Source organism: Catharus ustulatus, chromosome 4 (genome assembly GCF_009819885.2).
Source record: "Catharus ustulatus isolate bCatUst1 chromosome 4, bCatUst1.pri.v2, whole genome shotgun sequence".
Taxonomy (NCBI): Eukaryota; Metazoa; Chordata; class Aves; order Passeriformes; family Turdidae; genus Catharus; species Catharus ustulatus.
Window position 1 is genome coordinate 61930928 of NC_046224.1, and position 144179 is coordinate 62075106.

At 42.4% G+C, this 144179-nt stretch overlaps 2 long non-coding RNA genes across 5 annotated transcripts in view; one reads left to right on the plus strand and one right to left on the minus strand.

The window, feature by feature from the left end:
* Nucleotides 1–27626: 27626 nt before the first annotated feature.
* On the minus strand, nucleotides 27627–116796 carry LOC116995941. Of its 3 annotated transcripts, none has more exons than XR_004417829.1 (5): nucleotides 116617–116796; nucleotides 116298–116406; nucleotides 115251–115459; nucleotides 32931–33039; nucleotides 27627–32811 (listed from the first exon to the last, which is right to left on the minus strand). It is a non-coding gene; the product is annotated as an uncharacterized LOC116995941 (long non-coding RNA). The 3 variants fall into 3 exon arrangements; XR_004417827.1 differs by having other exon boundaries at nucleotides 32931–33512; XR_004417828.1 differs by lacking the exons at nucleotides 27627–32811; nucleotides 32931–33039 and adding exons at nucleotides 109593–110127; nucleotides 111352–114339.
* A 24596-nt stretch (nucleotides 116797–141392) lies between these two features.
* Nucleotides 141393–144179, plus strand: part of LOC116995940 — a 3317-nt gene continuing 530 nt past the window's right edge. Inside the window, exons 1-2 of one of the 2 annotated variants that reach the window (XR_004417826.2) lie at nucleotides 141393–143770; nucleotides 143977–144179. The exon at nucleotides 143977–144179 is cut by the window's right edge and continues 38 nt beyond it. This is a non-coding gene — a long non-coding RNA (uncharacterized LOC116995940). The remainder of the gene's footprint in view (nucleotides 143771–143976) is intronic. The other variant, XR_006162980.1, reaches the window with a different exon arrangement.

Here is a 144179-nt window from a genome sequence, read left to right on the forward strand (position 1 = left end):
TGGGACAAAGCAACTTGTCCAGATAAGAGAAATGAAGTTTATTGTGACCTCCTGCTGCTCTGGCTCTGCAGCCTGTTGTTTGCAATGAAAAGAACACATTGCACAGGCAGGGAGCTCATCTCTGGGGCAGAGAAAATGATGTTTCTGGACATGATGGAGATAACTCAGGCCTTTGGGACCAAGTGGATGATCTTTCCTAACCATTGTTTGATAGATCCACACTCTCAAAGTCATACCCCTCCAAGAAATAAATCATCATTATCCTTCCAGAGCCAGTGCAACACTCTTCCATGCAGAATGCTTTTCTAAATGTGTTTTGTCAAACTTCTGCTAGGAAAGAAATTTCTACATCTCCCCTTAGAATGACAGTTTTTCAAGGGGGTTTTCTTGGAGCTCCCTTATAAAACTGTCCTCTTAAAACTGATCAAAATGTCTATTTTGGGGGAGGAACCTGTTTCTGAGAGTGCTGCAGCAATGGTTTTAGTTTTCATCACTATTTCATTAATATGTACACTGGCTTCAAATGATCTCATGTTCCTTGATAATTCTCAGGCAACTTACAAAATACTAAGTTAAGAGAAAGTGTTCTGCACCAAGCCAATGCCTGCTCTGATGTGGTGACAAATGCTATTTTGGGAATACTACGTCTTTGTTAGAGATGTCTCATTGCAATGCATGAGTGTAACAACCCATGGAATCCTCTCCCTCTCCTACTGGAGTCAGATCAGTCCTGAATTTTGCCCCCTTTTTCAACTGATCTCACACATTGTGCCTGGTCTGAACATTAAAAGAACAGTCTGATCCACTGTCTGAAGCTCTAATGACAGCAGAAAGGATATTTTTTTCAGGATCACATGCTCAAAAAACTATTTTTAAGTCTTAATTTTCATTCAAAATAGGAAAAACATTTAAATGAGCACTCTAAAGTTCCAAATCTGACTAAACAGTAAAAAAAAAAAAAAAAAAAAAAAAAAGAAGTAGAATCTCTTTCTAGTGGTTAAATTTGAATTTATAATATCTTTTTATAGTAATGATGTCTTTATATTTATGAAAAATAAGACACTGCCTACTTACTCCAGAAGCTGTGTAGTCCCAGTGGAGATGCCACATGTTGGATAAGAATTTTTTTCCTGTGCAGCCACAATGTTCTGTTATATTTCATCTTCCATGTTGTGAAATTACTCTGCAAGTGCACAAGTTTTAAGGAATTATTTACAATTTTCATTTGTTTGTGTCCTTTTCCAACCCCGTGTGAAAATTTGTTTCCTTCCACCTACCAATAGAACTGGAATTTCCCTTGAAAAAATTTAAATATCCATAGGATCATGCCAGGTCACATCAAGTCATTCAGGCTTTCAAGACATAACATCAGCCTACACAATGTGACATGGTTGCTGCATCGTGTCACAAATCTTCAGGGATATTATAGTTTTTTAATAAATGATTGTGGAAGTTACCATGGCTACAAACCCTTTTTATTATGTTCAGATTTGAAACATTTCTTTAAATATTGGCTAAACCACTCTTTCCTTCCCAGCAACAACTCGAGTGTTTCAAATGGGCTTATTGTCAAGTTTTGAGGATGAGGAAACTCCTACCATATTTCCATGTGGTTTTTGTTGGTTTGTTTGTTTGTTTTAGTCAGCTGTGATTTCTTTCCTTGGGATTAATATAAAATGTGAAGAAAGGGATTTTGTTGCTTTTTAAATAGCACCTAAGAGGACTTAGCAGCAGACTTGTAAAGGGTAAGGTGTTTGTGGGTTAGAAAGGGGCAGTGTCTGGAGTAGGGGCAGTTCCTTGCGAATGCTACTTGTCATCCTGCTCAGTAATCCTCATTTTTTCCTTGGGATTAACCCCAGAGGCATGAAGCTGGAACAGCTTGGCAGCACACCCTGTGGAACAGCGTGACAAGGAGGCTTCATTTCCCACCCTAATACTGGTGGGGATTTGGAAGTTTTATCAGAGAAGTGTTTTACCTCATCCTGTAGGTTCTGATGACGCTGCACTGCTGTTCTGCAATGAACAGGAAAGGGGAAAATAATGCAAAATGGGTCTATTTCAACTCCAGCCTGTGTGTAAGGGACTTGGCTGAGTGGCCTCTGATGGTGGCCACCATCAGGCAGTCCCAGGGAAATAAAGTCACTTTGAGGGAGAAGAATGTGGATTGTGATTCCCCAGCTGTGTTCTTCCAACACCTCCCTGTCATGCTGGCCTTGAGGAGAGACCTTAAGGCAGGTGGTTTAATAAAATTGGAGGGAATCTAGATTTATTTTCTATTACTATGCTGCTTTTCCCCCCTCTTACTTCCTCCTTATTTATTTTTTTATTTCTCTTCTCTGGCCAAAGAGGGTTTTGTTTTCATGGTTCTAGTGTCCACCTCAGCAAGTCCCAAAGTCTGGCGGTCTTGCCAAGAAAGTTTGTGCAATTCTGAATGTTTGTACTCTTCTGAATTTGCAGCCAGATGTTGAGAGTTTCAGAGTCTGTGGAGGAACACAGCCTGGGAAAATCACCTCTGAAGAGAGAAGGTAACTTTCTCTTGAGTTTTTCTCAAAATGAAGGAAAGACACATCTGGGTTCATCTTCTCCTTGTGTAGTTCTGGAACACCCCATGGCTACTCTTACTGGGCTGAAAGGAAGAAAACTTTTTATCTTTTGCTTTTTTGGTTTTTATTTGCTTTTAATCATTTACATGACATGATTTTAATTTCTGGATTCTATTGAAAAGTTGATCCTAGTTTTAGCATCACTTTCGCCAAGTTTCTTTGCTTGCTGTCCTAGTTGTGATTTTTAATATTTGCCAAAGAAATGAAAGGGAAATTTGCTGGAATTTGACCAAATGCTTTAATACTCTTTATCATAATTATCTCATATAGGTATTACAAAATGTGAAATCTAGGAAATTAAAAACAAGGAAAATAATTCTATCCTTTCCCTCTGGTGATTTTTCCTATCACATTTTATACACATTATATTATTGGTATATATTTTTATATGCGATAATTACAACAATATATTGTTTATAAATATTTTAGCTACATATGCTTTTGTATGTACACATTTTGAAGTGATTTCCTTTACTTCTAGGAAAATCATTAGGACTAATTGCTAGAAAAGTAGCAGTTGGCAGGATGGAAGTTTTAATAGAAAAACATCTTTATTAGGAACCTTTTCTCTGTCATTCTTCATTTTCATCATAAAAATGGGACAAATATCAGTGATTAAAACTGTTTAAAAATAAATTTTCCCTTCTCAAATGTGTCTGCAGAAGTTAATGGTCTCAGGGGAGTTAAGGTTCCCATGTGGCCAACAGCAACTCCATTAGACTTGCATAGTTTTGCACACCCAGAGTCAGTGTGCAATGTTATTTTCCTTCACTTTTTATTGGGTTGTTCCTTCCCGTGGTTATTTCCTGCAAATTCTCATGACTCATCTTTTTCTGAGTGACTCTTTTTGCAGCCAAACCTCATTCCTTGAATGAATGAATGAGAGTTTGTGAACCAATGGGGATGATGGCACCTGAAAGTCAATGAAAGTGATGCAAGTAGCCAGTTTAAAATGTCACAAAAAGGTGACCAATGTTCTGATTTTTATCCCTTGGCAGTCATCTCACAGTGGGTTTGAAAGGACCATTTTCAGTTGGTTTATGATCTGTGCCAATGTCTCTCTTTAATTTAATCCATCACCTGGGCTCTTTTAGTTTCTGGAATTTTTGCTATCCATTTCAGAGGGAAACTGAGATGGGCCAAGTTTAATGAAGGCTTTACTGGAATCTGAGTCCTTTAATTTCTAATACCCACTCTATCTAGGTATGAAGTGATTTAATATTGTATAATTTAAGTATCTTGGAATTGCAGAAAAAAGGAGAAATGTTATTATCCTCCATTAAGCAGTTCTTTGGTTTATGAGCAAAATGCAATTCTGAAAAGAAAGAGTGGCGTGAATGAGTTTTATTGTTACGCTGTGATTCTCCTTGTGAAGCAGCAGGAGTTCAGTTACTCCTCCAGGATTCCTATTCCCCATAAAACAGGATCCTGGCTCCTACCCTCACACTCACCTGTTTGACATTATTGTGTGCAGCGTTGTGGAAATGTGTTGATGATGTGTGCCGCTCTGTGTGTGTCCCTGTGAACAGGTGGATGTCAAAATCAAGGACAGGGTGACAAAACCCCAGTGAAATTACCTTTGCCTGATATTTCCAGAATTCCAGAAATCTTTTTTTTTTTTCACCCTGTGTCAGGGAGCAGCAAGGGTGAGGCAGATTGGGGTAGCACTCTCATCTCACTACTGGAAGAAACAGGCACGTGCAGGGGCAGTTCTGTTCTCAGGGGGTTTGAATTATGTGTGTGGGGTGCCTTTATTCCCCCTGTCCCTGCAGAGGACACCTGGGAAGGCTGGGCCCCAAACTAGGTGGTGTGAATAGCATCAACACAGAGGGAGCAGAGTACACTGGCAGCAGAAATCGTGTGAGTGTCATGATAAATGTGCTGCTTTTGAGTGGGTGAAAAGGAATAAGAGGAAGGGATAAGGGGAACAAATTGGTAAAATAAATCTAGAAAGGGAAGGTGCTGAGCTAAAAAACATTGCTAAGATAATTCACCACAAGAACTGGAAATTGCCAACCAGCACAGGCTTGAGCAAATCCAACCACAGACATGATAAATGAGAAAGTTCTCTGTTTCTAACATTGTCTGTGAGCACTCTGTCCCTCAGGCTGAGTCCTCTTTCTGCAAATTTCATCTCAAGCCAAATGGCACATGATTTACCTTCAGGCCAGAGGAGCTACCACTTGTGTCCTCTTTGCTCTCAGAAATCCTTCCTTGCATAATTCTGGGTTTTTAATAAAAAATAATTCTACTGGGAACTCCCATCTAGTGATACTGTGGCTGCTCCTGCATCTCCTTCTGCCACATCAACCCCTGTTCTGAATCCCTAGTTGTGAGAAAGATATTCTTGCCCTCTTCTTTGTCTGTTTACTGGGAGACAAAGTCATCCTCTGCACAGAGACAGTGCAAGGTTCAGTTTGGTTACAGTAAGGTTACACTAATTGTTTAATATAGAAAATAAGTAGCCCTGACAATGTTTTTTAAAGCCTTGACAATAGGATGTGGGAGAGATTTCAGTACTCTCCAGAGTGGTTCTTATGAGCAAAATGCAAACAGAACCAAAACTTTCCATTTCTCAACAGGCACCTAATGGTTAAAGGGCCTTTTTTTTAACACTGCAGTGAATGATGACTGTACATTGCTAAACAACAGCTGATTGAAGGCTCTGCACTCCTTAGAAGGTGCTACACATATAACATCAGCATTATGGGTTGGATACCAGCAGCCCTTGTCCTCTCACCCCTTAGTCAAAGATATAGAGGGGATAATTTCTGAGATTCAGTTTGAATTTTGACTAGAGACTAATCCTGGGTCATTGTGAAAAATCAGGACTTCATGATGCTCTGAAGTGTGCTGTGAATCTTCTCTAAGTGTGACCGGACAGCTTTGGATCTTCCTGGAGAGAGGCTGAGTCACATCTGTAAAGTTTTTTTGGAGCATGGTGCCTTCAGTTCCCAATAAGGTGAGTGGGAGCATCTGCTGCTCCCTCAGAACATGCACAGAACAGCTGGGGAGCAGTTCCTTTGCTCAGCAGTGAATTGGCCATGACACCAGCAGGCACAAGGACAACTGGCTGACAGGAGCCTCAGAGACTCGGTCTCCTCCGAAGCACTACGCTGTGGAAAACTTGGACAGAGGCTCTGCAGAAATGTTAGGCAAGTGGATGCTCCTGTCTCTCAGCAAACTGTCCCCCAGCCAGACAATCAGCTGATTGCAGCCACTGCTCAGGAGCTGATGAGTGCCTTGTAATGAGTGGCTGCAGGGCAAATGCTCCCCTGGCAAACGTGACTCTGAGCCAAGCAAGGGAAAAGGTCAGGCTGAAGCTGTGTGCCACAAAATAAGGATGCTGCAAAGGTGGCTCTAAGGGAAACATTTCAAACCAAGACTTATAAACATTTTGCTTTCCACCAAGCTTTGATTTCCTGATCCTAGCTCAAAGTCTGGCCTTTGTAACACTGGCTGCCTCTTTTCCTTCTGCTGAGTGCATGTATTTTTAAGCTTCTATATGCGATGCCAGCCTACAAACAAATGGATAAAACTCAAATTTTCCAAGAACTGCTCTTGGATATGTGGGGGCTGACTCCACTGAAAGCAGCAGTGCAACATCTGTGCCTCTGACGTAGCGATGCAGAGCACTCTGTGCAAACAAAAATAGAAGATGGCAACGGCAGAACTGCGCTGCTGAGCTCTTCAAAACCAAACCCCTTCAGATGATTTAATGGCAGTGACAAAAGCTGTGTCAAGTGATTTCCTTGTTTTTCTGACAGCATCTAGATACATCAGACATTGCAGCTCCGTGCTTCGATATGATAATAAATATTGTTTATTGCCCCAGAGCTCTCCGCGTGTCCCTGGAGGGATGAGCTGCCAGGAGGGCTGCACGGGAGCTGTGAACTGATTAAGATTAGTATAACCATCCATGGAACACCAGCTGTCTGTCTTTTGTCTAGAAAGGAGAGAGCAGGGGTGAAGTTTTAAAGAGATATACCAAGAAAGACATGCAATGCTACTTACACATTATGACTGGGAGCTTTCCCCATACACAGAAGGCAGAATAAAAAACTTGGAAGGCTGGGCATGGAGGAAATCTAACAGACAAGTCAGCAAAGGCAGGAATCAGTATCTGCTGTGAAATCTATAATTGAAGATTTTTTAATCTGAATTTCTTCCTTTTTGACTGCAGTACATTTTCCTGGGTCTAATTTTCTTCCAGTGTAACATGCACACCCACCAAAGACTCCAGCCAAATCATTTCTAGCCTCTGGATTGTTTGTGGACTGTTAAGTTGCTTTGCTTTGCTCTTCTTCCTAAATTGCATGCCATTTTCTTGTCTTAAATACTTGAGTGAAGGAGGTTAAACACAACAGCAGAAAGTCACTGCTGAACATTCCAAAGAGGCTTCGTTATCCTGAATATCTGAAGTGCATGAGATTTCCATTAATAAAGACCAAAAAAAGTCTCTATAACCATTAAAAAAAAATCTATTCTTTTTATCTCTGTGGGCTGATTAAAATCCTCCCCAGCTTCCTCTTCCATTTACTCAAAACATATATGTATGTTTTGCTATCCAGCTAGCAGGGCCTGTAGCAACTATCTGTGTCCTAAAATATTCAGCTACAAACAGCACCAGAGTTAATCTAGGATGATATCCAGGATGAGGGAATCAGAGTCTTGACCTGTACATGTCAGGGCTCAGCTGTCACAGCATGGACAAGTCCCCCAGTCCCCTCTTCCTGTAGCAATGGGACTGGTGTGGTGCCAGAGTTCAAGTCTGGAGATCCTTTGTTGCTCTGGTAACTACAACTTATTTTCATGCCAAATTATGCTGCCTTTGGCCAGCAGGACAGTCTGTGTTCTGCCACTGGCAAGTTTTTTTTGCAGCAAAAATAAACTCTGCTGCTAGTTCATCAAATGAATTAGCTTTTGCCTCAATTTCCAGGTTTTTTCCAGGCCTCTGGCATGACTAGCTTTAGCCTTCTGATGGTGCTTGCCTTCAGCATTAGTCTTCTATCATAGTTTAGATGAGATCAATTTGCTTGTTTCCTTTGTCTCTAATAATTGGCAGCTTACACTTCCCCCCCTTTTAATGGCAAATAAAAAGTGTTCTGTGTTCTTTTCCCCCAGATTTCAGGGAGGTGAAAGGCCCATTGCAAGTCACCCACAGCAGGAGCCATGTGGTGCCAAGGAGCTCTGAGTGACACTGGCAGTGCTGGAGTGCTCTGTGTGCCCCTGTGGCCAGCATTTTATAGGGTTTTGTAGAGTTATGGGAGAAAGGAACAAACTCAGCTTCTGTTCTTGGGAAGGAATATGATGTGGAGTTGTGGGAATTGCAGATAATACTGGGAAGTTTTTTGCATTTCCAGCTGTGGAAGAAAGTGTGATTCTGTGTTTTATGGCAAAAGTTTAGTGGGAAAGGTGCTCTTCTCCCTCACTCCCCCTATAAGCACAGGGAGAACAAGGTAGGAAGTAAAGCTGGGGACATTTGTGCTTGTGGAAGTAAAAGCTGAGATTAACTCTCTGCTTTTCTTCATGAAGTACAGGAACAGTCAAGCACTGGTGCATTAAAAATTATTACAGTTTCTTTCTTTTTATTATTACCATCATCAGAGTTTCTCTCAAAGCCATACTAAGCATGAGTATTTAAACATTAGACTTTTTAAAAAGACTGAATCAAAATGTCTGGAAGCAAATTGCTTTCATTCTACCCACAGCTGTAAATTTAACAAGACAAGGTCTCCTTTTGCCCCCTTTACTGATCTTGACAAGTGTTTGGCTGAATGCAGAACCACATTGCTGGCAAACATCATTGTGCCTCTCTAGCCTCTTCCCTGTGTTTACTGACCCCATCCATCCTGGAACAGCTGCTTCTGAAATGGACTGGGAGGACTTTTGCAAGTGGTGGGGGATTTTTATACACTTTATTGGCCTGTATGCACCTTCCACATGAACATGGGGGATTTTAGAAGATTAGGTGAGGTTTAGAGTCACAGAAGAAACTGGGTTGGAAAGGGAACTTGCAGATCATCCAGTTCCAACCTCCTGCCATTAGCAGGGACACCTTCCACTATCCCAGGCTCCTCAGAGCCCCATCCAGCCTGGCCTTGGAATGGGATGGGGCAGCCACAGCTTCTCTGGGAAACCTGTGCCAGGACCTCAGCACTCTCACAGGGAACAATTCCTCCCCAATATCCAATCTAACCCTGCCCTCTGTCAGAGTGAAGCCATTGCCCCTTGTCCTGTCACTCCAGGCCCTTGTCAAGAGTCTCTCTCCATCTTTCCTGTGGCTCCCTTCAGGCACTGCAAGGCCACAGTGAGGTCACCCCAAAGCCTTCTCCTCTCCAGGCTGCACAATCCCAATTCCCTCAGCCTTTGCTCCCAGCAGAGCTGCTCCATCCCTCTGATCCCTTGGTGTCCCTGCTCTGGCTCCAGCAGCTCCCTGTCCTTGCTGTGATGCTACTCCAGGACTGGATGGCTTTTCAGCCCCAATGAGGTGTCTTTGGAGCCTGGATAACTTGTACCTTAATCATGGCTTTAATGCAGCTGGCAGTTTTTGCACCTATCATTTAAGAACCATTTAGGTGAAAACTGTTCAAAGGTGTTCAAAGGAGGAGAGTTTAATTGTCTGTAGCAGAGGCTGTCATGGTCTGTGGAGAGCATGTTACTGACCCTTTATAATTCCTGTAAATGCTCTTTGGACTGTGAAAGCATTTGGGTAATAGCCAACACTTTGGTTGTGGGAGTCCATGGAAGGTCATGGCATTATCCAAGGAATATCTGTGTGCCTCATGGAGTCAGCTAGGAGAGGGCTGAGTCCCCTGTGCTCAGATGGTCCTGCCCAGCTCTTTAAGTGCAGGCACAACCTTGTGCTTCTCTCTGCTACCATTCCTCACCTGGCTCACCCAAAATCTGAGCCATGGGCTTGCTGGGAGGTGCCCTTCAAAATGTGCTGCACAACTTTCCTTTCCTTAAGAAGGGTCAGTGCTAGTCCTAAGCAGCTTGGCTGTGGTCCTGTTAATTAAGTAGCTGTCACTGATTTAAAGGATGAATCAGCAGGGACTTCATTTGTTGCTGGCTGGGAGCATCCAGGCAGTCAGTAAAGCTGCCAGGATGTGTTTATTCCTACATATTCCTACGCTGTCCCCTCCACGTGACACAGCCTTGTGTGGGGCTGAAACCAGTCTGGACTCACAAAGCTGACATGAAATGTCAATACTGCAAACCATTTCTGACATGCATGAGCTTATACTAATCCAACTTAAGGTTTATGCAGACCCAGTCATTCATAAGTCCATCAGTCACCCAGCCCCTCATGTGTGCCCTGAGCCCCTGGAACAACACAGGGCCATCTGTTGCTTTAATGGAGGATTAATTTCTAGGAAAATCCAGCACCCAGTATCAAAGCTGATATGCTTACATCCATGTTTGGCCAATTTTTTGGGTATTTTTATTCTGGGCAAGAGTTGAATCTCAACCAAGATTAATAATGCACATGCATATCTCGAGATTGAGCCAGCATGTGCAGTTTTCAGAGCAATAAAGTCAGATTTGCTCAGTCTTGTGATTTCAGGTGAAGGCTTTGCCATTTTTTTTGTCCTGATCCTGTAGATGTCTATAGAGATTGTCAGGAATTGTGTCTTTCTGAGGAAGAAAAAACATGCAAAAGAGATTTAATGAATCATAGAATGTCTTGGGTTGGAAGGTATCTTAAAAATCATTCAGTTCCAATCCCCCAGGCAGGGACACTTCCACTAGCCCAGGTTGCTCAGAGCCCCATCCAACCTGGCCTTGGACACTGCCAGGGATGGGGCAGCCACAGCTTCTCTGGGAAACCTGTGCCAGGGCCTCAGCACCTCACAGGGAGGAATTTCTTCCTGATATCCACTAAACTCACTATCTGTCAGTTTTATCATGATGTCAGTGAAACGAAGGTGACAGATAAATCTATTTATTTACTCAATCACTATTATTTTTAGCAGCAAATTAGAATGTGAGTACAGCTAAACATAAAATAGTTGTAAGAGGACAATGAGAAAGCCACTCAGTGTAAGGTAGGGGTTTGCACCTTCATTAAGTGCCATGATAAACTTCATGGGAAATATCTGTTTTCCTCAAGCTTTTTATTTTCCCTCAGGGAAAGTGGCATCTTTAGGGGCAGGCCCACATTTCTGGAGGTTGCTATTGTTTGTCTTCACCAGCCTTTTCTGTGATAACTTCTGCACTGATGGTTTTCTGCATATCTAATATACAATTCTAACTCTCATTAAAAAACTGCCTGGGTGAGAGTGGCTTTGAGTGCTGAGTCCCTGAGAGGTTGGAGCTCTGGCTGGTCCCAGGGATTCAAACTCTACCTGAGCACCTTCAGGCAGGTTTTAGCAGGATCCAGCATTAGCACACAAACCCAGACAATACTGGAATAGAGATGAGTGCTCACATAGACCCTTTTTTCTTTTTTTTTTTTTTTCATTCATAATACTCAAAATTAAACAGCTTTCCAGATTTGGTGTGATGAGTCTGTTTTATCTAAGGGATTGAATGGTGTGCCATGATTTTTCTTTTTACCAAATCAAACAGCAATTGCTCTCTTTCTCTTCCAGAAACAATCCCCATCTTTTCTTTTGGATGTCCTCATCTACATCTTGGCTACACCAGTAGATGGAAGAGCTTTTAACTAAGAGTTCCAGTACTGACTAGGAATAAACTTCTGTGATTCTGTGAAAGGCTAAAAATGCCTGTGTTCCTCTTCCTCCATGTTGTTCTCTGCCTCTTGATTTTGCTTTTCAGTCTTTGAATCATTAAGGTCAGAAAAGACCCACAAGGTCACCAAGTCCAACCATTGACCACACATCTGCAGTTCAGCCAAATTCTTTCCTGTTTTTTCCATCATTTTATCTGCAATAATCTTCTTCCCCCTCCAGTTTCAGCCACTTTCCTGCTCCTGTCTCCTCCACTTCCCAGTTGTTGAAAAGTCTGTGATCCATGTTTCCTCACTGCAGGGAAAAATGCAGGAATGGTTCTCAGAGCAGAAACTGGACAATCCTATTTGCAAGAAACTCCAACTTGGAGAATAAAACAAAGCACAAAACTAGAAGAATGGTGTCGGAAAGAAATAGAACTTTTTTTTTTTTTAATAGGAGATAGAAAATGAAGACAGAAAATTGAAGGAGTTTAACATGTGTGGTAATATTGATAAACCAGGATGTTATTTAAAATTATAAGTTAATGATAAGGAGTGTTGCAGAAAGGATATTGCATCCTATTTCTTGGGCCAAGTTGTCTTAGGGATCAGGATAAATTCATTTTAAAAAAATCCCCTAAACTGAGCTTATATTTGATTAAAGGGGCAGTTGGTCAGACTAGTCTGACCTATCTCCTTTGTTTTAAACTATCATAAGCAGATTTCTTTCTGTGCAAACAAAAAAATCCTTCTGCAGCAGTCTGCATTAAGCCCAGAGCCTCTGTAAAAATATCTGAAAAGTAGGTTAAATTGATACAAATATCACTTCATTTTTTTTAATGGGGTGTTTTTAAAATAGGGTGATACATGCTGCTTGAATTAAATCAAACAACCAGAGAGAGGAATGATGAGAACTCAAGTATCTGTAAATTGGGAATGAGAATGCTGAAAACAGATTTGCTTTGCCCTGATTTCTTTCAAGACTTATTTTTAAATATTCTTCCTGAACCTATTGAATCAATCTCTTTTACTACAAGTATATGGTTTGTTGTGCTGAGGCACAAGCAGGAAACTAATCTGGGGATATTTATTTATCCCTGTACCGTACTGATTGCCTGACAGTGCTTGCATGGAGGAAGGAAACCCTTAGAGAACATGATGCATATCTTGCCATTAAATCCTAGACCTCCACATTAGAATGAAGAGACATTTTAACTGTATTACATTCTTTAAGTAATCAGCCTTCAACCCCTATGGCTCGACCCACCCTACTGTGGTTTTTACACCACCCCAAGGTGTGAGTGGTGAGCATGTGCTGGTTTTTAGGGTTGATTTTCAAACCTTGCCTCAGCAGAGCACTGCCCATGGGGATCCAGGCATATGTGACCTCTCTGAGTTTATGGCTTGCTTTGCTCCCAGATGCACAAAGTCTGTGCTCTGTGGAAACCCCAGCCAGCTTCCCTACTCCAGACCTGTGGCACCTTCATGGCTCTGACCTTGGATTTGCTCTGGTTCAGGAATGCAGTCTGGCTGCATCATCTCCTCTCAGCTGGGTACATTCTGATGAGTGTAAAAAAATAAAATTAATTCAATGTTAGTGTCAAAAAAACAGTAGTGCAGATGGAATTATTTGAAAAAAAAAATCAGGTGCATTAATATTTAATGTTATATAAAAAGCGAAGGGTTAAGAACCTTTTATTAAGATATTACTATATCTTATTGTATACTAAGATATGTTCTGTCCCCTGCTCTTCTCTGCTGAGTCCCACCTGCAGAGCTCCTCCAGCCCTGGGATCCCAGCACAGCAAGGACAGGGAGCTGCTGGAGCCAGAGCAGGGACACCAAGGGATCAGAGGGATGGAGCAGCTCTGCTGGGAGCAAAGGCTGAGGGAATTGGGATTGTGCAGCCTGGAGAGGAGAAGGCTCTGGGGTGACCTCCTTGTGACCTTGCAGTGCCTGAAGGGAGCCACAGGAAAGATGGAGAGAGACTCTTGACAAGGGCCTGGAGTGACAGGACAAAGGGCAATGGCTTCACACTGACAGAGGGCAGGGTTAGATTGGATATTGGGGAGGAATTGTTCCTGTGAGGGTGCTGAGGCCCTGGCACAGGGTGCCCAGAGAAGCTGTGGCTGCCTGATCTGTGGCAGCATCCAAGGCCAGGCTGGATGGGGCTCTGAGGAGCCTGGGATAGTGGAAGGTGTCCCTGCCCATGGCAGGTGGTTGGAACTGGATGATCTGTAAGGTCCCTTCCAACCCAAACTATTCTGTAATTCTAGGGTATTAAACCCACAATTTTTCCTCCTTTCCTCAACTCAGCACAGATGTCATCCATGGAAAAGGATGTAAATAGGACCTTTCCCTTGAACTGCTTGGAGTTTGGACCAGAGATAGCTGAACTGCAAATTGACTTTCATCAGGGAGCTGATGCTGCCTCTTTGCTGAGCCATGGCGCCAGTCTGAGGGGGCACTATGATGATTTTTTAGATGGACACCAGGAAATGGAGGCTGACTAAGACCTGCCACTGTCTGTCGTGGTCACAGGAGTGGTGTCCATCAAAGGGACCTGAAGGGGATTGCAGCCTGGTCTAGAGGAAGGTCTCCCTGCCCATGCCTGGGAGATTGGAATCAGATGATCCTTAAGGTCCCTTCCCACCCAAACCAGTCCACGATTCTGAGATGATTCTATGACTGAAAGTGACTCCCTGAGTTCAGCAATGGTGAAGTCTAAGCATTTAATTTTCCTCACAGCTTGAAACAAACCTTCTGGGTTTGTGGATTACAGCCCCCTCCTTGTCTTTTACACAGCAAGGAGAAGGCTAAAAAATGGGGTCAGATATTGGGAGAAAGGTGGGGAGTCACTTCAGGCTGCAGCTGGGGACTTACAGGGCCACCCAGCCGTGCTGACCTCGGCCGGGAGCGCTCTCCTGTGCCGTGCTGCACACACCCCCGTGCCGGAGGAGCAGGCTGGTGGGCAGGGTGCGCTCCCGTGCTCTTGGCCCCACCTCTGCTGCTCTGTGCACAGGGTGCGGGGCATCCCCGCGCCGAGAGGCAGATGCCGGAGCCAGGCTGGGCGGCTCGGGCAGGATTAGGAGAGGGTGACAGATGCACACGGTGGCCTGAGGGCTCGGAGCGTGGCTGGCCAGGCATAAATGCACAGCTTAAACCACAGCAGGATGGGGGTCGCGCACGGCTGGGGTGCCGGGAGGAGGAGGAGCGGGGTCAGAGCTCTGCGGGAAAAGGGAGGAAGGTGGCGGGTGGGGTTTGAGCGGGGAAATAAACACATATTCCCCCCATTTAGGGCTATGGCTCAAGGAGAAAGAGCCGGTGTTAGAGCAGCGTGGGGAAATTCTGCGCTGGGAGCAGGCAGGGGGCTCGAGCACATCTTGGAGCACAGCCCCGCTCCCGGTGCCTCCGCCCGGCGGGTCCCGGGATCCCGGGGGATCCGCCGGTGTCCGGGATCCCGCAGCGGGCCGGGCTCTGCAGGGATGTGCCAGGGATATGCCGGGACTGTGGTGATCCCAGCACCGCCGCTCCCTGCCTGGGCTCGGGGATGCTCCGGGAGCAGCGGGTCCCGGCGGTACCGCGGGCAGCCGGCGCCATCTCCCGGTGTCGGGAGAGAGGGAAGGGAAAGGGGAGAGGGGAAGGGAAGGGAAGGGAAGGGAAGGGAAGGGAAGGGAAGGGAAGGGAAGGGAAGGGAAGGGAAGGGAAGGGAAGGGAAGGGAAGGGAGGGGAGGGGAGGGGAGGGGAGGGGAGGGGAGGGGAGGGGAGGGGAGGGGAGGGGAGGGGAGGGGAGAGGAGAGGAGAAGAGAAGAGAAGAGAAGAGAAGAGAAGAGAAGAGAAGAGAAGAGAAGAGAAGAGAAGAGAAGAGAAGAGAAGAGAAGAGAAGAGAAGAGAAGAGAAGAGAAGAGAAGAGAAGAGAAGAGAAGAGAAGAGAAGAGAAGAGAAGAGAAGAGAAGAGAAGAGAAGAGAAGAGAAGAGAGAGCAACTTCTGTCTCACAGCACATTACAAACCAGTTATCCACGTTGGAGACACACACACATTAGTCCTCTTATCTTCAGGGCTTCTACACGAGGTCTCTGCCTCAGAGAGGACAGGGAAAACAGGCAGCATCTGCAGCTTGAGAAACATGCCCCAAAAATAATTGAAACATTTCTCCTGGTGCAAAAACACATGTGTGAAGGTGCTCAGCATTCCTAGGTGTTCTTCCTCCTCCATCTCTCCTATGTTAGCCTGGTTCTGTTTTGATGAAGACATCAAGTAGATGAAATAGGATTGTGCAGCAGACCAAGTTAAAAAAAATGTTCCATGAATGGATATAAAGGGCGCTGCACTGTAGTAGGCTATTTGCATATATATAGCCATGGTGTTTTTCTTTTCTTTAGGTTTATTTGGTCTTTTTATTTTGTCTGGGTTTTGTTTGGTTTTGGTTTCGTTGTTTGTTTTGGTTTGTTTTTTCTTTTTCTTTGGCAGAGATTGAGGAGTCAAAAAAAAAAGAAAAAGGCTTCTGGTTTTCCTTGCTAAACAAGTTGTATATGTGTGTAGATGCTCAGTTTGGGCAGCCTCACAGAATCCCAGGATGGGTCAGGCTGGAAGGGACCACAGAGGGTCACTGGTGCCACCTCCCTGCTCCAGCAGGGCCATCCCAGAGCACAGGGCACAGCATTGTGTCCAGCTGGCTCTGGAATATTCCCAGTGAGGAGACCCCACACCCTGTGTGGTCTCTGTTCAGCACTGCCCAGGGAAGAAGTTGTGCCTCCTGTGCAGGTGGAACCCCCTGGGCTCAGTCCCTGCCCGTGGCTCTGGTGCCATTGCTGGGCCCCCGGAGCAGAGCCTGGGCCCTGCTCGGAGCCCTCCCTGCACACAGGGACACCCAGGGCTGAGGGCCCCTCTCAGCTGGGGCTCCTCTCCAGCCTGGACAGCCCCAGCTCCCTCAGCCTTTCCCTGCCACAGATGCTCCAGGCCCTAAATCATCTCCACAGCCTCCGCTGGCCCCGCTCCAGGAGCTCCCTGTCCCTCCTGTGCTGGTGATCCCAGAGCTGGACACAGCTCTCCACATGTGCCTCCCAGGGCTTCCTAAACTGGGAGCTTCCAGAAGCCCTCAAATACAGGACTATTACAGCTTTTATTTATACCCAGCAGACCTGGAGTTAAGCCCTAGCAGCTGCTTGGCCCCTTTCTCTTCATGGAAGCATTTCACCTCTGCAATCATTGCAATTCCTGGTCATCACACCACCTCTGCTGCAACACTGAGCTGCACCTCTGGCTTTGATTTGCAGCCACCCTAATCCTGGGATGTTTTTAAATGCAGATTATTGTAAAGGTCAGCTTTCCTTGCACATTTTACTAAGCACGGTACACAGAGTTCTGCAGCAATGCTTCACTGTGTGGTTTTAGGTGTAGTATCAGTTGAGTTATTACAGTGTCAGACACGTGTTTTTGGTGGCTGTCTCTGCTAAATGCTGGAGCAGGAAAGTTTTGCAGAGGTTAATGATATAAAGGTGGCAGGTATGGTTTATCCAGTTCTAAAGGTAGGAACAGCACTCAACTGCTATTTTACCAGCATGGAAAAATAACTGGGAAACTTGCACTCCTCCAGATCTCACCCAGGCAGACTGAGAGGAGCTCTAATGGATGTAACAAGAATTGGCTTTGGTTTTCTCTCATAAAATTTGCAGTACATTCTGTCAGAGAGGAGTTGTGCTTGACAGCATAAGGGATTGCTGCAGTTCTGACCAGAATTTGAAGGCTTGCCACAGCTTGTTAAGCAAAGCAGCCCTCTCCACTGCCTTTGTCAAGTCTGTCTTTTCATTTAATATGATTTTAATTTAGAAAATAAAGGTGAAATCCTTGTGAGTGGAATACAGAAGTAATTAGAAGAAGTAGAAAAGAAGTAACTTATCCTTCAAACTCTTTGTATGTGACTTGACATTTTCAGTGTGGAGTGATTTTCTTCTTTCCCACTCCACACTTTTCCAAATGGGAGATGGCTGCCAGGACTACATGAGTATGGTGAAACTGAGTAGGCAATGATTTGAAATTAAGGTGATTTTGTGTCTAAAACAATATAGAAAAATCATCCTTGTAGACTTTCTACTTGGTGGGACCTTTAAAAAGCAGCTTTCAAAGTAAAATTCCAGTCAGAAAAAAAACCCCAACAACAAAACACCACAGTTGTATAGGATGCAATATGAACAACAATGCTTTACTTGTTTTTGACAAATAAATATGTAAATTTCTGCTTCTTTCTTATTCTCACTCTGTTCTGAAATATTTGGCCTGCACCTGTCATGAGAATTCTTAAATATAAGCACTTTATATTTCTACCATGTTTACTGGGGCAGATTTACACTTTAGAAAACAGTTGCTGATCTGTCTTTATTTCTGAAAAATGTTGATTTAAAAACCTCAAATACAGAAAAGTTTAACTTTGGAAAAAACTCAACTACATTGTCAGTTTAAAGTTTTAAGATGATCTGTACTATGATTTAACAGTTCTGAGCATTTCTCATTGTGTTCCCCCCCCCCCCCCCGCCGCTTGAAACCACTTTGCTCTAACTAATTAATTGTAAAAAACCTTTCGTTTGAAATCTTTGGAATTTTATCCTACTTCAAGAAGGAAAACAGTAAAAATCACTATACCAAATAGTGAGTATGATAAGAAACCATTTCCCAGCTGGAGCCACGGGCACCTGAGCCTGTTGGCCCAGATTTCTGCATTATGGCTGCAAGTCCTTATACTGAAAATTCTGGATCAAGTCAGGATTTTGCCCTATCTAGGGCAAAATCTAGAACTATGGTTCTTGGGACTTGGTTGTCCCAGGACAGTGGCTCCCAAAAAGGATGTCTGAGGTTTCCAGCAGATGATTGTTACTGTTGTTCCAGCCTGAGTCACCTGAAGTACTATCTGACAGACTCACAGAGGTCTGTGGGATGATGAAATGAGAGAATTAATTTTTCCTAACAGGTCTCATGAAAGGAAGAGGAGGGGAAGGCATCAGAAAGCATCTTATCCTCTGTAGCTGAAGGAGGAGGATCTATCTCAGGAGTATTTGCTGTCTTTTCAAGCCCATCCGTGGTGACATATTCTGAGTACTCTGGTTACAAATATGAGCCCTCCCGAATTTTTGACTGTCCTTTCAGATCAGAGCTGCAGGGATGCAGCTTGTTCAGCCTGTTCATGTTACTCAGGTGTTGGTGTCATACCTTCTGTTCCCTTTTCATCTGAGAGGAATGTGAATAAAAAGCAGGGCCATATTTCCTGAACACATTGGCAGGACTTGGCAACTCATCCTTCAGATCCCATTACTAATGAGATTCAGCAAGTTTTTCAGCCTTTCCTGCTTCTCACAATCACTTTGAGTTTGATACCCTTTTTATTGGAGATGGGTTTCTTTTGTAGCCTCTCTCTTCAAAGTCCCTGCCTGTCCCCCAAGTTCCTTTTCCATTTATTGCCTCTTATCAGGAATTCAGTGTGCTCTGGGGGGCTGTTTGCCTCTTTGCTTTGTTAGGCACAAAGTATCTGCTGTATTGGTTTTCCATCTCCTGAGTCTCTGAGGGCTCCTGGGGAGGACATGAAATATTAAATTACCCAGCTCTGTCTTTAGATCATGGTGATAGTCCTCTAATCCCAGTGCACAATATCAAGATACTTTATTTTATGCAGATGAATGTCACCACCTAAAAGAAACCAAAGATTCCAATCCCAGCTCAGTGAGTGCAAGCTCTCATCCTTCCCATCACCAGCAATAAATTTGTGCTAAGGCATTTTGAGGGAAAATTATTTATAATGAGCTGGTAGCTTGCCAGAGGATGTGGTTTGGGATTATTTGCCTTCAAAGCTCTCTGGGGGAACACAAATTTAAAAAATTTCCTAGGGAATTATTACCTTTAGAAAACTTATTTCATTTTTTTCCTACCCCACAGATGTTCAAAGGCCCTCTCCTCGTTACCTGGAGGTGCTGCCCTCTGTGGGTCACTTGGACTGGCCCAGCAGGGATAGGATCTGTGTTCCTGAGCAGGACACTTGGGATTTGGAGGGTGCTGAAGAGTTGGGTGATGGACAAGGGCATGAAACAAAACAAGAGTCCTGTTGTGCTGCTTTGCTATGCTTATTTAGGGGGCTCTGTGGAGATTTTCCTGCTTCCATACCCTTTATGGTTTGGATTTTTCAATCAGTGGCTCCATGCTTCTGAGAATTTTCATGTTTCTGAGTGGAGAAGACCCAGTGTCCCTGATGGCCACCACAGTGTCAAAAAGCATAGCTGCAGAAGGAGCTTATTGGTTTGGGTTTTATTTGTTTGCTTATGGAGGTGGTGGAGGTGTTTTGTTCTGTTTTGTTTTGTTTTGTAAAGATATTTAGCTGGGTTGATCCTGGCAGCAGGCACAGGATGTCTGCAGATGAAGCAGGCTCTGACAATCCTTTCCCATCTGTTCACCTGCATGTGCCCATGCCTCTATTTTTGAAGGAGAGATCACCTCTCTCTTCTGTTTGTGTACCTCTGGTGTTAGTAAGTGGTGATAATTCTGCAACTCTTCAACAATCCAGAAAGTTCCTCTTCAAAATAAATAGTTTTTTTCTCCCAGACATCAGGAGTATTTCAATGTCCTTGAGACGCCTTTGTTTTCCCCTCTGCTTTTTCTAATATTTATTTTTATTTCTGATTCTTTTTTGCAGCTGCCAGCAGAAGCCTTGAGTCTTGAAAGTCAGATGTTGGTGTTATGAGTCCTATTTTTGCTCTGAGTACTGGCAGGGCACCCACAGGCAGTCTGAGATGGTTCCAGTTCTTGTTGTCGAGTCTGTGTGCTAGAAAGAACATCTCTTCCTCTTGACTAACTTTCCTGTTGATTTTTTTTTCTTGTTTTCACATGACTTCTCTCTTTGTGGACTTCAGCCACTCAATAATAATTAACAATGCAAATAGCAGGCAATTACAGCCAATCTTCTCTTACACTCCATTCTAAGGCGTTCTGGCATAAATATAAATACTATAATTGCAGTGTAATCTATTTATGGATGAAGTTCCAAGTCCCACTGAGGACTTCCCAGTGGGAGCAGGAAGCAGGAGGCCAGGACCATCCAGGTTATAAAGGAGCAACAGCATCAACACCATCCATTGAAAGGAAAAGTTGCAGCATCAGTCCCTATGGAATTGCTGTTTTCTCCTCACATATCTGCCACTCGTGGGACCTTGGCAGCCTTTTGGTGTTGTAAGTGCAGCACATGTAAAATTAGATAGATCTGGACATCATTAAGAAGTCAAACCTGCAGGCAGGAGGTTGCTGGGATCTTGTCTTGCTCCCTGGCATTGACAGAGACTTTTGCTACTGATCTCCTTTTGAGATGACCCCCAGCCTCCAATACTCAGCATCTGGCTCTTTAAAGGGCCTGCCTTCTAGGTATATTGGATTGCTTTTATTGGTATTAAAATTAGAATTATTTCCCACAGGAAGCTGACCAGATGTCCTCATTTAATCAGAACAGATACCTTTTTTTTCTTTCTGTGTAACATCCAGCTGTCCTATCGCCTTTCAGAGCAGACTCAATTCTCTCCCTTGACTTGTAGCTGAGATCCCCGAAAGCTGTCAAGAATTGCTCACTCATAATTACACCTCTGATCCTTCCATCAGGAGTAAAACATTACTCAAAACTCAAGGAAATACTGGTTAGAGCTCAGAACTTCTTTAATAAGAAAAGGAGTTGATACTCTTATTGCAAGGGAACTCTTCAGTCCAGTTGCCAGTATAAAAGATTTTTAAGAGTTCATTATTAAAGTATTTCTGGGTTATCTTTGATTGAGCTTGTGCACTGTTTTCTCAGGCTGCAGGAATGCAGTCTGACAGAAAGTGTATGGGAGAATAAATACACTTTTTTTACATACTGGGGTGCTGGAAGGCTGGTTTGACTTCAGCTTGGCAGTACAAGAAAGAAAGATTTCCTTAAGAATGATAGCCACTGTTGAAAATGAGGCTGATCCACAGACCCAGAGTAGCATGGAAATTAAACCCTTGTCTCTGCTAACAGCATAAACAGCACAATTCAGTTGGAAGGATGCTTGAAGATATTTTTATTCCAGTCATAAGACCCTGGTGCCCTGTGTCATATTTTTTATAGTAAGTATGTTTTTTTAATATTTGGTTTATCTGTTTTCACCGGAATGGAATAAATGACTTTAGAATAAGTTGTGCTTTCAGTTTTGGTGAAGTGTTAATTAAAACGGTATTTAATTCATAAAAATTCTTGGTGCACGTACGAGCTCAGACTGAAAAGGGGAAGAATAAGGACACATAATCTGGGCAGCTCCCACAGGGGTTGCTCCCTATCCCACAGAAATCTGCCACTCTGCTCAGATATTTATTATTCACTACAATTATGACAAATCTTTAAATCCTTTCAGTTGTTACTGAGATACCCTGAGGGCTCATGTCCCAGGGTGTCTAATTTCCATTTGGCCAGATAGCCCCAGTGGGCAGAATATGGATTAGATTTAAAGCCTTGGGTCACTTCCCACAGCAGCACCTTATTTACACTGGAATGGAAAAGTACATTCTTCTATACTGGAAGAGATTTTTGGATTGAGTTTGTTGTCTGTGTTTGCAGTACAAAACAAATTCCTGGAACAGTTAATAAGAAGAAAACAGGCCCTCATTTGTTAGGAGTGCAATAGACCTGGTGGGTTTGATCCAGCCCAGAAATCCAAGGAGATTCCTGTCCGTGACAGCGATCTGAGCAAGGCAGCACATTTTATTAGACATTGTGGTTTGCAGAGTGCATTACAGCTGCTGTACCCTGCGTGGTTAAGGCTGGACTTGATGATCTTGGAGGTTGTCTTGGGTTACAATACAGAGTGTGATAAAATCTATCTATTCTATCACCATCTGTTGAGGGTGGGGGCAGTGATCCTTATCTCCATGGGAGATATTCTGCTAATGGGCCATCCATTGAAACCAGGCAGGGCATTGTTCTTTATCTTTTCACAACCCATCCTTCCTCCAGCCAGTCATTTTCTGCTAATGGCCATTGAGTCCCACTGTGGGACTGATAAAATTACTGCATCCCATTGGAAGCTGCTCCAGCCAGGGGGAAGAGCCCAACATTTCTTACCAAGATAAAACAGAGGTTTTGGGACACTAAGGGAGCCCCTTTCTCCACTGGACTCCAGAGGAAAACCGGATTTCTCCACATCACCACTGGACCTCCAGAGGGAAACTGCACCTTGTACAGGAGCACTGCTTCAACTGAGCCACATCTGTCACTGCAGGAGGATGCAGCCACCATTTAATGGGACTGCTACCAACACCCTGCCTGACGGGGTGTCAGGTTGTACTCTGACTTTGTCAGGGTTTGGAGTTTGTTTCTTTGTAGTACTGTATTTCTATTTTAATTTCCCTAGTAAAGAACTGTTATTCCTAATTCCCATATCTTTGCCTGACAGCCTCTTGATTTCAAAATTAAAATAACTTGGAGGGAGGGGGTTTACATTCTCCATTTCAAAGAGAAGCTCCTGCCTTTCTTAGCAGATGCCTGTCCTCCAAACAAAGACAGAGGTCTTTTCCAGCCTTGAGGATTCCATAATTCTGTGACAGTCTGACACTCAGAAATGTGGCCAGAGGATGGGTAAAAGCTCAGCTGCTCAGCCACACAAGGGAGGGCTCTCAGAAGGGACACTGAAGCCTTTTTCCTCAGAGAAGGAGAAGAAATGTTGTTCCAGAAAACCTCTCTAAACAAAGTATTTAGTGTGTGGTAGGGAAAACAAGAGTGTTCTGAAAAAAAACTTTAAAAGGACCTTTGATCGTCAAAGAGCAACAAAGGCAAGGGAGGAGCATTGTCCCATGGATGAGGAGTCAGTCATGGTGTATTTTAAGCAGTCAGCAATAGATCCTTTCATACCTAAAAATAAAGATCTGTGGATCTCCTCCAAAATCCATGAAAGCAAATAGGATTATTTTCATTGACCTTTCCAGTTGGAAGCCATAAATAGATGATTCTTCTGTTTTCCCCCTTCTGCTGAAGAAGAACAGGACATTTTGGGTTTTAGAGCTCTTTTCTAGCTGACAGACTGTGTCTGCTGATAGTTATGCACAGATAGATCCCTCTCCGCTCCCAGTCTCAGGAAAAACAGTACTGCTGGAGCTAGGATGAGCTGTGAACAGGTGAATCATGCCAATGGCACCTCCAACATGGTTGAGGAAAAGAAAAAGAAAATATTTTTATACAGAAAAAAAGGGCAATTGGGATAACTGTGTTGTCATAGTGTGGGGTGAGAGATTTGGGGTCATTAAGGCAGGAAAGGGATGACTCTTCAGACACCTGCTCTAACTTTGTAACTTACGCTGTGAAGTCGTGCTCAGCAGTGAGCCTGGAGCTCGTGTCTGAGCAATAAGACATCTGAGAAAGCTCCTTCCTTGATTTCAAAGCAACGTATGTTTGAATGACAAACAAAGTGTCAAAAATGACCAAAAGTGACTAAATGCCACGTGTGCAATCCTGCAGGGAAGAACCTGTCTCTCAGTGCATTTACAGAAGGCTGCCCACTATGCAACCAGCAATCTCCTGCAGTGCTGTAGCATTTTTAGTCCTCCTTGTCCCAAAAAAATGTGCAATGACTTTAGTGCCCATGCACTAACAGGCCTAGGACACACAGTAGCTTGAGCAGAGAAAGGACAGATCCTGTGCTGGTTTCTCAAAACATTGACAATCTTCCTGTTTGGAGTTTGATCCCAATCCTCCCACATCCCTGCACTCTGTCTACATGGATGCCTGATCTTGTATGAAGGGCCCAGAAAAGGTTTGGATCTATACATTGTGGTCCTTTTTTGCTCGATATTTCAGTTCAGTTATTGAGTTTTATCCCTCTGGAAATATTTATCAGAGTCCTGGTACCCCGGCCCATCTCCAAAAAATAGAAAATGTCTCCAGTTGTGTCTGAATCTGACCATGTGGTTGTATTTGTCTTTGAAATCATTGCTGAACTGTTCTACTGACATCACTTCATTTTTTCTCAGAAGCAAAACATCAGCAGCAATGACAGTTCATGAAGCAACAATTTGTAGGGTAACTACTTCAGGCTCTGTATGTAATGCATTGCTTCCATACTCAAATCCAGTTTTATTATCTTTCTTCTTTGTGTGTTTTTTTATTTTTCTTCAGAGTGATTTTTAAAAATCCTTTTGATTAGCAGGAATTAAGAGCACTGTACCCAAGAAAACATTCTCCTTTAGGACAGGAAGCACCAGGGAGGGGTGAATGCCCAGGTTATTGCACCAGAGCAGCTTTGGCTGAGTGATGAGGATTGGACATCCAAGGAAATGCATGTGGTACATGTCATACTTTTCCCAATGAGTTAGCAGGACTTGTTTGTACAAAAGCATTTTTGAAAATCAAAGGTTATGTTAGTCTAGAAAAAGACTTGGGCATTAGTGTTGAGTGGAAGATGTCTTTTTTTTTTTTATGGCTTCGTACTCTGAAAGCTTTTTGGAACTCCAGGGGCAAGAGTTAGTTAAATAGATATTCCCAGAATCCACCAGGCTGCTTTTGCTGGAGGTGAATTCAGTGTTCCTTTCCACTCTCTCACTTTTTAAAGTTTCCTACAGCCTGAGAATGAAAAAGAGTATTTGAAGGTTTATTTAATTATTTGTCCTGAGAAAGAGTTGCTTTGAATTTTCAGCCAGCTCTTGTCTCAAGCATTTATTTGAAATTGTGGGGCTCTCCTATGTCAAGTTACTGCTCATTCAGGAGGAGCTGAATTTGTGACGTGGCATTTTTATATTAGTGCCCAGCATGGTAGGAGAAACACACTGTGCTGGGAAGCTTATTCTAAAAGTGTAATGAAAGAATTTGCTATTTAGAAGGAATGGGGATCAGTGGCTTGGGAAGGGTATTCCAGCCCTGTTAGGATGGATTATGGAGATCTAGCCTTGCACACTGACTTGGTCCCTTGTTTTATCAGGTACCATGCCACCTGCTCAGAAAGCCTTGTTTGCTGTTGAGCTGTCCCAAGGAACTTGCTTTGCCTCTAATTTAGATAATGTTTTAATCACCCTTCTTTATAATGGGGGCTGTAAGGGCCTCAGTGCTTTGCTGTGCTCCTGATGCTCCACTTTTCTGGCTCAGTTAATTTACTTCAGTTGGTTTGTGAAGGCTCCCCAGTGACAACATTGAGGTGACAGGAAAGAAATAACAACTCTCCTTCCTGTCCAGCAGCAAGAGAACCCTGAGTTAGTGCTAAAGGGTCACTCTGTGAACCTGTAGGGTCCAGCCGTGATTTCCAGCACCACCAACAGCAAGCAGCCTTTGGTTTTGTCTGTCAAGCTAGCTCTTCTCAAGGGTCTCATGCATGCAGGGCTCCTGTGACCTTGGTAGGTGCTTCAGGATTGAAGGGGTGGGTGGGAATCGTGGAGTTCTGATGAACACTGACTTGTGAGATAACTTGGAGACTTTTTGTGATGCAGGGCTGAGCCTTTTGAACTCAGGCCAGCCCTGCTAGTCATGCTCCTGCCATGCCTCCGAGCTGATTCCATGGAGATTTCCTTGCATTTGGTGTAGAATGCCTGCTCTCAGATGGTGTTTCACATTCTCATGACTTCAGCCTGCCTGTTCTGAAATGCCAGCATGCCTGCTGCTCGCTCCTGTGCACTGCAGTGGCTCAGCAATGCTGCTCCCTGCCTGGCATTTCCCTCTGTTTCTCAGGGATACGGTGTCAGCTTAGTTGTCCCCAGTCTCTGTGTCCTCAAAGCCTCTTTCCTCATCACTTGTCAAGCCACACCTGCCTTTTCTCTTCCTCCTTCTCCCCCAGACTTTCTCTTTTTTTTTTTTTTTTTTTTTTTTTTTTTTATGTTGTTGCACTTTAAATCTTTACTAGGACTCGATGCTGAAACAAAGGTGGTCAAAGGAGATATTAATTCAATTATAGGGAGTCCCTAAACAAAAAACAAACAAACAAACAAACAAGACTATTTATCACATTTATCACTGTAGTTCTCCTGCAATTTTGGCATGGCAAAGGTGGTTCTCTTCTTTCAGTCAGAGACAGATTTGTCAGAGCTTTAACAGCAAATTTAATATCTCCTTTAGGATATGTGATTGCACAGAATGTGCTGGTGTTTTTCTGCTGGAAACACTGTGCTCTTTGCAGCAGTTTTTGCTCTGACTCAAGTTCACAGCTCTCAGGAAGCTCTCACTGTGGAAGGAAGGCAAATTTCCACATGAAGGAAAAGGAAATAAACATAATAGAGAACTGAGAGAACCCAATTCTTCATTCAGGACAGTGCTTAAGTACTTTGATGTGGTAGCAGAATCTCCAATTAATGAGGGAGAATATATTAGCCAAGCCCCTTAGTAAGTTACCAAGTGACCTCCCTTACCAAGTTTCCCACCACACATGTATTTATTTACCAAGTGCCCTTCCTAATCAGCTTTTGCACCACACATATTTATTTACTGCACCTCTCTTTAACACCCCTGTCCTGTGAGCAAGATATTCTGTTGCAGAACTTTCTATTGGATGCTGGACTGCCCCAGCTCATGAGTAAACCTTCTCTCCTTACCTCTGAAATGCCTCTGTTGTGTTTGTTGCACATTTTCCTGTCCCACTGATTTCTCTGGATGGACAAGCTGAGGCACCAAGGGGAATATGAGACTTAAGACCCTGCAAGGAGACAGTGGCAGATGGAGAATTGAAGATGGCATAGGTCTTGTCTCCAACACTAAATCAATGAGAATATACACCGTGTGCATGCCACAAAAAGGTGATGGTGAGAGACATGAGCTGCTACCATAAAAAGAACAATTTAGGATATATATATATGTATATGTGTATATGTGTGTGTATATATATCCCCTGACATTTTGAATGTTCCCTTTCCATATGTAAGAGATGTGAGTGGGATTCTAGCTCATATATCCAGGCTGTGATGTGTCAAATGTAAGGGGAAATTGCAGCAGTCTGATGCTGAAACTGAAATGACAATGAATGTGTGGGGAAATTGTGGCAACTCAGACCTCACTGCTGAGATCCCATTTACTCAGTGCACACACCATGCCCTTCATTATACACATTTCGATATTAATTTTATAATTTTTTTCCAGCCTGTGATACAGATTATTGACCTTCAGCAGGCTGATAACAAAGGACAAGTAAAATACAAATACAAATGATTAATCAGTACCACCTATGCCCACTGCCCAATTGTTAATTCTGCAAAACATGTTATTCTGTAGCATGACAGGTATGGCTTGTTTGATATGATAACTTTAAAAGTAAAGTGCTTTAGTGCTCAGTGCTCTGCAGCTTTAAATTCTCATTCAAATGCTTTGTTTTTCTCCTGAAGGCCACAACCTTTACCCCTTGAAAGCAGAGACTTTGTCCTCTTTCACCAGCTGCTTCATTTTTCTCTTTTCTTTTGATCCCTTTGGCTGGAACTTTCAATTTTCAGTCTATGGAAGAACAAACTTCAAACATTAAACATAAAATCATATTCCACCTTCATTTCTGAGTAGTGTTTATTTGATCAATTAAGTAGCTTTATTTGAAACAAGGAATAGAAACAATATGATACTTCAGGTAAATATTAATGGGTTCAATGGAGCAAAATAAAACAAACCTGTATTTGGTAGAAACTCTGAATTTTATTTTTTTAAAATTTTCCCTATAACAGTTTCTCATTGGTGACTTCAGGCCAATCATCTCATTTCTGCTGTGACAGGACAGGATGTCTCTCTTTCTCCTCGTATCTTTTTCTACTCTTCTGATGATTTTGGACAAAAATAGGCAGAGAGAAATTAGAGAGAAAGGGGAAGGATGATGCCAGCTGTTAGCTTCACTGAGTTAGGAAATCCTGTTTGAACATTATTCAGGCTCATCCTGGACACACAGATAACTCCTTGCAGAAGTGCAGAAGTTCAATCTATCATACCAATGTTAGAAAGTCAGAACATATTGGCATCTCAGTAAACCCTTGCATCAGAATTTTAAATGGAATTTAGGTAGTTTGCTTTCCAAAATCCTGGTTAAAAAGTCTTTACCCACTCCCAGCCTTAATTTTCCTAAAATGTTCATGGGATTTAGAAAGCCTAGCCTGTGAAAGAGGTTCTGTGATGCACCTGAAGAGGTACCTGAGTATCTTCAAGAAACTGGGACCACATCTCTCTTTGGTAAATATTCCTGAGCATGTGGCCTGTGACTCTTCTGATTGTCTTCTGGTGCAACACATCCTGGATGCTTTCCCACAAAACTGGCAAATGGTAATGGAAAACCAGGTAATGGAAATTACCCTAAACTGGCTAATGGCAAAGGAATCAGGCTTAAAGACTCTGCAACAGAAATATGACTCTCTAAGGCAAATCAGTCCCTATTTACAGTGCACTATGTTTGTTGTAATTCCTTATAAAACTTGGATCCTTCGGGGTGTAACTATTATCCCACAGAATAGTAAGGGCACATCCAGCCTTGTTTCCCGCTGTTGTCTTGTTGATTCACATCTCATTAATTCCTTGCCTTTCTCTTCCTTGTCTTCCTCCTCTGGTGGAAAGTTTGGATTTTCTCTTCCCAGCTGGGCTGGGTGCACTGGAGCCTGACTCTGTCTGTGCAGGGTACTCTGCTGTGCAACGTCATCCAGCCAGCTTTCCCAAACTCTGCATTCCTTTTCTTCTGGTTTCTCACTGCCCTTCTCCCTCCTTCTGCCAGATGCTGCCTCATTCTGGGCCTGACTTGAGGATATTCAGTCTGATTTGCATCCCACAGCTGTTATTTGATCTCAGTTCTGCTCCTTTCTCCCTCCTCCCCCTCCTGGTTTTGATCTAGTTCCAGGGTTTCATTATCTAATTCATTTGTTCTGGTAGACCTTTAATTTCTTCGTCTTTTACTAGGCCTTATGGGAATTGTTTTCTCACTTTGGAGCTTAGTGATGGCTTCTTTTCCCATTTAATATGTCCAGGCTGCCAGGCACTTGTACCAGACTCCAGCTCAGCCTCCAGCAGGCCGTGGTTGTTATCCTGCTTTTCCCAGCAGTTGTTTGGCTCAGAACCAAGAAGGCAGGAGCGCACAACATGCCCGTGTGATGTCTGCCCTGGCAATGGGACACAATTACCAGCTCACTCCAGAGATTGTCACCCTCCAAAGGCTGCTTTCTCTGCATATGGCTGGGCATGGTTCATTTGTGAGGTTTGCTTGGGAGAGCTTACATCTCCTGCAGCAAATAAAACCCTTCCTGCCAGTTCCAGCCTCAGGAATCCAAAGAGCCATCCTGGCTGTGACTTAATGATGGCAAACCCTGAGAGCAGCATGCTGAGGGGTTGCAGTTTTCTGTACAGGCACAAGGGCTCAGTTTCCAATCCTCTTGTGTCCCAGTTAAATGTCTGGGTGTTTTTTCTCCTAACAAGCCTCACTCACAGGGCTCCTAGGTCCTGTGTAGCACAGGTGTAAAGTACAAGGAGTTGTAGTGAGTAACTGCTGCTTGAATGAAAAGGATGGTAACCACACACTTGAAAAAGTTGCATTTTGAGTTCAGTCTTAACCAGAGGAGATGTAATTATTTGGGTGTCTTGGAGCTCTTCAGAAATATTGTGGTCTACAAGGAGTAGTAGGCCAATACTAATTAAGAGTAAGCGTTGCTTGGACACACAAGAGGAGAAAGCAGGAGTGGGAGAAGGCAAGAAGAGACACACACTGACCACATAAATTATGTGATTTTCTTTCTTCCCCCGTATAAATGCTATGGATTTCTCTAAAGATTAATCATTTGTGTTTAAAGCTTCTTGGAAAACAGGACCCTCTTTCTTTGCCTGGGGTAGGGTTAATCTTATTCCTAGTGGCTTGAATGGGTCTGGTTTGGATTTGTGCTGAACACAGGGGTGATAACACAGAAATGTTTTTGTTGTTGCTGAGCAGGGATTGCAGAGAGCCAAGGCTTTTTCTGCTTTTCCTACTGCCAGGCTGGTGAAGGAACTTGGGGGTGTTTGGGGAGCTGGTAGGAGACACAGCCAGGACAGGTGACCCCAGCTGACCAAAGGACATTTCAGACCAGCTGACATCATGCTCAGTACACAAAAGGGAGGGAAGGAGGAAGGTAGAAATGTTTGGGGTGATGGTGCTTTGTCTTCCCAAATACGTGTGATGGAGCCCTGCCCTTCTGGAGGTGCTGAACATCTGGGGAGTGGTGAAAGAGTTCCTTGTTTTACTTTATTTGTGCAGGTAGCTTTTGCTTTTCTTGTTGAACTGTCTTTGTCTCAACCCATGAATTTTCTCACTTCTACATATCTGATCCTCTCTCTGATTCCTCTGGTGAGAGGTGAGTGAGTGGCTGCTGGGTGGGGTTAAACCAGGACAGGAAAAGGGACAAGGGACCTCAACACAGCAAGGGCAGATCTGGAATCAGGCTTTGGGCTAGGTGGAAACAAACACCTTTTCCTCATTCAACCAGTTGCTTTCTGTTGCAGGTTTGTTGGAACAGTTAAACTAAACCCATAATTTTTGTGACTGGAAATCTTTGTTGTCCCTCATTTTTTATTTTAAGGGGAGAAGGAAGGACTTGAGTCCCCAGTATCTGGCTGTGTAGGGGAACAAGTTGTGGGGATATGTGCAGACTTTATGGACTACACAGTTCACCCAGGTATCCCCATTTCCTGTGAGGATAAAGGCACATGGAACAGCCAAGACATCCCTCAAGGCCTCACAAGCCCTGTATGTTGTCAGTAACAGTATTCTTAATCAAAACATTTTGCATTATTAGCAAAGAAAAAGAAGTTCTTTAAATCACAGTTCCAGTGAAAACCTTTCCCCAAGTTATCACAATTTAGTTGTGTTTAATTGGTCCAACCTAAACTTTCCTAGCAAAATTTAGGTGCATGGAGCAAAACAAATCATTCTCATAGAGCACTGATGCAAGGAAATCAATTAATTTTGAACAATCTATAGCAACGAGCTCTCTGGACAGGGCCTGTGCAGTGCTAATCCTTACTCACAGGATTAAGTGTTCTGTTACAGTGAAGTGTCAATGTTGTGGCCTGAGAGGAACTATGTGTGCTTGGTTTGGTAACTGTGGGGTTTCCTTTTGTTTTTCTCAGTGTGATTTGACGTATCAGACTCCCAGCTCCTCAAACTGATCTCCCTCCCTGGAGATCTCTCGTGTTCAGCACCCTATGGAGAATTGTCATTTCCAGGAGGTGCCTGTCTCTATCCATTACAATAATTTAGACCCTCAGTATATCTCCTTATTTTTTTCATGCCTTCCCAAGTGCTCTTCCCTTCTTTGGCTGCAGTCTTGCAGGTGCTCCTGAGTATATCCCAGTTTCATATTCAGCTTCAGTGCTTGGCTCCAGGTTTGGTAGTGGATTGGCTCACAGAACTGAGAAAGGTGGCACAGCTTTATCTGGTACAAAAAGGGTTCTTAGTTTGGAGCTTTGTTATCTGGAATGATTTAAAAGGATAATTAATTCAGCCAAAGGTTTCAAACACAGTTACAGACACATTTGCATTAAACAAAACAACCTCCCCTTACAAATAATGAACGTTTTGTGCCTTGCAGTCCACTTTACTTCTCAAATGAACTTTCCCCTTCTCATAATCTTGTTAAGAGGCTGAAACAAGCCTACTTAATATGTTCTACACTTCACTTGTTCTGGCAAAGCAAACAGGATTTGGGCTGAATTTCCCTGGAAGTTTCAGAGCAGCTGCTTTGAGCTCTGCTGGTGACAAGGCTCAGCAAGGCTGGTGGGTGATGGTAGCTCAGAACAGCTCTGCAGGTACTTGAGAGTGTTCTTGGGAGGTGCAGAATCTTCTCTTGTTCTGCTGGTCTTTCCCTAGAAGCCTAAGACAATCAAAATGGTGAAAAACATCTCTGAAAGTAACTATTATTTTTTTCAATTATGTCTTAATCTATAAAATAATTGAAAATCAGATAAATGTATCACAAAGTTCAGACATTCTAATCATGAATTTGAGCAGGTTAGAGTCACAATTGCAATTGCCTGAAAAACAATTAATTAAGTGGGAAATTAGGGAGATTTGTCCCTAAGAAAAGACACCAAATGAATATAATAATGTCAATAATCATGTAATGAAAGTAACAGAGCATGAAGACAGATCTGTGAAACTAATCTCTTGAGAAGACACTTTTCCATTTAATGCTAAACCTTTGACGGGAACATTTTTAGTAAAATGATTAATTGAATTAATTAAACATTCTTAACATCAAACCCAAACTTGTTTACTCAAGAGTACTTGAAGCAAATTTAGACTCCTGGGTTTCTGTGATACCACATCAAATATGATATGGGTGATGTGACCTCTCTCAATTTACTTGCTTTTTGATCCTGTAGTATTTAGGTAGTTTCACTTCCTCCTGCAGAGTACAGCATGGCCTTTGCCAGATCTTTTCCCTGCCAGATGCCTGACAATTTTGAAAGCAGGAATTGCATGTCTTATAAGTTTAGGAAATGGTGACAGATGTCTTTTTCATAAGAGCTCCTCTGTGTGTGCTCAGACACATGCTTAGAACTTCAAAACATCGGAGAGAACAGTAACAGGGCATAGTCCAACCTGTAGGAAAACAGGGAAAAAAAGATACAAACGGTTCCTTAAAATCAGAGGAAAGATTCATTCCTTGATTTGCAGTCTTTGGCTATTTTGGGGTCAGACATCACCTGTTCATGACTCACCTTGTGCTGATGGCATTATTTGGAGTGCCCAGGCTCGTTGAGTCACTGCTTCATCTTCTCTTTCCAAGCTCAAAAAGCAGGAATCACTCTTTGCCAGTGGCACAGTGGCCTGGAAAAGAAGGGCATCATCTTCTGCCTTTAGCTGAGCCTTCAAGGCAGTGGTTGTGACTTGTCCTGCCCTGCAGCCCCCTGCCCAAGGTGTGCCCAGGGCACCAGGAGGTGCAGATCCCTGCAGCTCCCCCTTTCCCCTTGTTATCCTGCTTGTCCTCCCCATGGGCCAGCTGGGAAAACCTCACTGAGCCTGGCAGCTCCTTTTTAACATCCCCTCTCACAGCCACAAGCCAAGCAGGCTCCCAAAATAAACAAGGAGTGGGATAAACAGGAGGGGAATTTACGGAAGCTGCCTCAGCCCCCAGCTCTGGGCACCACTCGACACCAGCAGTCATTTTCCTTCACCCACATTCTCAAATTTAAGGGTCTTGACATGTTCTGGATTGTGCCTGATGGTCCAGTCAGTGGTTGCTGCTCCTTATCCATGCTTCTACATCCCCATACATTTTTTCATATACACTCCTGTTACTCCTAAAATAGACAGAGATGTGTTTTGGGAGCTGTTTTGCCAGGCAATGAATCAGAGAATTAATCACTTGCAGCTTTTGGCAGTACAGGGATATAGAGTCACTCCTATCAATTTGCTAACCAAGAAACAAAGTGCTAATTTAGGTTCCTAGCTACATAAAGTTCACACAAGGTGAAGGAGAGTAAAACATATGTGAACATATAGTATGACTCCCTGCAAAGTGTGAGTTTGATGGTACATTAAGTAAATGCACCTCAGTTACTGAATTTTTTTTTGCATAAGCAGTGTACAAATTCTAAAACATTATTTAAAACATTACTGTCTCCCTAATAAAGTCTGACTGTGACAAACCAGTGTGTTAAATGAAATGCTGCAAGGATGAATCAGTACAAGAAACCAAAAATTTTCTGTGATTTTTTGATGCAGGACATACTGTAACAAAGGTTATGTCTTTTTAGATTGGCTGAAATTTCCTTTTCTGAATTGCTAGTCAATCCAGAAGGACGTTCCCTAATATTTATCACTTCAGTCCCCACATTTTTAGCCCTATTTAGAATGTAAATTAGTTCTCACTACAGCAAGTTATTTTATATTACCAACATTATTTTTGTTAACAGCTGAATGCAAAACCCTTTTAAGGTCTTGAGCTTTTCTCACATTAAGTCATTTATTTGCTTCATCTGGTACAAAATAATTCCCTCCATCTCTATCAGTGTCATGGTTCAGTGCTGCTGGGATCATCCATCACAGGAAAAAAGGAGCATTTCCTTTTCAGACATCTCCAATCACTTTTCACACTTTAAAGGTACTCCCCTGAGGCTTCTGATGCTACAAAGTACCATGCCAAGACCCCAGTGTTGTGGTTGTTTTGAATTTTTTTTTCTGAAATTACTGAGCTGGTTTTATGTGACTAAAATCACCTAATCAGTCAGAACAGTAGCTTTCACATTATGTTGACATTTCCAGCTAAGGGCTCAGTTAAAGGGCATTTCTCCTGCTGATCCAGCAGCCTGGATAGAAATGGGATTAAGGTGAGGAAGGGACTGCAAAGAGGGAGATGCTCAAGGAAGAGGTGCAGCTATCCTGTGTAATGGACCAATGAAGGCCATGAAATTCCAGCATGCTGCAGGTGGATGGAATTGGCCTCTGCCATCCTGCAGCTTCATGGAGAAGGCGGGCTGGGCTCTGTATTGAATTTGAAATCTTGAATTGTCCCCTGTGGCTGGGAGGGTTGGCTGGGCCATAGAGGGCACACTCTACTCCCTTTTCCCAAGGATCCAAAGTGTGCTTCTTTCCCTCCCCCCTGCCTGCGACTGGCTCCTCTGCAGAACTGATTTAGCAGCTGCTGCCCTGGGTGTGCCCCAGTGGGATTGGGCTGTCCCTGCTCCCATCCATTTCCTTCCTAAGGTGGAGATGGGGCTCTGAGCTCCATGAAAGGTAAAGGCCTGGCTGGGATGTGCTGCTGGCCTGGAGGGCACGGCTGCCAGCCCTGCCTGTCCTTTCCCTGGTGCCCCATCACCACCCCCGCTCGGCTTTTCGCGGCCACCCAAAGCATCTCCATTACTCATCTGAAGTCTGGGAAAGAAGGCAGTAAACAAAATTTGATCAGGAGGTATGGGATGAACACCTACTTTCCCAAATGCATTGTTACAGTACACAGGAGGCGGTGGGAAAAAATAGATGGGACAGAAATGCTGGTGAAAATTATGTTTCCTTTTTCGGTCTGCTCTGAGGAGATGTAAATATCCTGGTGTGTTGATGGATCACAGGGTTTAGCACAATCTTTTCAAGCTCTGTCTCTTAAAAACCTGAGGTTTTTTTAATTTCAAAGATATAACCTTTTGACTGTCTGCCCATTATCCTCAGCATGAGAGTGCAGGAACATTTGTAGCCTTGGCTGGAGACATTTTACCAGTGAGTGACCACAAACTGTTCCTGCTAATACCATATTTTTTACTGTAAACATTTTACAACGGTATGGACACGAATCCCAGGTGCTCACGGCCCATCTGCAAAGTCAGGACTACACAAATCAAGTTTTCCTACAGAGAATGCAAGGACTGCTGAGCCACAGCTCCATGGGTCACTTGTCTTCTGAGCTCCACAGAAAGGTGTTCAAGCCTACCTAAAGGTGCTTGAGATGTGGGATTTAGTACAAAATATGAGTGTGTCCCTTCTCTGGCCTGCCTTTCAAAGGTGGCAGGAGTCACATGCCATATATTATGCTTTGTCTCATTCCTCTCCCTCCATTTCTAGGAGTTTTTACTTAGCTGAGAGAACAAATTCTAGCCTGGCACAATTTCCCGGTTCTCCCCCTTTCAGCTGTACCCATGTTTCTTCACTGAGCCCAGCAGTGTGAACTTGGGGTGTAGCACAGTGGTGCTCTGCTCTGCTCTGTGTCACTTGGCACTTTTATCCAGCTCTCAGAGGTGCTGAAAGTGCTGTAAGCACATGAGGTATCCCACTGACCTCAATTGTGCTTGTTTCCTGTTTCAAGACTCCTTTTTATTGCCAAGTAGTGAAAAAAACCCCACACATTAGAATAAATGAGATGCAGCTCATAGATTTATAGATACAATATCACAGCTAACAAAATTAATATACCACAGCTAAAAAAATTCATCTAAAAATACCCTTTCAGTTCACCTGGTGCAGCATTATGTGTAGATGAGGCCCAACAATATGCTCTTTATGACAAATGGACACTTCTTTTTCTACCTGTAAATTTACAGCGCCTTTGTGTGATGCTGATTTAAACTGAACTGGTGAAACAAGCTCAACATCAATATGATTAAATGAATGCTGATCTCACACTGTCCCAGTTTAATGACATTTGTTTTATTCTATCTCTAGTTAACAATGATTGATATGAGGTCACACCTTCAAAGTGCTGAAATAAAGCTTTGTTTGTTTGATTGTTTTTGTTGGTTTGGGTATTTTTTATTTTCCTGAGGCTCCTCTGTGGACATTTCACAGTCAGCTGCAGTGTTTTATGATGCTGTTGCCCCTTCTGTGAAGGATTTCCCCACCACATCCATTGGTCAGAATGCAGTTGCTCTTCTCAGGCTCTCCAGGGAAATTCTGCCTCTTTGTGTGCATATTGTAGGGAAGTGGAAGCACTGGAAATTACCCTGAAGCATGTGAGAAATGCTCCCACATGCCATTCCCCAGACACTGCTGTGACTTGGCCAGGACACTGCTAACAAATAGCAAAGGTCAGTGACATCTTGACACAGTGCAGCTGCTTCCTACTCAAATGTGAGCCCAACATTTTGCTGTATCAGTTTTTAAACGGATTGAATTGGTATCTGTGGTTTCCTGGCTAGACAATGCCTCACTCGTAAATCCAGACAAATCTGGAAAAAGTGGAGGATGACACTGATAAACTCCGTGCTTTTTTTCAGATGTTGTGTGCTTGAATTACAGTAAAAGGAATGTTAACTATACAAAGGGAGGGAAAAAGAGCAACATCTCTCTCCTGCCACAAACTCCAAGCAAAGAAATCTTCTTCCCATACATACTTAAGAAAGTAAAACCTGAAATGCTTTCTGGATGGTTTAGGTGAAATAATGTCCTCAGGAATGCTCACTCCTCTGGTGAGACATTTCACTAATGCTAAGATTCACTTTGTGCTTTGGAAAGTCTCTCTGAAAATGGATTGTGTTTTCCCTGTGTTCTAAACCAACTTCTAGTACCCCTGTGAGAAACAGCACTAAGAGATACTTTCCCAGTGCTTCACAAAGGGGCATCAAAGTGACTGACTATTCATAGTCAGTATTTTTTGTTCTCCATCCTTTTAATTCATGGTCTAATTCTTTACGTGGAGGCATCACTAAAGACTTGTAACATACTGAGTCTTAACAGAGGGGGCTCATGTCCTACAAAATGCTAGAGGCAGGGAAGGGACACAGATTTTCCTTTAACCCAGGTGCTGATGTGGCATTTAAATGCCTCATGTGATCGTGGCTGTGTTTTATAAGTGGGGCTTCTCCTGGAGGGTGAGGTGAAAGCCCAGCAATTCTATTGCTGCATGTAGAGAACTCAGTGGTTTTCAAGGAGGACAGGGGATAAACCACTCTCCTTTCCTCTCTGGAGTTGGAGCGATAGAAGGATCTTCCCACGAGACCCCAGGAGAAGCTCTGAGAGGGGCTCAGGTCTGTGTGGCCCCAAGGACCATGGGAGTCCCAGTGATAATACAATTTAAAGAAACCTAAGTGTGGACACAGTCATTATACTCACTTCTGTGAGAGCCAATTAAGATATAGACATAATTAATAAATTGGAATTAACTTGTCAGGGAAAGCATATTTGAAGCCTTGTTGCACTCACAGAGATATGTAAAGTGTCTACTCCTTCTGCTTAATTGTGTTACTAAAATTCCATGTTGCACTTTAAAGGAAAAGCAGTGAGTTTGGTCATTCTTGTTTTTTTTCTCAAGCAGATATTTGCCATTTATTTGTCTGCAGCCTCATAGCTATTTCTAGAACAGGCTGTATGCTATAATTTTTTTGTGAAAAGCAGGGTTGAAGGTCCAGAGGGGGGCAGAGAAACTCCTCTTGGGGCTGAGAACAGCCAAGGGCAGATCTAAATAAGCTCTTGGAGGTCACGGTGTGGTCCGAGGGTGAAAAGGAACACGATCCTTGGCCTGCCTGCCCATCAAACACATTTCTGCCACTCTAACCTTGTGCTGAGGGGGTGGAAGTGGAGGGGGTAGGCACGGGGGTGGTGCCTGGGTTCCAAAGCCAGGCGAGGCAAGGGAAGGAGCACGCCAGGTTTTCTCCAGGATACACAAGTTCACAAATATTAGGGCCGGCGGAGTCACAAGGCTGGCTTTGTTGATTTAATACTATTCAGCTGTTCCCTGTTTCCATGTAACCCTACACCTTTCCTAGCAATACTATTTATTATCCCATATTAATAATAGCAGTGTTTTTTCAAAGTCACCTACCACGACCTGCCCTCACATCCAGGTCTCAGTCTCCTGTGGGATTCTGGGGAGGGATTGTCTTATCTTGCCCAAAGATTTTGAGGTTTGTGAGGCAGCATAAAATTCTGCCTGTGCCATGTTTCTGCCCCTAAACCAGAGCTCCAATTTGGCTGTAAAACCTCACAGCACAGAATGTTTTTTGTCATTGGCCCAGTGATTCTCAGTTGAGGTTGCTTGCTCTCATTACAGCCAGGGAGTAGCATCTCTTACCAGCAAATAAACCACACTGAGCCTGGACAGCCCAAGATAGTCAGAAAATTTACTTCCCTTTGTGATGGCTGTGACAGGACATTGAATTATGTGTGTCTGTTATTAATTCCCAGTTCACCTTTAAAAAAAAAATCCATTTATTTAAGGGTTTACTGGAAGATTCGAAAACTTTTTTTTTTTTTTTTTGCCTCTATGTATGTGCTGCTTTTCTTCAGAGTAAGAATTCCTTGGGCTAAAACATATCTGTCAGACTTTACAAGTTCACTTCAAGTAAATTATTCCCTATTCCTTGGATTGGACAGCAATTTGATTTAAGTACATTTTTGGTTATGTAAAATATCTGTTATGATTAAAGTTATGGATTAAGAGATTTTCCTCTTTGGCTTGTTTAACTAGGCATTTCTTATTTGAAAGTAGGGTTTGACATCTCTAGCTAGGAGCATTTTCTAATTAAAGGAAATATTCTTTTGAGGTCAGGCATGCATTAGTGGCCTTCAAAATAAAATTTAAAAAAAACCCAAAACAACAAAACAAACAACAAATCCTAAACATGTTAGTCTAACAGTATATTAGGATGTTTTTTGTCTAGGAAAAATGCATTAAATGCTTAAAAAAATGCCAAGGAAAGAAAATGTTTATTTCTGTTTTTGAACTGGATGTACTATTCAAATCTGATATGCACATTTATATACCATGATTTAGCATTCTGGTGAAGCTATACTCTCAGGAAAACAGTTTAGAAGGATAATCCAGGTTCAGAATAAAACTATTAACCAATTTATCTTGTGTAATGTGAAATCTGTTTGAGAAAATTATTTTTGACTTCTTGAAGATCGATTTCTTTTTCATGAGCAATTTTAAAGTAGAAACAATCTCTCCTGATAGAAAGCAAGGTAGCTCCACATTATTACAACAGACAAAAATCCCACAACCCAAATGAAGCAAAAAAAAGAAAAAAAAACCCCAAAGCAATTGGGTTTTTACATCATGATCCCAGTGAAACTGTTGCTGAACTGAGATGCTGTAAGATATCAAATCATCCTGGGTCTAATCTGAGCTCCACCAAAAATCCCTCGTGTGACCTTGTGGGTTTTCTATCATTTCCAAAACTGGCTGTCTAAAATGGCAGGCACCCAAACCTGTAGCCTCAGTTCTGCCCCTTTGGGAAGGTTAGAAACAGAAGGGTGCATTTGTAGCTTAGAAGGATGTCTAATGCCCAGCATCAACAGATATATTTTCGTCTATTTTAAGGGTCATCACACTTGAAACAAACCAAGCAGCTGAAACCACACAGTTCATTGGTTGCTTCAACTGCCTGAGTATAAACAACATTGTTCTGTGCAGTTTCACATGACCTAGCACTATTTTTATCATCATTTCACTAATAGGTGTCAAAGGCTCTTAATGCTTCTCTCATTAAAGCTCCTCTTGCTGCCGCTGCCATGGGCTGTGTGCTCTGAACCCACCACAGACCTTCACCTTCCAGCCCTTAGGGCCACAAACAGGGAAGAGGTTCCACCTCATCCTGGAGGTCCTTTGTCCCCTGCCTCCCACCTCGATGGTTTTTTGTGCAAGGTCAGTCTGACAGGGTCTATCCAAAATCTGCAATATCCCTGGAATTCTGGTTTTGGAGTTCTACAGCTGGGAGGACACAGCTAGCACAATGCATTTCTTTTCTGCACTCCTTCAAAAGTGGGATGTCACTTTTGCTGGGCTGGCTGCTCGTGCAGATTTCCAAGGCTGATGGACTTTGAGATGTGTGAGAGTGTTTTTGTACAAATCATAGAATCACAGAATGGTTTGGGTGGGAAGGAACCTCAGAAGATCATCCAGTTCCACCCCCTGCCACAGGCAGGGACACCTTCCACTATCCCAGGTTGCTCAGAGCTCCATCCAACCTGAGCTTGGACACTTCCAGGGATGGGGCAGCCACAGCTTCTCTGGGAAACCTGTTCCAGGGCCTCAGCACCCTCACAGGGAACAATTCCTCCCCAATATCCAATCTAACCCTGCCCTCTGTCAGTGTGAAGCCATTGCCCCTTGTCCTGTCACTCCAGGCCCTTGTCAAGAGTCTCTCTCCATCTTTCCTGTGGCTCCCTGCAGGCACTGCAAGGCCACAATGAGGTCACCCCAAAGCCTTAATAATCCCAATTCTCACAGCATTTAATGTGGATATTTATGCACACATATGCATCATGCTGTTGTACAGGAAACTGAGCATACTCCTTAAATCCCTCCTTTTCACTCTCCAGCTGGAGGTACACAGACTGCTGCTGATTATTGTTTCAAGGACCAAAGCTGAGTGCTTGCTCTCACCTCTGAAACATGGGGTGCTGCTTTGTAATTAAATCCTCTGCCCCTGGTCCATTTACATGCAATTACTTTGAGAAAACCCAGATGTGGATACCTGATACAAGGTCTACTTTTCATAGCTTCGTTGTGAAAATTGTTGGAAGTTTGCAATATTGCTGTGAGGTGGGGGGAAATGGTGTTGAACCCAGTGTGTCCAGTCTCTAGAAATCTCTGCAACTGGTGTTGACTCATTGGATTACAGTAGTTTCACGAATACAAGCCGCACGGATTATAAGCCGCACCCCCGGTGCCTCGACAATGTTGCTGTCTTTGTCAATAGATAAGCCGCACCCCGAATATTAGCCGCACTTTCGTTTGTCGCGAGAATCCGTGCGCAGCTTTCACAAATTGGCCAATTAGTAACAGGATCGCGGCATAGCGGGCTTTACTGGCTCGGGGCGGGGCCAGGAAGGCTCGGCCCGCTCATGGTTGCCGACGGGGCCGGGTGGCCCAGCTCAGCGCCACGGCTCGGCGGGGCTGGCCGGCTGGTGCTGCCGCTGCCGCCGGGCTCGCTGGCCCCCCTCTCCCGTCAGCACCGCCCCGCTGCCGCGTTCGCTCGCCCGGCTGGCAGGGCTGCCGCCGCCGGGCTCGCCGCCCGCCCCGCTGCCGCTTTCGCTCGCCCTGCGCCGCGCCTCGCGAGCGCCGCGCCCGCCCCGCGGCGCCGGCGCTTCGCTCGCGGCGGCGGCGCTTCCGCGAGCGGCGGCGGCGCTTCGCTCGTGGCGGCGGCGCTTCCGCGAGCGGCGGCGGCGCTTCGCGAGCGGCGGCGGCGCTTCGCGAGCGCCGCTTTCACTCGCCCCGCCGGCAGGGCTGCCGCTGCCGCCACCAGGCTCGCCGGCCGCCCCCTCCCGTCTGCACCGCCGCCGCGTTTCCTCGCCCTGGCCGGCACTGCAGGCCCCCGCACCGCCGGGCTCCCCTACGCTGCTGGCCCCGATTCTGCTGGGCTTCCCCCGCTGCCAGGCAGCCCCACCCGCCGGCCTTCCTGCTTCTGCCATGCTCCCCTGCGCTGCTAGCCCCAGTTCTCCCGGGCTCCCCCGCCCTGCTGGCTCAGGCTCTGCCGCCCTCCCTGCCCCGCCCTGCTGGCTCGGGCTCTGCCGCCCGCCCCCCACACTGCTGGCCCCGCCTCTGCCAGGCTTTCCCACCTCAGCCGGGGCCGGCCGGGCTCCAGCTTGGCTTGGGGCTGCCGCGGGCTCTCACTTCCGTGTTGGCAGCTTTTAGAATTTTGTTAATAGATTAGCCGCCCCGGAATATTAGCCGCACTTCCGGGTTTCCACCAAAATTTTGGTCAAATTGGTGCGGCTTGTATTTGTGAAATTACTGTACTCAGTATTAGCATGTGGAAACTTAGTGGTGCACTCCCTTGTGCAGGATCCACCAATTAATATTTACATAGGAACTATCCAAAGCATTAAAAATACCCCCTGACAAGTCTGTCCTTGCTGTGAACAGAGAGCTGTTCTTCAGAGCAGTGACCTCAGCTGGAATTTTCAGCAACTGCTACATCAAAAGGGGATTTTCTTTCTACTTATCATTCTCAGAGGCTCAAAGCCGTGGTGCATCAATAATAACTCATGTTTGTGTAATGTGATGCCACAAACCATAAAAACTTCAAGAAGTAACTTGCTCAAGTAACCAGGGAAACCAAAAGCAGTGGAAAAATGTGCTTTTCCATCTCATGAGGAAAAACCACAAGTGGTGATCAATGCTCAGTACAAATATCTGTCTTTTAAGGGAAAGGTGAATTTCAACCCAGTAAAAACCAATTGCAAACTTAATAATGGGGACTTTCTATTTGTTCCACCTCTGAAAATTCAATTTTTATGGCTTCTGTGATGAGAGGGAAATTCTATGCCTGCCATTTCATGATTGATTCTCATTTATTCCTGTTAGCACAATAAAGGATTGGCAGGCAGGATGTGTGGGAAGCCAGATGGAGTAAGGGAGCAAAGTGGGTGGCCACAACTTTAATAAGATGTGTCCTCTTTGCAGATTATTCCTGTCATGTTATCCCTGACCAGACAACCACTTGCTGGTAAGAGCAACACGAGCGACAAAAGGGCTGCTCCTGAAAAACTCTTTTTTTCCTGCTAAGTAATTTTAAGTACTTTTTTCCTGCTAAGAAAGGAAATGTAGCATATTAACTCTGGAAGTAGAGATTGGAGTTGGGCACAAGTTTTCTGACCCCTGGTACTTCATAGGACCTAGTAAATAATGGGACTGGATAATTGAAGAAGTGTCAAAAGGCAGAAGATGCTCCTTGATGATGTCCAGGCACTACTGCGTTGTCAAACAATAAATAACTAAATAACTAAATAAAATTTTCCATACCTGAGAGCAGCCAAAAATTTTAATTAGTTGCTAGATTTTTGTAAGGCTCTTGCTGTTTTCTTGACGTGTCAAAGTATTCTATTTTCAAAAGCAGTAGAGTACTCATTACCTTTAAATGTTTTTTAATGTCGCTAACCAGCTTTCAAGATTCTGAAGGTTTCACATTTAAAGTCTTCACACTTGGAAAATATGGAAATTGAGATCTGAACAGATTTTTTTACCAAGACTGGCACACTTCATAAAGGCCATGTTAAAAAAATAAAATAAAATTGAACTAGGATTTTACATAAATATGATTTAGGTTATTGAATGATGACATTGATTTAAAGGGTTTTGATTTAAGTAAACCTGATTCCAGTTTTGTTATTAAAAATATGTTGTGCAGCAGCATGCAGTGACAGCCCATACATTGCTACTGTGTTGAGATATTGTATGAATCATAAATTTTATATGTGTTAATATATATATTATCCATATATTAGTATATAGAGCTCATTACTGAAAAGGTAACTTAGCTGAAAGTGTCTTTTATGCTATCTCAAGTGATTTGCCTTGTTAAAATGAACACTAAGTTCCAGGCTAATTAAAGTTTTACACCTGAGTATTATTCATCTGCTTCCAGCTATGAATGGTGATGTAATTAAACATTTTATCAGTACCTGATAAAGGCTCTATCACCTAAAGCCTCTTTGTTGTAACACTTTACAGTGGATGTTGTAATAAACATCTTCCCTATTTTTATTTGCTTTAAATGGAAAGCCAGCTCCTAGTCTGGGTTCATCCTCGTGCAGAAGGATCCTTTGTTCTCAGGGCCATAGTAAATGGGAATACATGGGCCTCCTGCAGGCAATTCCTCAACAAAAGCATGTTTTTGGGGAACAGACACACTGCTTTGCCCAGCTCACTTGATACCCTACTGCATATACTAAATACAAATTTGTTGTTGTAAGAAGAGATTTTCTGCCTTTGTTTGGGGCTGACTCCAAGTGCACCCTTTGTGCTTCTCCAGTGGTTTGGTTAGGGGTAAGGAGATCTAATATCTCTTCTCCCTGACACAAACACCCAGCGCTTTCCATGCAGCCTTTGAAGTACGATGGGGATTTCACTGATGGCTATCACTAAAAAACTGATTCACCATCTGGAAATGCCCACTGCATTCATTTTCTATGCCTCATTGTATCTAGCAGCAAGAATCAACTGGGAAGATTTTCCAGTTAAAGCAAAGATATATTTAGATTTCTTTTGTTAAAAATGTAGTTCAAAATACAGACTAAATAGAACAGTATTAACTGGTAGGGCTTTTGCAATCTCAGAATGCAAGACAAGATTTTCTTAATAAAGGAAGACAATAGCAGCTAATATATATGTGTACAATAGAAAACTTTTCTAACAAGGTTCCCATTGTTAAGAGCTCCTCTTCAGACCTGCTTATCTTTCCAGCAGCAGCCTATTACACTGACATTTCACAAGCTGAGCCAGGTAAATCTATATGGGGCTGGGTTCCATATTTCACTGGCCTTTAATCTAAACTCACTCGTATTCAGAACCCTTTAGTTCTTTCTGGCTTTTATCTTGCTGGTTGCCTTTGTTAATGGGTTATTTCCATTTTCCCTTTTAACTTAATGATTTTGACTAGGAATAAAGAAGTGTTTCCAGCCCAGACATCAGAACTGCAGGACCAGCTGTTCACCTTGTTGCATCTGGCATGAACTGGGGTGTGCTTAAAAAAATGAATTGGTTTATATCCACTTTATTTGAGAAAGGTTTAAAAGCTTTTCCAGTTGTGGTTTTATTCTGGTTGCTTTTAACACCAGCCAAAGAAACTTGTGCTATAACCAGCTTTTGTTTTCATGCCCATGACACTGGGTATTAGGTTTGAAGAGTTAGCACAGCCATCTCATCAGTGTTGTGCAATGGGACACTCATATCTCTCATATAAAATTGATTTCCTCGTTGTGTTTTGGTGGATCAGCTTTGGGAATGACCTTGACCTGAAAATGTGGAGAGGTTTTAGAAAACAATAATATTTTCACTGCCTGAAATTAGCCATAAGTAAAATGTAGAGTGTGTATTTCTCTCCATATATAGATGCCTCTGAATACAGTAAAGACCGAAAAGAATAAAGCAGTTTCCTGGTGCTGTGTAATTTTCTAAAGGAGATGTTTTTCTTCATCTATTCAAAAACCATGCCAATGTCCAACCTTCTTAGAAAATGAACTGGAAATTAAAGGGGTTTTGATCCAAGAGATACCTGTAAAAGGGTGTGCAGAGCAAAGGAACACTTTAAAGTGTCCCTACATTTGTGGGCATGATACTTGGAGTTGTTTTAAACTTACACATTAGAATAAAAGAGATTTCATTCACCTGAAGTCAAATAGCAAATACTTTACTAAACTTGGAGTCCACAAAAAATGAGAAGTAACTTCATTTCAGATATGTACAGAATTTACTGCAGAAAAATCCATATTATAAAAGGTGTTTGACTCAATTCTATCAAACCTTTTCAAAACCCTGGGTGTTTTTCAAATGAATCAGAGCTGTTTTCAAAAGAACTTCTTTTAATACAGATTTTTGAGTAAGCTTTTACTTTCAATGGGCATTTTTTAAACGATACTGTCCTTGCCTTCATACAAATCAGGACTTCTTGCACCAGAAATATAAATTTACAGAAGTCCAGGTGTTAGGGGACGAGCAGGAGATGGGACTGTCTTAAATCCTTTTCAGAGAGTTATGGAACACAAATCATAACCACAACTCAGAGAAAAATGCTTAAATCTTCCTCATGGACATCCCTATATCCCTCTTCTCATTCTTTTTGATTTAAGTAAGGCTGGGATACCTGAAGGGAGCCTGGAAGGAAGATGGAGAGGGACTTTTTCACAAGGGCCTGGAATGACAGGACAAGGGGCAATGGCTTCACACTGACAGAGGGCAGGGTTAGATTGGATATTGGGAAGGAATTGTTCCCTGTCAGGGTGGTGAGGCCCTGGCACAGGGTGCCCAGAGAAGCTGTGGCTGCCCCATCCCTGGAAGTGTCCAAGGCCAGGCTGGATGGGGCTCTGAGCAACCTGGGCTAGTGGAAGGTGTCCCTGCCCATGGCAGGGGTAGAAATGAAATTGTTTTTAAGGTTCCTTCCCACCCAAACACTTCTGTGATTCTGTAATCCTGGGATTTATGTAGATGGTGGATGCCAATGTGCCCCAGGTATTGTTTGGGAGCCTGTGCAGGTGATGTAGGAGCTATCTCTCACTATCTGATTAGGCTGTTGGGCAATTCTTAGTAGTACTTAATCCAAACCAGAGTGAACAAAGTCCTTTGGGATCAATCTGGAGGAAACCTGATTTGTGCAATCTTGTTGTCATTCCCATGCCTTTTAATGCTCAGCCCTGCTCTTTTCTTTGGAAGCCCTACAGCTCCTGCTCAGGCAAGGCTTGTGCAGGCCCTTGGAAAACCCCAGAATCTCCAGGCTTGGGCCACCCAGTGCTTTGGTGGTGAATTCAGCAGTGTGAGCCCACCAGGGCACGCTCAGGCAATGCGGTGGTGCTCTGAGCCAAACCAGAAAAAAGTTACTGCTGTGCTGCTGGCCAGTGGGAAAGGACAGTCAAAAAGGCATCAAGCAGGCTGTGCTGGAAAGCTTTCAAAATCAGGGCTGAGCAGAGTGAGGTGATGAAGGCACCGGCTGGCAGGGCATTGTGGCTGGATTGAAGCATCAGGGATGGGGCTGCAGGGTCCAAGCTGCCCTGTGGAACAGCTCAGGGCAGCCCAGCTGAGGAAGCAAGAGGAAGTTGCTCACACCCTCCAGATCAGAAGGCTGGGATCAGAAACTGTGGAGCACTCCAGTGCTCTTCAGGGGGCTGAGTGACCCTTGCACACCAGGGCGTGGCAGCCCCCTGAAATGCTGTGTATGGTCGGCATGGGGCAGTTTGTGGGTTCCAGGGAGTGGCTGTAAATTAAATGTGGGGATTCCCACTGAGACCTGGTGGCTGATTGTCACCATGAGAACCCTGCTCTTTGTCACAGCCACTTGGAAAAAAAACAACCAAGGAGACTCCAGGAAGGCTAAAATATTTTCAGAAAATTCTTTCAAAAGCAGGAGCTTTTTCTTTAGTTAAGGGTGGTGAAAATTCAAACACAACAGAATTGCTGAGTCTCAGACTGGAGTAAAATGGAGAAATCTGATCAAGTCCCTGCTAAAGCTCCATGGGAGCATGTCCAGCTCTTGGCAAACCCCTCAGCTGCCTGAAGAGAGACTGTAAACACACATTTGCAGACAGTTGTGAAAGAACCACCTCCATTCACTCAGGGCTTGGGTCACATTCAAGCTGAGACCCTCTTTGCCCAGTCCTACTGTCCTGGCAGTGAAACTATCGTGTCTATTTTTAAGTTTTTTCACGTTGCCAGATTGAGAGTTTGTGTAAAGGAGGGTCAAGCCTGGATCAGTTTACAGAGATAGAATTCTAGAGATTTTGTCTGTCTGTCTTTTGTGGCAATGACAGGTTATCCCAACCACTTCTACAGGAGTCACCTACAGGTGGCCTTTGCTATGCAAATAAGACTCTTTGCAACATTTCTTTTCCAGGTGTTAAAACACAAATAAAAATACAAAAAACCTATTCACACATATACAACCTCTTTCCTCCTGCATATTGGAAAGTTAAGGCTTTGTTTTGGTTTTGTGTTCTGTCACTAAGTCAAATATTTACGTTCTGTTAGATAATTAAGTGTACTAATCAACAGGAAAATCCAGGTTCTCTGTTGTTGTTTTGAATTTAAAATTTCCCTGGTGTGATTTGACAGTAGAAAGCAATTGCCTTGGTGGAAAACACAGCTAGCTAAATGCTAGGAAAGAATCGATTAACCTGGAGTGACATGGCTTTTGAGGCAATGAATTATTTATTTTTCTTTCAAAGTGATTTACTGGGTGAAATGAAGAATCACAAAATCACAGAGTGATGTGGTGTGGGTTGGAAGGGGACCTTAAAGACCATCCAGTTCCACCCCTGCCATGGGCAGGGACACCTTCCACTATCCCAGCTTGCTCAGAGCCCCATCCAGCCTGGCCTTGGGCACTTCCAGGGAAGGGGCAGCCACAACTTCTCTGGGAAACCTGTGCCAGGGCCTCAGCACCTCACAGGGAACAATTCCTTCTATAATTTCCTCTACTTCTTTGACTTTCCCTGTTGAATCACTTTATAAATAATGGGTAAAGTTTTAAAACCTCTTCGTGCTTAGAAGGGAATTAAACTGAATTCCTTACTTCCCAGAAGAAAGCCCTATGCGACATCAGAGGTGACAGTGGCAAAGCTGGTGCATGCATGGCTGGACTATACAAATTCTTACTTTCAAGAGCACCAACTGTGCATGCACACTATAAATTCTCTTCTGCACGAGGTCTATCCACCTGTCAGATAATTTTCTATCTCTCATGGCAATTTTGTGTGCAGTTCCACTTGTAGCCAACAAGTCACACATGTATTTGTTATCTTTCTACCAAGAAGCAAGAGAAAGGTCTTCAGGACTTCAGCTTCTCAGGAATCTAAACCACTTCAGACTAGTAACTCTGAGGACTTCTGAAAAAGAAAAAAAAAAGGAAAAAAAAAACCCGAGGGAAAAAAATCCCAAACAGTAACGCAAATTCCCTCTTGGTGTTAAATGTTGTATTATTTTTGTATGCACTCTTGGCAAATGTGACAATGTGCAGCCCTGAGAGACCACGCTACTGAGTAGATTTTTGAAAGCAGCAGCTCTCTCAGCAGAGTCTCTCTGCCAAGGTAATAACAACAAACAATGAGCTGCTTGTTGTCAGAACCACGAGGAGGCAGGAGGAAAAGTGTCTTGGAAGCAGATAAACTTCACTTTAAGTTCTGCTTTGAGTAGATGAAGAGGGTGCTGAAAGATTGTCAGTAGATATAGATTAGGGAAAACAAGAAATTTTGGAAGCCCAATGGAGATTTGGGTCATTGTAAGGTTAGGCAAAGTAGTGTTGGGAATGCAATGAAATGAGTGCTTGTTTGTGTGTGTGAGAGTAAGACAATTTTGGGGAGCTGGCTTCCAGGTCTGACTGCAGAGTGACACCCCGTGTGCCTGAAGGCAGGGCTCGAGTTGTGGAAACTGAATCCTGAACAAGATTCTATCCCTTTGCTCAGTACAAGGGGTGGTAAAATAGCTTTTGGAACCAAGCTGCCCCTGTAAACAGCCATCACTGCTGTCAAAAGAGCCACTCCTTTCCCTGGAGACAACCTTGTTTTAAATTTTGTGTGTGCCAATGGGGAGAAACAGGGTTAGTTGCTTTCCTTTTGGAGAAGGATTTTGGGGCTTGTCTGGAAGGAACACTTGGCTGAAGCCTGAGTCAAACCACAAAGCGGAGAAAAAGATTTCCAGTGGCCCACTTTTCCCCTTCTGGGTAGGTGTTGATTTGCTGATGTCTTTGGTCAATGTGCTGGTTGTTCTGGGAACTATTTTGAGGTCAGTTGTCAAACAGTGGTTCTGGCATTTAATGGCTTCAGGATGGGGACAGCAGGGAAATAAAGAAAAACAAACAAACAGAAAAAAGGGAAAACTGCAGTGGCTGGCTCCTTATTTCAATCCATTCTGAAGTACCAAACCTGTGCAGGATCATCACTGGATCTTGGTCTCCTTCTAGTGTCACTCCTTTGATTTCAGTGAACTCATTTGCTTTAAGTAGATCTGTGTTAGTAGTACAGGTCCAGGTCTTATCAGATACCTGCAATTTATTTTTCCAATGTCACAATTTTATTATAGATAACTCTTGGAATAGCACATAAACCTGAACCTGGAAGCTGGCATGATTTGAAATCTTTCATTATCTTGCTTATTAAATCCTGGGTCTGTCCCAGTACCTAATATTGGCATTGTGTATCCCAAGTTACAACAAGTAGTGCCTTTGTATCAAAGCAGTTTTGCCCAAAAGAGTGGAATTTACTGGGAATGTGTACACAGCCTAGAAGGGGAATGTATACTCAACATGGGAGAGGGCAAAATGGGTATGAACCTCAAATACTGAAAACAATCCAGAAGACAGAAGGCACAGTTTGATAAATTCTTAGAGTCTGGCATTTAAAAGCTCCTAATTTACAGATTTTTGGATTTAGTAGCTTAAAAGTAGAGACTACATGGAAAATCCCTGTCTTGCTATAGCTAATAGAAATTCTAGAGGGGACAAAATGTTATGTCTTTGTGCATAAGGCTGGTTTTGTCCATGAATGTTAATTGAACTGATAAATTGCTTTATCTGCCCCCTCTATGCCTGTGCAGTACTCACATTTGTTATCTGGGTTCTGGGCGGTTTCTAAGAGAGTTGCTGGCTTTTAATGGAGGATTTTTCTCACAAAACACAGAAACAACTCCTAATACATGGTTCAGAACTTGAATTCACCAGTTTCCTCAGGAACCTGTAGATTAGGAATTGGGGGAGGTCGTTGTAGATTGGTGAGTAGATGTGTGATGAAGAGTGAGGATGTGGCCAGAGAAATGGAGCAGGGATGATAAGGAAAAACTGCAGGCAAATGATGAAGTTGAAAGTAGCTTTGGTAGGGAAAGAGGAAAGAGACCTAAAGGCAACAAGTGGAGACTGGGTTTAACTGCAGGAATTAAAGCCAGCAACAAGTGGAGACTGGGTTTAACTGCAGGAATTAAAGCCAACAAAATATTCCCTGCTGGAACTGGAAGGGAACCCAGGAGCCACGCCAGCACACAGCTCTGCAGTTTGCTGGCAAGCTGCGATGGTCCACACTAGAATTGCTAAACTATTGCAGCTGTCCTCCACTCCCTGAGCTCCAGGAACTGAGATTAGGCTGAGGTGACTCACACAAGTGTCAGGAAAATGCCCTTTGATGAAGTGTCCCATTTATTGCCCTGGTAATTTTAGAGCAGACGTTGTGTGCGGTACATGGCAGGACTAGGCTGCCTTCTGCCAAATGTGAGACTTGGGATGGGCTCCCAGTGGCTGCTGTCAGTGCAATGGGTGGGTTTGAGCTTTGCAGCAGCACCATCTTTCAGGGCACAGGAATCTGAGCCAGCACTAGGCACTGCTGTGTGTTGCTTTGCATCCCAGCTTTGGATTTGTGAGTGCTCCTTGTGGCTGCATGGGTGCCCTATACAGAATATGCTAATGTTCCTGAGAATTCTGAATAACTGGAGCCTCCAAATTCTATTATCACATGAGCAATACTTCTTATTTTAACATCTTCTTCATGTCCCCATCAGTAAAGGATGTTTTTGGGGATAAATGCTCTTGCTCATGAAGCCTTCAGACACAGTGCTGAAGTACAAGGTGTACAAGATGCTCAGTCAAGCACATCTTCCCTCACCGTGGCATTGAAGGACTCAGGGAGGTGATTTACACCTCCTGCTTGTGGGAAATCCCATGGGGAAATGAAGCCTTCTCTCTTCTGAACAGGATTTTGATAAGTGTGTCCTGAGGCCACACAGAGCCCGAGAAGTGAGTGAGGAAGATGGCAGTGAATGAATACAGAGCAGCCAGAGCACTTGGAGCATGCTGAGACAGAAGTGCTTTAAGAGGAAAAGATAAAAAAGGAGTAGGATTACTCAGCTCTAGAATTTATCACTTTACAATCTCACAGAAGAGATGAACTACAGTTTTCCAGGATGTACTGAATTTCTGGCATTTTCTCTCTTTTAAGTGCTTGACCTGACATATTTTACAGTGTTTAACACATTTCTTAGGATGGAAATTCAGGCATATAACCATTCACAAGCCAGGTGTGTGCACTATAGTTACTTAACATACACATTAGATACATATTTGAATTCAAAAGCACTTATAGAAAGCAGTTTTTAGTTACCATTGCTCTTATATTCCTTACTTAGGGATGTGTTAGATTTTATTTGTGGTGTCTGATCTTTATAAAAGCTCTGGAGACAAATGGGTTATTTAAAGTTTGTTTCTTTAGTTAGACCAACTTGCAGTCTATGTTAATAACCAATCTGCACAGAGATTTTTTCCAGTGTCCTAAAAAAATTGCCCCCAGATTTTGCTCCTCTCTTGTAGCCAAACTACATCTGGTGCCCAGCTGATTTATGTGCCAGGATACCTACAGCAGGCTGGTGTGTATGTACAGAGATTCACAAATGTGTGATGCATTCAGGCCAGAGCTCTCCATCTTCCTGCGTTCCCCATATGGGGGAAGCAGGAAAAGAAATCATTGTTTCCTTTCAACAAGTCGAGAAGAAAAGCAGAAACCTGCTCAGGGTGTTGCCTGAAAAATGTCTGATCATAGAATCACCAACTGGTTGAGGCTGGAAGGGACCACAGAGGGTCACTGGTGCCACCTCCCTGCTCCAGCAGGGCCATCCCAGAGCACAGGGCACAGCATTGTGTACAGAGAGGTCTGGAATATCCCCAGTGAGGAGACTCCACACCCTGTGTGGTCTCTGTTCAGCACTGCCCAGGGAAGAAGTTGTGCCTCCTGTGCAGGTGGAACCCCCTGGGCTCAGTCCCTGCCCGTGGCTCTGGTGCCATTGCTGGGCCCCCGGAGCAGAGCCTGGGCCCTGCTCGGAGCCCTCCCTGCACACAGGGACACCCAGGGCTGAGGGCCCCTCTCAGCTGGGGCTCCTCTCCAGCCTGGACAGCCCCAGCTCCCTCAGCCTTTCCCTGCCACAGATGCTCCAGGCCCTAAATCATCTCCACAGCCTCCGCTGGCCCCGCTCCAGGAGCTCCCTGTCCCTCCTGTGCTGGTGATCCCAGAGCTGGACACAGCTCTCCACATGTGCCTCCAGGGCTGATTGTTCAGGTGATACCTGTAAGAGTCCTCAACCTGCCCTTCCTCAAGTCAGAAGTCAGCATTTAGTGAAAGAAAGGTGCTTTCTGCACATAGAGACATTAGAAGGCCCAAGTAGCAGCTCTGCCTCTCCCCCTCTCTTGACAGGCAGAAATGTGTGACATTGGCCCCTTTTCAGTCAACAGAAACTTTTCTTGGTGGCCATGAGCTGTTGAAGATGATGAGACAAATCTCAGTGACACTGTAGGGTTCCCTTGCCACCGTCACAGCCATATCTATTGTTCCCATAAACAATTGGCTTAAGTGCTCCCTAACTCTGTCTTCTTCCTGCAATCCTGAGGAAAAAATAACAGTGTGATTCTTGGGGTGTTCTATGCAGGGTCAGGAGTCGGACTTTGATGTTCCTGATGATCCCCAGCAAGTCTCAGACCCTGTGATTTCAAGACTTGTTCTACCTGCCTGAGGAGGGTTTCATCTGCTTCTTCTTCCCAAGCAGGTGGTCTGTAGCAGATTCCTGACCCAAATACTAGCCTTTATTCTGATCATTCCTCACAAATTCTTGATTGGTTTATCAACTGTTCCAAGGTGTTTGGACACCTGAGCTATTTTAGGCATTTCTGCTCAGGGGTCCCCTAACTTCCATTTCTGGTGACAGAGCAGTTGGAGTCACCTTAAGTTCATCTGCACGTCCTTGTGCATAAAATCTCCTGCAGCAAGAAGTGTTTCAGTCCAGCTGGAATTTAAAAAAAAAGTGTATTTTTGAGCATTTACACTCTTGTGGGCTACTGGTGTACTTGAAAAAGCTATTGAGAAAAAATGGAGGCTGGAGGGAAGAAGAAAAAGACAACAAAAGAAAACAAACCAAAAAAAAGAGGAAAAATAATATAAAAGGAGGAATTTTGTACCTGGCAGTGAATAAAGCATTATGAACTATTTCTTCCTTCTTTTTCTCTCCTAGCAAGGTTATAACTTTATGTTATTCCAGAAAAAGTCCATCTTCTGTGACCACAAGTCTTCTGTTTACCCAAATTAGTGTGACAGCTGTGTGAGATCTTTTCACCATGGAAGAAATGAGGTTGGCAGATGGTGACAGGCACCAGGTGTATCCCTGGGAGCTTGAAAAGGAACTTGGAGCTGGACTTGATGCCTGGGACATTGGTGGAAGGAGCAGCAAATGAGGCTAATGGATGTGTTTGGGAGAGGGAAGGAGAAGAGGTAACTTGGGATATTAATCTATTGAAGTCTTAAGATAGGGGTGCATGTGCACCTACATCTATAGGAAATAATTTAAGCAGATTAACTTGGGAATTCACTATCAAGATCACTTTAAAATTAGGACATCAGCTCATGGATAAGACTGGAATAACATGCAAGACAGGGAATGTACCATGTGGTTAGTCTTTCATACATCCTTTCCCCAGTAGAGAGCAGCAACTCACCAAGGGATTCTTTAACATGTCCCTCCTTGCAGAAACTGTGAAAATGAGTCTTGGTTTGTTTCATATGTGAGTTCATTCATCACAGGTTCAGTTCAACTTAAAGCACTGTAAGTCTTGGTTATGGTATTAAAAGAAGTTTTAAAAGATAGAAAAGTCTGTCATCTCCTAGCACATCCATCCTGCTGGAGAATGGGATGAGCAGATAAACCACATCACAGTCTCGGTTTGGTAGTATTTGCTTCCTTTTCTTCCTTTTTTGCAGCATCCATGTGTTAGATGTAAACTCCCTTTGGCTACTGATTAGACTGGAATTCTCTTTGGCTACTGATATTTCAGAATCATTTTACACCCACTGGGATGATGCTTTTAGAAGAGCCTGTGTGATTTTTGCAACATTCTCAGATTTCACGGGTGGTCTCTTCTTATAAACACCAAGTCATGAAGGAGAAACAAAGTTATGTAAATGCCAAGACCAGAATGAATCAAAGCCTGACTTCTTTTTCTCTTGGATATTCAGCAAATCTTTATTCTCAAAGAAAGGACTTGCTATTTCAGAAGGGCCACTGAAAATATTGAGCCTGTGAACATGTATTTTTTTCTGTGTTTCCTCCCTCATGAAGTACAAAGACACAAACTGGAGGAGAATAGGTGTGATGATATGGGATTCTTTCCTATTCTTCCCTTTATATTTAATTCTAAAAGCTCAAGAACACTGTATCAAATTTTATCTTCCTTTCTGCAAACCTTTAGAGGTACATATGTGATCTCAAACTTTTTCTAAAGGGGATGAATTCTGCTAAAAGCTGAGCAAGATTTCCTTCTCTCAAATTAATTTCCAGTATAAATTAAGTGATGAATATCAAACAGAGAAAGCTCAATGTCTAAAGTCTCTTTTTCCATGCAGTACCCATCTTCCCATCTGGAGAACAGTCTGCATGTTCTCCAGTCATGGTAATCTAAGAAGCAGAAAACATCTCCTTGTCCTTTTCATGGGTTCTCATGCCTCGACATTCTGGGTCAACTCAGGCTGGACTTCAACCACTGCAGCCTGTTCCTCTCAGTTTTATTTGGGCAGGAAGGTGGCAGGAAGGGATGTGACATGAGCAAGGTGTCAGTGTGTCCACACACACCTGCTAACACATCCAAGCTGCCATAATGGAGGAAGGGAAATTATTTCAGCAAATGCATGAGCTCCACAGAATGCTTAAGGCTGGGAAAGACCTCCAGGGTTATTGAGTCCAAACATCAGCCTGTCAACTACACCAGAGCACTGAGTGCCACATCCAGTCATTTCCTGAACAACCTCCAGAGGTGGTGACTTAACCACCTCCCAGGGCAGCCCCTTCCAACACTGCACAACTCCTTCAGTGAAGAAATTCTTCCTGAACCTGCCCTGGCACAGCTTGAGGCTGTTTGCTCTCATCCTCTCCCTGTTCCCTGGGAGCAGAGCCCGACTCCCCCAGCTGTCCCCTCCTGTCAGGGAGTTGTGCAGAGCCAGAAGGTTCTCCCTGAGTCTCCTTTTCTCCAGGCTGAGCCCCTTTCCCAGCTCCCTCAGGCCCTGCTCGTGACTCTCCAAACAGTAAAGAAGAGATGGGAGACATAGAATGCAGTGGTTTAAAATGGATCTGTTTTGTGTTTAAGGCTCTGTTTTAGCTCTGAATCAGACAGGAAGATGGTGTTGAAAAGTTTGCAGAGTAACAGACAATCTGCCTTTTCCCACAGCAGCATCAGATGGATGGAAGATGACCATGAGCTGTCAGACAAGTAGTGGGAATAAACTTTTTTCCAGAGGCTGTGAGATGTAAATCAAGGCTGAGAAAAGTGGCAGTGCTGCCCTGTGTCTGTGAGGGAGGGGGTGTGGATGGAGATGGCCCTTCCAGCTCCCTGCAATGACTTTGTACCATCTGTTTATGTAAATGTGCTCTCCCTCCACCGCTTCTTGGCCGTACCCTGAATGACTTCAACCACAACTACATCTCCCCTTAAGATTTCTGCTCTGTTGAGCCATTGCCATCCTTTTTGTAGTGTTTGAGCCTTAAAGTCTCTGCATGCCGCAACATTTCCCTCTAATCTGGGTCTCTAATGAACTGCTGTCATCACAGATGTATCACAAGCAGCTCTTGCCCCAGGACACTGCGTGTTTCTGAAGAGCTCCTTTCCTAACATTCCAGTGAAATGCAGGAATCTCCTGTAGTCTCACAATACCTCCTCTTTACCCATTTTTCTTTTTTAAGTGGTCAAACTCTACACTGTTGTCTCTGTATGCTATTAAGTCTCTATTTCATTGTATTTCCCCAGAAAAATAAAATATTCTTTATCTTATTTGCTTCTGTAAAATTGCTTATTCAGATGGAGAAAAATCCCAATATTTTGGTGTCTTTGGCACAAATCTAATTTTATAATAGTGTAAAACTCTGTAAGAATTCCAAACCAGCTTTTACAATTCAGAGTGCTGCTTTTATAAATTCAGATCTTGATTTGCTGTTCCTACCTTTATTTTAGTGAGAGGTAAGGGTATGAAATTTGCCAGATGATTGATACACTCTCACAACTGTCAGAGTCTCTGTCCTCTTCAGCAACACCCTGAGATTCTATTGGTAATACTGAGGGATAGTAAAAGTTTGTCTCTGTTCTGAAAAGTGATCCTTGAGGATTCAGTCCTTTTCCTTAGCTCAGCACTGCTGTATCGTGTGCAACCAGAGAGGTGTCCTTTCTTTGTGAACAAAAGCAAGCCTTTATTCCTTTCAACACTGCCAAAAGAGTGCGATCTCCTTCCCACACTCACCAACGTGAGCACAAGCTCCCCTCTGCAGCACATGAAGAAACTGCTCCATGAAACTGCTCTTCTGCAAAGCCTCTGTGGGTACCAAAATTGCACTGAGGTCCTGGAAGATTAGTGTTAAAGGCAGCCATTTATACAAGAGACTCTACAAAAATTCATCTTCTTGGTTCTAAGTCAGTCAACTGGGATTACTTTCAGTTGTTTTTTTGGGGGAGGCAAGATTCTAATAAATACACATGTGGTCAAGATACTTGAAAAATCAAACCTTAAAAGCTCTACTGAGAATGCAGGTTTAGGGCATTACTCAGCTGCCTAAATATCAGCATGTAACATATTCTGAGCTGGTCTGTGATATCCTTTTTTTGTCTGGATCTTCTGCTTCAGAAGGTTTTCCATGAGCCCTGTGCCATTTCTATCCAGCTCAGGTGAATATCTTTGGTATCCTCAAGTGTCTCAAGTTGCATCAGATTCTTGTGTACACACAATTGAATTGCAGCTTTTGAAACCAAGGTACAAAAGTACTGGTAGTGTTCACACACTTCTCAGAGATATTTACATTTTCTCATCTTTAAAACATCTGCATTAAATACATCTGAAGAGTTTGAGTTCTACATGTCAGGCTTTGGGAGGGAACTGTCTGTAAATCATCTAATGGCCAGAAGCTAATTTCAGCCCTTGTCTAGACTGTTTGGGATGAAGCAGACTTTATTGGAGGGTTATTTTGAAAAAAACCCTCTGTCTTTGAACAACTGTATGATGCTGTATGGGAAAATGACTGTTAAACTGGAATATTGTTTTCTTTTTGGAAAATCCAAACAGTATCTCCCCAGAGGACTGCCTTGAAGATATTGGTCCATTTTTGTCACTTCCATTAAAGAAGAGCAAGAACGTCAATGCTGCCTGTAAAGGAGCAGAGCACAAGTGTGAAGGTAGAAAAAAGGTGATGATCAAGAAGGCAAAGTTTCTGGGTTCACAATGGAACCTGAAAGGGTGTTTTTTTATTTTTTTTTTAATTATTTTTAATTTAAGCTATTGCAGCTTTTTTCCTACATTGAGAAAGCAGAAATGCTTGAAAGCTTTCAAACTGGGCAGCAAGCAAGCCATCAAACTCCCCAAATGGAATATTTTAGAATTCCTGTCTCATGAACAACGCCTGGGTTTTCTGTTTTGTTTTGTTTCTTGTGAATCAATGCAAGCTTGATTTCCAGTCTCTTAGTATTTTCCAAGGGATCTTGATTCTATTTCTCTGGGCCACATGTATTCTTAAGATTTCGGGATTTCGGGCAAGAGTTTGCAATGGCAAATAAATATGAAAAATAAATTAACAGCTACAAGATCAGTGTGAACTCTGCTAGTTCTGCACTCTGCTGGAGTTAGGGATGACTTCTCTGAGATGTGGATACAGATCTCAAGGACCTTGATGTGTCTAATGGCCCATGTTTGCTCACCTTTGGAAATCAACCTTGGTCACCCACACCCCGTTCTTTGTGCATTGTCAGCACTACACAGCTGGAAAACACAACAGAGCTCTGCACCTGGGGACTTATTTTTATTCCAGAAAACCCATTTTAAAAATGCCAGTTGAGGTTCATGACCTTGTTATAGATCTGTTACACTAGGAAGAAGGCTGGGAAGGGATTGTTGGACTTGATCTTTGAGGTCTTTCCCACCCTAAATGGTTCTGTGAATAAAAGGTCTTGAGGAGCTCTGCATTAGGGCAGCAGGAAACTTTTTCCAGACCCTGCAGACAGCAGGGATATTCCTTCTAAGCACCATTCCTCTCAAACCTCCAGACTGTAAATTCAAATGCAACCAGCAGAGCCATCAGTTGGAAAGCCATCAGCAGCCTGTCTCATCTGAAAGTCACAGTTCATGGGGCAGAGCCAAGCCACTGTTCCAGTGATCCATTTGGGAGACTGGCAGTGTGTCCATGCCTCTTGCTCTCTCTCCTGCCAGGTGTGAATGCTCAGGATCTCAAAGGATCTGTGCCTGGAGGTTTATGTGCCTGTGTTTCACCTCTTCCCAGCTGAAGTGTTGCACTTGGTCTCAAGTGAGGAATAGAGGGCCCTTTACCAGTGTTTTATTCTTCTACTTACTGTAACCATTTTGGATCTCAGCCAGCACATATAAACAGCCTGCTTGGGCCTTTCCAATTCTGCACTGCCATTTTAGCACTCTGGACATCAGCCAGTGCCCATAAAGTATGTGGCATTGATTAAATTTCAGCTGGCTCACCAGACTTTTGATAAATGGATCCAAGGTGGACATGTCTGTCTAAAATAGGAATTTAATTCTGTATTGGGGGTGAACAGAATTTGGTTAAATTCTGTCACTGACACAATTATCAGCATTGCTTTCAACTTTTGTCTAACACAATGCCAGATGAAAGGTGCTTTAAAGAAGAGGATGGCAGTGAAAAGATATCATTCCAATAGGGCTGTAAGCTTGATGTTTTATGTTTTATGCCCATGTGGATATTCAGGTTGTGGTGGAAACGACTTGCTGAGATTTACCTCATTCCCATAAGGCACTTGAGCATTACAGTATTACACATGAATTCTTCTCATGCAGTCAAAAAGACTTTCACAAGTTCAAAGTGCCAGTTCTCATTGATTAGAAGCAGAAACAGTCACAGAAATATCCCAATGCAGTGGTTTAAGTAGTGGTGTGATTCTAAATTATCTTCTGAAAGCTCTTTCTTTCATGGACAATGTGGGAGAAATAAATCAGAAAATACCATACCAGCTAAGGATCTAAGTGCTTATACTATTCAAATGCATAATGTTATGAAAAATTGTGACATTTCAATGAGCTCCTAAAATCACATCATCCCTTATCTACCTTTTGTAGCTACTTGTAAGATTATTGTACTTATCACATTAACACCACATCTCAAGCAGTATTATCTCAGTGTCCATTTCTATCAAATAAGCACAGAGAGACAAAAATCTAAGCTTTGAAATGCAATTAAAAGCTCTCAAGCAGATAAAGGATTGAAAGGGTTACCAGGAAATCCGAGATTGTCATTTTGACTGATCTAGGGGGAGCAGAAAGTAGAGCAGAGTGGAAATCACTCAAAAGTGGAAAGAGATGTGTTTTTATCTGGGCAGAAAGTCTGGATATTAACTCACAGATCCAAATGCTCTCTACATTTTATTTAGTTTTCCAGCCTTATCAAAAATTGTTGGGGCACCCTATGCAGGGCCAGGAGCTGGACTTGATGACCCCAGTGAATCCTTTCCAACCTGGGATAGTCTGTGATTCTGTGAATATATGCTCTTTTTGGCTCTAGTCAATGCAATTTTTTTATTTAAAGATGGTGACAGTGTGACAGGAGCAAGACCTATAAATAAATAACCCATTGTGCTGTGACAGACCCAAAACCTGTCAGCTGTCCACAGTTTTGCTCAGAGGAATTGCCTATTTACTTCCATGGACATTACCAATAAAAGTCCACAGTATTAATAGGAATAAATGCCTTCAGGAATTACATCCCTGAAACCATTGACTGTCAATGTGATGTTTAACCAAACATGATATAAATACAATCCTGGAATGCAAGAGAAAATCTTAATGAAAATGAGGATTAATTTTGTTACCTGAAGTAAAATAAAATAGTTTATTTTAATGTTATCTTGTAATTGCCACTTTTCTGTAAAAAGACAATTAGCACAGTGATCTATAGGAAAAATTGGAGATGATGGATAATTGGAGCTGGCATGCCAACTTATCACAAATTATTCAGAAAGTTTCTAAGAGAGGCCAATATACCATATAGCCTTCATTTTATCATTATCAAATTAACAAATATTCTGGATTTGCTTGAATATTTAACATAAATATGGCTTAGAAGTTCTGTGGAATTTTAAAAGGATACACATATATTAATAATTTTTTACATTACGGTTGTTTTAGTTGCATCACTAACCCTATAAAACTTAGGTTTATAAACTTCTTTAAGTTTTATGAATTCAGCTCTTTGGAGTTCAGTAAGGACCAAAAAGAAAAACAAAACAAAACAAAACAAACATCAACAAAAACAACAACAGTAAAAATCCTAGTAATTAGAGACCTAAACGTGTTTCAGTTTTAAGAACAAACTCCTCGTGTATGCCCAGAACTGGAAGGGAATGACACATGTCATTTCCCCTCCTTATGTGCTAAATCATTGTTTTGAGCAAATTCCCTCTGCTTTGAGGGAACTTCCACTGAGAGGCAGAGGGAGAAAACATTTTAGCAGTTTATTTTTTTCCCTTTATTTTTTTTTCTTTTTTTTCCCCCATATGGCAGCTGCAGAAAACTCCTCAGAGGTCTGGCAGGCTCTGCGCAGCCTGAGGGAGATGGATTAGTGAGCATGGGACAGGTGAGTTCATCAGAGATGCATGAGAAATTGCAGAACTATGTGATAAACACTTCTTTATCACAGGTCTATCTTAAGAAGCCCTCACTCCTTTCCCTGTCTCACAAGGGAGAACAGCTCCACCAAAAGCATGCTGGAGGGTTTTCTAAGCTGGGAGTGAGAGGAGGAGACATCTGGTCAGAAAACATCTGGTAATCAATATCTGAGACTGCCTAATGCTGGAACTGCACTGGGGGAGGGCATGGTCTTCCCAGCTGAAGTGTGTGTGACTGGAGTGTCACTGTGATCCTTCCTTCCTTCCTTCCTTCCTTCCTTCCTTCCTTCCTTCCTTCCTTCCTTCCTTCCTTCCTTCCTTCCTTCCTTCCTTCCTTCCTTCCTTCCTTCCTTCCTTCCTTCCTTCCTTCCTTCCTTCCTTCCTTCCTTCCTTCCTTCCTTCCTTCCTTCCTTCCTCCCTTCCTTCCTTCCTTCCTCCCTCCCTCCCTCCCTCCCTCCCTCCCTCCCTCCCTTTTTAGACATATATTAATTTTCATCCTCATCTCCAGGCCCAGATTCCCACTTGGAAAAATTAAAATTTAGGGCATTCACCAAGCATATGAGAGACTAAATTTCCAAGCCCATACCCTGGTTCATGTCATAATTTCCACTTACTCTGGCATGGGCTTCCTTGCTGAAGCTGCCCTTTTGACAGTCTTCCTAAATGTTCTTCAGGAGAGGGAGGTAAGATGTATAAACATGACCTCATACATCAGTCATAAGGGCACTCAGGAGAGGGAGAGTCTGGATTTCTGCCCCTCTTTTATTGAAAATGTATTTATGTTTTAGAGCCAGAAGCCAGGGGTAAGTAAGAGTTTGTCTTTGGCAGGAGAGAGATGATGACATCTCGTGGAGAAGGGAGAAGAGCAAAAGCCATCTTTAGTTCTTAGCATGAGTAAGGGAGAAATAATGCTCTGGATAACAGGATTTCAAGGCTTATCTGTTTGTTTTCTGCTCCACGGAGAGCCCCCTTTCAGCACAGGTGTTTTATTTCAAGCACGGCCTGTATCTCATGGAGTTACATCTGTTTTATTCTCCAGTTGCTGATTACAGACTGTCTCTGTCATATTTATTCTCTCCCAGGGGCCCACACACTGCATGGGGTTTGCATGGCCAGTTTTGGTAGCAGGGGGCCCCAGGGTGAGGGAGCTGCTGGAAGCTCCCCCATGTCCAACATAACCAATTCCAGGCAGCTCCAAGGTGGATGTGCCATTGGCCAAGGCTGAGCAGGTCAGGAATGGTGGGAGCACAAAAAAGATGTGCAGAGGTGATTGTGGCCAGAGAAGAGAGGAGTGAGATGTGAGAGTGTCTTGGTTTACAATACAGGATGTGATAAAAGCTATCTATTCTATCACCATCTGTTGAGGGTGGAAGATATTCTGCTAATGGGCCATCCATTGAAACCAGGCAGGGCATTGTTCTTTATCTTTTCACAACCCATCCTACCTCCAGCGAGTCATTTTCTGATAATGGCCATTGAGTCCCACTGTGGGACTGATAAAATTACTGCATCCCATGGGGAGTTGCTCCAGCCAGGGGGAAGAGCCCAACATTTCTTACCAAGATAAAAACAGAGGTTTGGGACACTAAGGGAGCCCCTTTCTCCACTGGACTCCAGAGGAAAACCAGATTTCTCCACATCATGACTGGACCTTGGGAGGGAAACTGCACCTTGTACAGGAGCACTGCTCCAACTGAATCACATCTGTCACTGCAGGAGGATGCAGCCACCATTTAATGGGACTGCTACCAACACCCTGCCTGACGGGGTGTCAGGTTGTACTCTGACTTTGTCAGGGTTTGGGGTTTGTTTCTTTGTGGTACTGTATTTCTATTTTAATTTCCCTAGTGAAGAACTGTTATTCCTGATTCCCATATCTTTGCCTGAAAGCCCCTTGATTTCAAAATTATAATAATTTGGAGGGAGGGGGTTTACATTCTCCATTTCAAAGACAGGCTAATGCCTTTCTTAGCAAACAGCTGTCCTCCAAACTAAGACAGAGAGGAGCACCCCTGCAGGCACCCAGGATTGAGGAAGGACACCAGAGCTGGGATTCCTCTGCAGCCCACGGTGCAGCCCACAGCAGTGCAGAGGTGCAGTGCAGCCTGACTGGAGCAGGGGGATACCCAAAGCATGCTGTGACCTTGTGGGATGCCCACACAGGGGCAGACTCCTGTGGAGAGAGAAACCCAGCCTGGAGCAGGTTTGCTGGCAGCACTTGTGACCCTGTGGGAGAAACCCAGGCTGGAGCAGGCAGTTCCTGAAGGACTGACCCAGGCTGGAGCATCCAGTGAGGAACTGCAGAGCACAGGAAGGACTCATGCTGGAGAAGTTCATGTTCCCCAAGACAGGGACCCCACTCTGGAGCAGGGGAAGGACTCTCCTCCTGGAGGAGGAAGCAGCAACAGAAACAATGTGGTGAATTGACCAAAACTCCCATTCCCCATCTCCCTCCTCCCCTGAGGGCCAGGAATAAGAGAGGTAACAAAACAAGAGATAAGAGACTTATCTCTTATGAGAGAAGGGGGAAGTTGTTTTTAGGATTTGCTTTACGTCTCATTTTCCTACTCTGATTTGACTGCTATATAGTTGGACTGATTTTCTCAAGCTGAGTCTGCTTTGCCCAGGACAGTAACTGGTGACTGATCTCTCCCTGTCTTTATCTCAACCCATGAGTCTTTTGTTATATTTTCTCTCCACTGTCCAGTTGAGAGTGCAGCTTTGGTGGGCACCTGGTGTCCATCCAGGGTCAGATGACCACCCACACACACAGAAAATACCCATCCAGCTGCTCCTCATTCCTCCTGTGATCAGATCACTGCTCTCAGACAGGTATTCAAGCTGTAATTTTGGGCAGACTGTCCCAGGAAAAGACACTCTGGTGTTACTGTATCCTCTGCTTGGGAATACCTATCATCCCCACATCCCCACATGGTTCTCACACTTAAAGTGTAGGAAGATTTTATATTATCAGCACATTAAAAAACCCCAAAAAACCAGAGATTTCTTGGTGGTGTGGCTGCTGGCCACAGGTTATTTTCTCTGATGTTTGTGTTGCTACACTGTCTTTTTGCTGAGGAGAAATTTCTGCTTCAGGAAACCTGGAGCTTCTATAAAAGAAACTTGAAATAATCAAGATAAATCAGTGGCTGTCCCTAGGACAGCACTCATAGGAACTGTTCATCAGGCACTAAAGAGGTTTTGGCATATGGTACTTTGAGCCATTTAATGTCTGATCTCTGATTTGGGTGCAAAGAATTTCTTTTTACTCTCCATTCCACGCCTTAGTGTCAGGACCAGCAGCAGTGTGGCTGAGAGCTCAACAGACCTTGCCTGACCCTAATCCCTGAGAATACAGGGATTTGCTCCAATAAAGGGAGATTAGGGGAAATTGTGCTAAAACCTTATGTTCCTTTTCATATTATCCCACAGCTGTTCTGGAGAGCAGAGGTGACAAAAGCAGAGGGGAAGACATTGGTTGACAAAGATGATTGAACTGCTGAGACTAACATGCCACCTCCATAAAGTCAAAAATTCGTGAATGATCTGGGTTGGAAAAAACTTCAAAGAAGTTCCAACCTCCTGCCATTAGCAGGGACATCTTCCACCATCCCAGATTGCTCAGAGCCCCATCCAGCCTGGCCTGGAACACTTCCAGGGATGGGGCAGCCACAGCTTCTCTGGGCACCCTGTGCCAGGGCCTCAGCACCCTCACAGGAACAATTCCTCCCCAATATCCAATCTAACCCTGCCCTCTGTCAGTGTGAAGCCATTGCCCCTTGTCCTGTCACTCCAGGCCCTTTCAAGAGTCTCTCTCCATCTTTCCTGTGGCTCCCTTCAGGCCAATGGAAGGACACAATGAGATCATCCTGAATCCTTCTTCTTTGCAGGATGAACAATTCCAGTTTTCTCAGCCTTTCCTTGCAACACTCTGAAGAACAGATCTGTTCATATCTGTGTTGTTTCTGTCTTTACTTAAAGCTGGCCTGAGAGTGGCATGCATCAATGTAGGTGAGAGAAATTCTGTATGAACCATTGAAAACAGCCTTCTTTTCTTTCCCCTCATGATGAATAACAGAATATGCCAAAGTGGGAAGAATTTCCATGCTTATGTGTTATGTTATGCAAAGTGTCTTGACAGTATATTTTCTGTTTGTCTGTGTTCTCCTTGGATCCCAAATTCTGTGAATTTGGCTCTGGGAACCGATACCTCTTTGTTTAGGGAGAGGATAGGAACTGTCTCTTGGAAACAAAGCAGGCTGGGTTCACTAAAGTCAGGATTTAGTCCTTAGACACCCAGGTCTTTGCTTTTAGAAGTTTTTCCACTCCTTGCCATGTTTTTTTATTCATGTTTCAATGTCATATTAAGAAAAATGTGTTCTGTTTAAAAGCAGGATGGGGTTTACCGACTATGTGAGTCAAAGTCCCTAAAGACCACTTTCTGGGGATTTTTTGTCTGGCAAACAAGTGTCAGATCTAAGTGTACCAAAGACAAGGCTCCTGGGGTGACAGTCTCCTTTTGAACACATTTACTACTGATTAAGGAGATTACTTCAGCTCAGCTCAGAGGCTTTGGTGTACAAAAATTGTGGCAAATTGTGTACCAAACCAGAATAAGTTAGAGCATGAAACTGTTGGAGCAAGTCCAGAGGAGGCCACAAATGTGACAAGGGGACTGGAGCACCCAGACTGTGGAGACAGTCTGGGAAAATTGGGGTTGCTCAGCCTGGAGAAGGGAAGGATGCATGGAGAACTCACAGCACCTCCTGATATCTGACAGAGCTACAGGGAAGCTGGAGAGGGACATGTGCCCGGAGAAGCTGTGGCTGCCCCATCCCTGGAAGTGTCCAAGGCCAGGCTGGACAGGGCTTTGGGAAGCCTGGGATAGTGGAAGGTGTCTGGAGGCTGGAACTGGAAGATCTTTAAGGTCCATTCCAACTCAGGCCATGCTGTGAGTTCTGAGGTCTAAGATTCTGAGTTTCAGAGGTATGTGAGACATTAGGCACAAGGAACACCTGTATAAGGTCTTCACCTGAGATTCCAGACGGGAGCTGGAAAGCTCAGCTGGGCCGCCAGCAACCTGTATCCCCCTCATCCCAGAGGAGGACCCACTGTCCTCACAGGAGCAAGTGTGGAGATGTCAGCCTGCTGTGTTTGATACAACAAAGACATTTGGGTGCACATTTATTTGTTTTAGAAACTGAACTCCATCCATTTGCAGAGACATACTTTTGTGCTGATTTGATGGGAGCCACTGAGTGAAAAGTTGGCAGGTGGGAAATGTGATTTAGCCTCCTCGTTGATGTCCCTTCAACTCAGGTGGTGATTTTGTTGCCAGAAGAAAGATTTACCATGTTTTCTAATAATCTCTGAATAAATCTTTCCCAGATCTCAGATCCAACTCTTAATTCTTCATTAACTTGTCACTCTTGTTAGCAATTCCCTCACCCAGGGTGAAGAACTGATTGCTATCAGTCCTGTCAATCCCCCTCATCATGGTGAAATTCCTCATCCCAGGAATAGCTTCTGCTTTGGAGGCAGATCAATACCAGTTTCATAATGGAGGGAGTAGGTCCTGGGAATGGGAGTAGGTCACACCTTAATCAAGAGGGAAAATGTGAAAGCATAGCTCTTGGCTTTATTCCTCTGTTAGTCTCAAATCTGGAGCTTTTCCAAAATGAGACAAATTTTTAGCTATTGTACTAAATAAGTCTGAATAATTACAGTAGTTTCACGAATACAAGCCGCACGGATTATAAGCCGCACCCCCGGTGCCTCGACAATGTTGCTGTCTTTGTCAATAGATAAGCCGCACCCCGAATATTAGCCGCACTTTCGTTCGTCGCGAGAATCCGTGCGCAGCTTTCACAAATTGGCCAATTAGTAACAGGATCGCGGCATAGCGGGCTTTACTGGCTCGGGGCGGGGCCAGGCAGGCTCGGCCCGCTCATGGTTGCCGACGGGGCCGGGTGGCCCAGCTCAGCACCACGGCTCGGCGGGGCTGGCCGGGTGGTGCTGCCGCCGCCGCCGGGCTCGCTGGCCCCCCTCTCCCGTCAGCACCGCCCCGCTGCCGCGTTCGCTCGCCCGGCTGGCAGGGCTGCCGCCGCCGCCGCCGGGCTCGCGCTGCGCCTCGCTCGCCCCGCGCCGCGTTCGCCCCGCGCCGCTTTCGCCCCGCGCCGCTTTCGCTCGCGCCGCTTTCGCTCGCCCTGCCGGCAGGGCTGCTGCCGCCGCTGCCAGGCTCACTGGCCGCCCCCTCCCGTCTGCACCGCCGCCGCGTTTCCTCGCCCTGGCCGGCACTGCAGGCCCCCGCACCGCCGGGCTCCCCCACGCTGCTGGCCCCGATTCTGCTGGGCTTCCCCCGCTGCCAGGCAGCCCCACCCGCCGGCCTTCCTGCTTCTGCCATGCTCCCCTGCACTGCTAGCCCCAGTTCTCCCGGGCTCCCCCGCCCTGCTGGCTCAGGCTCTGCCGCCCCCCTGCCCCGCCCTGCTGGCTCAGGCTCTGCCGCCCGCCCCCACACTGCTGGCCCCGCCTCTGCCAGGCTTTCCCACCTCTGCCGGGGCCGGCCGGGCTCCAGCTTGGCTTGGGGCTGCCGCGGGCTCTCACTTCCGTGTTGGCAGCTTTTAGAATTTTGTTAATGTATTAGCCGCCCCGGAATATTGGCTGCACTTCCGGGTTTCCACCAAAATTTTGGTCAAATTGGTGCGGCTTGTATTCGTGAAATTACTGTACTCTGTTTTTATATGAGAAAACCTGCTAAGATTTTTTTGGACCTAGTGGGGATATTCCCACTTTTTCTGCTAGATTCTGCTGAAAATTCAGAGCAGGGAGTTGGGGTACTTTTTGTTTCTTTCCAACTGGTTAAAACACCAAATATTTGAAAGCAATTTAAAATCAGGATTTCTACCTAAAACACAATGGGAAGAAGAAGCTGTCCTCCTATCTTTTCAGAAGGAAGTATTTTTCAGCTATTCCTATTTAAACTGCAGATCCTATAAAACCACATCATGGAGTTTATCTTAAGGCTCACTAGACTGAAGCCTGTGAAATTTGTAAACATAAACACCCTTCATGCAAAGATATTGTTTCATCTCTTTTTTGGTCACCTAACATTACATAATTTATGATTTCATTTCTTTTCTGTTTAAAATTTTAGTTGGATTTGTCAATACTACACATCAAGCTCTTGCTGCTTGGTTTAATATTTGAATATTGAATCCTCAGTTTCTAGATTTTTTTCCTAGAATTTACAGTCTAGCAATGACAGCAGAGTAGATATCTCCATATCTAGGGATTGGGGCAGAGTTTGGGAATTAGTGGAAAAGTTTAAACATGCATGTTTAGAAAATAAGCTATAAAATGACAAGCTTTCAAAATAATTTAATATGTATTCTTAGATTTGGCTTGGAGAGTAAGACTGATAAATAGGTCAAGTTGGAATTCTACAGTTTCAACTGCCTTTGAATAATGCCAGAAAAGTTAAATTAGAAAGCTCAGTAAGTTAAGAGCAAACTTAATCTTACCATACAATGCTGGACCAAAAGTAATTTTCACAAATGTCCTGGAGAGAAAAGTAAAACGTGAATTCTAAATTTTGACAAACTGCTGTGGAAAAACTTTCTTGTAATACATCAACAATAGGAAAAGCGAGTTTCAAAATGAGATAATAGAGATTTTAAGAAGCAAATTGAAGTGCTATAAAAATGTTGGTGGTTTGATATTTTTTGTTCATGACAGCTATTTTAAAAACTCAGCATTGCATTTTAAATTCATTTTCTAACCATAAGAGAAGTTTGCTAAGTTCTTAAAGTTGGGAGTCATCCTCCTGCTGATTTCAGGATCTCTGCCAACACTGTTTTCAGTGATGAAAGGAAAAGGTCTAAATCCCTGGACTCCTGTAGGAGAGATAGAAAATGAGGTGACTAAGCCTGACCTCTCCTCTTGTTCAGATTCTCCTCCTTGTCCTACATGTTCCTAAGGAAAATATTTTCAAATTCTTGGAGTTCTGAGCATCTCCTGTTGAGTTAGGACAGCTCTACCCACCAGCACAATAAAAGAAGATTTAATCACCCACTCATAAACGCATTTTCCTTCTTGTTGCTGTTTTTATTTTTTATGTAATGACAGAATTTCCCCAGCATGCAAACTGTGAAGCTGGGAACCAAACCCAGAAAGGTTTGTCTGGGCAGAAATCATTGCAATCTTCAAATCTCCTGAGGAACTCTTTTTTTTTTTTTTCCAGCACTCCCCAGCCTTTGTAATCCTCTCAGAACTATCAAGGACTCTGCAGAATTTCTGTGGTTTGGAAACCAAGGGCAAATCTCTCAGTATTTACATGTGTGGAGAGTTAGGGGCTGAGAGGAGAAACAGAAAAGGCAGCGAGTTCAATGTGCCTGTGGCACAGCACATCCCAGGAAAGACTTGGATTTGTTTCCTCAATGGAGAAAATAGAGGTGGAGTCCCTCAGCAGTCGGTCCTGAGCTGCTGCTGGCTGATTCTTCCTCTCCCCGTCTCTTTGATAAAGCCTGGTTTGGTGCAAGCATTATGGGGATGTGTTTAGGAGCAGCCAATGGAGGGAGGAAAACCAACAAATCTGACAATTCTTCCCTGATTTAAGTTGTTCTCAGCAGCATGAATGGCATTCAGACATTTCCCCTCTCCAGAATGACTTACTAAGCCAGGACATCCAGAATAGCTAAACTTTTACAAAATAGTTAAGGAAAAGCCTAAAAGCTGTGTACATTAGAGCACTTCTCCCTGTTGCTGTTAATTAAGTAGATTCTTGCTATTTGGCATCTTTAAAAACTGAAGTTTGGGGTTCTGTACACTAGAACTGATTTATCTTTTTTATTTTACAATGCCAAGGCTAGAACATAATATCTGTATTGAGCTGTAGTAAATGCAGGGTACAAAGAAAATACTTTGCAGCGGTTTCACATACAGATGATTGTAATATGTAAACCCTGATGCCAGCCAGACCACTGCTAGATTCCTGCTAAATTCCCAATCCCTGCCGCAAGGTAATCAGCTAATCTTGTAATCCTGCTCCCTTGGGGAAGGGATTGAGATCAGCCAGCATCTCTTAATTCAGGCTGTGCCCCCAGAGCCAAGGCTGGAGTGACTCCCACAGGAAAACAGCTCTGGCACATGGATGCATTGCCAATGGCACCTCTGTCTGAAAATGGGGGCATTTTAGGTACTAGGGAGGGTCAAGATGGGCTGTGTAGAGGGGGCAAAGTAAAACCAAGTCAAAGGAGCCTCATTTAGCACGGAAAATCAGCAGGGTCTTCATGGGGTCTTTCCAATGGCACCTCTGGAAACTACAGAGGGATTTGTTTCCTTTTCCCAGTCTCTTAGGTCTTGTTAAAACTAAAGAAAGCCTGATCAGATAAAAGGACCACAAGGGTGGTTAAACACTGGAACAGTTTCCCAGAGTGGTTATAAAGTCTCTGTCCTTGGAGCTGTTCAACATTTGGCTGGATACAACCCTGAGCAAGGGCTCAAATTCAATATTTACTAGTGGTCTGCTCAGGGGTCACAGGTCTCTCCAACCTAAATTATTTTGTGATTCTATACCGGCTTCTGAAGGGCTTTGTGCATTGAGCTACATGCGGGTGTAATAAATGGGGAAAAGGTTCAGAAGAACCCTTCCTTCTCCCTTGTTGCACTTGTTACCGTACAGGCAAAGAGTGGAAAGGCAGAAATTTACATGTGATGGGCATTGCCAACAACCTGAAAGTATTTTTTTTGGGGAGTAGGAGGAGAAAACCAGATCAAAGCCACAGCAGAAGCGATGTGTGAGTGCTGCATCCAGGGACAAGGGGAAACATCTTTTTCCACAAAGCACTGGAGCTCTCCTTCGGTGTGGTGTGTTTGGAAGCCACCACAATTGCAAGGATGTGTGAGTCCTCCTCCATACTGTGGCAGGCCTCATGTATATAAAAGCTTTAACTGATCCTTAATTTGCTGTTTCCTACTGACTCTGAAATACAGTGGTTGCTGGCAACCTCTGAGCTCTTGACTCAGTGAAAGTGAATCATTCTATTTATGTTACTACAAGGGAGTGGAGTCTGGCAGAGGCCCTGTTTGGAATGATTTAATGAAGTAACTCATTTAGAAGGGATTATTTTTTTCTTGGGTTGTTGGCTTTTTCTTCAGGGGATTTTTTTTTTTGTTTTTTGTTTGTTGGGGTTTTTTTAGGTTGGAGGAGCTATTGTTTCCCTTTGGTTTTAACTCTCCTCTCCTCTCCTCTCCTCTCCTCTCCTCTCCTCTCCTCTCCTCTCCTCTCCTCTCCTCTCCTCTCCTCTCCTCTCCTCTCCTCTCCTCTCCTCTCCTCTCCTCTCCTCTCCTCTCCTCTCCTCTCCTCTCCTCTCCTCTCCTCTCCTCTCCTCTCCTCTCCTCTCCTCTCCTCTCCTCTCCTCTCCTCTCCTCTCCTCTCCTCTCCTCTCCTCTCCTCTCCTCTCCTCTCCTCTCCTCTCCTCTCCTCTCCTCTCCTCTCCTCTCCTCTCCTCTTAAAATCTTGATCTGTTGTGTGGCACAATATTTGTTGTGTTTTCAAATGGTTATGAATATGCATATGAATATTCAATCTTTTTCTGAGCTTGATTAAATTTTTGGCTTCTCTTAATTTCTCACTGTACCTTAGCCTTACCTTGTCTTTTTAGAGCTTTTGACACTTTGAAGCTTCCTGCATCTAAAAATCAGTAGATGCCCATCATTATTTTGTTATGGACTACCATGAACAATATAATCACATAATTAATTATTTTTCAAATGGTTGAAACGTCTTATATATGGCCTTCATGTCAGTTGAACATTTCCAGGTGTTTCAGTTTCTCCTTGGACTTTTCTAGCACGGGGTAATTGTCTTACACCTCCTATGAGATAAGGAAAATACTGTTTCCCTGAGAACTCTCTGCCAGATGTTTTACTGCTGCAGGGAAGGAAGATCCCTCAGTAGAAGCAGTGGTGGGCAGAGCAGACCCTGCCATGTCTCAGTGAGTGAAACACAATTTAATCCAGCTGTAAATGCAGGGAGCTGGGCCTTAGACAGATTGTTGTTATTTTAATGTGAGTTTTTTCCCCACCTGTTCCATATTAACTCTGATGATAGTCCCTAAATATGCTTCTGTCCAGCACTGTGTCAGCATTGTAAAAAATGTGGAAAAATGGAGCAGGGAAGAAGCAGCTCTGGAAATGAGAAAGGAGGAGAAGAATGCAGGACACAAGGGATGGAACAAGAAGAACTAGTAAAAAAATATTTCCAATTGGAAAAATTTGTGTAAGTTAATGAAAGATAGATGGATTCCCATGTTGCACACAAATGTTGACAGAAACTATTTTCTCTTTCTAATACTTTATAAATCCTCCTCTTATCCAGAATCAGATTGATGTCCTTGCTGGGATTAGCTTTGTTTTGCTTTGTTTTTAACACAGTCCACCTGTCTTGAAGATCATGATGTGGAACTGATTTCTATAAAACACAGGAAATTAACTTAATGATCCTGATCTCTTTCCCTAAAGTGATAGAATCCTCTGTGGGAGGCCAGGGCTTTTCCAGCTCCAGCCAGACATTGGGAATGCCTTGTCAGAAGCCAATAACCTCAGTGTGATGCTTTTCCTTCCCTGGATCCCAGTGCCTAGGTTACACCCAGTAAAAATCAGCTGACTATTATGCAGGCTTTCCTCTGTTCCAGCTTGGAATCTGCTGTCCCTTTTATCTGTTCCTGGAAACTCTTTATCTCCCTGCTGAGGTGGTACTGGTGAAAATAAAATTGTTGTGGCTAAGGAAGAGGGATATACTGAGTAGTGTGGCTCACATGTTCACTTCCTTTCTGACAACCTTCTTTTGAAGAGGCAGTCTAAAGGGCCACTTCAGTCTGGCAGAGAATATTTGATCTGATAAAAAATGTCTCTGAATTAAAGGAAAAAGAAAAAAAAAGAAAAATGAGGAGAGGGAAAAAAAGATCCGTCTCATAAAAAAATATCTGAGTACAGAGCAAAAGCACTACATATAATTCAACAAGAAGTATATAAATCTTGTATTTCTCACAGAATCATCAAGGTTTCAAAAGACCTCCAAGATCATCAAGTCCAAGTTTTGACCAATCCCCACCTTGTCAGCTAAACCAGAGCACTGAGGGTCACATCCAGTCATTTCTTCATGGGTGGGGATTCCACCAGATCCCTGGACAGCCCATTCCAGTGCCTGGCCACCCTTTCAGTGAAGAACTCAAAGTCTTTTAGCAGTGGGAGGCCCAGAACTGGACAGAGGATTTGAGGTGAGCCCCACACAGGGAGACAATCACTGCCCTGCTCCTGCCAGCCACACCATTGCTGGTCAGATTCTTATACTAATTTCTTTCTCAAAGCACCTTGATGAAGAAGTTACAGATATTAGCAAATTGTTCTGAGGAAAAAAAAAAAGAGATCTTGGAAGAGAAAACAGATTCTTTGATTATAGAGGGAGGGGAAGAATTGGTGCTGACACAAAAGTATCTTAAAAATCTACCAGTCAAATTCCATAGAGAATGTGGTGAAATACTCAGAGAAAATTAAAGAAAGAACACGTTTTTCCCTAAGACAAGAAAAGCAATGGTTGGAAAAGGAGCATAACTCCTCACCTTCATCAGTCCATAAGCTGTGCTACCAAGTAATTGAAAATATTTCACTCTCATTTTCTAATGGAACTTCTCATGAAGAGGCTTCATAGGATTTAGGCAATCAGCATAGTGGCCTTCTCCACGGGCTGCAGATAATCTCTGCTTGCTTGCCTGGAGCACTGCCTCTCCTTCCTCCTGCTCTCACCTTGTGTCTACTGGATGTTTCTCACCATTTCCCTCACTTCTTTCTGCATTTTTGCCCTTCTATAAAGATGATTTACTTGGCATACAGTTTATTCCAACAATATTCCAAGAAGTAGCATAAGGTGATAGCTAGGACAGTGACTATTGGGAGTTTTATTTGTTTTATGAGTGGTTTTTATGGCCAGTGTAGCTACCTAGAGGAGCACCAGTGTTCTGTCTCATTCTGGACTAAATCCCTCGATATCCATTGAATAATTGTTATCAACTAAAAGGGGAGCAGGCCCTGCTTTAGTTTATTATCTGAAAAAAGTGCAGGCCACAAGAAATGCCCACATTTCTTGGAAAAACAAGTGCATCTCCAAAGGCCATTTTGAACTTGTAGCCCATTAATTTCTTTTTTGTACCAGCTGCAAAAAGCCAGGGAAGTTTGGACCCTAGAAGGTTTTCAGTTGCTGACAGCTTTTCTCTGAAGCAGAAGGAATTCCAGTGCCACATCATCAACCAAGCTCCAAAAGTAAAACCCAGGTTCTTTGTCTTGGTCTTGATACCTTGTTTTTCCATCCATAATCACTTCTCACACCTCACCTGTCCTTTGTGTTTTCACATCCCTCAACCCTGCCAGTGGATGTCCTCAATCCTTTTTTCTTCTCCTCTAGAAATCTTTCCCTGTGGAGTTTTTGTTCCCTTAATGCCTCTTCTTTACTTCTTGCCCGAATTTGTTTTCTTTCCCTTACATCACACACACATGGCCAGACCTGCTCCTTGCTCTCAGTTTTGTTATTTTTCAGTCAGTGCATGATAACCTTTTAATGAGAATTTTGAACAATAACAAGGATTTTCAACTCTCCTTGTACAGGAGGGTAAACAATGCTATCCTTAATAAGGATTTCCAAATATATTGTGAAATTAGCCATTTCACAAGCAGTAGGACTACTGAAGCATGATTCCTACTGGCTTTGTGCCATGAGGCTCAACTGGGCAGGATCTCTGAAGCCTAATAAAAAGTCATCTCGGTATTTTCCCCCAAAGGGCACCTTCAGGGATCTCTTGTCTTTCCCCAGATGCCATTTATTAGTGGCTGCATTATGTCCAAATGATCATTACCCCTTATCATCTTAGGAGAGATGTCAGTCCCTGTTTGTGCAAGCCAGAGTTTTGCTGGGATTTAACTCTTGGCTCCCTGCTGGGATGGGACAGGGCAGGCACACAGATGTGTGTCCCCAGCCTGCCACATGAGGCCAAAGCTTGCAGCTGGACCATTAGCACAGCTCTGGAAAAGAATTATTTGAAAACTCTTCATTTCATATGTTAATTAATCTGGCTTTTAACAAGGACACAAGATTGTGGCTGAGGACACCTGTACTCATTTTAAATGGTAAAAAGCGAGTTTATTTATTTTATTCAATAATTTTATAATTACTGGATGCTCCATTGGTCAGTGTTGACACATGGGTGGCTGTGCAATAGTTAGTGCAGAGCTGTGTGCCTGTGGTGATGGGGCTCTCTGAAGCATTCTGGCTCATGGCAAGAGCAGTAGAAGCAACAAAAGTGATCATCACCTTTTGGTAAATCTTCTTCACAGGATCTCCATAATGAAGAGAGCAGAAATTAGCCAGACATGTCAAATTAATTACAAAATGCTGGCTTAACTAGTTCATGCAGGACAGCAAAGTGAAATGGATGGACTGATGTGGCAACAACAAAACTCTGTCAGCTCTGTCAGCAGTGCTGAAATACAAGGACCTGCATTGAATGATGTGATGGGGAACCTGAAAACGGGATGGTGATTTGGATCAGCACTGCAGTAAGTAATGGGTTATTACACCAGTTTGCCACTGCCAAACCTTAGAAACAATATATGCTTCATCATAGAGCAGAGCCCAGTTAAAACCCTATTATCTTTTGCTATCATTTACTATTTCTTGAAGTTGGAGGGGTTTTCATTTTTTTTTTTTAACTCTGATTTTGCGCAAAAAAAGAAAGTATTATGTGGAATTCAAGAAAGCACACGCCACAGGAATGTCATCCTGCCCTTAGGCAAATAGCTGAGCAAACCCCAAACACCAGACTTTCAAAAGCAAACTTGTAAGCAGCTTTCTGCAACCTCCTCTATATGAGCAGGCACGAATTCAACATGCTTATCCCTCCCGTGGCTTTGCTGAGGCAACAGTTGTTGTACAAGAACAAAACTACCTAGAGGGATATGAGTTCAAGTGTCAGGTAATAAACCCTTCCTGCTCTAAGTCAATTTTATTTTTAATAATGCCAAAACCTAGGATACTTTGCTTCCTGCAGATTGTATTTTGTTTAAACCTGAAGGATATATTGCTGATGAGAACCAAGCATGGAAAGTGTCTGATATTTGGCTGCATTATTTAATACAATTAGTGGTAATTCTGGGTTAGCAGCTGAGATTATCTAATACAAAAGATTAAAAAAAAAAAAGAACAAAGAGGAAAATAGCAACAATGAAGTGCTTTTGCTAGAGTTTTTCCTGGTTTATGTTGTGCTGAACTAGCCAGCAATAAAGGGGACTCTTGATATTAAGGACATGATTTTGGCACTCATTTTTCTGAGCAAATCTTTCTATTTGATTCTTGAGATGTCAACATATTATAAAGGATTACTCCACAAGAGTTTAAGTGACATTCACCACCTACTTGGCTGTCCCTTACAAGCCTACAGAATCCTGGAATGCTTCTCCCAAGGCGCTGGAGTGACAGATATTCCTGCCGCTAGAGGGTATGATGTCTCCATCATTCATACCTGGCCAGCCCTCACTCATCGTGGATGAACAAACACCTGCTTTTCAGGAGGTTCAAAACTGAGGCAAAAATCCTCAGGGAAGCCCGAAGGAATTCAGGGGTCTTTGGGATAGGAGCATCTCCCTTCTGCTGCCTGCTGTGTGGGTCTCAGCCCAAGAATACTTTTCAGAAAGCTGCAAGTGTGAGTGAGAGCTGACCAGTGGAGCTAAATGGAAAATGTAATTACCAGGATTTGTGGGAAAAGTTAATTTAAAAGTCCACAACCAGAGCAGTTGAGCAACAGTGGGAAATCCCAGCCTGTCATCCCAGGCTGAACATGAAAGGCTGACGTACAAACCCATTAATCACATTCCCTTGTACTTGGGTGGTATGATCTCTCAGCAGCCAAAAGAAAGGTTCTGAAGGCTGAGAAGAAGCCCTGGATAAAAACACAGCTGAAGAGATCCCTGACTGATAATTCTGAGGAGGGAAGAGCTCGTTCTCACTCTGCTGAGGTAACAAGTTCTGTACCAATGCAGCAGCCCTCAAGCAGAACAAAGGGTACCACAGCACCAGCCAAAGATAAAGATTGGCCTTGTCAGCCCTTCTCTACAACACTTGGGATCCTTCAGGAAAAACAAAACACCTCTGTGTTCAGCTCTAGGGATACTTCTGCCAGGTGACAAATGCATTTTTTCTCCTTCCAGCGAGTTAGAAAACTGAGCTTCAAGAGAAAAGTTACTTGTTAGAAGGTTCCATGCAATTAATCATGCTAATCTCCAGTGTTTGGGAGCAAGATGTATCTTTAACTGTCTGTCTTGCTGTACTGAAGGTTGAGGATCTGAATGTCTGAATACCAAGCCCAGTGAAGAAATTGCAATCTTAATTAAAAATTTAAAATGTGAAAGCTCCTTAATCTTTTAGAAAAAGGGGAAAGACACTATCTTCTCAGTCCAGCCCCTCTCTGCTTTGTGATCTCTCACAGAGGTGAAATAAGAAAAACCACTTAAATCTGTTGCAGATGAAAATAAGTATTCAATTAAAGAGGAGGAGATACAAACCCTTTGGAAGGGTCAAGACACACACACAGATCTGCAGCCAGACACTGCCTTTAGGTGACCAGAATGTCACTTCAGCAGCGTCCAAGCCCCCTTGGAACAGGGCACTTAGGTGGCACCTGAGTGTGAGCACAAAAACACCAGTGCCAAGTTCCAGATTCGCCACAGCTGGGTCTTGCAGAGCAAAGCCATCAGGCAGACTCAGAAGTATTTGCTCTGCTAATCTGGATTACATTTAATGGCTATCAGATAACCCCAGCATGGTGATTGCTAGGCTGCTGCTGTCCCCAGCCAGTGGCAGTGCAGATGGCCAGGCAGCAGGGCTGCCTTTATGGAGAGGACAGTGCCTGAGGAAAGAAGGAACATGGGAATTCTGTCTGGAAAAGGACTGTGAGTGGATCAGGGCTGCAAGGCTTCTGTAACTGAGCTCTTTCCCCTCCATCCTGCATGGGCAGGGCCTGGGCTGGTAGAACTATTGCCTGGTGAGAAGTGAGTTGATGGAGACTGTGTCAGTGTCTTGCTGTAAACCTTGAACTCTGAAAATTCCCAGTACCTCAGCTCACTGGCAGTAAGGGCCAGACTCAAAGCTAGAAAAGATAGGATCCTTGTTTATGCATTTTAAAATTATTTACACCAGGTCCAGCTGCTCTTTACTAGAATAACTGAGAGCTGTCCTGTGCAAGGCCAGGAGTATGACTTCAGTATTCCTTGTGGGTCCCTTCCAACTCAGTATATTCTATGAAATTCATTTACTATTCATTATTGAAAGCATTATGTCCCTTCATTCCCCCAAAACACACGTATGCAGGTGAAATAGGAGAATTCTCTGCAGAAACCACCCCACAGATTTTGATGGAAGGAATGAGATGTTCAGAACCAAGATGACTTCTGCACTAATAAAATATGTACAATCCATAACAAAACGAAAATCACTTGCAAAAAAGAGGTTTTGAGAGGATTATCCTGAAAATGAAGAGCATAAAGACACAGGCTGGTATATTCTTCCAAAAGAGCAGGGACTTGCCATGAGACTGCATTGCAACGGAAGTGTGAATTTTGTGGATGCTCTCTGAGTCTGAAAAAGGCCTTGGAATTAGTGCAACTCCATGTATTCTGTTATCAGTGCTTATTACATGGCATAATACCCAAATCCTGGTGGGTCCATTTCAATTCCTGGAGTTTAAACCAGCTTTCAATGCGAGTACCATGCACATGTCACAGGAGAGTTTTAGAGCTGTTATTAGCAGCTGTGGAAACTCAGAGTTGAAGGATGTACCCAGCTGGGTGACCCCAGCTGGCCAAAGGGACATTCCAGACCCTTTGGCATCGTGCTCAGCTTATAAATCTGGGGGGAGAAGAAGGAAGTAGGGAAGTTTGAAGTGATGGCATTTTTTTCCCAGGTGTGATGGAGCCCTGATCTCATGGGGATGGCTGAACACCTGACAGCCTATAGCAAAGGGTAAATAAATTCATTGTTTTGCTTTCCTGGCTGGCTGGCTTTTGCTTTCAAACTGTCCTTATCTCAACCCATGAGTTTTCTGGCTTTCACCCAGCCAATTCCAGCTTTTTTCCTTCCCAGTGGGTCAGGGGAGAGTGAGTGGCTGTGTGGGGTTAAACCACAACAAAGTCATTTGCAGTTCTCAGGCTTGAGGTTGCCTCCTGAAGCCACACTTTTCCCCACCATGGGTTTTACCTCCTGTGGGTTACCACATCTCAGCTCTGCAGGCTGGGTGGATTCCTGTGGAAGACCCAGTTATGTCATGGTTGGTTCATGGGTTTAGATAAAGCAGCCACACAGCAAATTTATCCCCTTTGTCCATTTGTAAATGTCTTCTGAACGTGAGGAGGTCAACTGAGTGTAAATAAGGGCATATTTCCTTTGGCTTAAAATTAAACTCGCTTAAGTGGATTGCTCCAAAAACACTAAACACAGTCCACACTAGAAATCAAGATATTTATAATTTAAGAGCATTTTTAAAAAGAAGAACAAAATATTAAAATTAGTCTTCATACCACCTTGCAAACTTCTTAGTGTTTTTCAAATGTATTGCTACTTTCCAGAGGAATGATACAATACTGCTTATTATGGGATTGTATTGCTTTCTGTCAATGCTTTCTTAGCCTTGTAGGCCACAAGTGTGCATGCTGAAACCCAGAAATACCCAACAGAAGACCTAGCATAATTTTCATGGTTCAAAATTGCAGAGTGCCCAACACTGCCATTGTTTACAGGTGTGTCACCCATGGAAGTGGCCACGGGCAGGGACACCTGCCACTAGCCCAGGCTGCTCAAACCCCATCCAATCTGTCTCCCAGTTTGGCTCACTGCCCTTTTGACCACTGTGTGTGCTTTCATTTGCACATGAAAATATGTCCATGCACTCCAACTCTTGCCCTGCATATCACAAAGGCAAACTGGAGTATTTTCTCTCAAGATTTTGTGCAAACACAGATGCTGGCAGATCAAAACTAAATACATATTTGGTAGGCACGTACTTTTTCATTTGGAGAAATGGGATACATAAGATTAATCATGCCCAGAATTATGGATTATTAATTATAAACAAGTCTGGAGCAGACAAACCAAAAGGAACTTTTACGTAAGGACAAGGAAATACCGCCTGGTGCGTCTGTGCATTAGAAAATAAGAATCTTACAAACTGTACTGTGCTGCTTATAGAAAATAATCCTCCCCATTAAACTTCCTCAGTTTGCAACACTGCAACTTGCTACTGCTGTTACATTAACCAATGTTTCAAGATGTGAAGTCTTCCTTTTCATGGAAAGCATAAGTAAAAATAATGTTTCAGTGACACACTCCTACAGGGAAAGCCTTTAACACTGAATTTTTCCAGTTAATAGTTACAGTTCTAGTGAGGTTCCTTTGAAACCTTTTGGAATTCTTTGTCAAAATAACAAGAATTGTTCTTATTGTGTTTTCTTTGAGTATCCCTCTAAAGTATACTGTGTCAAGTTCCCAAGATGGATTCTCTAACAGTAAAAGGAAACTAAGTTAAAGGCATGGTTTTCCTTCCAGCCTTCATCTTGTTGATGGCTAATTTTATATTTGCCTTGTGACTCTTCAAATTCCTTCAACTTTTTCTTCACCTTCTCTGTTACCTCTTGAGACCATAATCTAATATACCCAAAAATGCCCTGAAAAACTGTTTTGTAAAGAAGACAGAATGATTACAATACTTTTTCTGCTCTTTGTTGTGGCAAATATGTTTGGCAATAAGGAAGATTTAAGGAAATTCATAAGTACATTAAAATAAACCAAGAACATAGATAGACAGAAACAATGCATATGGTGTATATTTAAAAAATATAGGGGAAGGTAAGGGGAAGGGAAGGGGAAAGGGAAGGGAAAGGAAAGGGAAAGGGAAGGGAAAGGAAAGGGAAAGGGAAGGGAAAAGGAAGGGAAAGGGGAAGGAAGGGAGAAGGGAAAAGGGGACCAGTGTTGATCCAGCTGAGGGGGTGCTTAGAATCCTGGGGCTCCTGTGTGCCCAGGCTTTGTGGGGATACCTTTTCATAGATAAGTTTCCTCATCCTGGAGATAAGTTTCTTGTTTTCTATGCAAGTTACTTGGCAGAGAATCACAGAGGTTGGAAAAGACTTCTGAGATCATTGAGTCCAGTCTGTGACCAATCCCCACCATATCAACCAGCCCAGAGCACTGAGTGCCACATCCAAAGGTTTCTGGAACACCAACAGGGATGGGAACTCCACCCTGGGCAGCCTGTTCCAATGTTTCACAACCTTTCCAAAAAGAAACTGCTCCTTGTATCCAGCCTGAACTCCCCTTGTGCATCCTGGGATCATTTCCTTGTTCTGTCACTACTTGCCTTGGAGAAGGGACCAGGTCCCACCTTGCCACAACCTCCTCTGGAAGTGCAAAGCCAAACCCTGTTTGTTTGTGGCATTGTCCCAAGGTAGGAGCAGCCTGCAGTCTAATTTCCACAGTGTCACTGAAGTGAAAGGTTCAGTAAGCACGGCACAGGAGCTGTACCACATTGGATCACCACCCATCCCTGTATCCTTTCTCTTGCTGTGTAGGCAGCTCATTTTCAGGAAGCTGCTAATTGAACGTTGATGACTAAATGGGAATTGGTTCCTTTATGCTTCATTTGGAGGGGGATTATACTGTAAACCATTCGGCTTTGTTTTTCCTTCCAGTAACTCTTGGACGTACTTTTTTTTGCCCCACTTCTTCCTGATGTAACTGTAGCTGTTGATTTTTATATGATTCATGATATAAGTGTCCAGTCCTTTTTTCACTCTTGACAAGTGTTTAACCTCAAAGCCACTCTGTGGCTGATTAATCCCATTCTAAATGACATTGATATCCTGTATGGGCTGCAGGAATGGCTATGCAGGGGGTGCATCTGCATCCTTGTCAGGTGAGTTCTCCCTCTCCCATCAGCCTGAGGTAAACATTAGCACAGTACAGAGTTCCTGTATCTGTCAGCATGCTCTATTCACATGAAGGGACCAAAATCCATGATGCTAAACCAGATCACAGAAATAAAGGATATTTTGAAATCTGGAGTGTTTTTTAGTTCTGCTTCCCTCCTACAGAGTTGAGCAACACACACTCTACAACAAATCGTGTTCACTTCTTGAGGTCTCATTTTGATATGCTTAGATCTGTTTGGTTTTATAATATTCAAAGTTTGCTCCAACAGAAAAAAAAATTACAATTTGTAACAAATAATAATAAAAAGACCATGATCATTCTCTTTAGGAATGTTGAGGAAAGCCACCAGGATAACAGGCACAGAAAATGCTAGAGATGTCCAGCAAGCAAAGTTATTCTCTGCACTGAGCACAAAATGCTGAAAGATGTGAAGAGTGAGGGGAGCACACGATGCCAAACACAAATTTCAGGTGAATGCTTTCCTGCTTCTTTATGGGACCCAGCAGTGTTATTGCAGCCTCATTTACACTGCTGCTGTTCCATCTGAGTCAGTATTTCCTTTGGAAATCCCTATTTTCAGGGCTTTAGAAACTTCCCATAAAAAGCATTAATGGGCAGAAATCTTGGCAGCCCTGCTCCCAGTATGGGAGAAAGCCATTGAGTTTTAAGAGGGTTTATTTCCCTCTAAGTTGTAACTCAAATTACTTCATGGGCTTTGCTTAGAGGAAAGTTTTCAGACTATCTGTGTCCTCTTGTGGCCTGGACTAAGGAAGTCTTGTTGCTAAACATGAATAACACCTGTTCCCCAGTGAGGAAATCCAAGGATGAGTCTCTTGGGTCACTTTTGCCCAGACCTCCCAGCTATAATGTAGTCCTGGCAATTCTTATATGGAAAAGGGGAGAGCAGATAAAACTGAGGGATAATTCAGCAGCCTTTCCCCACCCCCACCCCAATTCCTGGTACCAAATATAGAAGATTCATATCCTGACCAATTTCTTTCCATTTGTGGAGGCCATAAACCAGGCACATATATTTTCTTTTCTACAGTTCAGAGTTTAATTTCGTACCTTGGGCCTTCTTATTTATCCCCCAGCCCTTTTAGGCAGTCTGAACACATCAAGGCATGATTAAGAATGCATAAAGGTTATTGACACTTGTTTTATGGGCCCTTTGAACTGTTCATGTGAATATAAAGGGAACACAAAGTAATAGGAAACAGAGGCAGCAGAACATCAATAATAGAAAGAATAGGAAAAAACGTCTCTTAGACTGGTGGGGATCTAAATGGTTTGCTTCATTCTCACTCCACCAACTCTGACTAAGTCTATTTGCAGTGGTCAGATGCCCTGCTCCTCCCCTCTGTGGGCTGTCCACTGAGGAAATCACTTCTAATCTCCACAGAAGCCTTGGAGTGACTGTATGGATTGCATGCCATGCCATGGCAGCACTAACCCAGCACAGTTTTGCAGTTTGGTGGCTGGAATTGCAGTTGAGGGTGGTTTGAAGCGAAGCTTCACCTCCTTGTGCACCTCTTCACCTCCTTGTGCACCTCTTACACAGGGCTGGAAGATCCAGGAAGGATTTGTGTGTCTGGTGATGAGCAAATACAGCTCTCCAGGACGTTTCCATTTCTTACCAACATTGACTTGCATGCCTTGAGAAATAACATTAAACAAATAAAGGAGTGTGAGAACTTCAACAGTCCCTTCTTATTGCCACACCTGATTGTGAAGAAAGTACAATATCCCTCACTCCCTTCTTTAGTGTATAGATAACCTAATTGTCTGCTCAAAAATGAAGGAGGACTCAATCTTAGTCCTTCTGTCAATGAAGGACCTCTGAATGCATCATTCAGTGGGATTTACCTTTTCTTGTTGTCACAACTTCATGTCATTGATGCTCTGTCACTCAGAGTTATCCCCACATTTCTGGTAGCACTTCTGCCTGGGAATTATCTCCTGCTTTAGATGTATTTGTTCCTTCTTATTTGTATCACTTTGTGCTTGGCTTTCCTAAGAATGTTTTTGTTTACCTTGGACTGGTTTGCCAGTTTTTCAAGATCTTTTAGATTCTGATCCAATCCTCCAAAGCACTTAGAATTTTCTTTCTCTCTACATGATATTCAAATCTTTCTGAAAGCCATTAAGCGCTTACCCTCAGTTAATACTTTGTGCAAATAATGAATTTTTCAGTTCTTAGTCCAAACAAACAAAACATTTAGCCTTGAACATAAATGATTTCTTTTTTTTCCTCTTAGAGAAACAAATCCCTTCCTGCTCAGCATATTCTGTGATTCTGTGGGAAAAAAAAAAATCAATGGAAATATTTTTGTTTTCATTGCTGACAATTCTAATAAAAGCAAAGTACTGCAATGAAAAGCTTCATTAGGTAACACTGAAAAATAACAAAGAAATGCCAGTCTTTCTACCTAACCCAGTCCTTTAAGCTGCTTACCCAAAGTACCAGAGATTTAGATTTACTGCCTTCTTCCATGGTGAAGTGTCAAATCCCCAGCTCCCAGAACACCCTGGCCTCCAAACTCTGTGCCAGGTCTGGACAGCTTTTCAGTCTCCCTTTGGAAGCACTTTCACAATAAGCTGAAGAGATCTCTGGCAGAGGGACAAGACCCAGGGTGTTCATTCCCTTTTCCAGGTGAGTATCCCAACCACTACAGAGAGAGCACCAGGCTCCAGCTGCCCTTTCCCATCTCTTGGACAGCCCTGTTCTTGGGCAGTGATCCTTTCATGAACAGCAGCCAGCAGAGGAACCTCCTCCCACCACTCTAAACCAGAATACCCTTAATGTGGATATGGATAATAATGCCTTAGATGTGGAATAGGACAAGGGTAACCAACTCTTCACATGTAAAAGGTCCCTCACACCCAAAATGGTGCTCTCATATGAAGGAATAAAGATCCTTGCTCCACTTGAGCAACCCAAACAATTTCTTCTCTCAAAAATTTTCTGAAAACTTTGCCAAAATCCCTGCATCACTTCAGGCCAGCCCCAAACACATTCCTCAGAGAGCAGGACATAGCAAGTACATTCACTGAGTGGCACTCACTTGTGACAACATGGGACAAGTGTCTGTCTGTACCCAGCAGGATCCAACACTGACTCCTTCCAAAACAAACAAGAGGATCTCAAGCAGCTTCTACTGAAAGTATCTGAAGAAAAATTTTTGTGGCTTTGGGAAGCCCAACATGATGCTGTGGTGCCACAAGGCTAACAATAAATAGGTTTGAACTGTTCCCTCTTTAGGTAATGTTACTCTGAGCTCCGAGATGTTGCCAAGCAGAACAGTCTGTGCTGCTCTCAGCTGCCATGTGGAACTGCTTCCCCAGACTAAACCACACCAAGATTGAGATAATTAGAGAACATAATACAGAAACAGACGTGGTTTGGTTTGAAATTCATTAGCAACAAATGCTGTACAAGATCCTTGCTGCTAAACTACTCATCAAATAGCAAAGCTTGAGGAACCCAGAGATGGACTGGGGTGGTAAAGAAAGTGTTGATTCCATCAGCCTGCAGAGCTCTAGATTCTCAACAGAATAGAAAGTTTTGTGCACACTGAAATTGTGGAGAAAGAAACCCTAGACCTCTAGCAAAAATCAGTGTCTGGTAAGGCCCTTGCTCAGTGCTGTTTGGGTGAGAATTAGAAAGTTCATTTTCAATTTTTACGTTTGGAGCGTAACCGCTGAAGAATATTTTGTTGGAGGTGTTCCAATGCCTGGAGTAGTTTCTTGTCACATGATAACAGTCCAAGAAAGGACTGCAGAAGACTCAGAAGCAGAGGGGCCCTCAGCCCTGGGTGTCCCTGTGTGCAGGGAGGGCTCTGAGAGGACCCAGGCTCTGCTTTTTCAGAGATTCAAGAAAAGTTTCTTTTTTTTCTGCACTAACTTTAGTGCAAAAGATCAATCTGTATGTACTAGTCAGGTATCTATAAAGACTTTAATTAACATTCATCATTATTTGGTCTTAGTTCCTCTTTACAGGAGCAGCCCTGAAGGACAAAATAACAGCAAAAGGGAACAAAGCATTCCCAGTGGCACTGATTTCTTATTCTTTGGTTTCCTCTGTAGGATTTTATTTTTAGATTTAGATTTTAGATTTGGCACTGACCAGGAGCAGAAAAGAGGGAAAAGAGTAGAAAAGTGGTGCGGTTCAGAACTACAGCTTTCATGCAACTTTATTATCAAACTGTTTATGACAATGCTGAACTGATATATATAAATTTAACCAAAAAATCTCAGGAGATTTTCAAGCTTCCAAGAAGAGCTAACATCTTTAGCAATACCAAGGACACAAACCCAGTATTTGAGTTGAAAAGGATATCTGAAGAAAAATTTTGTGGAGTCTATTTATATTGATTATTTAAACCAAAATTTTTACATTCTTATATTCTTAAATGTTCATGGGTTTGGGCTATGAAATGTGAGACTTTTGCAGTTGTGATGTATATAACACAGCCTTGGGTGCTGCAAAGATGCCAGCATTCCTGAGGAGATACATCTAAGAAATGGTTCCTAGAGCTTTTAACAGTAATAACTCTCATTCCAGTCCCCCACTCTGCTCCATGAAGCAGAGCTATGGCAGTTTGGCTCCTGGGAGGTGCTAAGGGGCTCTGCTGCTTGCTAGGTTTTGCTCTGCACTGCTCACAGCAGGTTTGGAGGTACAAATGAGAGGTCTCACCATGCTGGGACATCTGATCTCAGTAGCTGCAACTCATTCAGGGAGCACAAGTGGAGATGGATCACCATGGAATTCCACGACGAGTTCCAGTGTGCACAAACACGTCAGGTCGTCTCCATCAGCGGAGAGGTGGAGCTGATCTGAGGGAACCTAGAGAGATGTGGCATCCAGCAGCTGCCTGATTTCTTTCTCTGCTCTGCATTGTTTGCCTGTGCAGTCTTAGACTGAGCCCTCTGTCCCAGAAGAAAAATGACCCAGGGTCCAGATTCCACTTTTTTTTTATTAGAACTGATGATTTTGGAATCAACTTTGGAAATGTTCTGGGCAGAATTCTGACCCTGTTCCACACACAGAAGCATATTGTGTGCAGAATTTTGTCCCTGTCCTGCACACAGAAGCAGATTTTTCTTTGCCATTTATATTTCACTTCCATATCTTCTCTTCTGTATCTTCCCTCTATCCTCTGTTTTTTCTCTGTGCCTCAGACAAACAATAGGTGCCTAAAAAGTAAGGGTGTGCATTCTGGATGCACCATTTAGAATGGATTTGAAATACATGGATCTGGATACATTTCTATTCCTCTGCATCCTGAGTGTCTAATCATCTTGAGCTCTGCTTCCAGTTAGGAGAAAATTCTAAGTCAACAAATTTAAAATTGGACAGTGCAAAAGGATTTGTCCCTCTTCCCCATCTTCAAAATTATTATCTGTTTCTCTCCCTAATAAAAACAGTTAAACAGGGGCATCTCACAGCCATAATGAATGGGAGAAAAGTGTAGTTAATTGTGTGCTGCTCTGGATAACCATGGCCACAGCTCAGCAAAAGACTATCCAGTTTTAAAAATATCTTCCTTAGAGTCTAATTAGAGTGATCAAACTTCATTTTTCTTAAAAATAATAGATGTACAAAAGTCAATGAGCATAAATTTTAGCAGACTGGCATGAATAAGAAAAGTCTTGAGTAATATATATGAACAGATGTACAGAAATTTGAATTTTAGAGCTGTATTTTAACAGGTTTCAGTTGGACCACACTAGACTCATGAAAAGAAATCAGAAGGACACTATCCTAAGCCATATGTGTGGAATTTTCACTGTAATGGGACATTTTAATGCTGAGATCAAGGGATCTGTCCTTTGCTTATATGGCATGATAATGCCATGTTGGGAGACACACAGGTATGAAGCAAGGGGAAAATAAGTGCTTTTTTCTCTCCTCTTGGGGCATTTGCTTTGTGGCTTAATTGTAGAAAAAAGTCCAGTAGAGAGAAGTCTAAATTTAGCCTACCCTTGGTGAAACACCATTTCAATATTTGTTGGCAATATTTCAATATTGCAATAAGTGGCAAATTCTTTGGAGGTAGTTTTGTAGCCACTGCAATCAAACTCAAATATCTCAGTGACTTTTTGGTAGCAAAGTAAAGGTCCTTTACTTTTGCAGAGAGCCTTGTCATACATTAGGCCCTCTAAATACTGCAGGAATCCTTTAAGCTGCTAAAATAAAAGGTGTTGTGACATTTGTTTGCAAATCTGCACCCTTAAGGAAGATCTGGATTGACTTCTTGACTCAATGAGGGCAGCAGAATTCCACTAAATGGAAATGTCTTAGTCAGACTTTTAACTTAAAATGCTAACACTTTTGTTTTACATCTTAATGCTGCACTAACACTGAATTAAAATGGAGTCCCAATGGTAATGTGCAATATCTGAATCAATACCACACGATTAGTGTCATGAAAATGAATATTAAATGATATAATAGTAGTGGGACTCTCCAAACAAGAAGGGATTTTTAAGGGAATAAAGCCTTTGGTGTCCATTAACTCATGCCTGACTAATGCTAAATTATGATCAAATATCTGGAAAACACTTGTGAGAGCTTCACTATTGCCCACAAAATGTATCCTAATTAATGCTACTGTGATAAATTCTGAAAGAATTCATTATGGCTGGGTACTTCTAACAGATAGTTACCCATAAATTTCATCTCAACAAACCCTGGCATTACCACAGCCCCTGTGATTAGTCCCACAGAGATGCTCAGATGGATTGGGTCCAAACTCTCTATTTAAAGACTACCAATGACTGCTTTTTCTGTTTGACATATTTCAACTCTGGAGCTTTCTGCCATGACTGAGAATCAACATCCTGCCTCGTTTTGTGGCTTGATGGTCAGTGCAATGCCTCTGTCCACATGGTCTCCACAATGGACAGGCTGATGTGGATGTGACAACAGGAGGAGCAAAAGGATGGGTGTGATTACAGTCTGTCCAATCTCACATTAAATAAATATTAAATTCATGGAAAGAAAAATGCTTGGATTCAGATTTTATTAGGCACCAGATACATGGATTTTTTGAGGTTGTTCCCTGCTCACATGGAGTCTCCCACATCTGTCCCACTGTAGGTTATGGCAGGACCTGCCCCCAATGCCTTCAATACATCAGGAACTTGGTTTGTATTCTCTGAATGTAAAATAACACCTTTTCTATCAAACTATTTCCCTGCAAAATTAACCTCCCAAATAAGTAAAGTGCTCTTTAATATCTCAGACATGAAAGCCATTTAAAATTTATCCCAACAAATTATTACAGACATACTTAAGTACGGGCCAATTTCCAAGGCATAGGAGCAATATCAATTTAAATTAAACTGTTGTAACTTTGTGAAAATTGCAGATAACTCTTCCAAGTTCTCTTCTTCCTTTTAGTTGGATTGCCTCTCTAAAAATTTAATGTAAATGCTGCTGATTTCACAAAACACATGTCCAGCCAGGACAAGGCTTTTGAGCATATGCTTTGCTGGATTAAATCCAGAGGAGCCCAGTGTGTTCTTCTAAGCAGGACTGCCTCCATACATGCTTATATGATTTCCTAAATCAAAGCCTGTTTTTTTTGTTTGCATTGCTCAAAACCTTCCTCTCCATTTAGCCTTCATATTTATTGATTGAAATAGGATTTGCCAAAGTAACAAATATAACCAGGAGTCAGGGCAGAGTTCCACCAAGTTTATTATCCATGTAGCCAGTAGACAAAGGAACAACAAAAAGTCTGTTGTATGTCTGACAATTTGCCTGTTTTTAATAGTTTATGGTCACCATTTGTCTATACATTGCTCATGTCAGTTATAAATTAATTCATAAAATTAAAAAATGCCAATTTACTTTGTTTTTCCAGAGGTAAATAAAAATTGGGTGCTACATTTTGATTTTCAAGAGAAGAAAATACAGTGGGCAAGAGTCATCCCTATTGTGTGCCAGTGATTAATTTGGCCTCGTGATAGATTTGGACATAATAAAATATGCTTCTACTCTGAAAACATACTACATTAAATGGCAGCTTACACCAATCAGTCCCACATTCTGGGCAGAGTCAAAACTGCTGACTTCAATGACAAGGTAATTTTTTTACTGCTTTTTTTCCCCAAAGTACATGCTTGAGATTGTAACTGAAGAATGTGCTTCTGCATATGGTTGAATTCAAAATATTTAGATGGTGATGCAAGCTCGCCTTGAGCATGTGCTAAAGTGTAGCCCTTGAAAAAAGGACTTGCCTGCACAGAATAGGGTGAGATAGCTAACTTCTGCTCCATCCAATAATTTAGCAGGTCAGGAAGTAGATCTTTTATTCTGAAGGAAAATAAAAAGGGTCTTCATGCAAGGCACTACTACCACCACCACTGTTTATTTGTTTTGTGGGTTTATTTTGTTGTTGTTGTTATTTTATAACTGACACCCTTAACCAGCTCTTCTCTCTCCTCCTCTGATGTTGTAGCACTTCTGTCTCATTATCTTAACAGCACTATTAGAATTCTCTACAACTAAACTTTCCTCAAATCTTTAAAGGAACCTTGAGTAATGAATCTGTAGTCCAAGCTAGGAATCATGCTTTTCTTTCAAGCAGAGACATCAGAAATCCCTGATTTCCACAATGGAAAACCATTTCCGTGAATTTACTTCAAGGCTTGCTTGACCTTTTGTGTGCATCCACAGGTACACGTGTGTTCAAGCACTCACCTAAAACTCAGACCCTGATTTTGCTCTCTTGAAGCACCACTTTGGTTTGCTCATTTTCCTGTGAGTGCTTGGGCTACAAACTCTTCCTACCCCACATAGTGAACTTTTAACTACACTCAACTCTTCACAGTTACTTCAGCACATGGCCAAGTAAAGTGAGAAATTGAATTATCCTGTGTTGAAGGTGGCAAGTGAGTTGCATTTCAATCAGCCAAGGCAGGACTGCAAGAACTCCAGCCATCCCTCATGTTCTCCCCCTCATGGAATTGGAGGTGCAAGCTACAAGGCATGCTGTATTCCTGCCAGGCTTTATTGATAACCATTCAGGTTATCAAAACATTAACAACTCCAAGGTATCACCTTTGAGCTGGTTGTTAGAGACTAGAAGAGTATCCTGGGGAGTGTCACTTAAGATTTACTTGATTCTCATCTATTTTCCATGGAATGTGATATTTATATTCCCATGGGCCAGAAGGCTGAGCTTGTTGGACTTTCACCTGGACTTCTGCTGTTCTTGCATCCAAGTTGAATCTACAACCAAACCCATCCTTATTCAAAACACAGAGTTATGAATAAACAGCACAGTAACTCATGTAAACTGGTATTTACTTCTTTGCTATTTTAAATAAGCAAATCACTCCAAATCTGCCTGGGCTGAGAACTGAAGCTCCATGGGCCTGACTGTCCTTCAGAGCTGTCAATTCCAGCTGGAAGAGGAGAGGCAGGAACTGGGGCAGGATTAGTCCTACTGAGTATCAGCTCTCTGAAAATTGGATGTCTGGCTCAAGCTGCTCACGTGGGGCTCTGTCTCAGGCACCTCAAGGGAGTGATTCATCTCTCTCATCTGAGAGATTAAACTAAGTGAGGACAGCTAAATGTGGGGAAAATCAATCTTGTTCTCCGTTTCACCCTCTCTTGTCTTTCCATCCCCTTAAGTTTTTTCACCCCACTGATTATATTCTAAACAACTGGATAATGATGTATAGCAAGCTTAATAAAGCTATCAAATTAAAAAAAAAAAGAGGATTCTTAAAACCATCTGAGACTGCCGAAGAATAACAAAAAGATGTTTCACATATTTTCTTCCCAGAGTCTGAAGGATACAGAGAGTCAATAGAGACATACTTGTTCCCATAAGAAAATAAAAAAAACCCCCACCAATAATATTAATTTCAAGGGGTTTACTTTGCTTTATTTTGTCCAGGTCAAGCCCAATGTTTTTCACTTTCTGCAAAGTAAAGTTTCCATTTTCTGTTGCAAATTCATTTCTACAATTACAAAACAAAAACAAGGTTTAAGAATATAAATCACCAAGAGTTTTCAGGAGGAAAATGATCTGAAATTCCATTTTCTTCTGGTATTCAAAATTTTCTGTGTGCTTTCATTTCAGTCTAGAATGAAAAATATTTTGAATAGTCAAAAAAACAATGTCCTTTCACAACTGTTCTTGCTTTCAGTTTCTTCCAGAGGACTCTGCCTGGTTGTGAGTGATTAAGAACTGTTTCCAGAGCTGTCCATGAGTAATGTATGCCCATTTCCTCAAGCCAAAAATGGGCTTTTGTGTCTGGGCAATGACTTCCAGATCATATTTAATTATTTCAGAAAAAAATGTTCCCCCATGCAGCACCTGTAAGAGAAGATGCATGTCTGTATGGGATGCTTCCTGCACCCAGGCCTTTGTCTTTATCTGTGCTATAATTTCATTGGTCTGTCAATGGGGATGGTATTTACATCAACCTCACAGAGGTGCTGCAAGGTTCACTTCATTAAAATTTGCCAAATGTCAGGTCCCTGGAAGCAAGATGGGATGGAATTATAAAGAAGTTATTTTTAGTATTCAGAAATTAATCTTTTAACCTGCCAGAACAGATGCTCTGTGCCTTTCTCTGTGCCCTCCAGGTTGCTGAACTCTGGTGAATCATGAACAGAAATTAGCTGCAGACTTTGCCTGCAGACAGGGTAAGGATTGCATCAGACCCTGTGGAAATAAAAATATGTTCTCAAAGACCTGTTGGAGTCCTTTTGAATGTGAAGATTGTGTTGGACAACTTTATAAATCATTCTGCAACTCTCAAACCCCAAATTTTTCTGTTGGAAAGGTCTTCTCTAGAAAGCAACAACTGTTTAGGCCACTGAAATTCAGATTTGTCTTCTGAAATCTGCTGATTTTCCATAATTTCCCTCCTGTTTGGAATTAGTAATTGTCAAAATTGCAGTTTTCAAATGAAAAAAGGTAAAACTACGGGAATGCCATTAAAAAGTAGTTAGGACCAACAATGAAACAGAATTTAAGAGACCTAAAGAAGTAAAAACCAGCCAGGCCATGGAAACTAAAAACTAAGGCCAAAAAGGAGAGAGTGCTAAGGCTTAGAATATCTGGAATGGAAAAAAGCATAAAGACTAAATAGGGGAAGGTAATTTATTTAAGCTTCAGGCTTTTATTTCTTAATTGTGTTTTAAGAATGCTTCATTTTAATTATCAACATGAATGCTTCAGTAACTCAGTTCTACAGATCTCAGCAATTACAGCTCAACAACGTGCAAAATCTCTTCCTCCCACTACCTTTCCTCTGGTACTCGACCACTGCTGCTGCTATATTTCAGTTGGGACTGTGTGACCAAAAATGGGAATGTTAGGGAGAAAAATGCCTGCAAACATTCCCATTCCCTTTGGTGCATCATGAAAAATGCCACACCAGCAGCCCCTCACTGCACTGGTCTCCCTGCAGAGAACAGCTCTGCAGGGAAATCCTGTGGGCCTCATTGCTTCAAGATGTCCAAGCTTCCAGCTTTGAGAGAACCTGCCAAGAGCTTGTCAGGATGATGGGATCTGAAATAACAGCACTGTGGCCTTGTCCATTTTTCACACTTTTTGCCTGAGCATGCACTGGTCTCGATCAGTGGCTTTGGAGGGACAGAAAGTAGGTTTAGATCGGATGTTAGAAAAATGATTTCTTCCCCGTGAGGGTGGTGAGGCACTGGCACAGGTTTCTGGGAGACTGTAATGTTAGTGGGTAATGACTCAAAACAATCTGCCACTTGCAGAGGTGCTTAAGTGTTACTTTTATGCTTCTATATTGCTGTATCACTGTAGATAATCATAAGCAATACGGTTACAAACCTGCTTCCCATTGCAAACAAACTATTCTAAAATAAAGTTTGAATATATATATATATATATATATATATATATATATATATATATATATATGTATATATAAACACAGTCATTCTTGTTTCTTGCCTTCATGGGCAGCTCATTACATTTGCCCAGAGAAACTGTGGCTGCCCCATCCCTGGAAGTGTTCCAGGCCAGGTTGGATGGGGTTCTGAGCAACCTGGGCTAGTGGAAGGTGTCCCTGACCATGGCAGGGGTTGGGAATGAAATGGACTTTAAGGTCCCTTGCAAAGGCAAAGACATGGAGTGGTCTGATCCAACCCATCCACAGAACTGGGAGCCCAAAACTGGGAGCACAGTGTAAGGGATGAGTGATGCCCAAAGCTGGGACATGCCCATGGCACTGCTGGGGTCTCTTCAGTCCTCAAGGTGAGTTAGTGCCTCTGTGTGGTGTCCCTGCAGCAGACAGATCCAGCAGCCAGCTCAGGGCTGACTTCACAGAACCACAGAATCATTTAGGCTGGAAAAGACCTCCCAGATTATCGAGTCCATCTTTGACCGAGCACCACTTTATCAACCAGACCAGAGCACTCAGTCATCTATTGAAAACCTCCAGGGATGGGGACTCTACCAACTCCTTGGGCAGCCTGTTCTAGGCTTAACCACCCTTTCCAGAACTGAATTCTTCCTGACGTCCAACCTGAACCTCTCCTGGTGCAGCTTGAGCTGTTTCCTCTTGTCCTGTCCCTGTTCCCTGGGAGAAGACCCTGACCCCACCTGGCTGCCCCCTCCTGTCAGGGAACTGTAGAGAGTGAAAAAGTCCCCTCTGAGCCTCCTTTTCTCCAGGTTGAGCCCCTCAGCTGCTCCTCACAGGACTGACTGTCCTAGTGTATTCAGAGCACAGAGCTTGAAGATGCACAGGGGTCCATGCAAACACCGACAGCTGCAGAGTTACCATGGAACACAACCAGCCAGGCATTTCAGGTACAAAGAGATAATGGAGACATGGTTCACAGGACTGAATCATCTCATTTGGGCTGCTAAAACGCTGCTAATAAAATGTGATGACAGCCTCGGTGTTAATAACCGTGCGCTATCTCTGTGATCAGCACAATGTTTATTTTAAAGAACGGTGTTTATTCCTTCCATTGCCTGTCCTCGTCATTCAAGGCTGAACAAAAGATCTTTTGTGTAGCACAGAACTGGGCTTAACCCTACAAAGGGCTAAGCATTCTTGCAGCAGTGGACTTAGTCACATGCTTAACTTTAAGCATGTCAACAGCCCCACTAAAATTGGCAAGACTAATTATGTCCTCAGAGTTAAGCACGGGCTTAAGTGCACTTTTGGACCACAGCCAGAGTACTCAGCACCTTTGCAAGGCTGATCTGCCAGTGACCAAATTTTGTTTTGGAAGAATTTATACTCAAAGAAAGTAAAATGGCCAAAAAAAAAAAAAAATCCTCTCGCATCTTTCTCTAGGTATTATCAAATTGGATCCAAGCCAAAATTTTACCATTCCCACCAGCACATGCAGCTGTTCTCTGAGAAAAGGGTGTAATTCCAACCCCTGGATAAAAGTGTGCATTTCAATACATTTGCCATAAGGAGAAGTTTGCCGTTTTTCACAGCTAAAGCAACTTTTCCTGGTTGGTGGTAGTTTCCTTGTCTCCAGTGAAAACTGCCTCAATTTCCTATGGAATGTTTACAGGCAGAACAGGAAACAGTTTCATTTTATTGCAACCCCAGAGTGTATTTCCCATTTCATCAAGCCCATGAAGAATGTCTTCCAACCCTGCAGGCTGAGCTGTGGCTCTGAGAACCCCGGGGGAGAGCTTTCAGATATTGCACACCCTTTAGCAAGACCTCAACCACCTGAAAAGAGCACCTTGCATCTCCAGAGAAGGGTGAGGTGAGATGAAGTGCCACTGCTGCACTTTCAACTCATTCCAGACCATTGCTACCATTGCCACAAGCCCCAGTGGAAGTCACTCTTCCCTCAGTAATCCACACAGTGAAACACACCCCTAGGAAACACTGAATCCTCACTTTACATCTTGCCATCTCCTCCAGGATGAAACCAGCCTGCAACTACTGCTCAGCTGTATTTATTTTTTTCCACTTTCACACTCATTTTCCTCACTGGACACCTCAATTTTTCGTCAGATTATTTAAATTCTCAGTTTCTCTCGTCCTACTTAGTGTTGCCTATTCCTGTTCCCTTCCACCTCTGGAAGTGAATGCATCCCAGCAAACAATTTCTCATGGATGAAATAAAAGAATTGCTCCTGAGGAGAGGAAATGGCAGGAGGGAGGGAAGCAGGAAAGAGGTAAGTCCCTGAGCTTTGAGCTTTGCAGCCGCCAGTGCTTTTCTAGCAATGCCCTCCCAACTTGCCAGAACCTGTCAGTCTAGCCTTCCTATTATCACTTCCACTTTGAATTTCTGCTGGAATGTACTCGTTTGTTGATTTCCTGTTTGCTGTTTGGTGAGGTTCATAAGGAGCAGCTGCAGTACCTGTCCTAACTCCTTCATTTCTCCTCCTCCCCTCCTCTTTCCAAACCAGTCACCAAAGTACAGCTGCTCTGGCTTGGAGACCCTACACAGAGCTTGCAAGCAGTGTTTGTTAAACAGATCTTCAATTAGCCCTAAGCTCCCCAGGTTTAGCTCTGGAAACACTCAACTTAGCAACTGACCTTTCAGTTCAGTCACCTATCAACTGGACTCATTTTTAAACCCCAGTCTTTACCTAAACTCTTGGCACTGAAGGAGGGTTTTGCTTCCTTCATCCAATTTTGCTAAATCACACAAGAGTGCGTGAGATGACATTTTCTGTTTTCTAAAAGGCCAAAAGGTGGTTTTGTTACATTTTGTTCAGTTCTGCTTTTAATCCTTGCTTTCTTCAGGTTCAAGTGACTTCAGAATTCATCCCTACCCATCATCTATCCAAATCATTCCATTAGGCCCATCACAGGTACAGGAGAAATGAGGTCATTTTCCCAGAAGGATAGTAACTGCTGATTTATTTAATAAAAAAATTAAAGGATCATCTGTAAGCACAGCAAGCTGCTGTGGAACGGGATGGTGTGAGTGCCTCCTTCTGCTTGTTGGATATTCCCAGAATCCCAGGATGGGTCAGTCTGGAAGGGACCACAGAGGGTCACTGGTGCCACCTCCCTGCTCCAGCAGGGCCATCCCAGAGCACAGGGCACAGCATTGTGTCCAGCTGGCTCTGGAATATCCCCAGTGAGGAGACTCCACACCCTGTCTGGTCTCTGTTCAGCACTGCCCAGGGAAGAAGTTGTGCCTCCTGTGCAGGTGGAACCCCCTGGGCTCAGTCCCTGCCCGTGGCTCTGGTGCCATTGCTGGGCCCCCGGAGCAGAGCCTGGGCCCTGCTCGGAGCCCTCCCTGCACACAGGGACACCCAGGGCTGAGGGCCCCTCTCAGCTGGGGCTCCTCTCCAGCCTGGACAGCCCCAGCTCCCTCAGCCTTTCCCTGCCACAGATGCTCCAGGCCCTAAATCATCTCCACAGCCTCCGCTGGCCCCGCTCCAGGAGCTCCCTGTCCCTCCTGTGCTGGTGATCCCAGAGCTGGACACAGCTCTCCACATGTGCCTCCCAGGGCTGGCAGAGGGGCAGGATCACCCCTGACCTGCTGGCACTGCTCTTCCCAAGGCATCCCAGGTTTTGTGATCATTCCAGGAGCTATTCACCCCTGTGATAGGATGCTGGAGGCTGAAAACGCAGTTACAGGGGTGCCTGGTCGAGCAAGCCTTGCCTGTGGGCTTTCAAACTCCCTCTCTGTGAGAGCCTTCATCAGCATCTCTAAACTAACTGATCAGTGAAAGGCCATCCCAGGCTCTGCTGCAGGATCTGGGTTAAATGCTGTAGGGCAAACAGTGACATTCCATTTGGGCTTTCCACATCTGAGGGGAAGATACGAAGCACTAAAGTACTGAACTGGGACAATAAGCAGGAAAAAAAGGTTTGTTATATAAAGCTACAGCCACACTAACACTGCAGGGATTGCAAGTCTTCCCTCTCTCTGCTAGTCACCTTTCAAAATTTTCTTTGGTACACATGCAAATTACCCCAGGTACTTTGAGACAAGAGATGGAAAAATGTTAGGGGTAAATGGATCAGGACTATCCAAATCAGATCCAAGTGCTATTTCATTTTCTGATTTAGATGAGTCACCTTTTTCACTGCATGACCAAGCTGAGCTGTAAAACCCTGGCCCATGTTAGAGTAGTCTGACTTGAGGTCAACCTTTTTTCTCATCAAAACGAGGGCTCAGATAATACACAGAAAAGCAACTTTTGACTGTATTTAGCAGCTAGTGGGTAAATAAATTCTAACAATTAGTTCTATGAACATAATAGAAAGCTTGGTAAAGATAACCTCTTCCTAATGACAGACTATGAAACATCACCACTTTGTGGCTGGAAATAAGTGTGAAGATTGACCATGAGTCTGAAAGAATATGACATCTGCAGCATGTTAAGTGTCTATTTTTTTTTCCCTCCGCTTTTGCTATGAGTGGTAAATCAGATCTGGTTTATCCTTGGCTCTTGTCTCTTTTTCCCACATTTTCACTGTGTCTGTGAGCTTCTACTAAATTCCTCAGAGAAAATTAGGAGTGACTTGCAATAAACATAGAATTCATATAAATGTGTATATACACATAATTATAAATATTTATAATTATGAATCTTTCTTTCCTATATCCTGAGGAAGACCAGGCCATTTGTAGGCACTGCAGTCAGGAAGGAGTGAGAATTGTGCAAGCCAAGGGCAACTCAGGTTCTGGAATTTCTTCATGCAGTAAGACTGTCATTAGCCACTGTCAGAAAATTTCATTTCAAGAGTTGTTGCTATTATTGTGTGTCAGGAAAACTTTGGGATGGGGAAACCACGATGGTTTTGTACTCAGTTGCTGAAAGGAATTTAGTCTGGTATTGGCCAAGGAACTAAAAATTAGTATCTCGGGAAATGAATTGGAAAAGATTATTAATCTGTCAGGCAACAGAAGAAATCCATCTCCCATTGATTTTGGGACATCTATAAATGGAGGTTTGCTATTCCGAGTAGTGCTGAACAATAACCATTTAAATTATTCACTGTGTTGATTCCCAGACTGATATATGATACTGCCAGGCTGGTGAACTGGCAGAATCTCATGCCACAATGCTACAACTCAAAACAAATATTCCAGAAAGGGGAGGAAGACCCAAGATGAAGCCAGAATCCCAGGTATATACAGTATGGAGAAAATGGTACAACACACGAGCATCAAAGAGATTTTCTGTAACTTAAAGAAAGCAATTTAAAAAAATGTTTTGGAGTTTTTTTCAGAAAAAAAGCAAAACCAAAGCAGAACAAACCAAAGCAACCTTTACATTCTCATTAAAACCTGGGCAGTTTGGTTGTGCAGATAGAGCAATCAAGAAGACGGGCACAAACCTTCATTTAAGAAAGATGACTGAAGACTTAAAGTCATAGGAGCGAGAAGAAAAGTGGAAGCTAGGAAAAGACAAGAAGGAAGGACTACATGATTCCCAAGGCATTTTCAACACAGATGAAATGCCTGACACTATTTTCCAAACCTCATTAAGTGGGGGAATTTCCCAATGCACTGACAGAGAGCAGATCTTTCAGCAGGCAGGGCCTTATCTTATCGATTTAAGCTACATTGCTGTATATTGATTTGCTGACTCCAGAATTAGGATGTTCTTCTAAGCAATTAGATCTTGTCTGAAAATGTAGGAGTTGCTGCTTGCCTCCACTAATCCTGAGATTTCAATCAATGCTCACAAGATTCAACCAGTACCAGCCAGAATGTGGCGTGACTGTCCGTTTGAATGGAATCTCCATCCAGGGCAGGGCATCCCCACTCCCACACAACCTCATGTCTTCCACCAGAGCCTCCTGCCTTGAATCATGCTCTAGAGGATCCTGGACTCCTCCCCTGACTCCAAAGGCAATCTGCACTGACTAGTCTCTGATTTCAGAGCTCACTTGGCTGTTAGTCAGCCTCCCCTTTCTTCCCCCTGATCACACTGCCCAGAGCAAGTCCACATGGACAGTGAGGAGGAGGAAACTTTTGCTCCCTTGGCTTCTGCAGCATGGTGGGAATATTACAATTTACATCTCCAAGGCACCAGCAGAACATCAGTACCTTCCCTGGCCAGAGGAAGGGGAGGGAGACACTGTGACTCAGTCCCTCAGCTGAGTCACAGCCCTGGCAGCAGCAATTTGGGTGGTGCCACTGTCACCACCCTCCTCCCTCAGAGCTTGTACTCACTCCCTGTCTGCATGAGACCCTTCTCTTCAGGGACTGAGCTACCTGCCCTGGTTCACCTGTTTTTAAAATTTGGATGACACTGTCCAAGCCATGGAACAAAGCATTCCTTTGAAAGAAAAAAGAAACTGTGCCCACCAAAACCTTGTAAAATACCCAAGTCAGCCTTTAAGGTGAGTCTGGCAAGACTTTAGGCATTAAAATAAACATTTCTGCATGAAATATCATTTCCTTTCAAACTGGAAAGAGGAATTTAATTGAAATTTTTTAAAAATCCAAGAACAATGCAGAATTGGAGTTTTCCCAAACTTGCCTTCCCCTTTCTTACATCAGAAGCAGAGAGTGACAGTGATATTCTTAGACACCAAAATAAAGACCAAGCAGGTGGTCCTGTCCTACAGTATTTAATCCTTATCTCAAACTTCCCAGAAGAGCATCTTAATCACCCTCACACCTCCTACAGTGGCATGTGCCACAGATAAATCAGTTCTTATAGTAATTACAGGCAAGAATTCTTACAAGCACCCATAGGACATTATTTTATTTTCAGGCTGAGAAAAGTTAAAAAACATTTAAAAGCTATAAGCCAGGCATGAAGGACACTTAAATTGCCTTAAAAACACCACTGGTTTTGCAGTATTTATGAGCAAATCTGGGGAGGACTCAGACTTGGATCAGACCCATTAAGGTGTGAGTTATATGTAATGCAAGATATTCCCACCTGCTACTGCTCCCCAGGCAGTCAGATCCCTACAAAAAGTTCTTTACTTACTGCTTCTCTTGAGCAAAAGCAGTCCTAAGGCTCAGGGCTTTGTATTAAAATCAGAAGAATGGCAGCAGTAAAAATATTTGAGGGTCAGCTGCCACTCAAAAGAACGGGCATGGTTCTTGTGAAGTTTGAGGTGCTCCTGTAGGAAATGGATTTAATTCTGCCCTAGAAGGGCCCTGTGTGCTTTCTGAGAGATGAAAAGAAAAGGGAAAACACTTTCATAAGCACTTCTTGGTTAGTAATTTTCTCTGTTTTCCCTGAAAACTTCCTTTAGGAATTTACATGAATAGTTTTAGTAAGTCAGCCACTACCACATTAAGGCTTTACGATGGTAAAGCTTTTATTCTCTCACAATTTGAGAGTCCTGAACTAAGATAGCCAGGAGGAAGTAAATTCAAAATAGAAATTCTGATAACAAAGGTCATGTATGATGCATGAAATATTTTGCTTCATCAAATTACTTTTTTTCATTGCCTGTGTTGCTAATGGCTTGGGATGGGAAAGAAAGTGGAAAATAAATTCAGGTTTCTTGTTGCATCACTATCTTCAGAGTCTTTATGCTTGGCTTTTCTATACACTGCAACCACATTTAGAGCTAGGCCATCCCTGAAATGTGTATTTACATAGCTGCCTCCTTTTATTTTTTTTTTTTTCTTTTGGAGTGAAAAGAAGCATCAGCAGATGGATCCATGTTTGTGCCATTTGGACCCAATCACCTGAGGATGATTTTTATGCACCTGAGGGATGATGTGAAATGTTTATTTTGCTGAGGTCCACAGCCCATGGGCCACTTAGGAATTCTTTGCTGGGACATGGGAGATGCTCAGCAGTGCTAGAGCTGACTCCAGGCACTCTGCTTGGTGTCCCTGTCACCAGCAGTGCTGGGAGGGGAGGTTCACTCCGTCCTGAGAGCCATGTCCCCGTGGCAGGGTCAAACTGGGCTGTACCCATGGCACTTGTCTTGCCAGGGGGGTTTTGCAGCACAGCCAACTCATTCCAGCTCTGGATTCCCACCAGGCACAGGGGGTTTAGGGATTCCTGCAGGGCACTCAGCAGGAGAAGATGAACCCTTGTTGATTGTCACCAGGAATATCAGTTTGGGCCAGATAAGGATCAGGCTTGGGACAAGCACTTGGAAAGCAGGACCCTTGTCAAGCAACTGGTGAGTCAAAATTCCAGACAAACCATATGAGTGGGATCTGGGCAGGCTAGGAAGTCTGTATCAGATCATATTTGTATTCCTCCCAGTTCAATGTTCTATTTCTGACTGCAGGCAGTGCCAGTTATTTCAAAAGAGATTCAGATGTAGACTATTGCAGTTTATCCCTAGGGAAAGCCTGGTTTTATATTTATGGCCTGTGTCTCAAACAGAAGATTTATATCAATTTGAAAAAAAAAACGTTGATAAACATTTAGTCTTTTGGACAAGACACTCTCCAGCCCCTGGGGAGAAGCATTTTCACAAACCCTGGAAGGGGTGATGGGGGCCTCAGACACATTTTTAAGACTCAAGCCTCGGGGGTATGGGAAGAGCTCATGCAAGAGCAAAGTTGCTTTAGGCTTTGTAGGCTTAGGCTACAAATTTCCAGGGAGATCCAAAATTCATATCCATGCCGTGTGAAAGGAAAATGCCACAGCTAGATAACAACTCAGGTTGGGATACAACTCAGGTGAATCTCCAAAGCTGTTTCTCCCTTCAGAAGCACTTGGCTGTCTCAAGATTTACTGGGCTGTCAGGACCAAACAAGGCATTCAGGAGCCCCTCCTGATCCCATCCTCAATCTCATTAACTTCCTGCCTTCCCCAGTGCCCTGGTGGCCGTGTGTTAACGAAGGGCTGTAATTGGTAAATGAAATTGATTACACTACTCTTTGAATGAGGCAAATTGTCCATCTCTGGAGAAAAGGTAGCATTTTCTGCTGTGCATAAATCAAATGAGGGTCTCTTAAAAGCCCTGGGTAAGTAGAGAGCATTTCAAATTGGCTACAAAGTGCTGGACAAAGCATCAGCAGAAGGAGGGGCAGGGAAAAAAATGACCTTAGCGGCTCTTTCCTATCCCCAGTTTCTGTGATTCTATGAATTTTAATTCTGAGCTGCACAATTTAATTACCACTTGCAAAAAGCCACTGAAAATAGAGCCATTTTCTACTGTGTGCAGATCTGTCCTGTCATACATCAGCTGAGAGTGTGATTAATTGTTCCTACAAAAACATGGACATAAAATAGATCCATGTCTATCCAAAGGACTGGACGTTGGGGCATCACAGTTGGAAAAAGCTGCCAGAGGTTGTCCTAAAAGCCCTGAACCCCTCTTCAATAAAACAGTCTGAACTCTGCCACGTTGCAGGACTACTCAATATCTTGTCATTTAATCATGTTAATATTTTCATACATCTGGTTTTGAATCGCTGCAGAGTAAAGGAATCAATGCCTTTACTCTCTTACTCCTTTTATAGCAGCCATTTTACTAATGCAGAGCTTGGCCTTTTCCATCTTAGAGGAGAAATGTATTTCTAGCTATTCTGGGAAACAAGGAATAATTCCCTTTCCTTGTGAGATTCCCTTGTCACATTAATATCACCCTTTCAACTATCTGTAATCCTTAAAGGAGTCCTCCAAGCCTGGTGTCAGTTTTGTTCTGAATATTCTTCATTTATGCAGTTGCTCCTGAAGCCGTAATGACAGCACAGAGACAAACAGATCTCAGTGTCTGGCCATATAAATATAAATTAGAGGCCTGTGTATTCATAGTATCATAGTATCATAGAACAGACTGAGTTGGAAGGGACCACAGGAATCATCTCTTTCCAGCCTCTCTGAGGGACAGCTTCCATGAGACTGGAAGGCTCATTTCCAGGTCAGACAATCTGTGGCACAGGTGTCATAATTTAACATTTCTTGTGCATAAATATGCACCCTACTCTCAGGCTAAGCCTGGCCAGTTTCATCTCCCAAATTCTGTTATTGCAGGAATTAAGGAACAGGTGGCACATTTTGGGGGATTTGCCTGTGGCTGGTTTTAAGGGAGCAGAGTGCTCTGGGAGGAGCAGTGATGGATGTTCTTTCATTCACTTCACTGAAAGCCTGTCATTTGTGCCAGCTGCAAGTTAGGTTTTACAGACCAGATGATACCTCCTTATTTTTTCCAAGTGGAGATGTTGTTCCTAATGATTAACCTGTGCTCAGCAACAGTTTCTTGAACTGTGCTTTTTTGACTGTTTTTCCTCCTCTCTGCATTGAACTGATTTATTTATGTAGACTTTGATGTGCTATAAACCCTAAAATGATCCTAGATATCAAGTCTCTTCCCAGGGGACACCTTATCTCACTGTTGATGGCCTGATTTATTTAACTCACTGCAGAAAAGCACTATTTTCTGTGATGTGCCGAATTATGAATTCTCCTTAAAAATGTGCTGTGACAGACAAATAAACATTTTAGCTATGGGAAGGCAGAAGCAGAAAGGTGTTGAGACTTGCTGAAAGCCACACAGGGTGTTACTGTCAGAGGCCAGGTTAGGATTTTGCAAGTCACTCATCAGCAACCTCACTTGATTTAGTATCTGGGAGTTACAAAGAAACTTGGCAAACTTTACCAGTTCTCCTACCACTGGAACTGAGATAGGATCCCAGGAAAAGCTTACGTAGGATAAAGGTTCTGCCACAGCTTCCTTCCCTGTAGTGGGTGTGAAGACAAAAAAGATCTGGCAGAAAAGTGCAAAAACTGTGGGTAGAAGTCATAGCATCCATTCTGTGACACATTCTGTGAAGTTGTGATGGGTGGTTTACTGACAAATCCCTAAATCCCTGTGAGCAGGGAGGTGGCCCTGCAATATGAGACTGCCACCACCCAGTTGGTTTGTTCCCTTTTTTGAAGGGGTCCAGAAAATGGATCTGCAGGATCCATCTGAAAAAGGTAAAGCTAGCCAGGTGCCAGTCACTCTTAAACTCTTCATATCCAATTTAGCAATACAGTTCCTGTCTCTGATACCACTTCTGTGTCTGGGACATCCACACCCTATTTCCTTTCAGGAAGATTCACTGACCTAGACTTGCTGGATTGGTTCCTCAAACAGGAGAGAAACACACAAACAGACTAGGGTTTTTTTGGTTATTTTTGGTTTGGTTTGGTTTTTGTTTGGTTTTGGGTTTTTTGTTTGTTTCATTTTGTTTTTTTCTAGTTACTGTGTTTAAGGATTGTGTACCATATGAAATAATAAGGATTTACTAAATTATGTAATCATAGAATGACCTGAGTTGGAAGAGGCCCTAAAGAAAATGTGGATCCAACCCCCTGCCATGGGCAGGGATACCTTGCACTATCCCAGGGTGCTCCAAGCCCTGTCCAAGCTGGCCTGGAACACTCCCAGGGGTGAGGCAAATGGAGGATGGTACCCAATTACCTTCACAGACATGTACCAGACCATTCCAAGAAGAGTGCTAGGAACAGGGCACAGAAAAATAGAGAGAAACTTCAAGAGCATTTCTGCTCTCCTTCACAATTCTGGTAACTCTATCACCTAACAGTTCAATATTTGCAGCTGAAGGACACAGGGTGTTTTTAATGTGCATTGTAATGCCATTTTTCTTCACATGCTACAATAGTTTGTTTTCCCCAGTTTGTTCTCTGGAGAAGGGTGCAAGGATGGACACAGGACTTTGAGACCTGCTCAATAAGTAATTTAATTCACAGTAGTAGCAACATCTAAAATGATATTCCCTACCACAAGTGGAAATCATAGCTGGACACAGACATATTCCCCCAGCTGCACAATTTGTTTAAAACTAATGGGTCAAAAACATTCCAAATGTAATGCTGCTGAAAATGATAGTGTGAATCAATCTGAAATTCAATAGGTGGTGCCTAAACCCTTTTTTGCCATTGGCCAGCAAAGCCTGGGATGTGGAACAGCAAGTATGAAATAAAAGCAGCAATGGAAGGGTTAGAGAAGAAAGTCTAGATGATGAAAATCTAAGCCCGAGCAGAATTTTTCTTTGTGGCCCAGGAGGTCTGGTCACACATATATTGCACATTTATGTTTTAAATGCATATATGCAGTGCAATTATGCTCTTGCACATAAACATTTGGAGGAACTTTTGTCTCATTTCAAAGGTTTCTAAAGTGTAAACTTAGGAAATGTTACAGATATATCAACAGATTGGGAGCCACCTTAATTTTCAAAATCATTGCAAATGCCTTTATGAAAGAGAGACTTTTTAAGTTAGCTTAGGTCGGGAGCCATGAGAGATATGTAAAAATGGAAGCAAAGTCTACACATTCCAGAGTGTTCCATTTTTCAATTCCCATTATTTTTCAGCTTGGGCTTCAATCTTCAAAGCTGGTATCTACATGAGTTGTTCCCTCTGGGTGTTAATTACCTGTGTAAGTTGGTTGGTAGTAGATAGGTGGATGTATTGTCACAGAAAACAAGATATGCTTTAGAAAACAGGGAAGGACAAGAGTAAAACCAACCCAGGACATATCAGGCTGTAAAACACACAGTTTCCAGTGAATTTAGATCTCTGCCAAGTGTCTGCTTAAATATTTGGTCCCATAATCTTGGCCTACATTGGGAAGTGTTTGTTGTCAGGAAAACTATAATTCAACTGCCTTTTTTTCCTTCAGGTCTTTTATTTTGTTGCTCCAGCCAAAGTTGATTTTCATTTAAATGTGGTAAACATAACAAGCCCTTTCATGAAATGTTAGAGGTCAACTGCACCCCTCATTTTATTTAGTGTATGTTTCTTTATTTCATTTAAAAGAAGAATAGCAAAACCACAAACTGAAACCCAATATCACCAAGCACTGAAAACAAAAGGGTGCTTACGGGATTGGAGTGCTGGGGGAAAAAACCCCACCATTTTATTTTGCAAAGCATTTGGAAAAGTACATTTGATCTTAGTTCATTCTTTGGTGCCTGATATTTCAGCCATTCAACTGGGCTTAATTCTGTGTGGTCCTACCAGCAAATGTGGGGTTTGTTCCTGGTGTTACTGCTCACCTACTGCGTGACATGGGCTGAAGCACATCTGTATCTTTGTGGTGCCTAAAGACACCTGGATGCAAAATGGCTGAAGAGGTATATTTAATTTATATTTGTGAATTATATTTATGCATTGTATTTATGCATTATATTTATAGATTATATTTAATTTAGCTTGGTTCCAGAAGGCTTAATCATAGTCTCCTACCCAGAGTACCTAAATGAATGCTCTCTCATGTCTCTCTCTGTTCTCTTCAGTGTTTTGTATATCCACTCTGCCTAAATATGGCATATTTATTTGTTTGAATTTTTGTCATGCTAATATTTTTCCTAATACTTTAAAATTTAATTTCTATCTTTTTTATAGTCCCCAGTTCTGGAATGTCCTTTGGAACCATTTCTGTGGGAAGGACTGCAGGGCTATGTTGTTCTTTCACATGACGAGCCTCTAGCAAAAAAAGCTGCTGCATAAATCAGTAAAACAAATAAACAAGAGGAAAGGGTTTTTGCTATGATAACTGTTAATTTACATGATTTGCTTTGTTAGATGAGCTACAGTTTTAATTTTTGATAATTTATATGCATTTCTTTACTTTATATATTCCAGATAGGGACAGATGAGTTTCTGCTGTTTTGGACTTTTAATAAAACAACATGCATTCACAAATGTTCATATTTCAAATGTTAAAATACCTTCATTTAAAATATATAGTTTTTTATGCTTCTTATGACAAGAATATCTTTAAAAAACAGAAACATGTTAATTACCAATACGCTGCTACCTAATAACCCCTAATCAGAGGCAATGGGGATGTTAAAGGAGAAGGATAAATCTGATTTCAGTGTTTTGCTGGGTGAACATGCATGTTATATTCACAGAACCAAGAAGCCTTTCTTCCTTGCAACTGGAAATGAGAAACATGAACACAGATAACATGATAAATAGAAATAAGAAGCATGAACATAGATTAGCACATTGATTGGGAACCTCATTGCTTGGGAAGCCTGTTATTACAGCAATAAAAACACAAAAGCTGCATCTGTAAATAGGATAAAATACATTTGTGTCTGTGTAACAATATTAAAGCAAACCTAGACAGAGCTAATAAATATATTTAACAGTGAGAAGAAAATTAGTAAATCAAATATATAACATGTATGTGGACTTTGATGTCATGTGTTAACAAACGAAATAGCATCTCTCTTCCACTATTAGCGTCTACATAAAGCAAATACTGCTTTAAAAACTTCTGACAGAGCAAATACTTCATTCTAATACTTCAGTCTCCCTTTCATTTTATTTAAAATTATGCCTGCATGTATTTCTGCATGAATTTTTAAGTTTTAAAAAGCACTATTTCGATTTATGTGCCACCTGTGCATTTTCTTTTCTTGTTTTATTGCATCTTGTTCCATTCCCGCTGTTTGGAAAGGGAATCACACAGAATGGCAAGACACTGGGCTCTTGCCATGCTCTCTTTTTCCCTGGAAAAGCAGAATCTCCCCCATCAAGCAGGATTACAGTACCAGAGGCATTTAGAATTGACTTTAGGAAGGGTGTGTACAGGTATGCTTTTATGAACCTGATTTCAATGGGACAAGTTCATGTGCAGGATTATATTGGATTCAAAGCAGGACTTGAATATCCTCATATTTCAGTCTTTCAAAACCCCCACAGACCATTTCCTACTGCACAGCTCTGATAAAAACAACTAAATATGGCTGGAATGTAACAGATGAGTTGTTTTTAAAGGCTGCTTGCTATAGGTTAAGTGGGAGAACAGAAGCTTTTCATTTATTTCTTTGTAGATCTGCTACAAAGAATTCCAGAGAAGGATATAGATGAAGCCACAAACAGATGAAGCAATTGGGATTTCTTGCTCTAGTGATATTTTGCAAGAATTCTTTAAAAAATTGAGGAGTTTGTTCCAGATCCTTATCCAAACATTTATTTGTTTCAGCAGTTTCCACAGTAATTGGCCATTGCAAACACCCAGAGTGTTTTAGGGCTGGCATAATGGGCCTGCTCTTAATTTATAAAAATAAACTACAAATTAGACGTCACTTTGCAGTTTCGTGTAGTAAACTGATAGCCAGCTGCAGAATTGTAAAAATACGGTAGTTTATTTTCTCTATTTTTCGAGCAGTGGCAATGAAATTCCTTTTCAAAGTTGACCAAACCCCTGAGACAACATGACAACATCAAGACTGGCCAGCACAAGCCGATACTTTGGGCTGTCATCATTGCCATTGTGGAAAATGGCTTTTGGTGAGAAGTCTTCAAATTACATCCATATGATGCCATATGATGAATATCTTTCCAATGTTAAGTTATTCCCTGCTGTTAATGTCCTGAAGCTGTATGAATGTCTTCTCCAAAACTGGTACCAGCCAGTGGCTAGAGCTGACTGGAAGACAAGAATTTCCATTTTTATTAACATCTTGGGGACTTCAACATTTGTTTTGTCCTGTTGGTTTAAAAAAAAAAAAAAAAGCATACTGGAATAAAAAGATGAAAATTGCACTGGAACAAAATCTGTCTTTAGAGAAATGAGAAATCCCAGCCTTAAAATCGTGATACACATATTTGAGGGACAGACAGCACAGCTGTGACACTGAAGTACACCCAAGGTTGTGCCCCCTTCTCTGTCTCCTTTGGCCACCTGGATCACTGCTGTGGGCTCTGGGCTACAAAATGGTAGAACCATAGACTATGCTGAGTTGGAAGGGACCCACAAGGCTCATCCATCCCAGCTCCTGGCCCTGCACAGACACCCCAACACTCCCACCCTGTGCATCCCTGGGAGAGTTCTCCAAACACTCCTGGAGCTCTGGCAGCCTTGGGGCTGTGACCATTCCCTGGGGAGCCTGGGCAGTGCCCAACATCCTCTGGGGGAGGAACCTTTCCCTGATATCCAGCCTGACCCTCCCCTGACCCAGCTCCAGCCCTTCCCAGCTCCTGTCCCTGTCACACAGAGCAGAGCTCAGAGCTGCCCCTCACGAGGGTGTTGAAGAGCACAGTGAGCTCTGCCCTCAGTCTCCTCCAGCTGAGCAGACCAAGTGCCCTCAGCTGCTCCTCACATGACCTCCCCTCCAGACCCTCCAACATCTCCAAAACCCTCCTGTGGACACTCTCTAACAGCTTTAGATCTTTCTTGTCACCTAAAACCCCCCACGATATTCCAGGTGAGGCCGCCCCAGCGCAGAGCGGGACAATCCCTCCCTGGCCTGGCCGGCCATGCTGGGCCTGGTGCCCCAGGACAGGGATGTCCCTCCTGGCTCCAGGGCACTGCTGGCTCATGTCCAGCTGGCACAGCCTGGTCCCTTCCTGCAGCTGCTCTCCAGCCTCTCATTCCCCAGTCTGTCTGTACATCCAGAGCTGCCCCATCCCAGGGGCAGAATCAGCCTTGTCTTTGATAAACTTCACACAGTCGGTGATTGCCCAGCCCTGCCCTTCATCCAGGGCTCTCTGCAGGGCCCTTCTGCCTTCCAGGGACTCAACAGCTCCTCCCAATTTAGGGTCACCTGCAAACTAACTCAGTATCCCTTCCAGGCCTGTATCCACATCCTTTATAGGTTCTTGAGGAGCACAGGGCTGAAGATGGAGCCCTGCAGAACCCCACCAGTCTCCAGTCTGATGTCACCACAGTCACTGTCACCCTTTGTACCCAGCCTGTGAGCCAGTTACTCACCCTGCACATGGTGTTTTTATCCAGCTGTGGGTTGGACAAAATCAACCTGTTGTCCTCATTAATAGACTCTAAACTATTTCTGTACCATCAAAATCAATGGCCATCAAAACAGTCACTGTTTGTTGTAGCAACACTTTTCAAACCAACTGGAAAACATCCATGACAACAGTAAGTAGTAGCTCCTCACACCAGAACCATGATCTCTGTATTTCTGCATGAAAAATAAGACAAACTTTATTCAATGCATCAAAATTTAAACAAACAAAAAAAAAAAAATTAAAAAAATCTTCTGCACCTGGATGAACTTTTCAATAGCGGATAAAGGATAGGAACAACCATTCCTGGCACTGTTCACTAAATAATAATTCTATTTGTGAGCTGACAGAGATGCTTTTGCAGGGAAGCAAACCTTTAGAATGTACACCTGGAAAAAGGACATTTTTTTTTGTTCTATTAGTTACTGAAGCCCACTGACCTGATACAGATACAGGTTTTATAGCTGATTACAATCTTGTTGCCCACATACTCCTCCAAAACACTGAACTACTCTTTTTCATCTCAATTCAAATAGAATAATATAAGGCCTTTTAAAACTTGTACAAACTTTGTTTTATGCTTTGATAGACCAAATTTTATGAGGGGTTTTCATTAGCTTGTTTTTCTTTTCCAGATAAGTTGGTATTGTATTTCCCTAATAGCACCTGCTTCTGTTTCTCCTCAGAGTTTTACTTACTCCTACTTGTATTCTTCAAGTTTCACTTCAATTTCTGATTGTTAACAAGGAAGGTGAAATCTAGTTTTTGAAGCAGATTAATCTGTATCATCCTCCTGAGAAGATTTTGCAAAGCTTTCCCACCTCTATTGATGGGTGCTGTCATGTGTAAGATACCAGAATATGCCATGTAACCTGTTTTCCATGTAACCCTTGTGTGCTTAGATGACTCAAATTGTCCAAAAAAAACTCAAGCTAAACCCATCTGCTATTCTGCAGTTGAATCAAAAGTCAGTAGATTTAAAACTGTGGGTATTCCAGCCAAAGTCTGATTAGCTATTTTGTATCTGTATCTATTATACACGGGGGGAAAAAAAAAAAAGTAAAAATCAGTAACAGAATACTTCATTTTCACATTAGAAAATATAACCAAATATATACCCCAGTAGAATCTATCTTGAATAAAAATGACTTATACAGCTACTATTTTAAAGCTTATTAAGCCCGGTATTAATAGAATAATTCCATTTTTAAAATACTAATGAACATTTTGCACTAATTGCACATTTTATAGTTGCTATGAAGGGAAAACCTTAAATCTAATATAGTCTTTAAAGTCATCTGTTTTTGAACATAAAATTCTCAGAATAATGAACGGACAGGATAATAATCAGTCAGGATAAGGAATGTGTATATAAGGAGGAAAACTGTGTGTGTACGAAACAGAGGATAAGGCCCCATTAATTTTATTTATTTTTTTTAAATTCAAAGTTATTTTAAGCAATGGTTAAAAAAAAAATCCACCAAAAGGTAGGCTGCCACAGACTCTAAAAGTCACCCAGTCCATTTTTCTACGCTGGGCAGGGTTACATATAAGCAAACTTCAGTCTCATAACTCACCTGGCAAATGTTTGTCTAAATTGTTCTTTAAGCCTCCACAATTCCCTGAGCAAGCTAATCCAGCCCTTCACTATCTTGCCATTAAAAAGCTGCTTTTTTTCCCCTAATTCCCACCCTCTTTCTGTTGAGGCATTTCAAACACATCATGTCTTGTTCTGCTCCTGGTGGCTGCTATCATGTCTCTGCACATTCTTCCCTTCCCTAGACTAAACAAACCCAGTTCCTTTGCTCATGTCTCACAAGCTGTGTTTTCTGGACCTCTAATAATTCTTGGAGTTCATCTCTGGGTTTGTGCCAGTTGGCAAGGGGCATTTCCCCAGCTGTTACCTGCACTTAGCTGGACACAGGATCCCAGATGGGGCTTTATCCATAGAGGAAAGAGGTATTACTTCCCATACCTTCTGTAGCACCTCTCATTTATAGTGGATTCCTGTGCTCATCAGGATGGATCTGCTGACTCACAAATTCCCTTGACTCACAAATTTCCCACCCTACTCGGTGGCTCCCTCGGTTGTATTTGTCCCCTTGACCCTTAGAAATTGTTGTTTTGTTTTGTTTTATCTTGTTCTTTAAATTTGAAAATTCAAAAGATGAGAAGCTGCCATCCAAAAGAGGAATTGTACATATATTTACAATGATGGGAAGACAGAGGGGAAAAACATAAAAAAAACAACTTTGTATATGAAACTAAATTATTTTCACCACTCCACAGTAACCATTGGTAGTCTCTAATATTTTGTTATAAGTGGTGACCATAAAGTGATCTCTGGTACAAATTACTTCATTCTGACCATGTTTGTATTTTGATGTAATAAAAAAAATCAATGAGTTCTTACTTAACATTCATAAATAAAAATAAAAAAAGTGTGGGATCATTAGGGAAATGAATGAATACAAAGATTTCAGGAAAAAAAAGGGAAGGGATGTGTGGGATTTCCAGTGTTGTCTAGAAAATTCAGGAAAAGAACAGCATTTTCTTCACATTCTTTTAATTTTTTCAGACTAAAATTTGTCATTCTCTCCAAATAAGGAAATGAGAAAAAGTGTGTATCTACAAAGAAGTATTTAATTCACAAATCTTCCTCTTCCCTAAGAAAGTGAATCATCCTATGATCAACACAACACCTGAAGCCTGACACCCTGCTGTTCCAGGTTTTGTGGCTGAGGTCTCCTCTGAATACCAATTTCTGGCCAAGCCTTGCTTCAAGACTAGAGAACTTCCTTTGCCTTGCTGCTCTGGTTTCCAATCATTTATTTGAGTTTCTGCTGCAACTTTTCACTCAGCAAAGACTTGTTTGGATCTTCTGTCTCAGCCACCATTTATTGAAATTTGCAGTTTAGTTCCTCTGTAAACTGAAATAATCTGTCAGACGTAGCTGAAATTGGAAAAGGGTTTTGAGATTATGAAGAGAAAGCACAATAGCAAACAACAAACATTTTGTTAACATCAATCTTATCCCCACAGAAAATCAAGCCAAAGAGCTCTCTAAGAACTATCACGTGTCTTCCTACAAAAAACCTTTTTTTGTTCAGGATTTCTAGAAATAAGTGGCAACAAAAAAGAAACTATAATTCTTGCTATAAAAGAAACTTTTTGAGGCTCTGAGTGTGAGAGGAAACCAAGGAAAAGTTTTCCATTGGCCAGAGAGAGTTTGAGTGAAGCTTTCATGAGCACTGACAAAAGGGGTAAAAGGAAAACCAAAATTTCCTGCTTAATTGCAGCTGGCATCACTGAAATCTCCTCCTAATTCACTCTGCAGAAACAGCAAAGACATGATATAATTTATTATAACAGCAAAGATGTCACTATCATTTAGATATCAGTGATGATACTGCAGAAGAATGAACAGGATAGAATTTGAACTGGACAAAGATTGATTTTATGTCTTAGACTTTAAATAATTTGAACATTTTTGTCATTTTTCCCCTCTTCATTTAGAGCTATTGAGAGGTCTCAGGCATTAAAATCAAGCTGTGGAAAATACTGTGAAAATTTATGACATCTCAACCTGGATGTTTTCTGTGTTCATGCATCTGAAAAGTGAAGCAATAACTTGTTTGTCAATTTTCAGATCCAATGTATTTTATTTTTCAAAATAAACAAAACCTAGTCCTCATCTCTATCATTCCAAGCTAAGGAACTGAGAAAGTCATAACTGATATACTTCCACTTAAACATTTATTCCAGAGAAAAAGGATTTTTAAAAAGAGAGAGAGGAGAAATAAATTAGCACAAGTATCTCTGATCTGTTTTGAACTTGATTATTAAATTTATAATTTTTCCTACCTTCTTGTTTTGCCAAGATCTCCTCTGTCTTTGCTTCAGAAATTCCTTGCATTACTTCAACAGCAGTTCCTAGTTTATTAATTCAGGCTTAGGCATCCAGCTCTTTTAAAATGGGGTTCCCTCAATAATTCTTCTGGTCAGGCAAGTAACCTTCTTCTCAAATAGTATTTTTTTCCTCTCCAAAGCAAATCCACCAGTATTATATTTCCCTATCAGAGAACAAATACACGAATTACAAATTCTTCCTCCTTCCCCCACCCCCACCACCAGCCCATTGATTTCATGCACGCTTTCCCAGAAAATCCAAGCGGCTTCACATTCTCCCTGCCCCCAGATCCATCAGGTTTCCCATTCCCACAGTCTGCTCCAGCCCCTCTGAATGGACCACACTTCTGATTCCCAAGGACTCCATAAGGAGCCCAGGAGTGAGGTGTTCTCCCTGGCAGCTCTGCTGTGTCACAGCAGCAGCGTGACAGTGGCAGCAGATGGGCTGCCTTGAAGCTGCTGTTAACAGCGTGATGTCTCAACCCAGCCCTCCCGTGGGGATCCAATTTTTGGCTGCTTGGCAGGCTGGGAAGGGGAAGAATCTGACCTCCCTCGCTCCTGTACATGAGCCATGAAACAAAAGCTTTCCCCTGCCTCACTGATTTCAGGCTGGCTCAAGTCCTTCACATCATGCAGGCAGCACAGGCTGCCCCATCCTCCTTTCCTGAAGGTAAATGAGTGATTTATATTCCTAATATTGTTATATGGATATCAGTTCAGGCAGGTTCATGCAAGGCAAGACAATAGCTATTAGGGAATTTGACTGAAAAATCAAGGTAATTTCATTTACCATCATGGCAGAAACAAAATTGTTATTTGCAAAGTTATCAGGGAACAACTCCCAGGAGCTGCCCTTTAATATCCTCTCCAACTAATTAAATGACTTCTTCATTGATCACCCAAAGATGGCATATGGAAATCCATAATAAATTTAGGATGCTGTGTTTTCTTAATAAATACAACTTAATTAGCCTTTTCATCATTGTAACACTAAATACTTACACAAAATTATTTTGGAGTTGCATCATGAAGTAAAAGCAATTGATTTCTCACAATCACCAATTTGCTGTCTCCTTTCTCTGCTTGGGAAACACACTGCAGTTCTGATAAACTGACAGAGCATAAAATAGTTACAAGCTAATCCTTGAGAACTCCCAAGATTTTTTGTTCCCCTCCCCCTTGGCAAGAATTAAGGACTTCCTCTTTCACATGACAAATCTCCCTTTTCCCACATACTTGGTGTCAGAGCTGTGTTTCACTAGGCCTTGCAAATCTGAATTCCATCAGGTCTTTTTTTTCCTTCAGTGAAATCCATACTTACAGGCAATGGGAGTAGCAAGACTATCCATTCTCTTCCTCCTCCTGTCCTTCTCTTCTCTTTGAAGGCAGTCAGTTCCTTTCCTTGCATGCACACAGGTCAAGAGTTTCCTGGTAACAGCTCCCATCCTTTTCCCTCAAGTGTCACCACTCCCACTGCACATTCATCATTCTCAACTGGATGCTTTAAGAAACACATGATGCACAAATCTATGTGCTGAATTCTATGAATTCAAATCTCTGTAAAATCAGTCATGGTGTATTTGGCGGGTTTGTAAAAGTTGCTGTCAAATTAGTCCTAGCTGGACTATACTACCTTAGCTGATTCCAAATGCCAGTCCTCATGTGGAACCAATCTGTTCCCTTCTCTGGACACACTCCAACCCCTCAATGTGCATCTTGCAGTGACAGACACAGAACTGGACACAGGATTTGAGGTGTAGCCTTGCCAGTGCACCTCAAAGCTCCACCTGGCTGCTTTGCCACTCCAGAGTTCCCTGCTACGTGCAAAACCTTCTCTTTGACTTGTGAGTGAGCTCACTGTGTTGGAAAGGCATTGGCAGAGAAAATCTTCCATTGCTCTTCTTAAAGCACCATGGCTGTGCCAGAGCAGGAGCCTTGAAATGGAGTACACAGTTTAATCTGCCCTTGACATGTTTGTTTTTAGCCCAGTTGTTTCTTATTAGAAAGCATTTTAGTTTCTTCTGTGATTAATTTCTTCATTCATCACCACTTCTGTGTGAGTGCAGTGTTTGACAGAGCACTCTGAGCATCACCTTCAGACATCAGCTGTTCTACCATTAAGAAAAAATCCTTCCTCGTTGAAATAAATGGTGAGATGTCTGAATCTGAAGGACACATTTTAAAAGGTGCATTTGGCATTACGTAATTTTAAGTGCGAGAATCACATGTACCCTGATTTACCACATTTATTACAATATTTATACATTTGCGTAAGGAAAAAGAACCAAACACTAACTTACAGACCTCTACAGTGCCTGTTTCATGCAAGTCTGCTCCCTGGCACACTTTTGGCTCAGGCCAGCTATCCTTCAGGGAAGCTCATACCCCTAAAACTGTGTTCAGTAGGGATGCAACCACTCTTTTCCAGGGAGGAGGAAAGTTCCAGCCCATAGTCAAACAACCAGATCATGGCACTTGCCCTGTGAGCCAGGGCTGGGGCACCAGTCTGAGGCTTTTTTTTAGCAGTACAGGCCAAATCTGCCTCCTTTGTAATGTGGTTTTGTATTACTCCTGTGAAAAAGAAAATATTGAGGTAGGTGACTTTGATAAAAGGACATTTGCAACACTGCACTTACTGTGTTCATTGGTTGCATTTTTTTTTTTTTGCAAGAGGATTTAGCAGTGCCAACAATCCACTGCATTTTGGAGAGTGTGGGGCAAGTTCTGCACTAATTTACTGCACTGTAGAACATGGAATCCATTGGTGTTAGGTGACACAAGATCACAGAACTTAGAACCAGTATATTCTTATTTTCTGTTATCTATTAGTTTGCTTAATGCCCTTAATGCTCTTAATATAAGGAGGTTTTTTTGTTTTAAACCCTTTGTCTGACTTGATAAGAATATTTTACCTTCAGATATTATATAATAACATTTTATATGCAATTTATAAATGTGAGAGAATCAGTGGTTCCATTAAGTAATATTTTTCTGTGGTTTGTTTGGGGTTTTTTTATTTTCTGTATGTTTGAGAAAGCTTGTTGGACAAAATCCTTTGAATACAAGAATACAAGTCATGATCATATGTTTAGCCTTTTCTGCCAAAAAAAAAAAAAAAAGAAAAAGGACTTTGGAGAAAGAATACTTGGATAGAAGGAAAGTCCTTTGTAATGACAGTTTGTGAGTTCTAAACTTTCCTTTTCCTGTAGCTTTTATGCTTGATCTAATAAAAACATCCTCTGTCCCTGCAAGGTTTGCTTGTCACTGTAAGAGCAGAGCTGATAGACACTGCACACTTTAACTAAAAACTGTCACTGTCAGATCAATATCATAGCTGAGATGAGAATAATTCAGACCTAAACCATCCAGTGCCTAGGATTTAGAATGACTAATGGCTTTGAAATAAAAGAGTCGTTTCTACAAACACATGAGGCAGTTGCCAGAATTTCACCTTCTGGTTTTGGTAGGAAGCAAATCTGGCATGGTTCAGGTTGATGTAGAATCCAGTTTTATTCTCACTGATTCCAGTCTTAAAACTGAGCCAAGAACCCTACAGAAACCCAGGCCTTACTCCAGTGGCTGTCAGATTAGTAAAGACTTACACAGGACATGGATCAGGCTGCTTTTGCAGGTTGGTGAGAAGATAATAATCTAAAGATATAATTCAGGCAAGATTTAAAACTCTGCTTGATTTTACATGTGTAGGCAGTCTCAAGGAGATCAATGGGATTACCCATGTACATAAAGTTAAATGCACACATAAATCTTTGTGAAGCTGTGACCCAAGGGTCCAGCCTTGTATTTATCTTCAATATGGATTTTAGTTCTAGAGGCAATTTCATTGATGACTTAAATATGCTCACACACAGCAGTGTCTCATATTCATGGCTGCATATTTGTGATTGATCAGGTCCTTAGATAATGTGGGGAGTGGCAGAAAAGAGAATTTTATTTTCAATCTGTTCACTTTCATTATTGTAACTCCAACCAGCTTTAAATCCTTTTCTTTCCTTGCATTTTTACTCAGAAAAGACAGGAGATGTTCATTAGTACCAAATTAATACGTTTTTTCAGTCTTTATCCAATTCCAGCACATATGGATCTTAACTTTAGTTTATAATTAGATTACTAGTGATAAATTGGTCTGCCCCTTACCCAAGTTTGGATTAAAACATATTTGATTTTTTAAAATTATTTTTATTATGATTGGTGTAGTGTTCCCTTTCCTGTAGAAATTTCCTTTCCCTTTCTGTTTCCCTTGGAAAATGTGATTTACCCTCATATAACTGCTTTGGTTTTGACCCTTTGACACTCACTGATTTCCATTTAAGAATCTTCAATTAAATGTAACTGGACTCAGCAGATCACTGACCCCTTATTTTTACAGTTGTATCACAATTTCTTCTCCATAAGAATTTCAAATTGTATTTTTTAGTATTCATCACTTCTCCTAAAAGACATACCAGAAAAATTCTTTTTATACTTATTGAGGGTCTCTGAAGCATACACATATCTGCCTTAAAATTCTGGAATATCTTCTATGTTTATTAAATCTACCTGTCTTTGAAGAATTTAATGGATTCTGATCACTCTCCTTAGAAGGACCTGTCTTCAACACCTCAGTTCTGTAAACCTGAAAGATATTTTTTCCTAATGAGCTTCTTCATTAAATACTGACTTTCCATTCCATTCTGACCTTGAGTCTCAACACAGTGTAGCTAGATAGAATTCAGTAAAATCCTTCTGATATGGAAATATTACAAAAGTAGAGGAAGAGACCACAACAATTTCAAATATAAGGTTTGGACCCACCCTTCTGGTTTTCCCTCCACAAAAGATGACCTGCACTAACAGCAGTGCAATTACATTGATCCAATACCTGTGTGAAATCAGAATCAATCCCTACATAAAATGGTCAGACAATTGGAAGCTGGAAAAAATGCAACCATTCATATTTTTAATGATCTGCCAATCACTCTATATGGAAGGAAGGAAGGAAGGAAGGAAGGAAGGAAGGAAGGAAGGAAGGAAGGAAGGAAGGAAGGAAGGAAGGAAGGAAGGAAGGAAGGAAGGAAGGAAGGAAGGAAGGAAGGAAGGAAGGAAGGAAGGAAGGAAGGAAGGAAGGAAGGAAGGAAGGAAGTTTATTTACTTGTTACTTGTCAGGAGAAGAAAAAGAATTCTTAGGAAAAAGAAAGATTGTGGAAAAAGACCAGGATCTAGGGGAAGACAACGTGATTTAGGAGAATGCTTGGTTCTGTTTAGTGGTTTTGTGGTTTGCATCTTTTGTCTTCACCAAGTCACCCAGACTTTCAGGGTCACCAAGACCTATCTTCTGCCTGTTTGTTATGCCTCCTGGCAAGAAAATAGAATTTCCATCCCAAAAAATCATTCCATGATCCAAAATTTATTTCAGAATCTCAGTAATGTTTTGATCTGACAAAACAATGTCTCTGAAAGCTGTCAAATAAAAAGAGTCCAATATTGCACTTGCCAAGAGCTTGTTAAAATAATCAGTAGAATCACATTCAGGTCTGCATTCGTCTCACAAAACTTCACATGTATGGGTAAGGCATGTAGGGCACACTATTTGCCAACACTTTTCCTGCATCTCATGGGGAGGATACCTAAAGAGGCAGCTCATCCCATTTTCCTGGGATGAATGAATTCATTCCTGGATATGCTGTTCCTTTACTCACAAGGGCTGCCTAAATATCTAGGATTGACTGGATGCCAGTAAAATACTGATGTGAAATAAAGTATAATCTAAACCAAGAGAGCTGGAAAACCTCATGAAACAAAACATAGCTAGAAAACACACACCCCTCTTCCCCCCCAAAAATTTTGGATGTTATGTAAAGGAACAGAAAAATTTGGGGTGGGGACGTGTCTAGATTTGAAAAGCCATGGGTGTATTTATTCTTTTGATAAATGCTTCATCTTTTTTAGTCAGACTGCCAGCAAAGGGTCCAGCAACATTTCTGAACAGTTTTGTAGTTATAGCCAGGTGTGCTGATGTGACAGAGCCTCTGGTATTTCCATGCTCAGTATTGGCAGAGTCCTAATCCCAGGAGACTCATTCTGCAAGGCTTGTAGGGCATTCTGATCAGCCAGGCAAGAAACTATTTTACAAACTGTGGGCTTACAAATTTTCTAACTTCTACAAGAAGTGGAAGGTTTACAATGTATAGAAGCTCACAAGCACTGAGGAAACCACTTCCTATGTTTTGTACGGACTCTCCCATATGATTCTTAATTTTTTTTTGTTACTACTAAAATGTTACTTAATGGACTTTTTCTCCAAGTGTCTAATAATATTTAGTGTTCCACAGTGGGATTTTCAAAGCAAATTTTCCTTTTAAATTTGCCAGTAAATTTCATTAAGTGTCTTCCATTTGTCAGGCAAAATTTCTTTCGCTTCAAAATACTGCTATAGTTTTGTGTCATTGCTTCTTTAAGCAATTTTCAGAAGCTGTAATGAGGCAGGGAGGCAGATGCCTAGAAATTTCAGAAGAAGCTCTCACATTGCACAAACTTCTCTGACTCACTGTCTTTATAGACTGGAGCTGAGGTTTCATGTGGTCGGCTGCTCTGTGTGATGCCAGCTATGTTACTGTTTCAAACAACTATTTCATAAAACTATCTAGCAAAATCCGACCTATGAATCATTAACAACGTTGTTTACAAGATGACTTTCATCTTCCTCATGTTTTTCTATAGTAAAATTCCACTTTAACACAAGCCACAGCTACACCCTTAAGTGGAAATTCATTAGCCTTAAGCTGAGTGAAGATTTCTGCAAACAGAGTTTGGCTTTTGTGCTGGTTGTTAACGATTAACATTTAATAGGTTCTGACAACGTGTTCAGCCAAGTGCAAGACAGAGCTGAAGACAGTCCTTAGACTCAGTGCTTAGGAAACAGTGCACGTAGCACAGGAGTAGCTTGTCAATCCAGAGAGCCAAGGACAGAACCTGGAGTTACAGGTACCTGTGGAATTTATCCTGCAGGTGACAGGATCCTGCCAGAAGCACAGACAATAGAACCCATTCTGTCACTGCTTTCATACAGAATCACCAACTGGTTGAGGCTGGAAGGGAGCACAGAGGGTCACTGGTGCCACCTCCCTGCTCCAGCAGGGCCATCCCAGAGCACAGGGCACAGCATTGTGTCCAGCCGGCTCTGGAATATCCCCAGTGAGGAGACTCCACACCCTGTGTGGTCTCTGTTCAGCACTGCCCAGGGAAGAAGTTGTGCCTCCTGTGCAGGTGGAACCCCCTGGGCTCAGTCCCTGCCCGTGGCTCTGGTGCCATTGCTGAGCCCCCGGAGCAGAGCCTGGGCCCTGCTCGGAGCCCTCCCTGCACACAGGGACACCCAGGGCTGAGGGCCCCTCTCAGCTGGGGCTCCTCTCCAGCCTGGACAGCCCCAGCTCCCTCAGCCTTTCCCTGCCACAGATGCTCCAGGCCCTAAATCATCTCCACAGCCTCCGCTGGCCCCGCTCCAGGAGCTCCCTGTCCCTCCTGTGCTGGTGATCCCAGAGCTGGACACAGCTCTCCACATGTGCCTCCCAGGGCTGGGCAGAGGGGCAGGATCACTCCCTGACCTGCTGGCACTGCTCTTCCCAATGCACCCATGAAACCCCCAGGATGCTGCTGCCTCATGGACACCCTGCTGTTCACCAGGACCGCAGATCCTTCTCCACAGAGCAGCTTCCCAGCAGGTCATGCCCAGCCTGTTCAGGTGCATTCAATTATTTCTCCAAATATATGCAGGACCCTGCATTTACCTTTACTGAATTTCTGGCAGTTCTTCTCTGCCCATCTCCTCAACCTGTTGAGATCCCTCTGAAGGACTGCCCACAACTCTGGGTCACTTCTTTTACACCTCGAAATTTGAGCAACAGTGTGAGAAAATATTTCTGATAGCACAGAGAGGGGAAATTGAGACAGAAGCATGACAGGAATAGAGAAGTCTATGACCATGTAGAAAGTGATCCATAGAATTACTGGTGCTAAGATGGCCACATTTTTATTTCATTGTTAAGTGCCAGCCATGAGGGTTGGCTGCTCATGAATAGCACACAGAGTAAGCAAAGACTGTGGATTTTCCAAATAAAACATCGATGTTTGAGTTCAGAGTCATTGCAGGTAACACCTGTTGTGTTTTGGTGTTTCTTGGCAATTCTTTTGCCTGAATCCTTTCATTCTCCCTGCAAACAAGATTGTAACAAACCCTCCATTTTTCACACACCCAGTAAAGGCTGAGAACTCCTATTCTCGACCCTGAAGAAAGATCCTAAGCATGGAATAGAAGAGATGGTGAGAAGAGAAACTGGGTATTGGCAAGTTAGGGAAACTGTTGTTGAGGTCACATAAATTCTATGTTTTTCAATGTTAATGTGTTATCAGACAAGAAAATATCCATAGTAGCTTAAAGCAATAGTGGAGATTTGCAGTAATTTCCCAGGGTTTCTTAACTTTCAAAAATAAAATATGAAATGCAGGCAAATGTGTGATTGGTTAAAAATAGTTTCTCCCATTGATTTCTTTTGCCCTTGTAAAATCAGTCAAAATTTGGAGCATTTTACCAGCTTTCACCAGTGATGTTATTGATGTCCTGATCATTTGCATTAACCACTAGATAGGAGCTCAAATTATGAACTACCCCACCCCAGTCCTGCTGTTTCCCTGTATAATACAAGTGAAAACTTCACTCAAGAAATAAAGGCTGCCACAAGGAAGCAATGCTGTGATGTTGATTGGTGTAAACTGAAAGGTGCTGAAAAGTGTCAACATTTTCCTTTAACCAAAAGGCAGTAAAGTCTGAGAGAGGAGTTAAGGACGACTGTCAGACAAATTTGATAAATAATTTGTGAATAAAGTAAAAGAAGATGTGCCAGAGTCACATCTACAGGAAACTGAATAAGTCTGATTAGGAGTAAGGCACAAAATGCACTGAAAAAAAACCCAATAAAATCAGCAGACATCTGACTGTAAAGTGTCTCCAAACACAGGTTGTGAGATGTTTTCTCATAACATCATGGGGCATGCCAGAAAAATTAATAGCTCCTCTCTTGCAAACATTCAAACATTCAAACTTTCCCACTCTCATTGCTCTGCACAATGTTTTTTTTCCAAATTTTTTTCTTGTCCAAGATTTCTATTCCTAATTTGAATATAGCATGCTCAGATTTTTCCTTGTAAATATAACTTAGAAACCATGATTGTACTTTATGAGCTTAAAGAATTAAAGCATTCAGACAAACCTGTACGATGGGATAGATTCCTTAACTTCTGGAAGTTTTAGTTTTGATCATCCTCCATAGGCTAGGAAAGGCATGGGATTCACTTCAACTACACCTGATTTAAAACAGTGGGAGAATGTGTGGGATCATGTGAAAACGTTGAGTCAGGTCTATGCGTGCAGTGACTCACCACGGGTATTATAAAGCATTATTCTGCATTTACTACTGACTTACTGAACAACAAAGAGGTCCTGACTGTGTTGGAAGATTAAAACTCTTTTGCCACAAACTCTTGTTTGCATGCTTTCACTTCTTCCTGGGGGAAACCTGTTTAGGATTAACTCTCCTTGGAAAACATCTACATGCAGTTTAAGCATAACCCTTTCATTGTGTGAAAAGAAAACTGGCACCTGTACATAGGCTGACAAATTTTTACTCTGATAACTGTAAGAATATTGGAAATATGGAACTGAAACTGCCAATATCTCTCAGAGGGTTGGTCTGTATTCACAACCAAACTGGAAAAAAAACTCTACCTAGGGATTATAGCATTTGAACTGTTTAAGAATTACGTAGAGTAACAACAAGAAATGTTATTAAGGCTGAGAATTTGCCTTGAAGACCAAGAGGCATTTCCATTCAGCTTAGTGGAAGATGTGTGGATGGTTTCAGTAAGACCTCCTTGCAGGATTTAGGAGCCACACACAGAATTTGGGGGACAGAGTGTTTATCTAGTGAATTAAACATTACACTTATACATATTTACCAAATGCATGTTTAAAGTGAAAATTTAATAGCGTCAAAACTCTTCTGAATGTGGGAGTGTTTAGAGCAGCTTGCAAGCGTTTTCCTTGTTCCCTAGGCACAGTGATGAAGGAGTTGCTTTTTTAAAGTTTGGGGAAAGTGCAGCCAAAGCTGGATTTTTGTGAGCTCAGTTTACCCTGTACTTGATTATGGCAATTCAGAAGAGCTGCCCACATTACCTAGAAAGCTTGCCTGGGAAAAAAATATTTCTAAGAGTAGCATTCCCTTGCAGTTTTTTCAGACAAGGCTGACTGCAATTTTCCCTGTAGGATGTAAAATAAGTTTAGGCATCACCAAACAAATAGGATTAACAGTGCTGTGTGCTGTATTGCATGTCTTATAAGAATGACTCTTCTCCAAAGTTCAGAGGCTGGATTTTGATTCAGAAGCCAAAGGAAAAAAAATGCCACTGATGTCCAAAAAAGAAAGAACTTTCTGCCTGAAGAGAAAATTAGTTTTTCTAGTTGGATGTGAGAAATTCCAGTCAGCGACAACATGAATATATTCCAGGGGGTCCAGCAGAGATGATTTAGGGTCTGGAGCATCTCTGACAGAGAAAAATTGCTTTCATCAGCTGAAAAATGGGAAATTGGATGGCAACAATTTTGCTAGTTGAAGATGACAATGGTGCACATGAAATCTGAAGCCATGAGATCCTTGAATTATTTCTCTGGATCTTTAATTTTTCATTTAGGTATGAATTTGGTGCATAAATTAAGTTTCTAACATTGACAGCTTTATAAACTCACTTGACCTAAGTCAGCATAACCTCACTGACTTCCAAACAGCAAAGCTCATTTACAAGAACCAAGATGCTGGTCTGGACTTTTTTAATGTGTTCCCATGACTTTATTCCTGCACATCACCAGGTTCTGAGTGCCTGTCTGTGTTACATACACAATAGCCTTCAAGCCCCCAAATAAAGGTTTATTGGGAGTACCATGGAAAGTTTTATTAACTTAGAGTTTGAATGTGCAAATATTAACCATACACTACCCAAACAAAATCAGTGGGATTGCATTAATTTAGAGCAGTGAAAAATCTGACAAGTAGTGACCTTTTCCTTAAAAAATATTCATATTTTTCCCCATTAAGAGATCATTTTGGTTTCTGTTTCTATTTTTTCCTTTAAATATAAATTCTCTGAGGAATGCATAGTAGACAGCTCTGTAATCTTACAGAGATTGAACTGCTTTTTCTTTTTTTTTTTTTTATTTAATTCAAAGTACAAAGGCTGAAGTGCTAAACTTTATGAGGCCCGTAATAGGTCCTTGGTCTGCAAAATAGTAAGGAATAAAAATAAATAATAATCATCTAATACCAAGCACTTATGTCATGCCTTTCATCCAAGGAAGTCAAACCACTTTAAAAACAGCAATGAATTAATAGAGGAATGTTTTGCCACGGGCAAAAGAGCGAAACAAGAAACCATCCTTCTACTCCCTGCAGCCTCCTGAACTGCACAAAGGCAATAATTCTGTGAGTGAAAATTACACTGCTTTTTGGTGCTTATTTCTTAGCACTTCTGGAAACTTGGATCATGTTGTTCCTCCACACAAAGTCTCTCAGTGAGCAAGAGCCACGTGGCAGGATCAGTTCAAGCAAATGTCAGACCTCTGTAATTTTCTTTTCCTTGTCTTCCTGCCATGCCACTGAATACCAGGGAGGGAGATACAAATCTCTGATGCATTGATTACTCATTTCATCTTTTTTTTTTTTTTCCCTAATTCCACATGGGTAAAAATAACCATTTCATGCTCATGAAAAATGGGGGCAGCCCCAACTTTCCCAGCCCTTATTAATTTCATGGTCTGTTCTGGACTTCATGAGATGTCTGGTGTGACTGGTGTTCCCTGCTCCAGGTGAGACTCCTGAGTTTTGACAACATCAGAGAGCACTGAGAAGGAAGGAGAAACCTTTATTTATTCCACTGTGTATGTATCTAATGGACTCCTGAGGAGGAGCTCCACAAGGACTAGGATGGGTCTGGAAAAGGCTGGCAAGGGTGGTCAGGAAAAGAAAAGTGGTAAGACTGTACAGACTACAACACACCAGCTTGGATATCTGAAGAGAGCTATGCTGGAGGCCTGTAAAGTAGCAAATGATGTGAATGAAGTGTCTGAGGAATGATCATTCATTATTTCTTGTGGAATACAAACTCAGGAATACCAAAGACAGCATTCAAATGAAAAATAGGGAATTCTTTTTCATTCCATTATCCCAGAAGATAATGTACACTAAATATATTAACACACTTAAAAAGCTGCAGGATAAATTGCTGGAGACCAGGTAGATACAGGTAGAGGTACAAGCTCCAGATGTGGAAGGTTTTATTTATGACTGTAAAATAATTCAGAATACAGATTACTGTACACATACACATTCTTAATTATTTCTCTGTATACTGGGCCAGATAGATCTTTGGTGTCTCCTAGCACATCATGAATTAGTTTCATCAATATCAATATTAATAATCTCTTAACCAAAACCCAACTTCTAGGCTTAACTGATGCTTGAAGCCTGATCAGAAAGGGTATATTTTATTTGTTCAGGGATAACATCTATCCTTTTATAGAATTAATTTAAAATCAGCATGAAAACTTGTATGAAAATATCTTATCAGGTAAAATCCTCTTGTCTGATTATGTATCTGTCATCAGAGGATTTCAGAGCAGGTTAGATCATCCTGCAACAGGAGAAGCACTAATATATTTTTATTGCAAGGTAAAGTTGTGATTCAGGAAATTGCTTCCTCAACAGATGAAGTTACTATTAACAGTGATACACCAGAAATTCAGTACACCATGGGCTGTATTTCAGCCAGGTAGCAAAAGAAAAGTGATTGCTATTCCAAACTATCAAAATGCCTTTTGGTAGGGGATGTGGGTGATGTTCAGCATCAATTTTTCATAAAAGACCCAAGATAGGTGTAAAAGTAAATAACCTTGTCTTTTTAGTATCATTGTACACAATTAAAAATAAGAAATCTCTTGGGGACGTAAAACTAACCAGGGTTTAGATAAATAAAACTAGAACTCAATCTCCTGAAAAAAGTGGGGTCTAAGGATCAGCAGGTTCATTTTATGCCTGCAAAAACACTGTTCTAAACAGCTGCACACACAAAAATCCATGTGGAATATTGGGAAAAAAATTAAAAATAAAACCAAATAAACTAAAGAAAGATGCTGGGAATGGCTCAGGCTTTTTGATGCTGCTGGCACTGAACAAACCTCATTTTAGCACATGGAATCTTTGCAGGCATAAAACAGCATCTTGCAGCTATGCCAGAAAGGAAAAGGCTGTTTGTGGGAGAGGACAGGCATGGGAAGAATTTGGTTGCATGTCACATTCTAGGTGATGTGACGTGGCTTGGCAGCCATTCCCCAGATGACCTCTGAAGTCAGGGTGAGTTAGAGTTGGCCAAATGAGTTAGGAATACAAAACAAGGCAACAGAAGAGAATTGCATAAAAAACAATTCTGTTTTCAAGTCAAACTGAGCCCCTTTTGAGGTCCTTAAAATGCAATTGGAAGTCACAAGAAATTAAAAATATGCCAAGAAGTAATAGATGAAAAGAAAAAGAAATTTAATTTTTAAAAATTGATTGACTATAACTAGTGTTACAAACGATTTCCCAGGCCCTGTTAATTATTCAGAGAATGTCACCTCCATTAACATTTATTCCTTTAGTTTGTAAAAAACACCTCAAAACACAACATGTCAAACCTCACTGACTTCATGTGTCCATTTCCCACTTGCAAATGTAAAAATCCCTATGAGCACTTACGCAGTGATTTTTAGCTTTACTCACACAGGGATACTTTGGCTGTGCTATCCAGAGATATCCAAGGTTTTCCACAGGTACACTTTGGAGATAAATACTTGTTTCCCTATTATTGGTGACATTTCCTTACAAACAAACTTGCAATGAAATATCATTTAATTAGGAAGTCAATCCTGTTATTTTCTTTGTGACTGTTGAGAAAACTGCTTTAATCACTGAGTTTCTGATAATTTTCTCTTTTTTTTTTTTCTGTCTGTTTTGCATTTTTTACTTCCATTCTTCCTCAAAGGTTTTCATTTAGGGAGACAGAAAAAACTAAAAGAAGCAGGAATATCAAGCAGTTTTTACTCTGGTTTAAATAGAAATTAGTAAAACTGTTAATTTAAGCATATAATATTAGGAAGAAAAATAAGAAGTATAGAGAAGCACCAGAAATTGTATAACAAACCAATTTTGCCCCTCCTTTTATTATAGAATTGATTTCAATGAATTTTTCGCTCTTCAGTTTTTGTAGATTCAAGTTTTGCCCTGATGCAGTCAGAGTTGCACGATTCTGGTGCCGCTGGAGGAGGCTGAGAGCAGGTTTAGGATTTTCAGTCACAAGCTGGTCCCTGGTCTCCATCAGCTGCAATAGGAAAAGGGCTAAAACTTCCAGAGCAAGCCATAATTTGATGCTGTTATGAGGTGAGGCCTTAAGGTCAATTAACTGTTCAATATTTTAAAAATCACTTGATCCCTGAAAGAACATGTGGTCCAGGATGGGGTCCAATGACTCACACAACAACATGAAAAGCAGAAAAAGCAAATTAGGCCTGAATCTCCAGAATATTTTATCGAGATGTCTTCCTTTTTCTTAAAATCTCAACCAGTGATTTTATTGTTTTGAGGCATGTAAAGCCTCTTCTTTAAAAGGCAATTTGTCAAGAGCAACACAGTGTAGCTCCCCCCTCAACAGCCCTCCCGTGGATAAGTGAATCTTTACAGCTCCAGAAGAGCTTCAGTTGTTTTGTGGCAGGAAATCAGGTTAATGAAGAGATCTGAGCCCCACACGTGCCCAGAGTGACACTGGCCAGAGAGTTCCTCCAGCTTCAGACAAACAAACCAGCAGGAATTCCTGCCTGTGGCTGGATGCCAGAATTGAGCTCTTCCCTGGGCAGCACCTTCCACGAGCCACTGACTCGATGGGATGGCAGTTTCATTACGGCTTTACAGCGTTTATGGAGTATTTAATTACTTCCCTACACCCTGGTCCTGTTTTAAGGTTTGTTTAATCATTTGTGTCTCTGTTTCTAATGGGGATTTCAGTTTCCAAACGGGCCTGAAGCCAGAGATGTAAATGGAGGGTACAATATATTGCTTCCTGAAAGATGACACAGGGCAGAGGGGAGGAGAAGAGGAGGGCAAAGAAGGAAAAAGGAGGATGGGGGGATGTGGGGAAAAATGTAATCTTGAGATTCAGGCTAATTGAACACCCCAGCAAGCGAAGATGGATGATCCTCCTGGGCAATTAGCAGACTAAGCAATATCAATAAATGAGTCTCTTACAGGAGACCTTCAACAGAGAGAAAATGGCTGAGATGAAGGAGCTGAAGAGAAGAGCTCTGCAGAGTGATGTGGGAGGGAAGTGAGATGCACAGAGCAGCCGTTAAATCAAAATAGGTGGATTTGCAGCATTAGTGCTGAGTAAAGATGAAGGTGATGCCTGACAGGCAGGGTTACCCCTCTGGGCTTCCCAAGGATGGAATTCAGGAGGGCTTAACTTCAGGGAAGATGAAGAGTTTCCAATAGGCTGGGACACAACACAGTGGTAACAGTGGGTTCAGAGCCAGCACTGGGTCTCTTTTCCAAGCAGTTTTTCAAGAGAATTGTTTCCTGGCTAGCAAAACTGCCCCATCCCACAGGAATCACTGAATGGGTGAGGCTGGACCAGCTGGTGCCACCTCCCTGCTCCAGCAGAGCCATCCCAGAGCACAGGGCACAGCATTGTGTCCAGCTGGCTCTGGAATATCCCCAGTGAGGAGACTCCACACCCTGTCTGGTCTCTGTTCAGCACTGCCCAGGGAAGAAGTTGTGCCTCCTGAGCAGGTGGAACCCCCTGGGCTCAGTCCCTGCCCGTGGCTCTGGTGCCATTGCTGGGCCCCCGGAGCAGAGCCTGGGCCCTGCTCGGAGCCCTCCTTTTTATATTTATACACACTCATACTCTCAGTCCTGTCTTCTGGAGCAATTTTTCATCCAGCTTCTTTATTATTTTTCCTTTTTTTTTTTTTTTCTCCCTAACTTTCTTTAGAACCCCAGGAAAGAGAACAGGATTTCACAGGGTCATCCAGCACTAACTGCTGCAGTCTCAGGAAAGATTGTACAATCCTGGTAAAAAATTCATGGAACTCTACCTTAAAATTATTGTCTTGCTTTTCCCTTACTCCTGCTGAACAGTTGTTGCAAGAATCTGTGTCCTTGAAGACTTCAGAATGCTTAACAAATTTCCAGCCTAGATGTATTCCTGTCTAGGTTATACCCATGTGTTCTTGTGCCAATGTTTTCCTTCAGTTTAATCACTCTTCTCCCTTCCTGCTGTTTACTTAATTGCTTTTATCAGCTTGATTTAAGAGCTTGTTATGAAGTGGTTTTAACTGTCTTTTAGTTTGTTTCTAACTAGACTGTACAGTGCCTCGAGGGGGTTGGCAGGGGCTTTCTGTTGTCATAATTCTCTGATTATTCTTAATCCTGTGAGCCATTCTTCTATCAGGGATGGTTTGGAGGTATTTAGAAACAGCACTGTCGTGGTGTCACCAGGTTACTAAACAAAGAATATTCAAAACCCAGTCCCACTGGCAGCTGTGAAAATTCAGAATGCAGGATTTGCATCAGGGTCTATGAGGTCCCTTGAAAGTGGTGCTGTGACATTTTCCACTTTAGAGTGACTGAACTGCTTCTTGGCCCAAGGAATTATTGGACACTGCTCAAATGACTAGGGATGTTATTCAGATATGAGCAGAATCTATGTAAAGTGTCAGCTTCCCACAGATGTGCTCAGAAATAGCAATTATTGATAATATTCCTGCAACTGTTTAAACCTTCCTATAAATAAATATGCATTTAGAGAGCAGTGTGTGTACAAGAATTGTCTGCTCCTCTCTTGCTCCAGTATCCTGGCATTTCTTCACCCAATGGCTTTGTGCTGGGGTGAATACTGTCCCTTCTGTTATCTCCCATTTGGAAAGGTAATTCCTGCAGCTAGAAGGTGATGACTGCATCTTTTGCACCGTGACTGCCTGAACCACCAGCAGTTCATGGAAGCGTTTTCCATGTGCAAGCATCACACCAGTGACGTGCCTGCAAGTTTGGTATCTTGTACTGAATTGTTGGAGCAGCTCCCCTCAGAGCAAATGCCTGAATGCCTCCCCTTTGCTGGGACCCTGCAGCCTGGCTGTGGGAGCAGAGGAGAGAGTGCTGCAGGCTTTCCATGTACCTGCTTTGCCACTCCTGAGGCAGCAGACAGCATGTGCATTTGATTTATTTAATGAATGGGAGTCTAATTATAAAGCAGAGGAAATCACTGGAGCATAAATTTATGGGCTGCCTGAGTTCACCTCCCACGCTGGCAGAAACCAGCAGTGAGAGGTGATGTTAGCAGTGGCAAAGATGTCAGGGAGGAAGGTGGATACCTGCAGGCTTTCCCTGACTCCTGGGTGGAGGGGAACAGGGATGAGGAGGTGGCAGCAACAGGAGATGCTCAGCTGGCAGTGGCTTTCAAGCATGTCCTTGAGTCCAGGATGTTATGACAAGAGAAATAGGGAGACTTGGATAAAAAGTCCAGCGTGTTCTGACAGCAGCCTGTCCCTCTGTTTGGATATAGCATGAAAAACTGAGTCATAAAGGGCTGCAGCTATACACTGCAACTTTGTGCCCATTTTTGGCTACGTCTTGAATTACAAAAAATTACAATGACTTCTTAGAAAGGAAATCCTTGCCTTTCTACTAATATGCTGTAATATTCCTGGAAGGGCGCCAACATGTTGATTTAAGTACCCTCTCAAAGTGCAAGGGGCTGTGATATTTCCAAGTCCCAGTGCCAGCTCGAGCCTCTCTGGAATGTGTGCCAAAGTCTTCCCACCGAGAAGAATGCCTCACATTAAGCGTGTCATCCCTGGGCTGGCCCTCAGCTCCTTCCCCAGCTCGGGAGTCTCAGCTTTAACCTTCATTCCTGTATCCCATTTCCCAGCCCCATGGAAAAAAATGCCATGGAGAGCTTTCCCCTCACCCCCATCATCCCTTTACACATTAATGTGAAATGAAACATTCTCATGGCTGGCTGTTGAACAACAGACAGCAATTCCTGCATGGGGAATTTTAATGTCACATTTCTTTCCTAACCTGGATGCTGCTCAATGTGCTTGTCACTGCAGCTTAGAATTTGTAGGTGTCCAACGACCCAGCCCTGCAAAGGTGACCAAAAATTCAAAACAGTCCAAATTTGAGCCCAAAGGATGGAAAACAGAAGTTTTGTCTGGGTAAAATGTATTTCAGAAAGATTTTCTGAGTGAGGATATCTCTGTCCTCAAGAACATTCCCAGTAACACATTTAGAAATCCAGTTAACCATCATGCACTTGTAGCTCAATGGAAATAAATGTACAGTCCATTTTAAGACTGATGGAAACTGAAGCCCTTTGAAGAATATATTCAGATACATTTTCGAATTAAGCCTAAATTTTTATGAGGCCAGGTTCACAAAAATCGATGACTCCTGAGTATGACATTAAGAAATTTATTCTGATTCGTATGAGCTTTTAAAAACACCAAAATATTAATCTCCAACTTGACTTCGTTGAGCCTCAAATATTTCCCATTTTTTCCCAAAATGTTGGAGCCAAGGGCTTGTATGTGTGTATTGTTTGAGTGTGAAATGAAGGAAGACACAAAAGAAACCTCCTCTGCAAGCACAGGACAAGAAGATTTGACACTTTTTTTTCTGTAAAAAGGGGAATGGGAATTACCATTCCATTGTCATTACTGCTGCTGCTGATTTCCCTGGTTTCAGTTTCCCTGACAAGCTGGGTGTCTGCTATAGCAGGAAGATGAATTTAGGAATGTGTTAATTCACAATTAATTTACTTTCTAAAGTACAGGAGTGAGGAAAAAACCAAGCCAGTCTAAAGAACTAAAAGACAATTGATAAAAAAAATAGGCTTGTAAAAACAGGCATTTAAACTCAGTTTACAATTTAAGGAGAAGGATGTTTAATAGTTTCTTTGGCAAGGTCAGTAATTACAGAAGAGAAGGAAATCTTAATAACTGTTTTATTATCTAGATCTTGTTGAGACAGACTGGGACAGGAAATCACAGATTTGGACAAAAAAAATACAGGATATCACAACTTAATAGCAGTGGAAAATACACAGGAACATCACACTGGTGTGAAACTATCAGACAGGTAAAGTCTTCTAAGAAAACAAGAATAAGAACTCGAATTCTGAAAAAAAAAAAAAAAAAAAAAAAAAAAAAGTTTAATAACCTTTTTTCCCATGTTCTGAGGTCTGAAAGGTGAGACCCACCATGGTAAGATTGTGGTATTTTACCCCATCCTTGGTCATAATTTTAACATCATTCCCAACCACAATTGATATGTCTCACTCTTTGCTGGTTTGAGCTTTTTGGTTTTGTTTCCAAAACGTTTGGAGAGATTAAGGATTAAATATCCTTGAGCTCCCCTGGACATATGAAATCCAGGCAACTTGCTTTGAATTTTTTTATTTTTCTTGCATTATTCAGTCCATCATTCTTTTCTTTAAAATTAACATGGAAATATCAACTTTTCTCCATGTTTTTTATTATGATTTTATTTGGGGGGCTTTATTGAGGTGGGGTTTTTTTGGGGGATGGTATTTTTTGTTTTGCTTTGATTGGTTTTTTGGGTTTTTTTAGGGTTTTTTTTTAATGAAGGGATATAGCAATGGAGATCCTTTGCTGCGGTAAATCAGGATAGTGTTAAGAATTTAAACAGTGTTTTGAGACTGAGTTAGGCTCTAGTGTTTAGGGACTGTGAATAGAGAGTAAATGAAAACAAATAGGTTTCTGCACTTGTTAACCACATAGAATGATAACAGAGTAGGCTGAGAAAGAATATATATATATATATATATATATATATATATATATATGTAAGAAAGAATGCATGAATGCATAGATATTATTGAAATGTATTTTTATGTAAGAAATGTGTTTATTTAAAATAAATATAATAATAAAAATGCACTATTAATGCTTTTACATTTACAAATATGTGGATTTAGTGATAATCAATACATTTATTAATATTCATATTTAATGTATTTACAGCAGAAATGTTGTGTATTTGCTGTTTTTTTAGGGAAAAAGGGTATTAAAGATTGACTTTATAGCTGGGAAAGGGCAAACAGAATAACACAGATCAAAATTTGGATATCCACATCTGCACATTAAGTTGACTATGAATGACCTTGGAGTGCCTTTTGCCAAATTTTCCTTGGGCATAATTTGTGATCAAGGAATCAAACCTGAAAAAAACTGTGCTGTCTATTAGGATTCTTTGCTTACAGGGAAAAAACCCTTCCCTAAAGGACAACTTGGCTTCTCCTTTTTCCTAAGGGGAAAAAACTGCTGGGGACTCACCTTCAAACACAGAATTACTGGATTAGTGAGGCTGGAAAAGAATTCCAAGGTCATTGAACCCAACCTGTGACTGATCCCCACTGTGTCAACCAGACCACAGCACTGAGTGCTACGTCCAGGCATTCCTTGGACACCTCCAGGGATGGAGACTCCACCACCTTCCTTCCAATGTTGATCAACCCTTGCTAGGAAAAAATCCCCCCTGGTGTCGCACCTGGACCTCCTCCAGTGCAGCTTGAGGCATTTCTTATCCTGTCAGAATGCCACAGTCTCTGGGTTATGGCCACTCAGAGGAGGGGCTGGGGCTGTCTTGCCCATTTTTCTGGCCAGTGAGAGGACCAAGTTGCTTGGAGTTTCCACAGAGAATCTCTGAGCCCATTTCCCACAGTTTGTTTGTTCCAACACTGTCTGTATCCTTACACACCCATAGACATCTTGAAGAGTCTCTACAAAGAGTGGTGAGCTCCCGTCTTGGCCATGCTGGTGAAAATCCAGAAACTCCTTTGGGAGTAACCTGGGTTTTGATCTTTGATTGACTTTGGCTACCAAGGGAGCTGATCCTGTGGGATGGTGAGCCAGAAACTTCTTTGGGAGTAACCTGGGTTTTGATCATTGATTGTCTCTGGCTACCAAGGGAGCTGATCCTGTGGGATGGTGAGCCAGAAACTCCTTTGGGAGTGACCTGGGTTTTGATCTTTGATTGACTTTGGCTACTGAGGGAGCTGATCCTGCGGGATGCTGAGCCCTTCTGTTAAACCTGAAGGGGTCGGTTGTGATTTCACTACTGCAAACTCCTGGTTTAATGGGGTGAGGGACCTTTCCACGGCCAGACAGCAGCTGAGTGAAGTGACCCCCACGGAGGACTGGGCCTGTGGTTTGTTTATGGAAACTGATCCGGGGCTGGAAAGCTGGAGTGGTGATTACACAGAGCTCCCGCTCCGTCCTCGTGCCAACAACAACAGCGCAAGGCTCCGAGTCAAACCTGCTCACGGAGCCACGGCTGAGCAGAGGCAGCAGTCAATGGATGGGACTCCTGCCAGCTCCCAGCCAGCCAGGGGTGTTTTGTTCCTCTTTCATTCACTCGGATCACGCTTGTCTCCCATGCTGGGTGAAATTCGGAGGTGCCGCAGGAATCCGCCAGGAGTGTTTTTGAGAGCTTTGGCACCAACCACTCCATGTTATCTCCTTCCTTTGTCCATCCCAGGGCACTTCCCAGCTCCTCTCGGCTTCTAACTTAGCCTTCCCATAGAATACTGTGCTGCAGGTTATTTAACTGTGTCTTCACTTTTAAAATTGGAATGTTTGCATTTCCTTACCCACATTGAACTTGAGGCAAGGGTAATGTGGAGGGCAGAATATAAATATAAATATCATAGACAGAGGAAATAATTAGATTTAAGCAAATTTACCTTTAATAACCCTGTATATGTATTATATACATATATCTATGTATATATTTGCTTTAATACCAAGCAAGATATATACAAACTGCCTATGAGCGCTCTATAACAATCCATGTTTTAAAAGGCATAAATACTTGTTGAGGGGCAAACAGCTGCTAGTTCTTCATCATGAGGCGTGAGAGAAATAGAAATAAACCTTTAAAAGTTGCCAGGTAATTTTTTAAGCTCTCCTGCTCAGCACTAAAAGAAGACAAAAATGGGAGTACCAAGGAAAAGGAGTTCAGAGGCCAGCACTCTGGAAAAGCAAAGATCCTTACCTGCAATAAATCAATACACTTTTAATTGAATTCTCTGCTTCTTCGATTCCCACGAATAAATAATTTCTTTGTAAAATGTTGCCATTGCATTTAGGGAGGGAAAAGCTTAGCCAGTTGTTTATTCAGGGAGCACAAGCAAAGATGTGCAAATTTTAATGCTATAAATTCTTGTAGCTGTGCTGAAGCAAAAGAAACAGCTGCTGTTGATCTAACACAGCTTAGCACCTTTCTAAAACATCTTCTAATGCCTCCAGCACTCTCCTGAGGTTTTGTCATTTTGTTTTAATTAGGCAGGGGGGGAAAAATCCTCTAGAAAGATAAAACCAAAAGCTTCAAGGAATGGAATGCAAAGATCTGTGGGCTAAGGAGAAAGAAAACATCCAATTTTAAAGGAGGACAAAAAAAAAAAATCACAAATTTATTAATACTTTTCAGAAATTGCAAAATGTTTTAATTGTAAAACTCCCAAAATTTTGGACCTGCTGCTAAAATAGAATACAAATAAATTTATATGGAGAAATTGATCAGAAGTATTATTTGCAAATTTTAAGGAAGTATTTGACTTTATGAAATTGATACTAGTAAAATCTGCTTTATGTTTGTTCAAAGAGACAAAACACTCATGACCATTTCTCATTCATATAATGAGAAGAAGAAAATCAGCATTTATTATGCTTTCAAGACTATTGAGACCTGAACTGAGGTACAGCTTACCCCTCTGATGTCTGTCACCAACATTTTTGTTGATCTTGGGGTTTAAATATGATCAATGCAATGAGTTTGGCCTGCACAGGAAGCTTGTATTGTGAAGTAATCTGAACCACAACTCCCACAAATATTGTAGATAAAAAGGAGAAAGAGAGAACCTGATCAGCGGGAAACCAACCCAGAAGAGACAATTCTGCTTAAAATATATTTAATGTTTCAGCATAACTAATATATTACTATTTGTCTATCCTTTTTATAAAAATGTATTTCCTTTCTTTTTTTTTCTTCCTCCAGTGAACAACCAAAAAACTTGGAGAAAACTCTTTTTTCCTTCTGAAAAGAAATGTAGTGGTTTTCATTGAAATTCAGACAAGTAGTGCAAAGTAACAGTCCAGTTTATGCTGCAATCTCTTCTATATCACTCTAGTAATGAAGAGGAGATATAATATGATCAATAAATTACATTGGATTCACCAGTTTTATTGTTTTGGTTTTTAGCTGGGTGTAAAGCAATTTTTTTCTCAGTAGGTTTTAACTTTGGGGCACAAAGAGACTTTCTGGACTGCCTAAAATTTGATAAAGGGGTCATTTTACCTCTGCTGTTCACAGAGCAGTGAAAGGATCAGTAAAACCTCCTCCATACTCACAAAGCCAGAAGACTTTCATAATAATACCTAGAGGAAGAAAAAGGGCTTTTTGCTCCATGTCTTTCCTCCACTAACCCAGAGCAAAAGCAGGGATATTTCCCAGCAGAGCAGGCAGCGCCAGCAAGGGAGCAGAGTGTTTATCCACTTCCCTGGGAGCTGAAGCCTGCTTTTCCCCTCTTGTTATGCTAACCTCTGATACCAAATGTTAGTCTTGCCTGCCCTGTGTATGACATTGGAAGGCACAGGGGAGTAACAAAAAAAAAAAAAATTATTTTGGCTCTTCACAGCAAAACAAGAAAGGACCATTTGTGCATCCCTTCAGTTGCTAAACTGTGATCTCTCAAGGTTTTCTGCCTGTGCTGTCTCAGTCATATCCAGCCAGAATGAAGGAGCTTCAGTACTTAATCCATGTTTGCAAAGCTGCAAAATGACTTTTTGCTTTAACCTTAGCTATGGAGTGCCCAATCGTGTGGGTCTCCTTCAGGAGAAGTCATTACAAAATATTCAGGATCAGATTTCCTGCATCATTTCCACTGCACCAAGCCAGAACAGAGTCCTGCAAGGATATTGACATTTTCATATTGGATAGAAATCTGTTAAACAAAAATTTTTGCAACAAATAAGTATATATAAGGTAAATATTGTAGTAGCATGGATGTAAGTTTTCTGGTCTTTTAGCTTAAAACAGTGACTGAACACTGTTTTAGTATCTGATCCAGAATAATCTAACTGATAACTTTCAAGGATTTAAGTGGACCTTAAAAACTGAATCCTTTGGAGTACAAAAGCTGCAAAACCAAAATCATCTTTTAAGTAGAAATTTCAGTAGTAGAAACTTTTCCTCATGTGAAATATTATGAAATACCTTTGTTTGCTTCTTTGTTTCACATAAACAAAACTGTTGGAGTTGGGGGGGTTGTGGGTTTTTTGTTTGTTTGGGTTTAGGTGTTCATTTTGTTTGTTGTTGTTTGTTGTTTGTTGTTGTCTGTTGTTGTTTGTTGTTGTTTGGCTTCTGTTTTTTTTGTTGTTTGTTTGTTTTTTGGGGTTTTTTTCAATATACAGTGGCAAAGCAAACATCTCATTTGAGATTTGGAAATATCCAGTACCAGCAGCAATGATAATCTGGTAAAAGACTATGTTTTCATGTCAGAGCTGGACTCTGGGTGCATTTTTGAGTAGGATGACTCCTGAATTATAGCTTTTAACTGGCCTGAGTAGGCAGCAGAGTAAATAATTGCAAAAGTGATTGTGCCTCAGGCCACTGTAGAAGAGGTAAAGTCATGCCTTATCACTTTCCTCTGCATGTTGACACGATTTTCTGGCCTCAGATTGCAAGAAGCCTTATCTTTGTTTCTCTAAATTCCTCTGACTTCAGCTACTCTTGTTCTTTTCAATCCTATTTACTTTTCCAACCAGCTCTTCCATCCCTTCTTTGTCTTTTTGTTGGCCTCTCACTTCCTACACTACTCCACTTTTTTCCCCACAAAGCCCAGAACTGTAGTTATAAAAGGGTAGGTGATGTGTTGAACCTTTAGTTGGGACCCCAGCCATCGTGCTACAGACACAAAGCCGCGCGTGCAGAGCACAGGGAGGTGGAATTTTCTGTAAAAAGGGGTCAGTGACAGCGTCCTGCACAGCAGCTGTAGAAAGAATGACAGAGTCATTGAGGTTGGGAAAGATCTCCAAGGTCATCCAGTCCAACCTGTGACCACTAAACTGGAGCACTGAGTGCCAAATCCAGGCTTTTCTTGGACACCTCCAGGGATGGGAATCCCACCACCTCCCTGGGCAGCCCATTCCAGTGTTCAGGAGCCCTTTCAGAGCATCCCACACAGCCATCCACGAGTCTGACCCAAGCATTGATGGCTATCCAAGCTCCCCAGCAGGGTCTGCCTGGGGAGTTTTAACAGCAAAGCCATTTCTGTGTGAGCAGGGACACATCTACAGCATTTAACAAGCAGCCCAAGGATAATCACACAGAAATTTTGCATGTTCTTCATTTTATTGAGCTGATTCAGGATCCCATCCCTGGGAAAAACCACGGTGGAGCATGGAAATTGCCTTAAAGAACTTGAGACTGCAGCAGAACTGACATGTGGCATTTCTCTCAGTGCAAAGTAAGGCATACTGCATGGGCAGTTTTTCCCAAGTGAAACAATTCCCACTTGCTGTAGGTATCACATCACAGGACAAAAGCCTCTGTGTGGGGGGAGGACTTAAAACTGCATTGCATGCTAGGAAATTTATAGGTTCTAGTTGGGCTGTTTTAGGATTTTTTGATATTTTCTCTCTTTACTGGCTCAGAACGACCCTCAAATATGCTATCTTGTTAGATACATCCAATCTTTCTTTTGAGGTATTTAATAAAATAAAATTAATGCATAAAAGAAAGGGAAATTTTCAAAAATTAAGGGAAGACACAGAGGAGGTATCAAGGTACAATGAAGAAAGTGAGCTAATCCCTGAGGATGTGGAGTTTGGTATGGACAGAATTAAATGAGTTTAACGTTAAATCTTAATTTGATTTTAACATAAATCTTAATTTAAATCTGTTTAACATTCTGGGCCTAGCTCAGTATAGTCATATTTCCATAAAGAAATCAGGGATTGCTGGAGTTTTTGCTTCATTTGAGGTTGAGGAAAGCCAAAATATCTGTCTCTATCAACTGAAGTCTGACTGTAGAACTGACTCTGCCTTGATGCAAGAATAATCTCTCATTTCAGAAGATGTAGCCATGCAAATAAGTTTTATTCATTCTCAAGATAAAAATTTAATCTTATTCACTTCATAGTATTTAGGCAGAGACCAGGTTAATTAAGGGAAAGCCAAGGTGCTTCCTTAGACTATAAATAGTGCCACAGAAACTATCCTTAGTACCTTTAGATTCAACTCCTTATACACATTTCAAGCAATTCTGCAGCATAATGATGTCTTGCTTTATATCAAAGGCAGAGCTTTCAGGGACAGAGGCTGTGTTTAACAAACACTGCTGGCTACTGAGACAAGTCATACTGGGGAATTGCCTCCAGCAGGAACTTCTCAGAAGGGGAAAAAGCGTCAAATTAATCGCTAAAGATAAAAAAAGAAAAGAACGATAAAAATCAAACCCAGCATGTGCACTGGAGAGAACATACATGCCACAACTTCATAACAGTTCCTAAAGCCCCATAAATTTTCCTATTGTTGCTTGTGTGACCAAGCTTGTATGACTCATGGATTAGGCTGTGCCAGTCAGGGATTGTTGTGTGACCATCCCCATCCTCCTGCAATAAACACTCTCTGTGTCCTCTGCTCAACGCGTGATTTCTTCATTTTCCTCCCTTGCAGGGCAGAAACCTCAGTTGCTATTCTGGTCCTTGATAAAGGAATGGCTCAGCTGCAGAGCTGGAATGAGACATGGGACAGACAGCAGAGCATGTGAGTAGGAACCTTTTGCACAACCACAGGCGTGGGTTAAACATTGATGATATTTGGGAAGAGAGAGATTTGCCACGAGCATGTAGCAGAACAGAATTTGGCACGAGCTTCCTCAGAGGGAAAAGAGTTCCTTATAAACTAAGAACTTAGCCTAATCTTAGCTCCAGGCATGGACAGCCTGAAGCACAATCAGCCTCGAGTGTCAGTAGTGTGATTCAATCAAAAGAGCGTGTGGATTTTTCCATCCAGCCTCTTCTTTTACCCACTACTCCCATGGTGAGAGATGGGGTCAAAAGCCATAAAGTCTTCAGACTAAAAAGAAATCATAATTTTAAAAGCCTCCATGCCTCTGCTTTTTTTCCTTATCCTACTTGAATCCTAACAGGCTGAATTTGTTCTTCCAAATAAAACTGGGGAAGAATGGAATGTGGGTGAAAAACATTTGTCTGTTTACTTGGTTTAAAAAAAGATATGCATGACAATGAAAGAAAAAGGTAATCTCTTTCTTTGAATTGAGCTTAAGAAAAAAAAGCTCTGAGCATGCAAAAGACTCCCTTGCCTGTTCACACAGCTTCTGAGGAGTAGTTTTGACTGTGGTGCATCCTTGATCCCTCGATCCATGTCTTGTGCTAGATGCAGAGGTGGGGCTGGAAGCTGATGGGGACGCCACCATTTGAAACAGTCCCAAATCAACCCAAGGACTTCTTAATTAGCTCACAGAGAAACCCAGTGAGCTTAAACTTCATACAAAGATGCATTAAATGTTTTACCTATAGCCCCTCAAAGAGTACTTAGTTACATGCGTGTACTAGGCTTGTGAAATGCCTTATTTAAGATTTCAAAAAAAAAGAAAAAAAGATAAAAAAAGATAGACCAGGATGGACAGAGAGCACACTTTGGCCCAGAGTTGTTTCAAACCCCCTGCCTGTACATCTGCATTGGCTCAAACGGGACTTTCAGTTTTTGGCTGCCTGAAAGTTGATCCATACCACGTTTGCTGCCCTGCCTCTCCTCCAGCAGATGTGATTTCATGCTAAGGTTTTAGGGAATTAAAATGTAGAAACTCAGCCAAATGGGCATCAGCATCCATCAGATAAAATGTTTGAATAAATTTCCTTTAATTCAAATAAAATTGCCTTGTAAGGACACAACACACAAATATTAACTACAGGGGATAAAAGCCAGCATTGAGAAATGTCCCACTGGCTTCAACAAGCTGACTTCTGCTGTTAAATCCACCTTGTCAGCTCTGCTCTGAACCAAGACTTTCTCTATTCCAGCAGACAAAAAAGAAGAACATTAACTAAATAAGTTTATGCAGAATATTGTTTCCTGTTGTTACACCAACTTTTGTCGCTGCTTGCAAGTGACTGAGCTTCTCTTTTCACAGAGTGTTTCACTATTCACCTTTCTTTGCTTTGCTTTGCTCTATTTTCAATTTCTTCTGGTAGTGACCATTGAGAGGAGCACCTGTATGTGACACTAGGAGTAGGAATAATCACACAGGTCAGGACACATTTCCTGGATATATGGTGTGGAACTGAGCCTTTCATTTCACTGATGGCCAACCTGCTTGGGTCTAACAGATGCCAGAACAGCAATGATCTGAGCTCCTTCCATATGGAACTGTTTGACTTGTATTTATTGTTATCTTTATTTTGAAAACTATTGATTTGTTGTCCTTTCTGTCATCCTCTTTCAACTTGCTGCAGCTATTTCAGTTCCACTGCACCTGAAAGATGCAGAAGCACCAGTGCAGGAGGGAAAACCAGTACTGTGGTTACCTCCCTGTGGGAAAATTTCCCCATGATAAAGACATTTAGTGTCCCAAACCAAGTCATATGAATGTGGAGTGGAAATTTCTTCAGGCTTTCACTGGGAAGTTTTCTTCAAAATGTCTGCCAGACCCCAGAGT